General features: G+C 35.2%; 8 protein-coding genes, 2 long non-coding RNA genes and 1 other non-coding gene across 12 annotated transcripts; 6 read left to right on the top strand and 5 right to left on the bottom strand.

Annotated features, from left to right (window-relative positions):
* The first annotated feature begins 57882 nt into the window (after window positions 1-57882).
* LOC120579779 (small nucleolar RNA R71) lies at window positions 57883-57989 on the top strand. The gene has a single exon (XR_005645524.1). It is a non-coding gene; the product is annotated as a small nucleolar RNA R71 (small nucleolar RNA).
* Window positions 57990-62181: 4192 nt separating this feature from the next.
* LOC25491041 (uncharacterized) lies at window positions 62182-64745 on the top strand. The gene is made up of 3 exons (XR_003010008.2): window positions 62182-62650; window positions 62744-62868; window positions 64380-64745. It is a non-coding gene; the product is annotated as an uncharacterized lncRNA (long non-coding RNA).
* Window positions 64746-67555: 2810 nt separating this feature from the next.
* Window positions 67556-68574, bottom strand: LOC120579690 (uncharacterized). The gene is made up of 2 exons (XM_039832362.1): window positions 68498-68574; window positions 67556-68367 (listed from the first exon to the last, which is right to left on the bottom strand). The coding sequence occupies exons 1-2, from the start codon at window positions 68544-68546 to the stop codon at window positions 67727-67729; spliced, it is 690 nt and encodes a 229-aa protein (XP_039688296.1). The 5' UTR covers window positions 68547-68574; the 3' UTR covers window positions 67556-67726.
* A 6-nt stretch (window positions 68575-68580) lies between these two features.
* LOC25491040 (uncharacterized) lies at window positions 68581-70243 on the bottom strand. Its single transcript, XM_039832363.1, has 6 exons — window positions 70134-70243; window positions 69635-69695; window positions 69458-69514; window positions 69256-69378; window positions 68972-69135; window positions 68581-68763 (listed from the first exon to the last, which is right to left on the bottom strand). Exons 4-6 carry the CDS (start codon window positions 69341-69343, stop codon window positions 68641-68643), a joined length of 375 nt encoding a protein of 124 aa, XP_039688297.1. The 5' UTR covers window positions 69344-69378; window positions 69458-69514; window positions 69635-69695; window positions 70134-70243; the 3' UTR covers window positions 68581-68640.
* Window positions 70244-74029: 3786 nt separating this feature from the next.
* LOC120579594 (probable disease resistance protein At1g61300) lies at window positions 74030-76778 on the bottom strand. The gene is made up of 2 exons (XM_039832047.1): window positions 76061-76778; window positions 74030-75966 (listed from the first exon to the last, which is right to left on the bottom strand). The coding sequence occupies exons 1-2, from the start codon at window positions 76776-76778 to the stop codon at window positions 74030-74032; spliced, it is 2655 nt and encodes an 884-aa protein (XP_039687981.1).
* A 22762-nt stretch (window positions 76779-99540) lies between these two features.
* On the top strand, window positions 99541-101152 carry LOC25491038 (CBL-interacting serine/threonine-protein kinase 11). The gene has a single exon (XM_013604954.3). The coding sequence runs from the start codon at window positions 99693-99695 to the stop codon at window positions 101022-101024; it is 1332 nt and encodes a 443-aa protein (XP_013460408.1). The 5' UTR covers window positions 99541-99692; the 3' UTR covers window positions 101025-101152.
* Window positions 101153-111991: 10839 nt separating this feature from the next.
* Window positions 111992-113008, bottom strand: LOC120579343 (uncharacterized). The gene is made up of 3 exons (XR_005645141.1): window positions 112791-113008; window positions 112517-112696; window positions 111992-112036 (listed from the first exon to the last, which is right to left on the bottom strand). It is a non-coding gene; the product is annotated as an uncharacterized lncRNA (long non-coding RNA).
* A 2896-nt stretch (window positions 113009-115904) lies between these two features.
* LOC25491036 (uncharacterized) lies at window positions 115905-122543 on the top strand. Its single transcript, XM_013604952.3, has 11 exons — window positions 115905-117322; window positions 118634-118752; window positions 118854-118973; window positions 119082-119169; window positions 119284-119375; window positions 119475-119579; window positions 120436-120545; window positions 120868-120955; window positions 121047-121082; window positions 121170-121263; window positions 122311-122543. Exons 1-10 carry the CDS (start codon window positions 116167-116169, stop codon window positions 121248-121250), a joined length of 1995 nt encoding a protein of 664 aa, XP_013460406.1. The 5' UTR covers window positions 115905-116166; the 3' UTR covers window positions 121251-121263; window positions 122311-122543.
* Window positions 122544-124042: 1499 nt separating this feature from the next.
* Window positions 124043-124892, top strand: LOC25491034 (uncharacterized). Its single transcript, XM_013604950.3, has 2 exons — window positions 124043-124397; window positions 124488-124892. The coding sequence occupies exons 1-2, from the start codon at window positions 124227-124229 to the stop codon at window positions 124590-124592; spliced, it is 276 nt and encodes a 91-aa protein (XP_013460404.1). The 5' UTR covers window positions 124043-124226; the 3' UTR covers window positions 124593-124892.
* A 3700-nt stretch (window positions 124893-128592) lies between these two features.
* Window positions 128593-131623, top strand: LOC25491033 (structure-specific endonuclease subunit SLX1 homolog). The gene is made up of 4 exons (XM_013604949.3): window positions 128593-128877; window positions 129087-129225; window positions 130109-130242; window positions 130500-131623. Exons 1-4 carry the CDS (start codon window positions 128672-128674, stop codon window positions 131260-131262), a joined length of 1242 nt encoding a protein of 413 aa, XP_013460403.1. The 5' UTR covers window positions 128593-128671; the 3' UTR covers window positions 131263-131623.
* A 751-nt stretch (window positions 131624-132374) lies between these two features.
* LOC25491032 (CBL-interacting serine/threonine-protein kinase 10) lies at window positions 132375-135268 on the bottom strand. Of its 2 annotated transcripts, none has more exons than XM_013604948.3 (2): window positions 135112-135268; window positions 132375-134616 (listed from the first exon to the last, which is right to left on the bottom strand). In XM_013604948.3, exon 2 carries the CDS (start codon window positions 134236-134238, stop codon window positions 132841-132843), a length of 1398 nt encoding a protein of 465 aa, XP_013460402.1. In that variant the 5' UTR covers window positions 134239-134616; window positions 135112-135268; the 3' UTR covers window positions 132375-132840. The 2 variants fall into 2 exon arrangements, with proteins under 2 accessions (XP_013460402.1, XP_039687257.1); XM_039831323.1 differs by having other exon boundaries at window positions 135004-135120.
* Window positions 135269-144179: the final 8911 nt, after the last annotated feature.

Genomic DNA, 144179 nt, shown 5'->3' with positions numbered 1-144179 from the left:
TATCAAGAACAACATCATATGTCGATATGGTGTTCCCAGCAAGATTATTACTGACAATGGTACCAACCTGAACAACAATGTGGTGCAAGCTCTTTGTGAAGAATTCAAAATTGAGCATCATAACTCTTCTCCCTATAGACCTCAGATGAATGGTGCAGTTGAGGCCGCCAACAAGAATATCAAGAGAATTGTCCAGAAGATGGTAACCACTTACAAGGACTGGCATGAGATGTTACCCTATGCTCTGCATGGCTACCGCACTACCGTGCGCAGTTCAACAGGGGCAACCCCTTTCTCTCTTGTATATGGTATGGAAGCAGTTCTTCCTTTGGAAGTGGAGATCCCATCTCTCCGTGTGATCATGGAAGCAAAGTTATCTGAGGCTGAATGGTGCCAAAGCCGGTATGATCAGTTGAATTTGATTGAGGAAAAACGTATGGATGCCATGGCTCGTGGACAGTCATATCAAGCAAGAATGAAGACTGCTTTTGACAAGAAAGTCCATCCTCGAGGATTCAAGGTAGGGGAACTTGTATTGAAAAGGAGGGTAAGCCAGCAACCCGACCCAAGGGGCAAGTGGACGCCTAACTATGAAGGTCCTTATGTTGTCAAGAAGGCCTTCTCCGGTGGTGCTTTAATCCTTACACACATGGATGGTGTAGAACTTCCAAATCCAGTGAATGCTGATATAGTCAAGAAATACTTTGCCTAGAAATATGAAAAGAACAGCGTGGTAGGTCGAAAACCCGAAAGGGCGGCCTAGGCAAAAATGCGCTTCCCGGTGGATCGAAAACCCGAAAGGGCGGTCCAGGCAAAAATAAGGGACACAAAAAAAAAAAACAAACAAAAATGAAAAGCTCGCTGAGATTGTAAACAACTCAGGCAAGAATGAGCGTCTCGATGAGCCGAAAACCCTGAAGGGCGGTTCATGCAAAAATGAGATTGAAACAAAGGGCAAGTAACTATATCTGGCTAACCACCATCCCCCTTGGGGCATCTGCAGCTGTTAATGACTATCCTCATCAAAAGCTCCTACACTTGCGAATTCAAAGTTTCCAGGAAATGTAATGATTACTGTGTTCAATGTACCACCAACCAATAAAATTACCATTTTCCAAGCTTTGTGAATCCGTGGAGTCACGCCTTCGGCTGACCACCACTCTTATACATCAATTTGAGCCTTTGCTTTTGTTTGAAAACTCTATTTTTTCTTCTACTTTCAAAAGCTATATACAAAACATTTTCTTTCTATTTTGATAATGACAATGCTTGAAACAAACATTTTGAAAATTGAAAACTTTTGTCTATTTTGAAAAGCAAACCTGAGCAACAGGGTACTTTCAAATGAAACATGCATGAGCGAGAGTATGTTGATGTCTATTTCAATATATGTTACAAGCAGGTTCTCCTCTAGGATAGTCTGTGATCAATGGCAAGAATGAAAAAACAGAATGAAAATGCATGAAAATAAATGAGCTCGCTAAGTTGAAAACCCGAAAGGGCGGCTTAGGCAAAAATGAGCACCCCGCTGGATTGACAACCCGAAAGGGCAGTTCAGGCAAAAATGGGGCATTGAAAAGAATTTATTTCCCCGGTGGATCGAAAACCCGAAAGGGCGATCCAGGCAAAAATGGGATGCAAAAAATGAATGAATGAAGTTGAGAAAACAACATGCAAAAAGCATTGACCACAGATGCGATGCCCAGCATCCGGCATTATCCCCAGTAAAGTCTTTCAAGATTCTATCTCCAGCAAGTTGCATACCTGCCTGCCCTCAGCCTTGGCTCCGGTACGTCTCCCAACGACGTCATCTCCAAAGAGGATTTCCAAGAATGTGTAATATAGCACGAGCCACTACGTGCCCAATGATCTGATGTCTTGTCTTTCCCGTGAAGTCGTGCCTACAAAATGCCAACAGTCATGCATTACAAGCATTCATACATGCATAATCATGCATATTACGTGCCCATGCATTTAATGAAACTGTTATATCATCCATGCATATCGCATTTCCAATGTCAACATCAGTCTCAATTCAATACTCATGTCAGGTTCTCTGTCAAAACCTTGTGAGCCAATAATATCGATCAATCTCTGCCTTTCAATACGAATCGACGTCGAGTCAATCTCAATCTATATTTTGTCAAACAAACCAATCCCCAGTGAATATGTTTCTGTTTGGTCAAGTGGCTAGTTCAAGGCCAAGAACAGCTTGTACCTATCAATTTGCTTATGTTATCGGTCGAGTGCCCAGCTCAATCCAAGAGCAGCTTGTACCTGTCAATATGTTTCCGTTTGGTCAAGTGACTAGCTCAATCCAAGAGCAGCTTGTACCTGTCTATCTGTTCCTGTCCGGTGGAGTAACCAGTTCGCATCCAAGAACAAGCTCGCACCTGTCTATTTGCCTTGCTTTCAGTCGAGTAACCGATTCGAATCCGTAAGAACAACTCGTACTTGCCAATTTTCTCTTTTCCCCAGTCGGGTCACCAGTTCGAATCCATAAGAACAACTCGCACTTTCCAATATCCCCAAGTGAGTTACCAGTTCGAATCCATAAGAACAACTCATGTTTGTCCAGTAACCTCTATCCCCTGTGAAGTGACCAGTTCGAATCCATAAGAACAACTCGCAGTTGTCTGTTTGTTTCGTCCCCGGTCAAGTGGCTAGTTTGAATCCAAGAACAGCTTGTACCTGTCCAACTTGCTTCTAGTTTCCCGTTACTCTGCTATTCACTATCTTTGTCAATGTCTACCAATCCCGCAATGGATACGACATATTTTGTTAATTCCAATCCCCATGAGGTCTTGCATTCATAATCCAAATGATGCATGGCATGCATATTATTTGAAAATGGGTAGGCGTATTTTTACGTCCAAACACAGTGCAAATGCTAATATTTAAGTATCTTCGTCCTGTCAAGCCAAAGACTCCGTCTCTTGACTCTCCAGACAAAGAAACTTAAATAGGGGCAGCTGTTATACCCCGTTTTTGGACCTAAAAATACCAGGGCCCAATTTCATTTCAAACTTTGTCAATTATCAAATTTCAACTGCACAGTTCAATTTGTCTCTGCCTCGCAGTATTTTCAATCACAATTTTACCTATGTTTTTCTTGCATAAAACCTTTTAAAATGTCTTTACTTGTCTTGTAAGTCATTTAAAAGTGTCTCTGAATCATTACATTGCTTTTTTCTACAGTTTATTTCAAAATTTGCAAAAGGTCATACAGAAGGGTATTTTGGTCATTTCCTGCAGTGGGACCCATTTTCATCCTTGTGACTGTCTCTGAGTCTTTTCAAATTCATTTTTAACTTTCCATCAGTAAACCTTGCTAATTTCATTTCAAACTTGCATCTGAGTCAGTGTCGAGTCAATTTGGCTCTGTTTAGGTCATTTTTAGCCCTAGGGGCATTTTGGTCATTTCACATAAAATTTTGGCATGGGGAGGTTACTTTGAAGTACCTCATTTAAGCCATTGGTTCGTTTTAGTCCGTTTTGTCAGTTTTATTGTTTGTTTCACTTTACGTTTGGTCAAATCTTGTTTTTTATTCAAATTTTATTGCATTTTGGTCCCTCAATTGAGGTCCCAAAATTGCATTTTTTGTCCAAAACTGTTTTTATTTATTTCATTTCGAGTTTTTTAATTTTGCAGTCCAGTCCTTGTCATTTTCACAATTTGCAGATTGGTCCTTAAAATAGCAAGCAGCGCCCAAGTGAGCAAATCCAGATGTCACAATTCTATTGGCTCAAGTGTACACATGTCAGCTATAAAAGCATTGAGTCAGAATCAGAAGCAAGAATCACACGCCAACTCATAAACACAAATTCAATTTTCTTTTTCCAGCAACTGAATCAAAACAGAAAAAGTTTCTCAGATTCACCAAGAACAAAACCCTAACCGTTTTCCAGAAACCAAAAAAATCATCAAAATTCATTGAATTTTCCATTGATTCTCAGAGATTCCTGAGGAATCATCATCATAGAACCAATTCCTCTGCAATTCAAGCGCAGCTCTGTCACCGTTTGGCAACGAATCCAGGCGCGATCACAGAGATAACAGCGAGAAGAAGAGGGAAAGAAAACGAAGAAGATTGAACCGGTGGAGAAGAAGAAGAAGGTGAATCAGTGAAGAAACACCGTGTGGTTTCCAGTTTCAAAGCAACAAAGTCACAAAAGAACCAGATCAAAGTTTCCAGAAGCTCTTCCTACAGAGTCTCCGAATCGAAAATCACAGGTAAACAACTTCAACATCATTTTCTTTGAAAAAGCATGAATCAGTGAAGTAAAACAAACCGAATCCAAAGATTTCCAGAATTCAAAGCCAAGGCCGTAACCGTAAACACAAAACCTAGATCCATAAGGATCTAAGTTTTGAAAACAAGAACAAGCTCTAGAGAGGCAATAAACGACGAAACGATGTAGATCCGTAAAGATCTAAACGTTTTCTTTCAAAAAAGATCAAAATCAGTTTCAAAACCGTACGGAGTTTTTTTCCGATCTACGTCGTTTCAAGATTCGTTTGAAAAAACCAGTGCCAGAATCATACTTAGAATAAGAAGACGAATCAGAAAATGTAGGAATCTTAGAATTCTGGAAATTTCTTTGCCGGAACCCTAGGAGGTTCATCGGAGAAGATGAAGTTTCCGGTCACCTTCATCTTCTCCGGCGACATAGCCAGAAACCGGTGGAGGTGAGAGAAGAGAGAAGAGTGAGTTTAGAGAGAGAAGCTCTGAGAGAAGAGAGAGAAAGAATTTGTAAAAAATGAAAAAACCGGTGCTAGCATGTTTATATAGGCAACTGAACCGGACCGGTTCAAGACCGGTCCAATCCCTTCAATCCTGAGCGTTGGATCTAGGGCTTCCCCCTCTGGATCAATCCAACGCTCCCTGTGCACCCGGATCTTTTGGTTTTTTGGGCTTGGGCTTTATTTCTTTGCTTTTTACGTTTTTTTGTTTATTTTTTTGCTATTTGCACCACTTTTCTTTGCTGATTGAACCCCTGTATGCTTAAAATTTTCTCTAAAAAATCTCCAAAAATTGTCACATGTTTCTTGATATTTTCTTAGGGTTTTTATGACATTTTTGCACATTAAGGATCTACGAAATTTTTGTATAATTAATTCATAGCATTTTAATTCTCTTTGAATTATTTGTTATGGATTCTTCTTCACACATTTGTCCTTGATGTGAGAATATGTGATAAAAGCTACTTGATGTGTTAATATGAGAGATTTGTGCCTATAATTTCATGATTGATTTGCTGTTTTGATTTGGTTCATAAGTTCTTGATTTTATGAACAATATATGCATATTTTGAAAGATATAAAATACCAAGTTTATTCTAGAAAATATGGCATGAAACCATGCTTGCATGTTTCCAATAATTCCATGCTATAACTTGAGATAAAGAAAACTCTTTCAAAATTTGTTAAAGCATGAGAATTAGAGGCCAAGAATGCTTTAGGTTTCATACCTAAATTTTTAGGGTTTAATGTCATTTTGTTAACTTTTTGTGCCATCTTGCATGCTTTTATTTCTTAGTACTTGTTATGTTTTTTTCTTTTCACTAACAAGTTTATTTCCATGTTTCATGCATCTCATTTAGCATTCCCTCCACCTTCTTTAGCCTAGCATTTATTTTTGCAAGTTTTAATTCATTTTAGAGATGTAATTTGTCATCATTGTTTTGTAGCTTGGCAAAGGGGCCATAGAATGTATTTAGGCAATTTTTGTAATATGGACTATGGACACTATGACGCACCGACACGCACACACTCACCCTAGATGTATGCTTAGGATTGTATGCATAGATGTATGGCTAGGATTGCATGATTAGATGAACGCTTAGTTTCGAACACTTAGATAAAAATCAACTTTTTTCTAAAACATGCAAATAACACTTGAAAACCTTTTTGAAAATAAAATGGAGTCAAAACTCCTTATTTCCCCTTTATTTTCTTAAGTAAAATCTTCAATAAATCTTAATCCTCCTTGGACTTTATTTTTTGCAAAATGACTAATTCTACCTCACGCTTTCTAAATCTTATGCCCTTGAGGCCTCTCATCTCCTTGCTTCAAAATCTCTTTTCAAACTTAAAATCAACCAACAAAAGCAAAAAAAACCATTTTTGAGAATGAACTACGAACGGTTTTGATCCCTTAAAAGGGTACGTAGGCAATGAGTCAAAACTCATCCAAGCCGAAATAAAAATCAAATTCTACTTCTTCTCACCCCCATTCTTAACTAATCATACCTTTCTTTTTACAAATAAGCAATAAAACTAAAGCGTAGAAATAAACTTAGGAAAGCGGTTCTTATGGAATACCATAATCGCTCCGGGTGCCTAACACCTTCCCGTAGTGAAAACGACCCCCGAATCCGGAAACTCAAGGGTTTTTCTCCTTTTACCCTTCCCAAGAAAAAAGAGAGATATCAACGGTCGAAAGGTTCAAGTCCAATTAATGGCTTGGCACCCAAAAACCATGATAACAAAAATGAATAGGCTCGCTAAGTTGAAAACCCGAAAGGGCGACTTAGGCAAAAATGAGCACCCCGCTGGATTGACAACCCGAAAGGGCAGTTCAGGCAAAAATGGGGCAATGAAAAGAATTTATTTCCCCGGTGGATCGAAAACCCGAAAGAGCGATCCAGGCAAAAATGGGATGCAACAAAAATGAAAAATTGAGAAAATAACATGCAAAAAGCATTGACCACAGATGCAACATCCACAGTACACCCAGCACTGAAATGCCCAGCAATGACGGCATTATCCCCAGCAGAGTCTTCCGAGATTCTATCCCCAGCAAATTGCATAGCTACCTGCCCTCAGCCATGGTTCCGATACGTCTCCCAACGGCGTTATCTCCAAAGAGAATTTCCAGGAATGTGTAATATAGCACGAGCCACTACGTGCCCAATACTCCAATGTCTTGTCTGTCTCTGCAAAACCTTGTCTACAAACTGCCTACAGTCATGCATTGCAAGCATTCATACATGCATAATCATGCATACTACGTGCCCATACATTTAATGAAACTGTTATATCATCCATGCATATTGCATTTCCAATGTCAGCATCAGTCTCAATTCAATACTCATGTCAGGTTCTCTGTCAAAACCTTGTGAGCCAATAATATTGGTCAATTTCTACCTTTCAAATCAAATCGACGTCGAGTCGATCTCAATCTATATTTTGTCAAAAAACCAATCCCCAGCGAATTTTGTTTCTGTTCGGTCAAGTGGCTAGTTCAGATCCAAGAACAGCTTGTACCTGTGATTTTTTTCGGTCAAGTGGCTAGTTCAAGTCCAAGAGCAGCTTGTACCTGTCTATCTGTTTCTGTTCGGTCAAGTGGCTAGTTCAAATCCAAGAACAGCTTGCACCTGTCTGTTTGTTTCTATCCGGTGGAGTAACCAGTTCGCATCCAAGAACAAGCTCGCACCTGTCTACTTTTCAATGTTATCGGTCGAGTTACCAGTTCGAATTCAAGAACAACTCGTACCTGTCTACTTTTCGATGTTATCGGTCGAGTTACCAGTTCGAATCCAAGAATAGCTCGTACCTGTCTATGTGTCTATGATTTTGGTCGAGTGACCAGTTCAGATCCAAGAACAACTCGCACCTGTCTGTCTTCTTTTTTTTCCAGTCAAGTGTCCAGCTCACTCCAAGAGCAACTTGTACCTGTCAATATGTTTCTGTTTGGTCAAGTGCCCAGCTCAATCCAAGAGCAGCTTGTACCTGTCAATTTGCTTATGTTTGGTCGAGTTACCAGTTCGAATCCAAGAACAAGCTCGCAACTGTCTATTTGCCTTTGCTTTCGGTCGAGTGACCAGTTCAGATCCAAGAACACCTCGTACCTGTCTATTTGTCTTTATCAACGGTCAAGTGCCCAGCTCAATCCAAGAGCAGCTTGTACCTGTCAATTTGCTTATGTTATTGGTCGAGTTACCAGTTCGAATCCAAGAACAGCTCGTACCTGTCTATGTGTCTATGATTTAGGTCGAGTGACCAGTTCAGATCGAAGAACAACTCGTACCTGTCTATTTACCTTTATCCCCGGTCAAGTGCCAGCTCAATCCAAGAGCAGCTTGTACCCGTCAATTTGCTTCTAAGTTTCCCGTCTACCCTGTTATCTGTTATCTTGCCAATGTCTACCAATCCCGCAATGGATACGACATCTTTTGTTAATTCCAGCTTTCGTTTGTCTCGCATTCATAATCCAAATGTTGCATGGCATTCATGATATTTGAAAATGTACGAGCGTATTTTTACGTCCAAACACAGTGCAAGTGTTAATATTTAAGTATCTTCGTCTCGTCAAGCCAAAGACTCCGTCTCTTGACCCTCCGGACAAAGAAACTTAAATAGGGGCAGCTGTTATATCCTGATTTTGGACCTAAAATAATACTCGTTCAAATTTCTTTTCTAACACCGATATTTGTCAATTCTCTGTTATTTTACTCTGAATCTTTGCTCTCTTTTCATCTGCATATTTTACTGTCTCTGCCTCAAAGTACGTTCAAGCTTGATTTTCTTGCATAAAATTATTCAAAGTGTCTTTTCTTGCATTTTTTGTCATTTAAAAACTCTCAGAAACGTCGCATTACTTTTCTGGCGTGTTATTTCAAAAAATCATAGAAAAGGGTATTTTGGTCATTTCCTGCAGTGGAACCCATCTTATTCCCTGTGATTGTCTCTGAGTCTTTTCAACTTGTTTTATAAGTCATTGTTGAGTTTTTGTAAAAAAAAAAAACCCATTTGAAAATTGTATTTGAGTCAGTTTAGTCCCTGAAACAGTTTCTAAAATTGCATTTTAGTCCAATACTTTTTAAAATTGCATTTTTAGTCCTTTTTCTTATTTTGCAGTCCAGTCCTTCAATTTTCTTATTTTGCAGAAAGGTCCCCAAGTCCAAATGGTACAAGGCCAAGTTTGTTATGTCCAAATTACAGGTGTCATCACTTCATTGGTCCAGAATCACACATGGCAGCCTATAAAAGGTGCATTCACTGCACAAGTCAGAATCAAAAAGAAAAAGATCCACGGAGAATCAACGCCATGTTATACCCTGTTTTTGGACCTAAAAATACTGGGCCCAATTTCATTTCAAACTTTGTCAATTAATCAAATTTCAACTGCACAGTTCAAATTGTCTCTGCCTCGCAGTATTTTCAATCACAATTTTACCTATGTTTTTCTTGCATAAAATCTTTTGAAATGTCTTTACTTGTCTTGTAAGTCATTTAAAAGTGTCTCTGAATCATTACATTGCTTTTTCTATAGTTTATTTCAAAATTTGCAAAAAGTCGTACAGAAGGGTATTTTGGTCATTTCCTGCAGTGGGACCCATTTTCATCCTTGTGACTGTCTCTGAGTCTTTTCAAATTCATTTTTAACATTTCATCAGTAAACCTTGCTAATTTCATTTCAAACTTGCGTCTGAGTCAGTGTCAAGTCTGTTTGAGTCAGTTTAGGTCGTTTTTAGCCCTAAGGACATTTTGGTCATTTCACATAAAATTTTGGCATGGGGAGGTTACTTTGAAGTACCTCATTTAAGCCATTGGTTCATTTTAGTCCGTTTTGTCAGTTTTATTTTTTGTTTCACTTTACGTTTGGTCAAATTTTGTTTTTTATTTAAATTTTATTTTTTGCATTTTGGTCCCTCAATTGAGGTCCCAAAATTGCACTTTTGTCCAAATTTCTTTTTTTATTTCATTTTAAGTTTTTTTAATTTTGCAGTTTAGTCCTCAAGTTCTTATTTTTGCAGAAAAGTCCAAAGTTCATTTTTCAGGTCCAGGCCGTGCCATTTCCATACAAATCCAGGTGTCACATTTTTATTGGCTCAAGTGTACACATGTCAACTATATAAACAGTGAGTCAGAATCAGAAGCAATAACAACACGCCAACTCATAAACACATTTCCAATTTCTCTTTCTCAATTAGCTAGATCAAAACAGAAAGTCACAGAGAAATCACCAAGAACACGAAACCCTAACCGTTTTTTCAGAAATCAAATTCATCAGAATCAACATTTTTTGGATCAATTCTCAGAGATTCTGTTGAATCTTCATCATCGAATTGATCATTCTCTGCAATTCCAAACGCGAGCTCGCATTGAAGCAAGCTCAAGCGTTGATCACAGAGCGTGAAAAGAAGAGGGAAAGAAGCAAAGTTCTAAACTGGCGAAGAAGATGAAGAAACGGAATCAGTGAGAAAAGGAGAATCACCGATTTATTTTCGGTCCAAGAGCAAGCAAAGGAATCAAAAACCAGCAAGAACATTCAAGTTTTCCCAAAGATTTCCTCCATTAAAGGTTTCAACCAAAACCTTAGGTAAAACTCAGAATCTTTTCTCAAAAGTAATATCACTGTTAAACCTGTAGAAAACAATCACGCGAGCAAAGCACATCAAAAAAATTTCCAGAATTCAAAGAAAAACGTAACCGTAAACACGAAACCTAGATCCATAAGGATCTAAGTTTTGAAAGCAAGAACGAGTACTAGAAGCGTAATCAAACAACGAAACGATGTAGATCTTTAAACAATCTAAACATTTCTTTTCAAAAACCAAAAATCAGTTTCAAAACCGTACGGAACTTTTTAGATCTACAACGTTTCAAACCGTATTTGAAAAAACAGCTACTGGATTCGTGTTTAGGGTTAAAGGACGAATCAAATGAAGTAAGAATCTTTGAAATCTGGAAATTTAGGTCACCGGAAACTGCATGAACTCGCCGGAGAAGATGAAGTTTCCGGCGGACCTTCAAGGTCTCTGCCGTAGCTTCATCCTCGCCGGCGGCGAGGTTAGTGAGAGGTGAGAGATGAGAGAAGAGAGAAGAGTTAGAGAGAGAATGAGGGCAGCAAAATGAAGTAAACCGGAGCTCCTCCCTTTTTATAAGCCAGCGAACCGGACCGGTCCAGTCCGGTCCATTCCCCTTCGATTCCTGGCCGTTTGATCTAGGGTTTCAGAACCCTGGATCAATCCTGTGGCTCCTGTGCGTCCGGATCTTTTAGGTTTGGGCTTGGGCTTGTTTTCTTTGATTTTCTGCGTTTTTGTCTTTCCTGTGCTATTCACACCCCTATTTTTTGCTACCTGCACCTATGTCTTGATTAAAATTGTGATAAAATTCCTAGAAAAATTATCACATGTTTCTTGATATTTTCTTAGTGTTTTTATGACATTTTTGAACATTAAGGATCTATGAAATTTTTGTATAATTAATCCATAGCATTTTAATTCTCTTTGAATTATTTGTTATGGATTCTTCTTCACACATTTGTCCTTGATGTGAGAATATGTGATAAGAGCTACTTGATGTGATAATATGAGAGATTTGTGCTTATAATTTCATGTTGATTTGCTGTTTTGATTTGGTTCAAAAGTTCTTGATTTTATGAACAATATATGCATATTTTGAAAGATATGAAATGCCAAGTTTATTCTAGAAAATATGGCATGAAACCATGCTTGCATATTTCCAATAATTCCATGCTATAACTTGAGATAAAGAAAACTCTTTCAAAATTTGTTAGAGCATGAGAATTTAGAGGCCAAGAATGCTTTAGGTTTCATACCTAAGTTTTTAGGGTTTAATGTCATTCTGTTAACTTTTTGTGCCATCTTGCATGCTTTTATTTCTTAGTACTTGTTATGTTTTTTTTCTTTTCACTAACAAGTTTATTTCCATGTTTCATGCATCTCATTTAGTATTCCCTCTGCTTTCTTTAGCCTAGCATTTATTTTTGCAAGTTTTAATTCATTTAGAGTTGTAATTTACCATTGGTTTGTAGCTTGGCAAAGAGGCCATAGAATGTATTTAGGAAATGTTGTAATATGGACTATGGACACTATGGCGCACCGACACGCACACACTCACCTTAGATGTATGCATAGGATTGTATGGTTAAATAAGCGTTTAGGTTTTAAACACTTAGAGAAAATCCATCCTTTTTCCAAAAAAAACAATTGAACTTCACTTCAAAAATTTTCATAATAAATATGAAGTCAACACTTCATTTTTTCCTTTCTTTTCTTCTTAAGAAAAATTCAATTCATCTTAACCATTTAGACTTTCTTTCTAATCACTAATCAAACCTCACTTTTTTTTTGCTAAATCTAACGCTCATGAAGCCTCCCAATCTCCTTCTTCAAAACCTTTTTTCAAAACTTAAAATCAAACAATTAAAACAAAAAACAAGTTTTTTAGCAAGAACTACGCCGGTTTTGATCCCGTAAAACGGTACGTAGGCAAGGGACTTTAACCCCTCCAAGCCGAAATAAAATCAAAAGTCTTACAACTTCTCTCCCCCCATTCTTAACTAATCACACCTTCTTTTTACAAATAAGCAATAAAACTAAAGCGTAGAAATCAACTTAGGAAAACGGCTCCTATAGAGGACTATAGTTACTCCGGGTGCCTAACACCTTCCCGTAGTAAAACCGACCCCCGAATCTAAGAACTTTTTAAGGGTTTTTTCTCCTTTTACCCTTCCCAAGAAAAAAGAGAGATATCAACGGTCGAAAGGTCCAAGTCCAATTAATGGCTTGGCACCCCAAAACCATGATAACAGAAATGGCGACTTCACTGGGGATCTTTTTAGCGGGTCGCGCCTAGTTTTCCTTAGTTTATATTTACGCTTTGTTTTATTGCTTACATATGTGAATACTTGTTTACTTTCATTCAACGTGTGGGGTGAGAATATCAAAAGTCCTAACCCGGGCTGAGTGAACTTATGTTTAGGTAGAGATATAATCGACAATTCGATCCGGGGGTTGCCTCGTGTATTGGATTATGCGATCAATCTCACATAGCTGAGGCATTTTGAAGGTGATATTGTCGGCGTGTGTTGTCATGCTTAGGCACTTCACTTTCAATTGTTCGACGAAGCTATGAACCGTAGTTACCAAACCCATCCTAGCCTTTTTAGGACGTAGTGCGGTGGCTAAATTGAGTGTTGTCTCAAACTTTAGTCGTCACGCGATACTACACTCAAACTAGACCTTCTCACAAATAATCATGGAACGGGTGTCGTCCTGTACTACCATGATATATGTGAGAGAGGTTGCAGTTTGGGAACTGTGTTAGAACCTTGGTTACTACTATCCAAAGCCTTAGTTCACCGGACGCCGTGTCCATCTGTTACTTTGAATCTCAACCCACCCTGTTCTTTGTAACTAAACAACGCAATCATGCATACATGCATTCATGCATAAACATTTTTCATGCATTCATCGAAGGGTTTAAACAAATGAGAATTTTTGTAAATAATCACAGGTATGAAGAAGACTAAGTGCTACAAGTTCAAGGAGGTGGATTTGGTTAGTTTGAGAGAGTTGGCACTCAAGGTCAAGAGTCAAACAGGGTTCCGACTCCGGTATGGGGGATTGCTTACTTTGCTCCGAACCGATGTGGAAGAGAAGCTAGTGCACACTCTAGTGCAGTTTTATGATCCGAACTTCCGTTGCTTCACTTTCCCGGACTTCCAGTTGGTTCCTACTCTCGAGGCTTACTCCAATCTAGTGGGTTTACCTATAGCCGAGAAGACGCCTTTCACCGGTCCCGGGACTTCTCTTACTCCTCTGGTTATTGCAAAGGATCTCTACCTCAAGACTTCCGACGTCTCCAACCATCTTATTACCAAGTCTCACATCCGGGGGTTCACTTCAAAGTATCTTCTTGATCAGGCTAATCTCAGTACTACTCGTCAGGATACACTCGAGGCTATTCTTGCTTTGCTTATCTACGGGCTCATTCTCTTTCCGAACCTCGACAACTTCGTGGACATGAATGCTATCGAGATCTTTCATTCCAAGAACCCGGTTCCTACTTTGCTAGCGGATACTTACCACGCCATCCATGACAGGACTCTCAAGGGCCGTGGGTATATTCTTTGCTGCATATCTCTCTTGTATAGGTGGTTTATTTCGCACCTTCCGAGTTCCTTCCATGATAACTCGGAAAATTGGTCCTACTCTCAGCGGATTATGGCTCTTACTCCTAATGAGGTCGTCTGGCTCACTCCTGCCGCTCAAGTGAAGGAAATCATTATGGGTTGCGGAGACTTTCTCAATGTACCTCTTCTTGGTACCCGTGGAGGAATCAACTACAACCCCGAGCTTGCTATGAGACAGTTCGGTTTCCCTATGAAGTCGAAGCCCATCAATCTTGCTACATCTCCAGAGTTCTTCTTCTACACGAATGCTCCTACCGGACAAAGGAAAGCTTTCATGGATGCTTGGTCCAAGGTTCGAAGGAAGAGTGTGAAGCATCTAGGTGTGAGATCCGGTGTCGCTCATGAGGCCTATACCCAGTGGGTGATAGATCGAGCTGAGGAGATTGGTATGCCTTATCCAGCTATGAGATACGTGTCTTCATCCACTCCGTCTATGCCTTTACCTCTACTTCCCGCGACTCAGGATATGTATCAGGAGCATCTAGCTATGGAAAGTCGTGAGAAGCAAGTGTGGAAAGCTCGGTACAATCAAGCCGAGAATCTAATCATGACTTTGGATGGTAGAGATGAGCAGAAGACTCATGAGAATCTGATGTTGAAGAAAGATCTAGCTAAGGCCCGGAGGGAACTAGAAGAGAAAGACGAGCCGCTTATGAGGGATTCCAAGAGAGCCCGAGGACGACGAGACTTCTTTGCCAGATACTGTGATTCAGATTCCGAGTCCGATGATCTTCCGACTACTTCCTATGCTTGAGAGCTCTATTTGTTTACCTTGTTGAAAATGTTGTGTAATTTTGTTTATTTGCAAGATTTCTAATTTGTTTTAAAATCCTTCGATGAAAAAAATAAGTCTTTTGCATTCGCATTTGCATATCATGCATCATATGCATCATGCATTGGTCACAAAGGCTTCCAAGTGCTCACTATCTCCTGGTTCCTCTGCCGCAGTGTGAAAAGTGGCTCGTGCTCAGAGAGTTTACGAACCAGATAGAATTGATCGAACCAGAGAATACAGAAGAAAGAAAAGGGCTATGGAAGAAGAGAACGCTCAGCTTCGCACCGAGTTAGCCTCTCTAAAGGAGGAATTGGCTAAAGCTAATGACGTCATGACTGCTCTACTAGCTGCTCAAGAGCAATCAGCTACAGCTATCCCTACAACCACAGCTGCACCAGTAACTACAAGCGTGCTCCCTACCACTTCTGCAGACAATCGCTTTACTATGCCAGTGGGGTTTCCGTATGGGCTTCCACCGTTCTTCACTCCCGTTGCTACAGCAAGCACCTTGGGCACTGCTAACAATGTTCTGATCCCTGCAACAAATGCCGCCTCCATCATTGCTACTTTGCCACAAACAACAGCAGCTGTCACTGAGCCTCTGGTACACACTCTGCCTCAAGGTATTAACATCAACACACAGCACAGAAGCATCCCCGTAACCAAGACTATGGAAGAGATGATGGAGGAACTTGCTAAAGAACTCCGTCACGAGATCCAGGCCAATCGAGGGAATGCAGACTCTGTCAAAACTCAAGACCTTTGCTTAGTGTCAAAAGTGGATGTTCCTAAAAAGTTCAAGATTCCGGACTTCGACCGGTACAACGGGCTAACTTGTCCTCAAAATCACATCATCAAATACGTCCGGAAGATGGGCAATTACAAAGACAATGATTCCCTTATGATCCACTGTTTTCAGGATAGTCTGATGGAGGATGCCGCAGAGTGGTATACTAGTTTGAGTAAGAATGACATCCATACCTTTGATGAGTTAGCCACCGCTTTCAAGAGCCATTATGGGTTTAACACTCGACTGAGGCCAAATAGGGAGTTTCTCAGGTCCCTATCTCAGAAGAAGGAGGAAAGTTTCCGTGAATATGCGCAAAGGTGGAGAGGGGCGGCTGCCCGTATCACTCCTGCTTTAGATGAAGAAGAAATGACCCAGACATTCTTAAAGACCTTGAAGAAGGATTATGTTGAGAGGATGATCATCGCTGCCCCGAACAACTTTTCGGAGATGGTCACTATGGGAACCCGTCTTGAGGAAGCAGTCAGGGATGGAATCATTGTGTTTGAGAAAGCTGAATCTTCTACGAGTGCATCGAAGAGGTATGGTAATGGACACCACAAGAAGAAAGAAACTGAAGTGGGGATGGTATCAGCTGGAGCCGGTCAATCAATGGCTACTGTTGCTCCTATCAATGCAGCTCAAATGCCTCCGTCATACCCATATATGCCGTATTCTCAGCATCCGTTCTTCCCACCGTTTTATCATCAGTACCCTTTGCCGCCGGGCCAGCCTCAAGTGCCCGTCAATGCGATTGCCCAACAGATGAAACAACAGATGCCGGTTCAACAACAACAACAAAATCAGCAAGCTAGGCCTACTTTCCCTCCGATACCAATGTTATATGCTGAGTTGCTTCCAACTTTACTCCAGAGAGGGCATTGTACAACTAGATAGGGTAAGCCCCCACCTGATCCGTTGCCTCCAAGGTTCAGGTCTGATCTCAAATGTGACTTTCATCAAGGTGCCCTAGGTCATGATGTCGAGGGGTGTTATGCTTTGAAGTATATCGTGAAGAAGCTCATCGATCAAGGGAAGCTGACTTTTGAGAATAATGTTCCACATGTCCTCGACAATCCGCTACCAAATCATGCCGCTGTGAATATGATCGAAGTGTGTGAGGAAGTTCCTAGACTTGATGTCCGCAACGTCGCAACTCCTCTGGTACCTCTACACATCAAGCTGTGCAAAGCTTCTCTGTTCAATCATGATCATGCCAAGTGTCTGGGATGTCTCCGTGATCCTTTGGGTTGTTATACTGTTCAAGAAGACATCCAAAGCTTGATGAATGATAATCTTCTGACTGTCAGTGATGTTTGCGTGATTGTGCCGGTTTTTCACGATCCGCCTGTCAAGAGTACACCTTTGAAGAAGAATGCTGAGCCTTTGGTGATAAGGTTGCCAGGACCAATTCCTTATGTTTCGGATAAGGCTGTTCCATACAAATACAATGCTACTATGATAGAAAATGGAGTAGAGGTGCCTCTAGCCTCCTTTGCCACAGTAAGCAATATTGCCGAAGGGACTTCTGCAGCGCTAAGAAGCGGGAAGGTTCGTCCGCCGTTATTTCAGAAGAAGGTAGCTACACCGACCATTCCACCAGTTGAAGAAGCAACTCCAACCGTTGTCTCACCCATTGCTACAGATGTGAACCAGCCTGGCAAATCTATAGAGGATTCAAATTTAGATGAGATTCTGAGAATAATAAAGAGAAGCGACTACAAGATTGTTGATCAGTTGCTGCAGACTCCTTCGAAGATATCTGTCTTGTCATTACTCTTAAGCTCTGAGGCTCACAGGAATACTTTGTTGAAAGTGCTGGAGCAGGCTTATGTTGACCACGAAGTTACGGTAGATCGTTTCGGTGGCATAGTGGGAAATATTACTGCTTGTAACAATCTCTGGTTTAGTGAAGAAGAATTGCCGGAAGCGGGAAAGAGTCACAATCTGGCTTTACACATCTCGGTGAATTGTAAATCAGACATGATATCAAATGTGTTGGTGGATACCGGTTCCTCTCTCAATGTAATGCCCAAGACAACTCTAGATCAGTTGAGCTACCGTGGGACCCCGTTGAGGAGAAGTACTTTCTTGGTTAAAGCTTTTGACGGATCTCGAAAGAATGTGCTGGGGGAGATAGACTTGCCGATAACCATTGGCCCTGAGAATTTCTTGGTTACCTTCCAAGTGATGGACATTAATGCATCCTACAGTTGCCTGTTGGGAAGACCGTGGATACACGATGCAGGTGCGGTTACTTCCACCTTACATCAGAAGTTGAAATTTGTGAAGAATGGAAAACTCGTTACAATCCATGGTGAAGAAGCGTACTTAGTCAGCCAGTTGTCTTCTTTTTCTTGTATTGAAGCAGGATCTGCTGAAGGGACTGCTTTCCAGGGTTTGACCATTGAAGGTGCAGAGTCTAAGGAAGCTGGGGCTGCTATGGCTTCATTGAAGGATGCTCGGAGAGCCATCCAAGAAGGTCAGACTGCCGGCTGGGGCAAGGTGATACAGCTCTGTGAGAACAAGCGTAAAGAAGGTCTCGGGTTCTCCCCGTCATCAAGGGTTTCCTCAGGAGTCTTCCACAGTGCAGGGTTTGTTAATGCTATCTCTGAAGAAGCCACTGGATCTGGTCTCAGGCCTGTATTTGTTACACCAGGAGGCATTGCGAGAGATTGGGATGCCATTGACATTCCTTCAATCATGCATGTTTCTGAGTAATGTGTCTTGTTGCTTTAATGCTTTGTTTTCAAAATAACAATCCTCTCGCTCTGCCCAAAGCGAGAGTGATATTTTCTGTAAGGGCATGTTTGTTTCGGCATTGCCGTTGATTAATAAAATTTTGTCGTTTCTTCCACGACTACTTTTTTTAGTGCTTTTTCCCTTGGAAACAATGGTAATGCCAGAAAAAACCAAAACGTCTGTATTTTCTTATTAATTTCAAAAATCTGCATGAAAAAAAACTCTTTCTAAAATCATCCAATCATTATATGCAGGTTGAACCATAATAAACCCGTTGAACACAGTAATCCTACGGTTCCTCCAAATTTTGAATTCCCTGTGTATGAAGCCGAAGATGAGGAAGGTGATGACGTACCATATGAGATTACTCGGTTACTTGAGCAAGAAAAGAAAGCCATTCAGCCTCACCAGGAAGAAATTGAGCTTATCAACATAGGTACCGAGGAAAACAAGCGAGAAATCAAGATTGGTGCTACTCTAGAGGAAGGGGTTAAACAGAAGATCATCCAACTCCTCCGGGAATATCCGGATATTTTTGCATGGTCCTATGAAGATATGCCAGGTCTAGACCCTATGATCGTGGAGCATCGGATCCCTACCAAGCCTGAATGTCCTCCCGTCAGGCAAAAATTGAGAAGGACTCATCCTGATATGGCTCTCAAGATCAAGAATGAAGTTCAAAAGCAGATTGATGCGGGTTTTCTCATGACAGTTGAGTATCCCGAATGGGTTGCCAATATTGTGCCTGTGCCAAAGAAGGATGGTAAAGTCCGGATGTGTGTTGACTTCAGAGACCTGAACAAGGCCAGTCCAAAAGACAACTTTCCATTACCTCATATTGATGTGCTTGTTGATAATACTGCTCAATCTAAGGTGTTCTCCTTCATGGACGGTTTTTCCGGTTATAATCAAATCAAGATGTCTCCTGAAGATAGAGAAAAGACATCTTTTATCACTCCATGGGGTACTTTCTACTACAAAGTGATGCCGTTCGGCCTAATCAATGCTGGTGCTACCTACCAAAGGGGAATGACCACTCTGTTTCATGACATGATTCACAAAGAAGTTGAGGTATATGTGGATGACATGATTGTGAAGTCAGCAGATGAGGAGCAGCATGTTGAATATTTAACAAAGATGTTTGAAAGGTTGAGAAAATACAAGCTGCGATTGAATCCCAGCAAATGTACATTCGGCGTCAGATCCGGCAAGTTATTAGGCTTCGTTGTCAGCCAAAAGGGCATTGAAGTCGATCCTGATAAAGTCCGGGCCATCCGAGAAATGCCAGCTCCACAGACAGAGAAGCAAGTCAGAGGTTTCTTGGGACGTTTGAATTACATCTCCCGATTCATATCTCATATGACTGCAACCTGCGGGCCGATCTTCAAGCTACTTAGAAAGAACCAGCCTGTTGTATGGAATGATGAATGCCAAGAAGCTTTTGATAGCATCAAGAATTACCTGCTGGAACCACCTATTCTTGTCCCTCCCGTGGAAGGAAGGCCTTTGATTATGTATTTGGCAGTATTTGATGAATCCATGGGATGTGTACTTGGTCAACAAGATGAAACCGGAAAGAAAGAGCATGCTATCTACTATCTAAGCAAGAAGTTCACCGATTGTGAAACTCGGTATACAATGCTTGAGAAGACTTGTTGTGCTCTAGCTTGGGCTGCTAAACGCCTGCGCCATTATTTGGTGAATCATACAACTTGGTTGATATCCAGAATGGATCCGATAAAGTATATCTTTGAGAAAGCGGCCGTTACTGGGAAGATCGCACGCTGGCAGATGCTTTTGTCTGAATATGATATTGTGTTCAAAACTCAAAAGGCAATCAAAGGCAGCATTCTTGCCGATCATCTTGCTTACCAACCTCTTGACGATTACCAACTAATTGAATTCAATTTCCCTGATGAAGAGATCATGTATTTGAAATCCAAAGACTGCGAAGAACCGCTGATTGATGAAGGTCCAGATCCCAATAGCAAGTGGGGTTTAGTCTTTGATGGTGCTGTCAATGCTTATGGTAAAGGAATTGGGGCAGTCATTGTATCCCCGCAGGGGCATCACATTCCTTTTACCGCCAGAATTTTGTTCGAATGTACCAACAATATGGCTGAGTACGAAGCATGTATCTTTGGGATCGAGGAAGCAATTGACATGAGAATCAAACACCTCGACATCTATGGAGATTCCGCGCTCGTCATCAATCAGATAAAGGGTGAATGGGAGACACATCATGCTAAATTGATTCCTTATCGTGATTATGCGAGGCGTTTGCTGACATATTTTACAAAGGTTGAGCTGCACCATATTCCTCGTGATGAGAACCAAATGGCTGATGCTCTTGCTACTCTATCCTCCATGTTTCGAGTAAACCATTGGAATGATGTGCCAATGATTAAAGTGCAACGCCTTGAAAGACCTTCGCATGTGTTTGCTATTGGGGATGTGATCGATCAGGCTGGTGAAAATGTGGTTGACTATAGACCCTGGTACTATGACATCAAGCAGTTCTTGCTGAGCCGTGAATATCCGCCAGGTGCTTCCAAACAAGACAAGAAGACCTTGAGAAGATTGGCCGGTAGATTCCTGTTAGATGGAGGTATTCTGTACAAGAGGAACTATGACATGGTATTGTTAAGATGTGTTGATGAACATGAAGCGGAGCAGTTAATGCATGATGTACATGACGGTACCTTCGGGACCCATGCTACAGGGCATACTATGTCAAGGAAGTTGTTGCGAGCAGGTTACTACTGGATGGCCATGGAGCATGATTGCTACCAATACGCCAGAAAATGCCACAAATGTCAAATCTATGCTGATAAGATTCATGTGCCTCCGCATGCTCTCAATGTTATGTCATCCCCGTGGCCGTTCTCAATGTGGGGCATCGATATGATTGGAAGAATTGAACCGAAGGCTTCAAATGGTCATCGTTTCATTTTAGTGGCAATTGACTACTTCACCAAGTGGGTTGAAGCAGCATCTTATACCAATGTGACCAAGCAAGTGGTAGCTAAGTTCATCAAGAACAACATCATCTGTCGATATGGTGTTCCCAGCAAGATTATTACCGACAATGGTACCAACCTGAACAACAATGTGGTGCAAGCTCTTTGTGAAGAATTCAAAATTGAGCATCATAACTCTTCTCCCTATAGACCTCAGATGAATGGTGCAGTTGAGGCCGCCAACAAGAATATCAAGAGAATTGTCCAGAAGATGGTAACCACTTACAAGGACTGGCATGAGATGTTACCATATGCTCTGCATGGCTACCGTACTACAGTGCGCAGTTCAACCGGGGCAACCCCTTTCTCTCTTGTATATGGTATGGAAGCAGTTCTTCCTTTGGAAGTGGAGATCCCATCTCTCCGTGTGATAATGGAAGCAAAGTTATCTGAGGCTGAATGGTGCCAGAGCCGGTATGACCAGTTGAATTTGATTGAGGAAAAACGTATGGATGCCATGGCTCGTGGACAATCGTATCAAGCAAGAATGAAGACTGCTTTTGACAAGAAAGTTCATCCTCGAGAATTCAAGGTAGGGGAACTTGTATTGAAAAGGAGGATAAGCCAGCAACCCGACCCAAGGGGCAAGTGGACGCCTAACTATGAAGGTCCTTATGTTGTCAAGAAGGCCTTCTCCGGTGGTGCTTTAATCCTTACACACATGGATGGTGTAGAACTTCCAAATCCAGTGAATGCCGATATAGTCAAGAAATACTTTGCCTAGAAATATGAAAAGAACAGCGTGGTAGGTCGAAAACCCGAAAGGGCGGCCTAGGCAAAACTGCGCTTCCCGGTGGATCGAAAACCCGAAAGGGCGGTCCAGGCAAAAATAAGGGACAAAAAAAAACAAATATGAAAAGCTCGCTGAGATTGAACACAACTCAGGCAAGAATGAGCGTCTCGATGAGCCGAAAACCCGGAAGGGCGGTTCATGCAAAAATGAGATTGAAACAAAAGGCAAGTAACTATATCTGGCCAACCACCGTCCCCCTTGGGGCATCTGCAGCTGTTAATGACCATCTTCATCTGAAGCTTCTGTACTTGTGAATTCAAAGTTTTCGGGAAATGTAATGATTGCTGTGTCCAATGTACCACCAACCAATAAAAATTACCATTTTCCAAGCTTTGTGAATCCGTGGAGTCACGCCTTTGGCTGACCATCCGCTCTTATACATCAAATTGAGCCTGTGCTTTTGTTTAAGACTCTATTTTTCTTCTACTTTCAAAGCTATATACAAAACATTTTCTTCCTATTTTGATAATGACAATGCTTGAAACAAACATTTTTGAAAATTGAAAACTTTTTGTCTATTTTGAAAAGCAAACCTGAGCAACAGGGTACATTCAAATGAAACATGCATGAGCGAGAGTATGTTGATGTCTATTTCAATGTATGTTACAAGCAGGTTCTCCTCCAGGATAGTCTGTGGTCAATGGCAAGAATGAAAAAACAGAATGAAAATGCATGAAATTGAATAGGCTCGCTAAGTTGGAAACCCGAAAGGGCGGCTTAGGCAAAAATGAGCACCCCGCTGGATTGACGACCCGAAAGGGCAGTTCAGGCAAAAATAGGGCATTGAAAAGAATTTATTTCCCCGGTGGATCGAAAACCTGAAAGGGCGATCCAGGCAAAAATGGGATGCAAAAAATGAATGAATGAAATTGAGAAAATAACATGCAAAAAGCATTGACCACAGATGCGATGTCCACGATACATCCGGCATTATCCCCAGTAAAGTCTTCCAAAAATTCTATCCCCAGCAAGTGGCATACCTACCTGCCCTCAGCCATGGTTCCGATACGTCTCCCAACGACGTCATTTCCAAAGAGGATTTCCAAGAATGTGTAATATAGCACGAGCCACTACGTGCCCAATGATCTGATGTCTTGTCTTCCCCGTGAAGTCGTGCTTACAAAATGCCAACAGTCATGCATTACAAGCATTCATATATGTATAATCATGCATATCACGTGCCCATGCATTTAATGAAACTGTTATATCATCCATACATATTGCATTTCCAATGTCAACATCAGTCTCAATTCAATACTCATGTCAGGTTCTCTGTCAAAACCTTGTGAGCCAATAATATCGGTCAATTTCTACCTTTCAAATCAAATCGACGTCAAGTCAATCTCAATCTATATTTTGTCCCAGTGAATATGTTTCTGTTTGGTCAAGTGGCTAGTTCAAGTCCAAGAACAGCTTGTACCTATCGATTTGCTTATGTTATCGGTCGAGTACCCAGCTCAATCCAAGAGCAGCTCGTACCTGTCAGTATGTTTCCGTTTGGTCAAGTGGCTAGCTCAATCCAAGAGCAGCTTGTACCTGTCTATCTCTTTCTGTCCGGTGGAGTAACCAGTTCGCATCCAAGAACAAGCTCGCACCTGTCTATTTGCCTTGCTTTCAGTCGAGTCACCAGTTCGAATCCACAAGAACAACTCGCACTTTCCAATATTCCCAAGTGAGTCACCAGTTCGAATCCATAAGAACAACTCATGTTTGTCCAGTAACCTCTATCCCCTGTGAAGTGACCAGTTCGAATCCATAAGAACAACTCGCAGTTGTCTGTTTGTTTTATCCCCGGTCAAGTGGCTAGTTCGAATCCAAGAACAGCTTGTACCTGTCCAACTTGTTTCTAGTTTCCCGTTACTCTGCTATTCACTATCTTTGTCAATGTCTACCAATCCCGCAATGGATACGACATATTTTGTTAATTCCAATCCCCATGAGGTCTTGCATTCATAATCCAAATGATGCATGGCATGCATATTATTTGAAAATGGGTAGGCGTATTTTTACGTCCAAACACAGTGCAAATGCTAATATTTAAGTATCTTCGTCCTGTCAAGCCAAAGACTCCGTCTCTTGACTCTCCAGACAAAGAAACTTAAATAGGGGCAGCTGTTATACCCTGTTTTTGGACCTAAAAATACTGGGCCCAATTTCATTTCAAACTTTGTCAATTAATCAAATTTCAACTGCACAGTTCAAATTGTCTCTGCCTCGCAGTATTTTCAATCACAATTTTACCTATGTTTTTCTTGCATAAAATCTTTTGAAATGTCTTTACTTGTCTTGTAAGTCATTTAAAAGTGTCTCTGAATCATTACATTGCTTTTTCTACAGTTTATTTCAAAATTTGCAAAAAGTCGTACAGAAGGGTATTTTGGTCATTTCCTGCAGTGGGACCCATTTTCATCCTTGTGACTGTCTCTGAGTCTTTTCAAATTCATTTTTAACATTTCATCAGTAAACCTTGCTAATTTCATTTCAAACTTGCGTCTGAGTCAGTGTCAAGTCTGTTTGAGTCAGTTTAGGTCGTTTTTAGCCCTAAGGACATTTTGGTCATTTCACATAAAATTTTGGCATGGGGAGGTTACTTTGAAGTACCTCATTTAAGCCATTGGTTCATTTTAGTCCGTTTTGTCAGTTTTATTTTTTGTTTCACTTTACGTTTGGTCAAATTTTGTTTTTTATTTAAATTTTATTTTTTGCATTTTGGTCCCTCAATTGAGGTCCCAAAATTGCACTTTTGTCCAAATTTCTTTTTTTATTTCATTTTAAGTTTTTTTAATTTTGCAGTTTAGTCCTCAAGTTCTTATTTTTGCAGAAAAGTCCAAAGTTCATTTTTCAGGTCCAGGCCGTGCCATTTCCATACAAATCCAGGTGTCACATTTTTATTGGCTCAAGTGTACACATGTCAACTATATAAACAGTGAGTCAGAATCAGAAGCAATAACAACACGCCAACTCATAAACACATTTCCAATTTCTCTTTCTCAATTAGCTAGATCAAAACAGAAAGTCACAGAGAAATCACCAAGAACACGAAACCCTAACCGTTTTTTCAGAAATCAAATTCATCAGAATCAACATTTTTTGGATCAATTCTCAGAGATTCTGTTGAATCTTCATCATCGAATTGATCATTCTCTGCAATTCCAAACGCGAGCTCGCATTGAAGCAAGCTCAAGCGTTGATCACAGAGCGTGAAAAGAAGAGGGAAAGAAGCAAAGTTCTAAACCGGCGAAGAAGATGAAGAAACGGAATCAGTGAGAAAAGGAGAATCACCGATTTATTTTCGGTCCAAGAGCAAGCAAAGGAATCAAAAACCAGCAAGAACATTCAAGTTTTCCCAAAGATTTCCTCCATTAAAGGTTTCAACCAAAACCTTAGGTAAAACTCAGAATCTTTTCTCAAAAGTAATATCACTGTTAAACCTGTAGAAAACAATCACGCGAGCAAAGCACATCAAAAAAATTTCCAGAATTCAAAGAAAAACGTAACCGTAAACACGAAACCTAGATCCATAAGGATCTAAGTTTTGAAAGCAAGAACGAGTACTAGAAGCATAATCAAACAACGAAACGATGTAGATCTTTAAACAATCTAAACATTTCTTTTCAAAAACCAAAAATCAGTTTCAAAACCGTACGGAACTTTTTAGATCTACAACGTTTCAAACCGTATTTGAAAAAACAGCTACTGGATTCGTGTTTAGGGTTAAAGGACGAATCAAATGAAGTAAGAATCTTTGAAATCTGGAAATTTAGGTCACCGGAAACTGCATGAACTCGCCGGAGAAGATGAAGTTTCCGGCGGACCTTCAAGGTCTCCGCCGTAGCTTCATCCTCGCCGGCGGCGAGGTTAGTGAGAGGTGAGAGATGAGAGAAGAGAGAAGAGTTAGAGAGAGAATGAGGGCAGCAAAATGAAGTAAACCGGAGCTCCTCCCTTTTTATAAGCCAGCGAACCGGACCGGTCCAGTCCGGTCCATTCCCCTTCGATTCCTGGCCGTTTGATCTAGGGTTTCAGAACCCTGGATCAATCCTGTGGCTCCTGTGCGTCCGGATCTTTTAGGTTTGGGCTTGGGCTTGTTTTCTTTGATTTTCTGCGTTTTTGTCTTTCCTGTGCTATTCACACCCCTATTTTTTGCTACCTGCACCTATGTCTTGATTAAAATTGTGATAAAATTCCTAGAAAAATTATCACATGTTTCTTGATATTTTCTTAGTGTTTTTATGACATTTTTGAACATTAAGGATCTATGAAATTTTTGTATAATTAATCCATAGCATTTTAATTCTCTTTGAATTATTTGTTATGGATTCTTCTTCACACATTTGTCCTTGATGTGAGAATATGTGATAAGAGCTACTTGATGTGATAATATGAGAGATTTGTGCTTATAATTTCATGTTGATTTGCTGTTTTGATTTGGTTCAAAAGTTCTTGATTTTATGAACAATATATGCATATTTTGAAAGATATGAAATGCCAAGTTTATTCTAGAAAATATGGCATGAAACCATGCTTGCATATTTCCAATAATTCCATGCTATAACTTGAGATAAAGAAAACTCTTTCAAAATTTGTTAGAGCATGAGAATTAGAGGCCAAGAATGCTTTAGGTTTCATACCTAAGTTTTTAGGGTTTAATGTCATTCTGTTAACTTTTTGTGCCATCTTGCATGCTTTTATTTCTTAGTACTTGTTATGTTTTTTTTCTTTTCACTAACAAGTTTATTTCCATGTTTCATGCATCTCATTTAGTATTCCCTCTGCTTTCTTTAGCCTAGCATTTATTTTTGCAAGTTTTAATTCATTTAGAGTTGTAATTTACCATTGGTTTGTAGCTTGGCAAAGAGGCCATAGAATGTATTTAGGAAATGTTGTAATATGGACTATGGACACTATGGCGCACCGACACGCACACACTCACCTTAGATGTATGCATAGGATTGTATGGTTAAATAAGCGTTTAGGTTTTAAACACTTAGAGAAAATCCATCCTTTTTCCAAAAAAAACAATTGAACTTCACTTCAAAAATTTTCATAATAAATATGAAGTCAACACTTCATTTTTTCCTTTCTTTTCTTCTTAAGAAAAATTCAATTCATCTTAACCATTTAGACTTTCTTTCTAATCACTAATCAAACCTCACTTTTTTTTGCTAAATCTAACGCTCATGAAGCCTCCCAATCTCCTTCTTCAAAACCTTTTTTCAAAACTTAAAATCAAACAATTAAAACAAAAAACAAGTTTTTTAGCAAGAACTACGCCGGTTTTGATCCCGTAAAACGGTACGTAGGCAAGGGACTTTAACCCCTCCAAGCCGAAATAAAATCAAAAGTCTTACAACTTCTCTCCCCCCATTCTTAACTAATCACACCTTCTTTTTACAAATAAGCAATAAAACTAAAGCGTAGAAATCAACTTAGGAAAACGGCTCCTATAGAGGACTATAGTTACTCCGGGTGCCTAACACCTTCCCGTAGTAAAACCGACCCCCGAATCTAAGAACTTTTTAAGGGTTTTTTCTCCTTTTACCCTTCCCAAGAAAAAAGAGAGATATCAACGGTCGAAAGGTCCAAGTCCAATTAATGGCTTGGCACCCCAAAACCATGATAACACGCCACATCACAAACAAAAAGAGAAATTTCTCTCTCCTTTCTGTTAGGATCAAAACTCAGAAATCACCAAGAACACTCAAACCCTAGATTTCCAGAATCACAATTCAACACAAAATTCAGTGAATCTTTCGCAATTCTCAGAGATTCATCACTGAATCTTCATCATCGAATCGGTTTCCTTCGCAATTCAAGGTGCGAATTCGCCATTGGCAAACTCCAGCACCGATCACGAAGGAATCAGTGAGAAGAAGAAGAAAAAGAAGCAGAATCTGAACCGGTGAAGAAGAAGAAGGAACAGCGCCGATTTATTTTCGATTTTAAAGCAAGAAATCAACAAGCAGAACCAGATTCAAGCTTTTCCTGAAGATTCCGGTTCGAAATCTCCGATTCAAAATTCCAGGTAAAACCTAAACACCTTTTTTTTCCATAAAAAACGTCAACAAGGACGAATCTAACGTAGATCCGTGAAGCTCTGAAAGTTTCCATTCGAAAAGAACTAAGAAAAACAAAAAAAAAGATTTCGTAAACCGCAAACATAAAATCCCAGATCTACGTTGATTCGAACCTTGCATGCAAAATCCAATGCCATATTCATGCTTAGAACGAAAAAGGATGTCTTAATCTACAAAAAATTTTGAAAACGGAGGAGTTTCTCATCTCCGGTGCGGCGGCGCCGCCCTGTTGGGCCGGCAAACCACCACACCGGAGCGGTGAAGCTCGCTGGAGAAGACGACCGGAAGAGAGGAGAGAGGTGAGAGCTTCTCTCACTAGGTTTAGGTTAGAGAGAGAGAGGAGAAGGAAGAATGAATTGAACCGGTCCCCAAACCTTTTTATAACCAACTGAACCGGACCGGTCTAATTCTGGTTCGTTTTCCCTCAATCTAGACCGTTGGATCTAGGTTTCCATCTCCTGGATCAATCCAACGGTCCCTGTACTTTCCTGTGATCCGGTGTTGGGCTTTGGGTTTGAGCCTAAGGTTCCTGTACGTTTTTGCATTTTTGTGCTGTTCACACCCTGTATGCTTGCTATTTGAACCTCTCTGTGTCCAATTTTTTCATCCGTGAAAATTCTCATGAGTATTTTAATGATTTCTTGTTATTTTTGTGTGTTTTTCACATGTTAAAATTGGCAAAACGTATATGTGTAATCTTTGATGTGTTTTTACCGTTTTAATTGATTTTCTCGTGTTTTTTCTCGTCATATTTTGTTCTTAATATCTTGGCACATGTTATGAACAATTAGTATGCAATTTTATGATAAATGTGATGTTGATTTTATGATTGTGCTACTGTTTTGGTATGATTTGTGTGTTTCTTGCATTTTAAGCAACTTTTCTTCTCATTATGTCTTGGTTATTCTCATCATTTCTTTACCATTTCATTTCATATTCAATTGATTGCTTTTTCCTATCACTCATGTTATATTTTTCATCTTGTTTCGCTAACATTGTTGACTCATGTTTCACTCATCTCATAGCATCTTACCACATCATTCTCATTTCTATTAGATTAGGTTTTATTTCTTGCAATTTTTCCTTTTTTGTACTTCCAATGGTTATGTAATATTTTAGGCTAGTTTAAATTCATCTTTTAAATCCTTGCAAGACCATAGCATGTATTTAGGACTCGATGTAAAGGACTATGGACACTATAAGTGATGTACACCGACACAAGCACCGACACATGCACACACCCCACATGGATATTCTAGATGCATGATTAGGGGATGTATGCTTAGGTTTTATAACACTTAAACAAAAATCATTTTCCCAAAAAATGTGAATAACCTCACTTGAAAACCTTTTTTTTTCCAAAATAGGAGTCAAAACTCCTCATTTTCCTTTTATTTTCTTAAGAAAAAAAAAATCTTAATGAATTTTAATCATACTTAGACTTTATTTTGCAAAATAGCTAATTCCACCTCACACTTTCCAAATCTCATGCCCTTGAGGCCTCTCATCTCCATTCTTCAAAATTCCTCTTCTTCTTTTCAAACTTAAAATCAACCAATAAAGACAAAAAAAAACAATTTTTGAGAATGAACTACGTTTGGTTTTGATCCCTTAAAAGGGTACGTAGGCAAGGAGTCAGAACTCCTCCAAGCCAAATAAAATAAAATCTCAATCATCTTCTTCCCCCCATTCTTAACATAAGCAATTTCTTTTTCAATAAAGTAGGCAATAAAAATAAAGCGTAGACATAAAACTAGAAAAAAGGTTCTATAATCATTACGGGTGCCTAACACCTTCCCGTAGTGAAAGCGACCCCCGAACTTAGACTCTAAGGGTTTTTTTTCAATTTTGCCCTTCCCAAGAAAAAAATAGAGAATATCAAAGATTGAAAGGTTCAAGCCTAATTAATGACTTGACACCCGAAAATCGTGATAACACTACCCATATGTGTTTCCCCACTAATGAACTCCTCACTACCCAAGGTGATTACTATGTTTTTCCCAACCCAAGAGATACTCTCTACAAAGACACTCAACCCTTTGGTTCCCTCCTTTGTAATCCAAGTTTCTCTCTCTAAGCTCTTCCAAGCTCTCTGATGAGTCATTTATTATCTGTTTTTATATGTTATTTAGTTTAGTTTTAATTAGATTTTAGTTTATTTTATATTAATATTATTTCCCTTTAAAGATAGGTTACTACAAATTGCATTTTATTATATTTCAGGAATGAATATTGGATGGATTGAGTCTTGGAGCAAAAGAAAGGGACTTGGAGCTGATTCGGTACGAAAATACAAAGATTGGAAGACAAAATATGTCTCCCCTAAAGTCAGAAGCTTGGCACGGCCGTGCCACCCTCTAGAGTTGCTTTTGCTGCTTTTGCTTAGATTTTAAGCTACTCTATTTTTAGCCCGAATGTAATAGCTTAGATTTTAAGTCGAATAAATGCTATAAATAGAGTAGCCATCCATCACAAATATTCATCTTTTCTTGGAATACAATATGTGACAATTGTCTTTCTAATAAAAGTTCATTTTACTTTCTTGTTATTTATCTTTATGCTTTCTCTCTTCTTCTCCTTGTCTACGATGAACGTCAGTGAGTAGACTTCTCTTGTCTTGGGATTGTTGGATAAGTCTAATGACATAATCCTAATCAAACCAAGCTTTAAACCTTAATCTTATGTAACCCTAATTCCTTATCTAAATTCACCGCTTTAACATGGATCAACCATTATTAAACTGTGGAAACGAAAGTGGAGGGTTTGATAATTGTTTATCCATCATCTCAAATATCAATTCATAAAACGAAAGTGGAGCTTTGATATTCGAACAAGTGAATTTAGACAAAGATTGTAAAGGCAGCAAAATAGTCTTTACAATCTTTGAGACATATAGTTTCGATCTTCAAGGGAACTAATAATGATCAAGTCAGCGAAATAGGCTTGGTTGTTAGAGGAACCAAAATCTAATAGTAATCAAGCCAGTGAAATAGGCTTGGTTGCTAGAGGAACAAAAGAGAAACTGTCTTGAGAAATTAGGTCTAACATAAGGTTATAAGTTTTATAGTTTGGTTTGTGAAGGACTTGTCATTAGGATGAACCAATAATTCCAAGGCTTTTATCTTTTCTTTTATTTTCTTTTAATTAAAAACCCGAACTTTTCTATCTTATAAACCTTTAGTCTAATCATTATCTAAAGTTGATTGAATTCATAACTCTGTCGGAATGATACTCTTTTCATACTACTTCGGTAAGACCATGCACTTGCGGTTTTATCTCATCAAGTTTTTGGCGCCGCTGCCGGGGAGTTATTGTAATTTGATTAACTTTTTAATAGTGGTTAGTCTAAAAAAAATAAAAAATATAATAATAAAAATATATATATATATATATATATATATATTTATAAAATATTTTATTTCCTTTTCTAATTATCTTTTTATATATATATATATCTCCCTTTCTTTATTATTTTTATTTTATTTTATTAATTTTTATCCTTAACCATTCTGATTTCAGGCATGGCTCAAAACTATTATCCTTGGACTCCTTCCCCTGTTTTTCCTCCTTGTTATGGAATATTTGGTCATACTGGTCAACTAGGTAGTGTTGTTAGAAGTCATGAGCAAGTAACCTATGCTCATTATAATCAAGGGTTTAGGAACGATCAATTTTTTTCAAACCCCTCAAAATCCTTTTGGACAACAAACAACACCACCTGATTTTGAAAATAACCAAGGAGTCCCTCAAAGATCCAACTTGGAACTTTTGCTAGAAAATCTTGTATTAGATAACTCTAGGTACAACAAAGAATTTGAAATCCAAGCTAGAAATTTGAAGGACTCTCGCAATAGGCTTTCCTCAAAAGTAGATTCTCTTTGTACTCACAACAAAATGATAGAGATTCAAATCCCTCACGTAGGCCATCAAGTAGCCTCTCCCTCCCAAACCTCCATAATCCTTGCAAGCCAACCTAAGGCTAACCCAAAGGGTCAACCGAATGATGTTACACTTAGGGATGGTAAACAATTAGAGGTAGAGAGTGAAAAGCCTCAAAGTGAGAAAGTTGTGATAGAAAGTGAAAAGCCTAACATATCACCACCTTATGAGCCAAAAATTCCTTTCCCACAAGGGTTTGATGAGTCCAAACTAGATGAGTAGTTTAGGAAGCTTATTGAAATCATTCAAGACAAATTGCCATCTAGACTTAAGGATCCTGTGGGTTTTTCCAAACCATCTGTCATAGGATCCGAGATTATAGAAAGAGCCATGTGTGATTTGGGGGAGAATGTCAGTTTGATGCCATTATCCCTTTGTGAAAGATTGGGTATAGGACAGAGAAACCCTTTGACCGTCAAGCTAATGATTTTAAACGAGCGCTTCGTGGGAGGCAACCCACGCATTTAATTGCTTTTGTTTTATTTGTTTCTTTTTATTTTAAGTTATTTTGTAGGTAATTGTCCAAGAACGATTCAAGAAAAAGAAAATTTTTGAAGTCCCAGTCTCCAGAACCTTGGCACAGCCCGTGCTCACACTGGCACGGCCGTGCCAGACCTCACCCTTCCCAAACCAAGCCAAACTCCAAGAACTTGGCACGGCCCGTGCCAACCTCAGCACGGCCGTGCCCGACCTCAGGTAAGGTTAAACCTCATTTTCCTTCATCTTCTTCCCTCATTCTTCAAACCAAACCCCTCTCATCCCTCCTACTTCTCTCTAAAACCTCCATAACCACAAAACCTCAAACCTCCACATCTCCATCAAACCTTCACCAATTCACAAAATTTCTTACCCAATTTAACCACAAAAACCATTCCCACCACAACAATCCATACAAAATCCACTTTCATCCACCCAATCCAAAAAAAAATCACAACCTCCATTATACCAACCCTTTCCACCAAAAACATTCACTAACCCCAACCTTCACCACAACCACACCAAGTCCAACCAAGGTCAAGGCTATGGCTTCCAAAAGAAGTGGAAAAGAAGTTGCAACATCTTCAAGAGGACCTTCCCCAAAGAAGCAAGTACCGGCAAATAATCATGGCATAATATTCAAGGACAACAAGCAAAAGGATAGGTATAAAAATCTCATCTCTAAACCTTTACATCCTTGCAGGTACCCTGATAATTATGACTTGGTTACATTAGGCCTTAGTGACAATGTGTTTAAATTTCTAAGACGATTAGGGTGGGTTGCTATGTTAAGACCTACGCGGGGTTATGAAAATTTCACCTATGAGTTTTTAAGTTCTACCGTTTTTACAAAGGATAGGATGAATTTTGATAACCCTAATCATAGAATCTCTTTCCGGCTTATGAACATTGATTACGAGATGTCTCTCCAACACTTTTGTGATGAGATGAGATTCGCAAACACGGGGTTCATCCACAACTTTTGGGATCAAAGTCTTAAGCCGGTTGACTGATGAGATAAAACCGCAAGTGCACGATCTTACCGAAGTAGTATAAAAGAGTATCGTTCCGACAAGGAGTAGTTCAATTTAATTAACCTTTAGAGATGATTAGAAGAGAGAAGAGAATTGTAGTTGGGGGTTTTTAAACGGTTGAAAATCAATATAATAAAAGAGCCTTGGGATCATTGGTTTCATCTAAATAACAAGTCCTTCTCAAACCAAAACCATAAGCTTATAATGTTATGTTAGACCTAATTTCTCAAGACAGTTTCTCTTATGTTCCTCTAGCAACCAAGCCTATTTCGCTGACTTGATTACTATTAGATTTTGGTTCCTCTAACAACCAAGCCTATTTCGCTGACTTGATTGTTATTAGTTCCCTTGAAGATCAAAACTATATGTCTCAAAGATTGCAAAGCCTATTTCGCTGACTTTGCAATCCTTGTCTGAATTCACTTGTTCGAATATCAAAGCTCCACTTTCGTTTTATGAATTGATATTTGGAATAATGGATAAACAATTATCAAACCCTCCACTTTCGTTTCCACAGTTTGATAATGGTTGATCCATGTTAAGACGGTGAATCCAGATAAGAAATTAGGGTTACATAAGATTAAGGCTTAGGGCTTGGTTTGATTAGGATTATGTCATTTAGACTTATCCAACAATCTCAAGACAAGAAGAAGTCTACTCACTCATGTTCATCGTAGACATGGGGGAGAAGAGAGAAAGCATAAAAGTAAAAGAGAAGAAAATAAAGGAAAAGAAAAGAACTTTAATTAGAAAAGCAATTGTCACTTATTGTATTCCAAGTAAAGATGAATATTTGTGATGGCTAGCTACTCTATTTATAGTACACAATTGACTTAAAATCTAAGCAAGTATATTCCAAGAATATTCCACGGTAGATTGTGCGCCAAAATAGAATAGCTTAGAGCCCAAGCAAAAGCAGCAAAAGGTCTTCTAGAGGGTGGCACGGCCGTGCCAAGGCTAGCACAGGCCGTGCCAGGCTTCTGACTTGTGGGAGACATATTTTGTCTCCCAATCTTCATATTTTCGTGTCCAATCTGCTCCAAATCCCTTTCTTTTGCTCCAAGACTCAATCCATCCAATATTCTTCCATGAAATATAATAAATTGGAATTTAAAGTAAACTATCCTAAAAATGAAATAATACTAATATAAAATTATATAAAATCTAAATAAAACTAAACTAAAAAGCATATTAAAATAGTATATAAATGACTCATCAAACTCCCCCATACTTGAATCTTTGCTTGTCCTCAAGCAAAAGGCATAAACATAGTAGCATCAACAGTTAAATCAAATGACAATTTAATTAAAGCACATGTCTCCCCAAGGGCTTAAATCCCAAATGTACACTAATCACAAACTCAAGTATTTCTTGAAATCTTTATTCTACCCAACGATCAAGTTTCAAGTGAGTGTGTGTGTGAAGTCCAACCCTTTTCTTGCTCCTGTATAAGATAGGTATTATGAGGAAACATGGTCTAATCCTAGCACTAAACTAACCAAGAAAGATTCCTTCTACAATTCATATAAGAGAGATGGGAGTATTTGAGAATCTTTGTTCTTTGCCATATGCACATTTTAAGTTCTTTATTTAAGGAACAACATCTTCACGTAGGAGGTCGGAGGGCCTACCCCCTTCCCCAATCTAGATTCAATGGTATCCCTTAAAACATCATCTTCACGTAGGAAGTCGGAGGGCCTACCTCCTTCCCCAATCTAGTTTCAACGATGCTTTTTAAAGTTTTTCTCATGATAACAATCACCTTCACGTAGGAAGTCGGAGGGCCTACCTCCTTCCCCAATCTAGATTCAGTGATGAGATCTTGGAATTTATTTGGCTTTTTGGCTTTTTATGAACTCCCTTATACTCACTTATACTACTGGCGCTTTGAGAATCTTTAAAGGTTAATGCACCACTAAGATTAGAACGTGTTTCCTTAAAATACCTATTCATACATTTACTCAAGGGAAGCAACTTTGTGTTTTTCTCATGGAGAATTTTATTCACTTTAAAACAAGATGTGGTTATATCAAGAAGACTTAAAATACAAGAGTTTGCTTTCATGTACAAGAATCAACAAAATAAGAGGAGACAATGAAAAATTTTGTGTCATGATTTTTTTTCAATAAAAATTAGCTACTTAACTATGCCTTTTACAATAAAACAAAACAAAAGAATAAAGTTCAAGGGATTTTGGAAACACTACGACTAAAGACACTTTATTAGGCTCCCCCCACACTTAGGAGAAGCATTGTCCTCAATGATTCAAAATAAAAGAAAAATAAAAGAGAAGGAGAGGTAGAAGAAGAAGAAGAAGAAGAAGAAGAAGAAGAAGAAGAAGAAGAAGAAGAAAGAGAAAAGCTCACATTTTTATCATTGAGGTCCATATGGAGGACCTTGGAGGTGAAAGTGGTGCATCATGTTCCGAAGCATTTGGTTATTTTCTTCGGATATGCGGTTGCCCCTTTGGACATCGTTCCTTATGCCCATGAGTTCAACACCTTGCCTTTGTTGCTCGGTGCTTATTCTTTCGACCTCGGTAGTCATCCATGCCCATCTTGCATCTTCATGTGTTTCACCCTCATTAGGGTCGTGGTGCTCCTCATCATGGTGCAGTTGTGCACCTTCCTCTTCTTGGTGCAAGTGTGCACCCTCTGCTTCTTCATTATGCGGTTCTATGTGCACCTGTGGGTCATCATCAACATACAACAAATTTGCTTCCACCTCGGTGTTAGTTCGAGATGGGTTAGGCAATAAAATCAAAGTGGGCACATTGAGCTGGAGTGTATAAACAAAGGGGACTCGAGGTTTTATGAAATTCATAGATGTTATCATGGTTTTTGGGTGCCAAGCCATTAATTGGACTTGTACCTTTCAACCGTTGATATCTCTCTTTTTTCTTGGGAAGGGAAAAATTGAGAAAAAACCCTTAGATTCTAAGTTCGGGGGTCGGTTTTACTACGGGAAGGTGTTAGGCACCCGGAGTAACTATAGTCCTCTATAGGAGCCGTTTTCCTAAGTCTATATTCACGCTTATTTTTACTTACTTTTGAAAATGGGATGTTTATTTAGTTAAGAATGGGGGGAGAGAAGTTGTAAGACTTGATTTTTATTTCGGCTTGGATGAGTTTTGACTCATTGCCTACGTACCCTTTTAAGGGATCAAAACCGCTCGTAGTTCTTGCTAAAAAAACTTGTTTTTGTTTTAATTGTTTGATTTTAGGTTTTGAAAATGGTTTTGAAGAAGGAGATTGGGAGGCTTCATGAGCATTAGATTTAGCAAAAAGGTGAGGTTTGATTAGTGATTAGAAAGAAAGTCTAAATGGTTAAGATGAATTGAATTTTCCTTAAGAAAAAAGAAAAGAAAAAAATGAAGTGTTGACTTCATATTTATTATGAAATTTTTTTGAAGTGAAGTTCAATTGTTTTTTTTTGGAAAAAGATGGATTTTCTCTAAGTGTTTAAAACCTAAACGCTTATTTAACCATGCAATCCTATGCATACATCTAAGGTGAGTGTGTGCGTGTCGGTGCGTCATAGTGTCCATAGTCCATATTACAACATTTCCTAAATACATTCTATGGCCTCTTTGCCAAGCTACAAACCAATGGTAAAATATTACATCACCAAATGAATTACAATTTGTAAAAGAGAAAACTAAACTAAAGAAGACAATAGTGAGGATAATGAAGTGCTATGAAGTGATCAACATGAAAGGAAATGTTAGTAGAAAATGGTAAAAGAAGAATACGGCATAAAGTGATAGAAGAAAGTATGGCATAAGACGATAGAGTGACGATGAAAATAAGCCGGAAACATGTGATGAATAATGCGTATGATGCAAGAATAAAACCTAACACATCAAAACAGTGACATACGCATAGCAAACAGTAGCAAAATTCATATGAAATAGTATGCAAATCAAACATGACGAATACAAACATTATGCATACGAGGTAACGGGTAAAAATGCGAGAAAAGTGACTCAAAATAGTAAAAACCCTTGACAAAACAACACTAAAATTTTTATCAACTTTTCCAAGTAAAATACCACTGAAAATTATCAAGAAAAATAGTAAAATGACGTAGTAAATTTCTTGGAATTTATTGGTAAAAATTAGCATGAACAACGGGTGCAAACAGCAGGCAAGTGGTGCAAGTAGCAAAAAAACAAAAAAAACGTGAAAACAGACTAAGCCCAAACCCAAAGCCCAAAGTCAAAACACAGGAAAACGCAGGGACCGTTGGATTGATCCAGGAGATGGAACCCTAGATCCAACGGTCTAGATTGAGGGAAACGAACCAAAGCTGGACCGGTCCGGTTCAGCTGCTTATAAAAGGATTACAGGACCGGTCCAGTCCATTTTTCCTTCTCCTCTCTCTCTCTAACCCTAAACCTAGTGAGAGAAGCTCTCACCTCTCTCCTCTCCTCCGGTTGTCTTCTCCGGTGAGCTTCACCGCTCCGGTGTGGTGGCTTGCCGGCCCAACAGGGCGGCGCCGCCGCACCGGAGGCGAGAAATTCCACCGTTTTCAAAATTTTTTTACAGATTAAGACATCCTTTTTCGTTCTAAACAAGAATATGGCGTTAGATTTTGCATGCAAGGTCTGAATCGTTATAGATCTGAGGTTTTATGTCACGGTTTTGAAACTCCTTTTTTCCTTTGAAACTTTCTTGGATCAAATCTTTTTATCCTTCTTGATCTGTAACGATTCGCTTACGTTGATGCTTTTTGAAAAGGGAAAAGCGAGGTTCACGCGTTTACGGTTACGGTTACGGTTTGTGATTCTGGAAAAAATTTGATATGCTTGTGTGATTTTTACAGGTTTAACTATGATTTTATTTTGAAAATGAGGTTCTGAGTTTTACCTGATGTTTGTGATGGAGATTCTGTTGAGTTTCTCCGGGAAACTTGATTCTGTGCTTTCTGTGTTGTTGATTCTTGGCTTTGACACTGAAAATAAATCAGTGATCCTTTGTCTGCTTCACCGGTTCAGTCTTCTTCGTTTTCTTTCCCTCTTCTTCTCACTGTCCCCTTCGTGATCGTACTTGAGTCCGTTGCTAACAGCGATGGATTCGCACTCGTATTGTGAAGGAGGCGATTCAATGATGAAGATTCAGTATTGAATCTCTGAGAATTGCAGAGAATTTGATGAATTTGTTGATGATTCAATGATTCTGGTGATTCTGAAAAACGGTTAGGGTTTGAATGTTCTTGGTGTTCTTGAGAAATTCTGAGAATTTTCTGTTTTTGATCTAATTGCTGAGAAAGAGAAAATTTGGAATGTGTTTATGAGTTGGCGTGTGATTGTGGCTCTGCGTGGCACTGTGCACCTTTTATAGCATGACATGTGTGCCTCTGAACAAATGAGAAAGTGACACCTGGACCTGAAAAAAAAGAGTGACACGGCCTTGTACAAAAAATGGACTTTTCTGCAAAAAACAACACTTAAGGACTAAACTGTAATTGACCAAAAAAGGACTAAAATGAAAATTGGAAAAGAAACTGGACTGACATGTAATTTTGGGACCTCAATTGAGGGACCAAAATGTAATTAAAAAATAAAATTGAATAAAAAACGTAATTTGACCAAACGTAAAGTGAAACAAAAATAAAACTGACAAAACGGACTAAAACGAACCAATGGCTTAAATGAGGTACTTCAAAGTAACCTCCCCATGCCAAAATTTCATGTGAAATGACCAAAATGCCCCTAGGGCTAAAAACGACCTAAACTGAATCAAATTGACTTGACACTGACTCAGATGCAAGTTTGAAATGAATTTTAACAAAGTTTACTGATGAAATGTTTAAAAGTAATCTGAAAAGACTCAGAGACAGTCACAAGGATGAAAATGGGTCCCACTGCAGGAAATGACCAAAATACCCTTCTGTATGACTTTTTGCAAATTTTGAAATAAACTGTAGAAAAAGCAATGTAATGATTCAGAGACACTTTTGAATGACTTACAAGACAAGTAAAGACATTTTGAAAGGTTTTATGCAAGAAAAACAGAGGTAAAAATGTGATTGAAAACACTGCGTAGCAGAGACAATTTGAACTGTGCAGTTGAAATTTGATAATTGACAAAGTTTGAAATGAAATTGGGCCCAGTATTTTTAGGTCCAAAAACAGGGTATAACAGCTGCCCCTATTTAAGTTTCTTTGTCTAGAGAGTCAAGAGACGGAGTCTTTGGCTTGACAGGACGAAGATACTTAAATATTAACATTTGCGCTGTGTTTGGACGTAAAAATACGCCTAACCATTTTCAAATACTATGCATGCCATGCATCATTTGGATTATGAATGCAAGACCTCATGGGGATTGGAATTAACAAAATATGTCGTATCCATTGCGGGATTGGTAGACATTGACAAAGATAGTGAATAGCAGAGTAACGGGAAACTAGAAACAAGTTGGACAGGTACAAGCTGCTCTTGGATTGAGCTGGGTACTTGACTGGGAATGAAACAAACGGACAACTGCGAGCTGTTCTTATGGATTCGAACTGGTAACTTCACAGGGGATAGAGGTTACTGGACAAACATGAGTTGTTCTTATGGATTCGAACTGGTAACTCACTTGGGGATATTGGAAAGTGCGAGTTGTTCTTATGGATTCGAACTGGTGACCCGACTGGGAAAAAAAGAAAATTGGCAAGTACGAGTTGTTCTTACGGATTCGAACTAGTTACCCGACTGAAAGCAAGGCAAATAGACAGGTGCGAGCTTGTTCTTGGATGCGAACTGGTTACTCCACTGGAGACAAATACAAAATAGACAGGCGCAAGCTGCTCTTGGATCGAGCTAGCCACTTGAGCGAACAGAAACAGATAGACGGGTATAAGCTGCTCTTGGATTGAGCTAGTCACTTGACTGAACGGAAACATATTCACTGGGGATTGGTTTGTTTGACAAAATATAGATTGAGATTGACTTGACATCGATTTGATTTGAAAGGTAGAAATTGACTGATATTATTGGCTCACAAGGTTTTGACAGAGAACCTGACATGAGTATTGAATTGAGACTGATGTTGACATTGGAAATGCAATATGCATGGATGATATAACAATTTCATTAAATGCATGGGCACGTAATATGCATGATTATGCATGTATGAATGCTTGTAATGCATGACTGTTGGCATTTTGTAGGCACGACTTCACGGGGAAGACAAGACATCAGAGTATTGGGCACGTAGTGGCTCGTGCTATATTACACATTCTTGGAAATCCACTTTGGAGATGACGTCGTTGGGAGACGTATCGGAACCATGGCTGAGGGCAGGTAGCTATGCAACTTGCTGGAGATAGAATCTTGGAAGACTTTACTGGGGAAAACGCCGTTGTGCTGGGCATTTCAGTACTGGGTACGTTGTGGATATCGCATCTGTGGTCAATGCTTTTTGCATGTTATTTTCTCAATTTTCATTCACCATTTTTTTGTATCCCATTTTTGCCTGGATCGCCCTTTCGGGTTTTCGATCCATCGGGGAAATAAATTCTTTTCAATGCCCCATTTTTGCCTGAACTGCCCTTTCGGGTTGTCAATCCAGCGGGGTGCTCATTTTTGCCTAAGTCGCCCTTTCGGGTTTTCGACTTAGCGAGCTCATTTATTTTCATGCATTTTTGTTCTGTTTTTTCATTCTTGCCATTGACCACAGACTATCCTGGAGGAGAACCTGCTTGTAACATATATTGAAATAGACATCGACATACTCTCGCTCATGCATGTTCCATTTGAATGTACCTTGTTGCTCAGGTTTGCTTTTCAAAATAAACAAAAAGTTTTCAGTTTTCAAAAATGTTTGTTTCAAGCATTGCCATTATCAAAATAGAAAGAAAATGTTTTGTATATAGCTTTGAAAGTAGAAGAAAATAGAGTTTTAAACAAAAGCACAAGCTCAAATTGATGTATAAGAGTGGTGGTCAGCCGGAGGCGTGACTCCACGGATTCACAAAGCTTGGAAAATGGTAATTTTATTGGTTGGTGGTACATTGAACACAGTAATCATTACATTTCCCAAAAACTTTGAATTCACAAGTACAGAAGCTTTTTGATGAAGACGGTCATTAACAGCTGCAGATGCCCCAAGGGGGACGGTGGTTGGCCAGATATAGTTACTTGCCTTTTGTTTCAATCTCATTTTTGCATGAACCGCCCTTCCGGGTTTTCGGCTCATCGAGACGCTCATTCTTGCCTGAGTTGCGTACAATCTCAGCGAGCTTTTCATATTTGTTTTTTTTGTCCCTTATTTTTGCCTGGACCGCCCTTTCGGGTTTTCGATCCACCGGGAAGCGCATTTTTGCCTAGGCCGCCCTTTCGGGTTTTCGACCTACCACGCTGTTCTTTTCACGTTTTTAGGCAAAGTATTTCTTGACTATATCGGCATTCACTGGATTTGGAAGTTCTACACCATCCATGTGTGTAAGGATTAAAGCACCACCGGAGAAGGCCTTCTTGACAACATAAGGACCTTCATAGTTAGGCGTCCACTTGCCCCTTGGGTCGGGTTGCTGGCTTATCCTCCTTTTCAATACAAGTTCCCCTACCTTGAATTCTCGAGGATGGACTTTCTTGTCAAAAGCAGTCTTCATTCTTGTTTGATATGACTGTCCGCGAGCCATGGCATCCATACGTTTTTCCTCAATCAAATTCAACTGATCATACCGGCCTTGGCACCATTCAGCCTCAGATAACTTTGCTTCCATAATCACACGGAGAGATGGGATCTCCACTTCCAAAGGAAGAACTGCTTCCATACCATATACAAGAGAGAAAGGGGTTGCCCCGGTTGAACTGCGCACAGTAGTACGGTAACCATGCAGAGCATAGGGTAACATCTCATGCCAGTCCTTGTAAGTGGTTACCATTTTCTGGATAATTCTCTTGATATTCTTGTTGGCGGCCTCAACTGCACCATTCATCTGAGGTCTATAAGGAGAAGAGTTATGATGCTCAATTTTGAATTCTTCACAAAGAGCTTGCACCACATTGTTGTTCAGGTTGGTACCATTGTCGGTAATAATCTTGCCGGGAACACCATATCGACAGATGATGTTGTTCTTGATGAACTTAGCTACCACTTGCTTGGTCACATTGGTATAAGATGCTGCTTCAACCCATTTGGTAAAGTAGTCAATTGCCACTAAGATGAAACGATGACCATTTGAAGCCTTCGGTTCAATCCTTCCGATCATATCGATGCCCCACATTGAGAACGGCCATGGGGATGACATAACATTGAGGGCGTGCGGAGGCACATGAATCTTATCAGCATAGATTTGACATTTGTGACATTTTCTGGCGTATTGGTAGCAATCATGCTCCATGGCCATCCAGTAGTAACCTGCCCGTAGCAACTTTCTTGACATAGTATGCCCTGTAGCATGGGTTCCGAAGGTACCGTCATGTACATCATGCATTAACTGCTCTGCTTCATGTTCATCAACACACCTTAACAATACCATGTCATAGTTCCTCTTGTACAGAATATTTCCATCTAACAGGAATCTACCGGCCAATCTTCTCAGGGTCTTCTTATCTTGTTTGGAAGCACCCGGCGGATACTCACGGCTCAGCAAGAACTGCTTGATGTCATAGTACCAGGGTTTATAGTCAACCACATTTTCACCAGCCTGATCGATCACATCCCCAATAGCAAACACATGTGAAGGTCTTTCAAGGCGTTGCATTTTGATTATTGGCACATCATTCCAATGGTTTACTCGAAACATGGAGGATAGAGTAGCAAGAGCATCAGCCATTTGGTTCTCATCACGAGGAATATGGTGCAGCTCAACCTTTGTAAAATATGTCAGCAAACGTCTCGCATAATCACGATAAGGAATCAAATTAGCATGGTGGGTCTCCCATTCACCCTTTATCTGATTGATGACGAGCGCAGAATCTCCATAGATGTCGAGGTGTTTGATTCTCATGTCAATTGCTTCCTCGATCCCAAAGATACATGCTTCATACTCAGCCATATTGTTGGTACATTCGAACAAGATTCTGGCGGTAAAAGGAATGTGATGCCCCTGCGGGGATACAATAACTGCCCCAATTCCCTTACCATAAGCATGGACAGCACCATCAAAGACTAAACCCCACTTGCTATTGGGATCTGGACCTTCATTAATCAACGGTTCTTCGCAGTCTTTGGATTTCAAATACATGATTTCTTCATCGGGGAAGTCGAATTCAATTGGTTGATAATCATCAAGAGGTTGGTAGGCAAGATGATCGGCAAGAATGCTACCTTTGATTGCCTTTTGAGTTTTGAACACAATATCATATTCAGACAAAAGCATCTGCCAGCGTGCAATCTTCCCAGTAACAACAGCTTTCTCAAAGATATACTTTATCGGATCCATTCTGGATATCAACCAAGTTGTATGATTCACCAAATAATGACGCAGGCGTTTGGCAGCCCAAGCTAAAGCACAACAAGTCTTCTCAAGCATTGTATACCGAGTTTCACAATCGGTGAACTTCTTGCTTAGATAGTAGATAGCATGTTCTTTCTTTCCAGTCTCATCTTGTTGACCAAGCACGCATCCCACAGATTCATCAAACACTGACAAATACAAAATCAAAGGCCTTCCTTCCACGGGAGGGACAAGGATAGGTGGTTCCAGCAGGTAATTCTTGATGCTATCAAAAGCTTCTTGGCATTCATCGTTCCATACAACAGGCTGGTTCTTTCTAAGTAGCTTGAAGATCGGCCCGCAGGTTGCAGTCATATGAGATATGAATCGGGAGATGTAATTCAAACGTCCCAAGAAACCTCTGACTTGCTTCTCTGTCTGTGGAGCTGGCATTTCTCGGATGGCCCGGACTTTATCAGGATCGACTTCAATGCCCTTTTGGCTGACAATGAAGCCTAATAACTTCCCGGATCTGACGCCGAATGTACATTTGTTGGGATTCAATCGCAGCTTGTATTTTCTCAACCTTTCAAACATCTTTGTTAAATATTCAACATGCTGCTCCTCATCTGCCGACTTCACAATCATGTCATCCACATACACCTCGACTTCTTTGTGAATCATGTCATGAAACAGAGTAGTCATTCCCCTTTGATAGGTAGCACCAGCATTGATTAGGCCGAATGGCATCACCTTGTAGCAGAAAGTACCCCATGGAGTGATAAAAGATGTCTTTTCTCTATCTTCAGGAGACATCTTGATCTGATTATAACCGGAAAAACCGTCCATGAAGGAGAACACCTTAGATTGAGCAGTATTATCAACAAGCACATCAATATGAGGTAATGGAAAGTTGTCTTTTGGGCTGGCTTTGTTCAGGTCTCTGAAGTCAACACACATCCGAACTTTACCATCCTTCTTTGGTACAGGCACAATATTGGCAACCCATTCGGGATACTCAACTGTCATGAGGAAACCCGCATCAATCTGCTTTTGAACTTCATTCTTGATTTTGAGAGCCATATCAGGATGAGTCCTTCTCAATTTCTGCCTGACGGGAGGACATTCAGGCTTGGTAGGGATCCGATGCTCCACGATCATAGGGTCTAGACCTGGCATATCTTCATAGGACCATGCAAAAATATCCGGATATTCCCGGAGGAGTTGGATGATCTTCTGTTTAACCCCTTCCTCTAGAGTAGCACCAATCTTGATTTCTCGCTTGTTTTCCTCGGTACCTATGTTGATAAGCTCAATCTCTTCCTGGTGAGGCTGAATGGCTTTCTTTTCTTGCTCAAGTAACCGAGTAATCTCATATGGTATATCATCACCTTCCTCATCCTCGGCTTCATACACAGGGAAATCAAAATTTGGAGGAACCGTAGGATTACTGTGTTCAACGGGTTTATTATGGTTCAACCTGCATATAATGATTGGATGATTTTAGAAAGAGTTTTTTTTTTTTTTCATGCAGATTTTTGAAATTAATAAGAAAATACAAATGTTTTGGTTTTTTCTGGCATTACCATTGTTTCCAAGGGAAAAAGCACTAAAAAAAGTAGTCGTGGAAGAAACGACAAAATTTTATTAATCAACGGCAATGCCGAAACAAACATGCCCTTACAGAAAATATCACTCTCACTTTGGGCAGAGCGAGAGGATTGTTATTTTGAAAACAAAGCAATAAAGCAACAAGACACATTACTCAGAAACATGCATGATTGAAGGAATGTCAATGGCATCCCAATTTGTCGTAATGCCTCCTGGTGTAACAAATGCAGGTCTGAGACCAGATCCAGTGGCTTCTTCAGAGATAGCATTAACAAACCCTGCACTGTGGAAGACTCCTGAGGAAACCCTTGATGACGGGGAGAACCCGAGACCTTCTTTACGCTTGTTCTCACAGAGCTGTATCACCTTGCCCCAGCCGGCAGTCTGACCTTCTTGGATGGCTCTCTGAGCATCCTTCAATGAAGCCATAGCAGCCCCAGCTTCCTTAGACTCTGCACCTTCAATGGTCAAACCCTGGAAAGCAGTCCCTTCAGCAGACCCTGCTTCAATACAAGAAAAAGAAGACAATTGGCTGACTAAGTATGCTTCTTCACCATGGATTGTAACGAGTTTTCCATTCTTCACAAATTTCAACTTCTGATGTAAGGTGGAAGTAACCGCACCTGCATCGTGTATCCACGGTCTTCCCAGCAGGCAACTGTAGGATGCATTAATGTCCATCACTTGGAAAGTAACCAAGAAATTCTCAGGGCCAATGGTTATCGGCAAGTCTATCTCTCCCAGTACATTCTTTCGAGATCCGTCAAAAGCTTTGACCAAGAAAGTACTTCTCCTCAACGGGGTCCCACGGTAGCTCAACTGATCTAGAGTTGTCTTGGGCATTACATTGAGAGAGGAACCGGTATCCACCAACACATTTGATATCATGTCTGATCTACAATTCACCGAGATGTGCAAAGCCAGATTGTGACTCTTTCCCGCTTCCGGCAACTCTTCTTCACTGAACCAGAGGTTGTTACAAGCAGTAATATTTCCCACTATGCCACCAAACCGATCTACCGTAACTTCGTGGTCAACATATGCCTGCTCCAGCACTTTCAATAAGGTATTCCTGTGAGCCTCAGAGCTCAAGAGTAATGACAAGACAGATATCTTTGAAGGAGTCTGCAGCAACTGATCAACGATCTTGTAGTCGCTCCTCTTTATTATTCTCAGAATCTCATCTAAATTTGAATCCTCTATAGACTTGCCTGGCTGATTCATATCTGTAGCAATGGGTGAAACAACGGTTGGAGTTGCTTCTTCAACTGGTGGAGTGATTGGCGTAGCTACTTTCTTCTGAAACAACGGCGGACGGACTTTCCCGCTTCTTAGCGCTGCAGAAGTCCCTTCGGCAATATTGCTTACTGTGGCAAAGGAGGCTAGAGGCGCCTCTACTCCATTTTCTATCATAGTAGCATTGTATTTGTATGGAACAGCCTTATCCGAAACATAAGGAATTGGTCCTGGCAACCTTATCACCAAAGGCTCAGCATTCTTCTTCAAAGGTGTACTCTTGACAGGCGGATCGTGAAAAACCGGCACAATCACGCAAACATCACTGACAGTCAGAAGATTATCATTCATCAAGCTTTGGATGTCTTCTTGAACAGTATAACAACCCAAAGGATCACGGAGACATCCCAGACACTTGGCATGATCATGATTGAACAGAGAAGCTTTGCACAGCTTGATGTGTAGAGGTACCAGAGGAGTTGCGACGTTGCGGACATCTAGTCTCGGAGCTTCTTCACACACTTCGATCATATTCACAGCGGCATGATTTGGAAGAGGATTGTCGAGGACGTGTGGGACATTATTCTCAAAAGTCAGCTTCCCTTGATCGATGAGCTTCTTCACGATATACTTCAAAGCATAACACCCCTCAACATCATGACCTAGGGCACCTTGATGAAAGTCGCATTTGAGATCAGACCTGAACCTTGGAGGCAACGGATCAGGTGGGGGCTTACCCTGTCTAGTTGTACAATGCCCTCTCTGGAGTAAAGTTGGAAGCAACTCAGCATATAACATCGGTATCGGAGGGAAAGTAGGCCTAGCTTGCTGATTTTGTTGTTGTTGTTGAACCGGCATCTGTTGTTTCATCTGTTGGGCAATCGCATTGACGGGCACTTGAGGCTGGCCCGGCGGCAAAGGGTACTGATGATAAAACGGTGGGAAGAACGGATGCTGAGAATACGGCATATATGGGTATGACGGAGGCATTTGGGCTGCATTGATAGGAGCGACAGTGGCCATGGATTGACCGGCTCCAGCTGACACCATCCCCACTTCCGTTTCTTTCTTCTTGTGGTGTCCATTACCATACCTCTTCGACGCACTTGCAGAAGATTCAGCTTTCTCAAACACAATGATTCCATCCCTGACGGCTTCCTCAAGACGGGTTCCCATAGTGACCATCTCCGAAAAGTTGTTCGGGGCAGCGATGATCATCCTCTCAACATAATCTTTCTTCAAGGTCTTTAAGAATGTCTGGGTCATTTCTTCCTCATCTAAAGCAGGAGTGATACGGGCAGCCGCCCCTCTCCACCTTTGCGCATATTCACGGAAACTTTCCTCCTTCTTCTGAGATAGGGACCTGAGAAACTCCCTATTTGGCCTCAGTCGAGTGTTAAACCCATAATGGCTCTTGAAAGCGGTGGCTAACTCATCAAAGGTATGGATGTCATTCTTACTCAAACTAGTATACCACTCTGCGGCATCCTCCATCAGACTATCCTGAAAACAGTGGATCATAAGGGAATCATTGTCTTTGTAATTGCCCATCTTCCGGACGTATTTGATGATGTGATTTTGAGGACAAGTTAGCCCGTTGTACCGGTCGAAGTCCGGAATCTTGAACTTTTTAGGAACATCCACTTTTGACACTAAGCAAAGGTCTTGAGTTTTGACAGAGTCTGCATTCCCTCGATTGGCCTGGATCTCGTGACGGAGTTCTTTAGCAAGTTCCTCCATCATCTCTTCCATAGTCTTGGTTACGGGGATGCTTCTGTGCTGTGTGTTGATGTTAACACCTTGGGGCAGGGTATGCACAAGAGGTTCAGTGACAGCCGCTGTTGTTTGTGGCAAAGTAGCATTGATGGAGGCAGCATTTGTTGCAGGGATCAGAACATTGTTAGCGGTGCTCAAAGTGCCCGCTGCAGTACTGGGAGTGAAGAACGGTGGAAGCCCATACGGAAACCCCACTGGCATAGCAAAGCGAGTGTCCGCAGAAGTGGTTGGGAGCACGCTTGTAGTTACTGGTGCAGCTGTGGTTGTAGGGATAGCTGTAGCTGATTGCTCTTGAGCAGCTAGTAGAGCAGTCATGACGTCATTAGCTTTAGCCAATTCCTCCTTTAGAGAGGCTAACTCGGTGCGAAGCTGAGCGTTCTCTTCTTCCATAGCCCTTTTCTTTCTTCTGTATTCTCTGGTTCGATCAATTCTATCTGGTTCGTAAACTCTCTGAGCACGAGCCACTTTTCACACTGCGGCAGAGGAACCAGGAGATAGTGAGCACTTGGAAGCCTTTGTGACCAATGCATGATGCATATGATGCATGATATGCAAATGCGAATGCAAAAGACTTATTTTTTTCATCGAAGGATTTTAAAACAAATTAGAAATCTTGCAAATAAACAAAATTACACAACATTTTCAACAAGGTAAACAAATAGAGCTCTCAAGCATAGGAAGTAGTCGGAAGATCATCGGACTCGGAATCTGAATCACAGTATCTGTCAAAGAAATCTCGTCGTCCTCGAGCTCTCTTGGAATCCCTCATAAGCAGCTCGTCTTTCTCTTCCAACTCCCTCCGGGCCTTAGCTAGCTCTTTCTTCAACATTAGATTCTCATGAGTCTTCTGCTCATCTCCACCATCCAAAGTCATGATTAGATTCTCGGCTTGATTGTACCGAGCTTTCCACACTTGCTTCTCACGACTCTCCATAGCTAGATGCTCCTGATACATATCCTGAGTCGCGGGGAGTAGAGGTAGAGGCATAGATGGAGTAGACGAAGACACGTATCTCATAGCTGGATAAGGCATACCGATCTCCTCAGCTCGATCTATCACCCACTGAGTATAGGCTTCAAGAGCGACACCGGATCTCACACCTAGATGCCTCACACTTTTCCTTCGAACCTTGGACCAAGCATCCGTGAAAGCCTCCCTTTGTCCGGTAGGAGCATTCGTGTAGAAGAAGAACTCTGGAGATGTGGCAAGATTGATGGGCTTCGACTTCATAGGGAAACCAAACTGTCTCATAGCAAGCTCGGGGTTGTAGTTGATTCCTCCACGAGTACCAAGAAGAGGTACGTTGAGAAAGTCTCCACAACCCATGATAATCTCCTTCACCTGAGCGGCCGGAGTGAGCCAGACGACCTCGTCAGGAGTGAGGGCCATGATCCGCTGCGAGTAGGACCAGTTCTCCGAGTTGTCGTGGAAGGAACTCGGGAGGTGCGAAATAAACCACCTATACAAAAGAGATGTGCAGCAAAGAATATACCCACGGCCCTTGAGAGTCCTGTCATGAATGGCATGGTAGGTATCCGCTAGCAAAGTAGGAACCGGGTTCTTGGAATGAAAGATCTCGATAGCATTCATGTCCACGAAGTCGTCGAGGTTCGGGAAGAGAATGAGCCCGTAGATAAGTAAAGCAAGAATAGCCTCGAGTGTATCCTGACGAGTAGTGCCGAGATTAGCCTGATCAAGAAGATACTTTGAAGTGAACCCCCGGATGTGAGACTTGGTAATAAGATGGTTGGAGACGTCGGAAGTCTTGAGGTAGAGATCCTTAGCAATAACCAGAGGAGTAAGAGAAGTCCCGGGACCGGTGAAAGGCGTCTTCTCGGCTATAGGTAAACCCACTAGATTGGAGTAAGCCTCGAGAGTAGGAACCAACTGGAAGTCCGGGAAAGTGAAGCAACGGAAGCTCGGATCATAAAATTGCACTAGAGTGTGCACTAGCTTCTCATCCACATTGGTTCGGAGCAAAGTAAGCAATCCCCCATATCGGAGTCGGAACCCTGTTTGACTCTTGACCTTGAGTGCCAACTCTCTCAAACTAACCAAATCCACTTCCTTGAACTTGTAGCACTTAGTCTTCTTCATACCTGTGGTTATTTACAAAAATTTCCATTTGTTTAAGCCCTTCGATGAATGCATGAAAAATGTTTATGCATGAATGCATGTATGCATGATGGTGTTGTTTAGTTTACAAAGGACAAGGTGGGTTGAGTTTCAAAGTAACGGGGCCACGGATGGACACGGCGCCCGGTGAACTAAGGCTTTGGATAGTAGTAACCAAGGTTCTAACACAGTTCCCAAACTGCAACCTCTCTCACATATATCGTGGTAGTACAGGACAACACCCGTTCCATGATTATTTGTGAGAAGGTCTAGTTTGAGTGTAGTATCGCGTGACGACTAAAGTTTGAGACAACACTCAATTTAGCCACCGCACTACGTCCTAAAAAGGCTAGGATGGGTTTGGTAACTACGGTTCATAGCTTCGTCGAACAATTGAAAGTGAAGTGCCTAAGCATGACAACACACGCCGACAATATCACCTTCAAAATGCCTCAGCTATGTGAGATTGATCGCATAATCCAATACACGAGGCAACCCCCGGATCGAATTGTCGATTATATCTCTACCTAAACATAAGTTCACTCAGCCCGGGTATAGGACTTTGATATTCTCACCCCACACGTCAAATGAAAATAAACAAGTATTCATATGCAAGTAATAAAACAAAGCGTAAGTATAAACTAAGGAAAACTAGGCGTGACCCGCTAAAAAACATCCCCAGTGAAGTCGCCATTTCTGTTATCATGGTTTTTCGGTGCCAAGCCATTAATTGGACTTGTACCTTTCAACCGTTGATATCTCTCTTTTTTCTTGGGAAGGGAAAAATTGAGAAAAAACCCTTAGATTCTAAGTTCGGGGGTCGGTTTTACTACGGGAAGGTGTTAGGCACCCGGAGTAACTATAGTCCTCTATAGGAGCCGTTTTCCTAAGTCTATATTCACGCTTATTTTTACTTACTTTTGAAAATGGGATGTTTATTTAGTTAAGAATGGGGGGAGAGAAGTTGTAAGACTTGATTTTTATTTCGGCTTGGATGAGTTTTGACTCATTGCCTACGTACCCTTTTAAGGGATCAAAACCGCTCGTAGTTCTTGCTAAAAAAACTTGTTTTTGTTTTAATTGTTTGATTTTAGGTTTTGAAAATGGTTTTGAAGAAGGAGATTGGGAGGCTTCATGAGCATTAGATTTAGCAAAAAGGTGAGGTTTGATTAGTGATTAGAAAGAAAGTCTAAATGGTTAAGATGAATTGAATTTTCCTTAAGAAAAAAGAAAAGAAAAAAATGAAGTGTTGACTTCATATTTATTATGAAATTTTTTTGAAGTGAAGTTCAATTGTTTTTTTTTGGAAAAAGATGGATTTTCTCTAAGTGTTTAAAACCTAAACGCTTATTTAACCATGCAATCCTATGCATACATCTAAGGTGAGTGTGTGCGTGTCGGTGCGTCATAGTGTCCATAGTCCATATTACAACATTTCCTAAATACATTCTATGGCCTCTTTGCCAAGCTACAAACCAATGGTAAAATATTACATCACCAAATGAATTACAATTTGTAAAAGAGAAAACTAAACTAAAGAAGACAATAGTGAGGATAATGAAGTGCTATGAAGTGATCAACATGAAAGGAAATGTTAGTAGAAAATGGTAAAAGAAGAATACGGCATAAAGTGATAGAAGAAAGTATGGCATAAGACGATAGAGTGACGATGAAAATAAGCCGGAAACATGTGATGAATAATGCGTATGATGCAAGAATAAAACCTAACACATCAAAACAGTGACATACACATAGCAAACAGTAGCAAAATTCATATGAAATAGTATGCAAATCAAACATGACGAATACAAACATTATGCATACGAGGTAACGGGTAAAAATGCGAGAAAAGTGACTCAAAATAGTAAAAACCCTTGACAAAACAACACTAAAATTTTTATCAACTTTTCCAAGTAAAATACCACTGAAAATTATCAAGAAAAATAGTAAAATGACGTAGTAAATTTCTTGGAATTTATTGGTAAAAATTAGCATGAACAACGGGTGCAAACAGCAGGCAAGTGGTGCAAGTAGCAAAAAAACAAAAAAAACGTGAAAACAGACTAAGCCCAAACCCAAAGCCCAAAGTCAAAACACAGGAAAACGCAGGGACCGTTGGATTGATCCAGGAGATGGAACCCTAGATCCAACGGTCTAGATTGAGGGAAACGAACCAAAGCTGGACCGGTCCGGTTCAGCTGCTTATAAAAGGATTACAGGACCGGTCCAGTCCATTTTTCCTTCTCCTCTCTCTCTCTAACCCTAAACCTAGTGAGAGAAGCTCTCACCTCTCTCCTCTCCTCCAGTTGTCTTCTCCGGTGAGCTTCACCGCTCCGGTGTGGTGGCTTGCCGGCCCAACAGGGCGGCGCCGCCGCACCGGAGGCGAGAAATTCCACCGTTTTCAAAATTTTTTTACAGATTAAGACATCCTTTTTCGTTCTAAACAAGAATATGGCGTTAGATTTTGCATGCAAGGTCTGAATCGTTATAGATCTGAGGTTTTATGTCACGGTTTTGAAACTCCTTTTTTCCTTTGAAACTTTCTTGGATCAAATCTTTTTATCCTTCTTGATCTGTAACGATTCGCTTACGTTGATGCTTTTTGAAAAGGGAAAAGCGAGGTTCACGCGTTTACGGTTACGGTTACGGTTTGTGATTCTGGAAAAAATTTGATATGCTTGCGTGATTTTTACAGGTTTAACTATGATTTTATTTTGAAAATGAGGTTCTGAGTTTTACCTGATGTTTGTGATGGAGATTCTGTTGAGTTTCTCCGGGAAACTTGATTCTGTGCTTTCTGTGTTGTTGATTCTTGGCTTTGACACTGAAAATAAATCAGTGATCCTTTGTCTGCTTCACCGGTTCAGTCTTCTTCGTTTTCTTTCCCTCTTCTTCTCACTGTCCCCTTCGTGATCGTGCTTGAGTCCGTTGCTAACAGCGATGGATTCGCACTCGTATTGTGAAGGAGGCGATTCAATGATGAAGATTCAGTATTGAATCTCTGAGAATTGCAGAGAATTTGATGAATTTGTTGATGATTCAATGATTCTGGTGATTCTGAAAAACGGTTAGGGTTTGAATGTTCTTGGTGTTCTTGAGAAATTCTGAGAATTTTCTGTTTTTGATCTAATTGCTGAGAAAGAGAAAATTTGGAATGTGTTTATGAGTTGGCGTGTGATTGTGGCTCTGCGTGGCACTGTGCACCTTTTATAGCATGACATGTGTGCCTCTGAACAAATGAGAAAGTGACACCTGGACCTGAAAAAAAAGAGTGACACGGCCTTGTACAAAAAATGGACTTTTCTGCAAAAAACAACACTTAAGGACTAAACTGTAATTGACCAAAAAAGGACTAAAATGAAAATTGGAAAAGAAACTGGACTGACATGTAATTTTGGGACCTCAATTGAGGGACCAAAATGTAATTAAAAAATAAAATTGAATAAAAAACGTAATTTGACCAAACGTAAAGTGAAACAAAAATAAAACTGACAAAACGGACTAAAACGAACCAATGGCTTAAATGAGGTACTTCAAAGTAACCTCCCCATGCCAAAATTTCATGTGAAATGACCAAAATGCCCCTAGGGCTAAAAACGACCTAAACTGAATCAAATTGACTTGACACTGACTCAGATGCAAGTTTGAAATGAATTTTAACAAAGTTTACTGATGAAATGTTTAAAAGTAATCTGAAAAGACTCAGAGACAGTCACAAGGATGAAAATGGGTCCCACTGCAGGAAATGACCAAAATACCCTTCTGTATGACTTTTTGCAAATTTTGAAATAAACTGTAGAAAAAGCAATGTAATGATTCAGAGACACTTTTGAATGACTTACAAGACAAGTAAAGACATTTTGAAAGGTTTTATGCAAGAAAAACAGAGGTAAAAATGTGATTGAAAACACTGCGTAGCAGAGACAATTTGAACTGTGCAGTTGAAATTTGATAATTGACAAAGTTTGAAATGAAATTGGGCCCAGTATTTTTAGGTCCAAAAACAGGGTATAACAATAGAGATAAGAGTTTCTATGTTTAGTCTATTGTTACCCTCGATCTTGTTTATCCCTAGGTCTTCACTCACACCGAACCGCCCAGCTATGTATGTTATGATACCACCAACTACTATTTCTCCCCTACTATCGGACCTATTTCCTATAAGGGAAAAGTAGTCAAGCAAGTAAAAACAAGTGTTAATGGGTTCGTTGTGCAGCATAGCCCAAAGCATGAAGAGTTCATCATTCCTAGTGTTCCCTAGTTCTTTTCGTCCCCTAATGGTGCAAGCCATAACCCTTTGAAGGTACCTAAGTACGGGGTTGTGAATGTTGCTAGCTTTGTTGGCACGTGTGTTAAATTGATCAAGACCGGTGATTTGCTCCCAAAAGGCGGCAGGTTGATAGGGAACCAGTTTTAAATTTTGATCCCAAGAGGCGTGGGTGAACCCCGCATTTGCGAAGCCCATCTCATCACAGAAGTGCTGAAGAGACATCTCATAATCAATATTCAAAAGCCGGAAAGAAACTCTATGGTTAGGGTTATCAAAGTTCAACCTATCTTTCGTAAAAACAATAAAACTTAAAAATTCATAGGTGAAATTCTCATACCCTCTCATAGGTTTCAACATATCAACCCATCCTAACCTTTCTAGCAGATTAAACACATTATCTTTAATACCTAGCTTATTCATGTCATGGTTATCAAGGTACCTGCAAGGTTGTAGAGGTTTAGAGATTAGAATTTTGTACCTATCCCTTTGCTTGTTGTCCTTGAAGGTGATACCATGATTTTTGGCTTGTGCTTTCTTCTTTGGGGGAGGTCCCCAGGATGAGCTTGCAACTTCCTTACCACTTCTCTTTGAAGCCATTGCCTTGACCTTGCTTTTGGTGTGGTGGTGGTTTGGGTAAGGGTTGTTTTGGTAGAAAAGGTTGGGTTAGTGTTGTGGTGAAGGTTTGGGTGAGTTTTAGGGGTTGGGTTAGGGAGGTTGGTGAAGAATTTCTGGTTTTTGGGTTAGGTTAATGAGGGTTACGAATTTGGGTGATTTTGGTTGGGGTGGATGAAAGTTGTTTTAGAATGGTGGGTTATGATTGGAATGGTGTTAGTGATTGATTGGGTGGAGAAATTTTGTGAATGGGTGTGATTTGGGGGTGATTGTGGAGGTTTGTAATTGTATGGTTATGGAGGTTTGAGAGAGAAGGGTGAAGGTAGAGAGAAGTTTGTGTTTGAGAGTGAAGGAAGAAGAAGGCCAAAAGGTAAGGTTATACTTACCTGTGATCGGGTACGGCCGTGCCAAGCTTAGCACAGGCCGTGCCAACATTCTAGAAATGGCCTGGTATTTGGTGTAGCAAAGTCTGGCAGGGCCGTGCCAGTGTGAGCACGGGCCGTGCCAAGGTTCTGGAGGGCGAAGCTTCGAAATTTCTGTTTTCTTGAATTCTTCTCGGACAATGACCCACAAAATAATTGAAAATAACAAAAAACAAAAACAAAAGCAGTTAAATGCGTGGGTTGCCTCCCACGAAGCGCTCGTTTATTGTCATTAGCTTGACGTTAAGAAAGTATCCTTAGAAAGGATCAAAGCGATCATATTGTGTAGTTGACGCTAGGAAACGTTCTTTCACATTATGTACTTCAATCATGTTACAAGAATAAAGAGCGGGACCTTTCATAACATTCTCCAGCTCGAATCCAATCATCGCATCACTTGCTTGGAAAACTATCCTACCATTCTGAACATCTATTATAGCACCTGCAGTAGCTAGGAAGGGTCGTCCTAAGATTATTGGGACATCATGGTCCTCTTCTATGTTGACCACCACAAAATCAGTCGGGAAATATATCCCTTCTATTTTGACGGGTATCTCCTCAATGTAGCCAGCTAGAGGGATAGTAGAACGATCTTCTAATTTTAAGATCATCTCGGTAGGTTTAAGCTCTCCTATTCCCATCCTTTTGAAAAGGGATAAAGGCAACAAACTTACATTAGCCCCTAAGTTACACAAGGCCTTGTCAACGGTTTCTTTTCCTATCACACAAGGGATGGCAAAACTACCTAGATCTCTAAGCTTTTGGGGTTGCTTTTTGACGATTGCACTACTTTCCCTAGTTAAAGCTATTGTCTCTTTGTGATCTATAGCCTTTTTCTTTGAAAAAATTTCTTTTAAAAATTTGGCGTATAGAGGCATACGAGATAAAGCTTCAGCAAAGGGGATCTTAATGCAAATCCTTTTAAGTATGTTTAAGAATTTAGCAAATTGGGCCTCCAAGTTGAGCTTAGTGAGCCTTAATGGGTTAAGGGTCTTGTTCTTATCAAGCGGTGTTTTTATCGCATCCTTCTCACCTAGAAGCTTAACACTCTCTCCCTTGACACTTTTGGCTCTGGTGATAGTCTCTTCTAACTTACTGCCCCCAAGAGAAATGGCATTGACATGGGCTTTGGGGTTTGTTTTAGTTTGACCAGGAAAGACTCCTGGTGTTTGAGAAGAGGTGGCCACTTGTTGGGCCACTTGGGAGATTTGGGTCTCAAGCATTTTGGTGTGTGTGGCGATGGAATCAACCTTGGTATTGAGCTTGGAGAGAGAGTCGTTCAGAGATCCTGTTTGGTTTTTTAACTCTTGAAGTTATTTATTTGGATTCATCATGCAATTTTCCAACAGTATTTCCAGACTAGATTTCTGAGCTACTCTCTGGTTGTTTGTATAGCCAGGTGGTGCTGTTTGTCCATAGGAACCTTGAGGATTTTTGTAAAAATTTTGATTTGGCCTCATTCCTTGGTTGTATTGAGCGTAATTCAGTTGCTCAATATTGGCAGCACTACCTAACTGACAATTAACACCTGTATGACCAGTTATACCACAGACTTCACAAGTAGGGGATGCAGAAGAAGGTGGGGCAGCATTAACATTAAGTTTTTCAATTTTTGGGTTAATGCCTCAACCTTAGCAGCAAGGTGGTTATATTCAGAGACTTCGTATATACCTGCCTCTTTCTTAGAAGGAGTAGGAGTGATGACGGCTCTTTCGTTGGTCCATTGATAGTGATTTTGAGCCATGTCCTCAATCAAAGCATAAGCCTCCGTGTAGTTTTTGTTCATTAGAGCTCCACCTGCAGCTGCATCAACAGACATCTTAGTGGTATATGACAAGCCATTATAAAACGTGTGGACTATAAGCCACTTCTCTAGGCCATGGTGGGGACAAAGTCTAAGCATTTCCTTGAAACGCTCCCACACCTCATAGAGAGACTCCCCATCTTTTTGATTGAAACGCGTAATTTGGTCTCTAAGCTTAGCTGTTTTAGATGGGGGGGAAAAATCAGGCGAGGAATGCTCGCCTCATATCGTCCCATGAAGTAATGGAACCGACTTCTAGGAAATGGAACCAAGCGCTAGCTCTATCCCTTAAGGAAAAGGGAAAGAGATGAAGTCTTACGGCTTCTTGGTTCTCTTTTATGGTGCCACTGAGTCTAAGGAAGGAAGAAATATGGAGATTTGGATCCTCAGTGGGTGATCCAGAAAACTGGTTTTGCTGCACTAAATTGAGTAGTGCAGGCTTGATTTCGAAGTTATTACCCGCAACCGTTGGGTACACGATAATAGCTTGTGGCTCTTCCGTTGAAGGAGTAGCATACTCTTTGAGAGTGCGTTCAGCCATAGCGGTATTATTTTGTGCCTCTCTCTTTTTCTTATGCAAAAATCTTTCGATCTCAGGAATAAATTCTCCGAGACTTTTACTTCTTCGCATAAGAAACCGAGAACCCAAGAAGTTTAGTGGTAAAACAAAAGAAAGAAATAGAAGAAAAGAGGAAGAGAAGAGAGTTCTAATCACAAAGAAAGAGTTAATCAAATTAGTTTACTCCCCGGCAGCGGCGCCAAAAACTTGATGAGATAAAACCGCAAGTGCACGGTCTTACCGAAGTAGTATAAAAGAGTATCGTTCCGACAGGGAGTAATTCAATTTAATTAACCTTTAGAGATGATTATTAGAAGAGAGAAGAGAATTGTAGCTGGGGGTTTTTAAACGGTTGAAAATCAATATAATAAAAGAGCCTTGGGATCATTGGTTTCATCTAAATAACAAGTCCTTCTCAAACCAAAACCATAAGCTTATAATGTTATGTTAGACCTAATTTCTCAAGACAGTTTCTCTTATGTTCCTCTAGCAACCAAGCCTATTTCGCTGACTTGATTACTATTAGATTTTGGTTCCTCTAACAACCAAGCCTATTTCGCTGACTTGATTGTTATTAGTTCCCTTGAAGATCGAAACTATATGTCTCAAAGATTGCAAAGCCTATTTCGCTGACTTTGCAATCCTTGTCTGAATTCACTTGTTCGAATATCAAAGCTCCACTTTCGTTTTATGAATTGATATTTGGAATAATGGATAAACAATTATCAAACCCTCCACTTTTATTTCCACAGTTTGATAATGGTTGATCCATGTTAAGACGGTGAATCCAGATAAGAAATTAGGGTTACCTAAGATTAAGGCTTAGGGCTTGGTTTGATTAGGATTATGTCATTTAGACTTATCCAACAATCTCAAGACAAGAAGAAGTCTACTCACTCATGTTCATCGTAGACATGGGGGAGAAGAGAGAAAGCATAAAAGTAAAAGAGAAGAAAATAAAGGAAAAGAAAAGAACTTTAATTAGAAAAGCAATTGTCACTTATTGTATTCCAAGTAAAGATGAATATTTGTGATGGCTAGCTACTCTATTTATAGTACACAATTGACTTAAAATCTAAGCAAGTATATTCCAAGAATATTCCACGGTAGATTGTGCGCCAAAATAGAATAGCTTAGAGCCCAAGCAAAAGCAGCAAAAGGTCTTCTGGAGGGTGGCACGGCCGTGCCAAGGCTAGCACAGGCCGTGCCAAGGCTAGCACAGGCCGTGCCAGGCTTCTGACTTGTGGGAGACAAATATGTCTCCCAATCTTCATATTTTCGTGTCCAATTTGCTCCAAATCCCTTTCTTTTGCTCCAAGACTCGATCCATCCAATATTCTTCCCTAAAATATAATAAATTGGAATTTAAAGTAAACTATCCTAAAAAGGAAATAATACTAATATAAAATTATATAAAATCTAAATAAAACTAAACTAAAAAGCATATTAAAATAGTATATAAATGACTTATCATTGACTATCAACCCGCCACCTTTTTGGGAACATATCACCGACCTTAGGCAATTTAACACACGTTCAAACAAAACTAGCCATATTCACAACCCGGTGCTTAGGTACCTTCAAAGGGTAATGACTTGCACTATTTGGGGTAGGACCGAATTGGGGAACACTAGGACGGATGAACTCTTCATGTCGTGGGCCATGCTTAACAACCACCCCGTTAACACATGCTTTTACTTGCTTGATTACCTTTCCCATGACGGTAATAGGTTTGATAGTAGGGGAGAGATAGTTGTGGGTGGTATCATCACATTCATAGCTAGGCAATTGGGCGTGGGTGAGGACCAAGGGATTACCAAAATTGAGGGAAACAATAGGCTTAACATAGAGACCCTTATCTTTATGAACTTCATTAAGCCCCATCCACCCATGTCCTACGCACTCAAACTCAATGTGCCTATTTTGATTAAACTTTCTAACCCATCTCGGACTAACACCGAGGTGGAAGAAAATTTGTTGTATGTTGTTGATGATCCAAAGGTACATGAAGAACACGATAATGAAGGCGAGGAAGATGCACATTTGCACCAAGAAGTGGAAGGTGCACAATTGTACCATGATGAGGAGTACCATGACCATGATGCCGGATAAACAAATGAAAATGCAAGATGGGCATGGACGCATACCGAGGCCGAGAGGATAAGCACCAAGCAACTAAGGCAAGGTGTTGAATTGTCGGGACTAAGGAATTATGTCCTAAGGGGCAACCGCATATCCGAAGAAAATAACCAAATGCTTCGGAACATGATGCACCATTTTCACCTCCAAGGTCCTCCCTATAGAACTCAATGAAAAATGTGAGCTTTCCTCTTCCTTTCTTCTCTTACTACTCATCCTCCTCCTCCTCCTTCTTCTTCTTCTTCTTCTTTTTCTTCTTCTTCTTCTTCTTCTTCTTTATTTCTCTTATTTTGAATCATTGAGGACAATGCTTCTCCTAAGTGTGGGGGGAGCCTGATAAAGTGTCTTTAGTCGTAGTGTTTCCAAACTCCCTTGAACTTTATTCTTTTGTTTTGTTTTATTGTAAAAGGCATGGTTAAGTAGCTAATTTTCATTGAAAATATCATGACACAAAAAAAATGTCATTGTCTCCTCTTATTTGATTGATTCTTGTACATAAAAGCAAACTCTTGTGTTTTAAGTCTTCTTGATATACCCACATCTTGTTTTAAAGTGAATAAAATTCTCCAATGAGAAAAACACAAAGTTGCTTCCCTTGAGTAAATATATGAATAGGTATTTTAAGGAAACGCGTTTTAATCTTAGTGGTGCATTAACCTTTAAAGATTCTCAAAGTGCCAGTAGTATAAGTTAGTATAAGGGAGTTCATAAAAAGCCAAAAAGCCAAATTAATTCCAAGATCTCATCATTGAATCTAGATTGGGGAAGGAGGTAGGCCCTCCGACTTCCTACGTGAAGATGATTGTTATCTTGAAGAAAATCCTTAAAAAGCATCATTGAATCTAGATTGGGGAAGGGGGTAGGCCCTCCGACTTCCTACGTGAAGATAATGTTTTAAGGGATACCATTGAATCTAGATTGGGGAAGGGGGTAGGCCCTCCGACTTCCTACGTGAAGATGTTGTTCCTTAAATAAAGAACTTAAATGTGCAAATGGCAAAGAACAAAGATTCTCAAATACTCTCATCTCTCTTATATGAATTATAGAAGGAATCTTTTTTGGTTAGTTTAGTGCTAGGATTAGACCATGTTTCATCATAATGCCTATCTTATACAGGAGCAAGAAAAGGGTTGGACTTCACACACACACTCACTTGAAACTTGATCGTTGGGTTGAATAAAAATTACAAGAAATGCTTGAGTTTGTGATTAGTGTACATTTGGGATTTAAGCCCTTGAGGAGACATGTGCTTTAATTGAATTGTCATTTGATATAACTATTTTTGCTACTATGTTTATGCCTTTTGCTTGAGGACAAGCAAAGATTCAAGTGTGGGGGAGTTTGATGAGTTATTTATTATCTGTTTTTATATGTACTACTACAATTTTGTCTTTTAATAGCACCACTTTAATAGCGTTATCTCGAAAACGCTATTAAAAATGCAACAAACAGACCTACTTTAGCGCTTTTCAGAAAACGCTATTATTCTGAACCCTTTAGATAGCGTTCTCATAAAAACGCTATTAATCAACTACCCTTAGTTAGCACTTTTCAGAAAACGCTATTATTCTAAACCCTTTAGATAGCGTTCTCATAAAAACGCTATTAATCAACTACCCTTAATTAGCGCTTTCCTAAAACACTATAGTAGACCACTATCAATAGAATCAATAAAATAAAAAAAATATTTTCGATTAAGATAAAAAGAATATAGTATACCACTCATTCAGAAAAATAAAAACACTCAATCCAACCCAAAACCCTTCATCTTAGTCGAACCCATAATCCATCTCTCACCAAACTTCATCCAACCCAGAACTCGCCCAACGCCCTCGTATCTCTCGACGGCAACCCATAACTCCTTATCCCCACCACTATGTGTATAAGTTTAGTCTCAGTGCAAACTCCTTATCCTCTCTCTCTAAAACTCGTCAATGGCGTCTCAGATCTAAACTCTTGAAAGTAGAAGGTACGAGATCAAGCGGTGGTGTCGTCGGAAGCGGGATCTATCACGTTGAAGGTGAAACTGCACTTTGCGGATTTTAATTTGGAGCCAGAAGGTTGGAGTGGTTATGTGTGTCCGTGGATCAAGGATATGGTTGTTGCGTTTTAGTGTTTGGAAGAGATCCAATCATCTAAGGTTCCAATCATCTTCTCCTTCATTTATTTGCTTTTGATTTTACTACTTTGTCTGCAATTTGATTTGGATTTTGTGAATATGCTTTTATTTCAGTTGTGGCTTTTGTGACAAATTTACATGAGCATGGTATATGGGCCTCGAATGGGGATGATGAGAATGGAACATTGGGAGTGTGCAAGGAAGCTTGGTTCAAAACCCCAGCTGGAAATCGATAGCTGGTATGTTCAAAAAATACAAAACTTTGTTGGTCACTCACATTTAGAATAATTGTGTTTATTGTTCCTAAAAACTACAAAAAAAAAAATATTCAAAAAATAATTAAAAATACAACCAAATTGTAATCTCTTGTTGTAGCTTATAGCATGACTTATTAACTTTGGTTTTGGTTAGGGAAATCAGCTTTCGGATGTGTCCTTTTTCATTGATATTGTGTGTAATTTGTCATGTGACTCTAGTCTTGTTTTTATATAAGTATCATTATTTGTTTTGTTAATTGGCTGTTCTATTCCCATGCTGTCAAGTGAGTGTGAGTATACAACTAATTATATAAATTATAGATGAGTGTGATCATGAAGTTTATTAAAGTAATATATGGAAGAAAGAAAACAAGTCGTTGCTTTTCTTATATATTACATATGTCTATCCAATTTTCATTCTATGTTGCTAAGTGTATAAACAAGCACCTGATGCCATATTATTATCAACATATATACTATATCCTTCGTTATTAAGAAGGTTCACCACATCAATACATCTCCAATTTTGTCATCTGTCTTATGTTATGTTTCTGTTTGCTTTTTTCTTTGGTTTGGTATTGGACATAGTTACATAATTCGTGTACTACGTAGAGAACCGCAAACCAATTTGCAAGTACCGAATTCGGGTACTTCAGTGTATTGGTATACCATATGATATGATATCATTCTTGATTATATTTAGCTCAACACAAGATTAGGCTGTTGAAATTTTTGTATTGGAACTGGATAGTTTGACAGGTTAATAGACAAACAATGAATTAAATAATGTTTGAGTGTTTTGTATTGTATTGTTTGTCAACTGAGATTCTTTTGATTTTAAGTTGATTCTATATGCATTTGAGTACTCTGAGTTATTTTTCATTCCATACGACACATGAGAATATGCTGGAGGTAGATCTATTGAGTAAACGTTGGATCGCTTGTCATGAGTCCTCTCATGTTTGGTGTTTTTTTGCGGTAGTGGCTACTTTTCATATATATATATATATATATATATAATCGGTTTATTATCTAAGGACCTTGTTAGAAATTTCTTGAAATATTGTAAATTATGAACCAACTAGACAATATGAATTGAAAATCAAGGAATAGAAATAGCATGCCTTTTACTTCTGAACAAGGTTAGTTTCATATTTTTTTTTTTTAACAAAACTTAGTTTCATATGTTGGTCTCCTTCATGAAGTACATGTGCCTTTGTTCTTTTGTTAGCCTTTTACTTTGTGTCACTAGGAGAGTTCTTTGGTGTATTTGAATATTATATTGCTTAAGCATAACTAAACTTTAGGCTTTTAGACATTTACATCCAAATTTTTATGACTTGTACAAGCAGAACCTATCTATGACTTTTTTTATTAGAGAAGTTTGTGAATCAATTGACTTTGACTAAGCCTTGGTGATTAAGTCTATCTAAGGTTGATCTGGTTTAGGAGTTTTCCGCTAACTGGGATCTTGGTTTCTTGCGAGTTTGCAGGTTGTTGTGATGCGCTTGTTTCTGCCCATAATCAGATTAGATCATATCTGCTTCATTATCAATTAGAAGGTTTTTGAATGTAATCTAGCCCCTGTTTCAATTTTTGTTCTATTAGTTTTGTTGTTCTACAAAAATCTGAATCATTTTGCATTTGTTGGTGTGCCCTTTGTTTCTTGTCTATAGATGGTTTGGTGTTGTAAGGTTTCCATTCATCATTCTAACTTTGTGAATTTTTTAGTGGGTAATTTTAATTTAGTTATATATTTTTAGTTGTTTTTATTAATAATATTATGACATTTGTAATTAAGTTTATGATCAATTTGTAATGAGATTATCATGTATGAAATTTGCTATATTTATATTTCAGTATTTTATTATAGCATTTTAGAGTGTAGATTTAATTATAGGATTTTTGGTTGTAGATTTAATTTAATAATAAAAATAAAAAACAACTTTTATTAGCGCTTTCAGTAAAACACTAAGACCCGCCAGTTTGAGTAGAAAGGATACAATAGCACTTCTCAGAAAGCGCTAAGAAATGGCTGTTAGAAAAATACTTTAATAGCAACAGAATAAGGCTATATTAGCACTTTTCTAAAAGCGCTATTGAAGCATTTCTATTTAATAGCGTTTTAAAAGCGCTATTATAGGGTTCTGACCTATTATAGCGGGGGCTTTCTTAGCGCTTCAGAAGCGCTATTAAACTCAAAAATTAATGCTATAAAAGGGGGTATTTTGTAGTAGTGATTTAGTTTAGTTTTAATTAGATTTTAGTTTATTTTATATTAATATTTTTTCCCTTTTAAGATAGTTTTCTACAAATTGCATTTTATTATATTTCAGGAATGAATATTGGATGGATTGAGTCTTGGAGCAAAAGAAAGGGACTTGGAGCTGATTCGGTACGAAAATACAAAGATTGGAAGACAAAATATGTCTCCCCTAAAGTCAGAAGCTTGGCACGGCCCGTGCTAGCATTGGCACGGCCGTGCCACCCTCCAGAGTTGCTTTTGCTGCTTTTGCTTAGATTTTAAGCTACTCTATTTTTAGCCCGAATGTAATAGCTTAGATTTTAAGTCGAATAAATGCTATAAATAGAGTAGCCATCCATCACAAATATTCATCTTTTCTTGGAATACAATATGTGACAATTGTCTTTCTAATAAAAGTTCATTTTACTTTCTTGTTATTTATCTTTATGCTTTCTCTCTTCTTCTCCTTGTCTACGATGAACGTCAGTGAGTAGACTTCTCTTGTCTTGGGATTGTTGGATAAGTCTAATGACATAATCCTAATCAAACCAAGCTTTAAACCTTAATCTTATGTAACCCTAATTCATTATCTAAATTCACCGCTTTAACATGGATCAACCATTATCAAACTGTGGAAACGAAAGTGGAGGATTTGATAATTGTTTATCCATCATCTCAAATATCAATTCATAAAACGAAAGTGGAGCTTTGATATTCGAACAAGTGAATTTAGACAAAGATTGTAAAGGCAGCGAAATAGTCTTTACAATCTTTGAGACATATAGTTTCGATCTTCAAGGGAACTAATAATGATCAAGTCAGCGAAATAGGCTTGGTTGTTAGAGGAACCAAAATCTAATAGTAATCAAGTCAGCGAAATAGGCTTGGTTGCTAGAGGAACAAAAGAGAAACTGTCTTGAGAAATTAGGTCTAACATAAGGTTATAAGTTTAATAGTTTGGTTTGTGAAGGACTTGTCATTAGGATGAACCAATAATTCCAAGGCTTTTATCTTTTCTTTTATTTTCTTTTAATTAAAAACCCGAACTTTTCTATCTTATAAACCTTTAGTCTAATCATTATCTAAAGTTGATTGAATTCATAACTCCCTGTCGGAACGATACTCTTTTCATACTACTTCGGTAAGACCGTGCACTTGCGGTTTTATCCCATCACTCTCTCTCAAATCTGCACAAGAACACAATATATATTAGCCTTCCTCTGAAGCAATCGTGCCACGATTTCCAAATCGTGTCACGATTTGCGTCCGTCCCAAGGTATGACCAGTCCTTATCAGTGATACTTAACGAGCAAGTTTCTGAATCGTGTCACGATTTCCCAAGATCGTGCCACGATTTGGTGTTCTGCAAACAAGCTCACGGCACCTTGAAATCGTGTCACGATGCCAAAATCGTGTCACGATTTTTCTGTTCTTCGAGACCACAAATTTAAAGCTAATATCAACAAATACTTTACTTGGTAGAAAAATAATGCACAACAAATGAAAAGAATTAGCTGACAACCCATTTGACACATTGAAATGCTAGAATATGTTTGTGGAACTGTATCAGTCCATAAATGATCAACATAAGCGGGACATAATTATGGATGGATATGGATTTCATGGATCTAATTGCCACCCCTAGGTTCAACTAGCAGATCAAGGAAGCAAAATGGATCTCATGTTATGAAAGAATAAAGCTAGCTCATATTAAATAAGTTTATTACAATTTCACAAGCATTTCATACTCCAATGTTAACAAAGTCAACAAAGTTCGATGTCGAGTTTCTTGGAGCCACTGAGCTTAGAAGATAAACTATATTAGATGAGTTACATGGTCAGTCTCTATCTGTCAAAATTAGAACACAGGAAATCAGTGCAACTAATAATAGAGGGAAAAAACTCAATAATAGTTAGAAATTAGTATTGGAATTTTACAAAATAGAGGGACCAAAACTTCATTTAAACCTATAGTTTCCATATTACATATTTAACCTGTTTTTGTGATCTTACGCCTAGAATGTGCGAATATACCCATTGACATTAATGCTACAGTTTTTTTTTTTTTCCTTTTCATCGGTCGGTTGTTCATATTAGATTTATTATTAGAGCTTTTATAGTTAGAGAATTTCAATGATCAGGTGTTGTCATAGAAAGTTATGATGCATGTGGTTTTTCTTCTGAAAGGTGATCTTCTCGTAATGTCACCACCCTATGACAATATTGGTTACAAACAATGTACAATTATAAACGTTAGTTGCTAAAGAGTGTATTATTGGCAAAAAAGACATCCAATTATATTGGCATCACAATCCTACCACCTATGTCATCTGGGGAACTCCAAATCATATGATTAAAATTAAGATTAAAAAGAATACAAACTTGGGGACTAAGACAATCAAATATTACACAAGGGAATAACAGTGTGATACAACTGCCTCATTAAAAACCTTACCTGTAAAACCCAATGGGATAAAACCAGGTGAAGGAAAAAAGAGTGCAGCACTAGGCGTACAAAAAAAACACGGCATTAAGAAAAACAATAATTACAACGCCCCAACTTATTTTTGTGTGCAGGTATATATCTAGTTCTTCCTAAATTGTAGGAAAGGAAGATTTTAAATTAGCAAAGCCTTCTGTTGCCAAATTCCTCATACGGTCAGCTTCTATGACATCGATCTCCGTTGACGCAAGTGCAGAGAGTAACTCTTTGCTTTGCAGTGCCCATTCAGTGCATTCAGCCTTCAACTTCTGCTTCTGAACATCACATTTGTTCACTACTGACTTCAAATCATCAATTTGTAAAGAGAGATCATGTATCTGAGCATTGGCAGTTGAAGATTCACTGTCAATGTGGGTTTGTGTGCTAGTTGCACTCTTAAGTTTGTTCCTCAGCTCGGTTTCCAAATCAAGAAGTTGATTGTGCTTCTTGAGTAGTTGTTGAGAAGTGGTGTGTCTCATAATGTTGTCATTGAAGAAGTTCTGCACTTTCTCAACAAACTCCTTCACATTCGAAGGTAAGAGTCGTTGATGCTGATTCAATCGGCGAAGAAGTGAAAGCAAATTCAATATGGAATCTTGGTTAGATAGAAGATGGTCAAGGTCTGATGAAGAGTCCATCAAAATCTTCAACTCTTGAAGTGAAGTTCTAATGGAATAACTTTGCACTCCAGTAAGAAGCTTCTTAAGTGCAAAAAGTGGGTCTTCCTCGATCAGCTTGTTGATGTCTTCCATTGCTACAAGAGTTTACTTATTCACTTATATTCAGCTTATAAATCTCATGGAAGCACTATCGTTTAGTTTAAGAAAGTAATGGCATGGTGGGAGGAGAAACCTTATAATTTTAAGAAGAAAAATAAATCTCACCAATAGTTTCCTGGGAGTCTCCAATATCAACGTCTTTGGTGGCAGGCATATTGACAACTGAAGAAGAGGGTATGCTTATTAAAAGGATGTTTAAGATTGTAGTATAATTCAATTACTGCATTGAAAATGTGTCCAACAGAATACTAGGAAAATAAGGGAAATGCCTTTTGTTTAGGAGCAACTAATTGTATAGGTGGCTCATCGATTGTTTCTGAAATGGTGGACAAAGTTGCACCTGCTAATCTTTCTGATGCAGAGACCTCCAACTAATTGCATATCATAAAAATCAAAATTAGTTAAAGCATATGTTTATGTTCATTGTTGGTATAGATTTACAAGCACCTGCTACTGATTTCTACCTCAGGTGTTTGTTTCATTTTTATGTGCACATAAAACAATGTGTTTGATTCGAAGACATTTTCAAGGTGATTTTATTAAGGTGTGGTTAGCTTGGATAATATGAATAGTATGGACCTGTGATGAAGTCAACTTGTGCCTTGATGCTGCTTCTGCTTTAATCCAGGCTGCAAATTCTTTAGTGATTTGTGCACTTTGATTTTCATTACCATTACTGTGACCCTTAGAAACTTCTGGAAATTGTTGATATAAACTCTCCATATGCAAATACAAATCAAAATCTATATATAGCAAAAAATTATATAGATTAGCACCATTCTGTGTAAATGTTGAAATTGGGTTCTTATTGAATTATTTAAGAAAACAATGTTCATTGAAAATAAATTGAAGCTATAAAATACCTTTCGAAGGAATTAAAGGAAACTGAGATGCAATAGGAGATATGATGCTGGGAAGGGGTTTTGATTTGGAAGTTATTTCACCATCCATAGGAAACTGCTCCTTAATATTAGGGCTTAGAGAAACTGAACATGTGTAAAATAATAATATCAAAAGGATGATGAGGTAACATAAGAAAATAAAATTGATCCAAAAAGTCTTCACCTTGATTGTTATTAATCTGAGTTGTTTCCTGAGAGGCTACATTATCAATATCTTCAATACTTAGCCTGACACTCTGCACAAAATGAAAAACATATTTAAGTGGGTAGTATAATTAAATTCCTTTGTTGAAAAAGAGTCATGAGAGTAAAAAGGGTAATGCCTTTTGTTTAAGATCAACTAATTGAATATCTTGGTCATTCTTTGTTCCTGACGTAGAACCCTCTTGAATGATTTCATCCTGAAAATGTAAATAAGTGGCAGCATATACCTATAATGATGATCTATTTATGGAAAGCATTAAAGCTGTAATAGAAGCAGAACAAGGGAAGTGAAGGTATTCTGAAGAATATTAAGAGGGAGAGGTAGAAGAAGCCAAAGAAGTAATAGCTACAATTTATTCAGGATAATTTTCGTATTTCTAACTTAATTGATCTTTCCTCTTTATAACAATCACTTAACGTATTTTCAGATTTACATTCTACATTTTCTTTCCTTATTTATGACTTTTACCAGAAAAGGTTTGACAATAGTATTAATTTGGTACTGAAGGTTTATCTAAACCAGGAACGTTTGGATTAAATTCTTGCTTTCCTTTTGATGTTCGTTTCATTTATTCTCTACAAAGTCTGACCAACTCAATGCTATGGTAATTTCAAGTTACATAAAATAAACTCACCTGTGAAGATGAACTGAGTGATTTTGAATGAGTTGAGGATTTTAATGTCTTGGTATTAGTTAATGCAGTTACTTCTTCAACAGTTATCTCGACACCCTGCTTAAAATTAAAGGATGTTTCAGTTTGTAGTAAATATAATTCAATTACTGCATTGGAAAAGTGTCAGAATGAATACGAGAAAAATAGAGGAAATGCCTTTTGTTTATGATCAATGACTGGTACAGGTGGCTCATTTTCTGTTGCTGAAGTGGTGGACAAAGATTCCGCTATTATACAGTAGATATCGCCATATATCTCACATCCTATAGAAAAATATTATAGAGATTAACATCATTATATAGTAACTCATAAGTATGATAATAAAACAAAATATAGCAACTCATAAGCATAGTAATAATACAAAATGTCCACTTTCAATTGCAAATCATCATTTTCTAGTTTAAAGATGTACAACACTGTTTATCTATATGCCTAATTTTTGTATAGACATACATGTGGATGTGCACCTCTAATTTAGAAGCTTCAATTGTTTATATCCTTTAACCAAAGGGAATAATTTATTAGATCTTGAGATAAATGTGGATACTTTCATTCTAGAGCTTGGTAAGAAAAAGGGTTAAAATGTTTTTAAAAGGATATTATCCTTAAATCTACTCCTCCTTAGTATGTAAAAATATTGGACAAAGTCTGTACCTGAGATATAATCATATGTGTTATTTCTAAAGTGTTCTGTTATTGCGTTAGTCAGAGAGAGTTCTTGACAATTTTGGACAATACGATTTTGTACAGCCTGAAAATGAATTCCTTGGGTCTGGTAGAGGCTTGGAAGGTTGACAAATGCTGCAAATTTCAGTTTTGGAATATTGACTTTCTCATCACCTTTACATACAAATATTTCCTCCAATTCTTCTGATTCTCTTATGATTAGAGCCTCTAGCTCAGGAAGCTCTTTACATATGGAGATTGGAAACACATATTTCAACATGTTGCACTCTTTTACAACAACAGTTCGTAGCTTTGGGAAGCATACATTCTCCAAATCATCTTCAATCATATGCTTCAACTCTTTGCATTTTTCAATTCTTATATGAAGCAACTGCGGTAGACACATTATTATAGAAGTAGAGAAAGCAATTTCCAATTTTTCACATCCCACAATTATTATCTTTGCAAGGTTTTTGAGAAAACATATATTTTCTACTTCAAGCATTTCCAACGAGCACAAATTCTCCACGTTCGCACTCAATTCCTGCCACAAATGAATGGCAAATAAATTACACATGCATAAATATAAGAGTGACGATATGGCATAACACAATACTAGCTTGATAGAAAAACTAAGTCACTTAAATAGTCCTTATATTTTATCAGAAAAGATAAATATGAATATTGAAAATGAATGTGAGTACAACTAATTAGTAGGGATGTCAATAGGACGACCCAGATCCTATGGACATCCGCAAAAAATATCCGCTATGGGTAGGGTAAAATCCCGCTTTCATGGGTCCGGGTTTTGGTATGGGTAATTACCCACAAATTTAAATGGGTATGGGTGCTGTACTACCCAGCCCCGCAACCCGCATATATGTATTTATATAATATGATAAATAATTTATTTATTTTTTGTGTACAATTAATTAATATATATAACTATTTAAGCCTAACCCTAAAACAGCTTAATGCAACTTAATAAAAACCTTAGTAACAATTTATTATGACTTTAACATGCAACTGCAACTTTTTAACGTATAATTGATGTAGAATATCTTTTTTTATTTTTTATTTTTAGGGATATTTTGGATGTTTTTTATTTGGCTAAATACTACGATTTATACTATTTTATTAGTTGATTTGAATTTTTTTTATCATAATTTTATTTCAATTGTGGTGTTTTTTATTGTCTTTTCATGATTAAAGTGCGGGTATGGGCACTTAATTACCCATAGGATATGGGGAAAGGCACTAAAGTTGTTGCCCTCGAGGGTACGGGCTCGGGTACGGTTTTTTTTTACGGGTATTCTTTATAATTTAAATGTCAATGATAATTAAATTTAAATATTTTGCTATTGATTATGTAATTTAGAGTATAAAATTAACTTTTAAATAACCATGCTTTATTATCTTTAGTAATTTTTCACATATTTTAATTTTATTTTGGGTTGCTTCAAAGTTTATAATAGGGTTTAAAACTACATGTTAATGAAATTGTGAATAAAAAATAGCAAAAAATATGTATTCACAAACATTAATAGAAATAAATGGAAAGATCAGGTGGGGTACCTTATTGGAATAATTAGGATTGATGAAATCACCAATAGATGTAATATCAACCTTGGAGCATTCTAGTCTAACTTTTGTCAAAGCTGGCATCGTTGTGCGATAGTGTTTGGTACACATGCCGACTAAACTTGGGAGATTAAGAAGCACGAGACGTTCCAAAGGTAGAAGATGAAGGTGGGTCACCTCATTATGGTTTTTGTGATGATCAGTAGCATCAATGTGCCCAAATATGTATACCAATTTCGCACAAGAAATGACGAGGAGCTCTTTTAATTTTGGGAAGACATTGTTTCCCCAATTGTTTCCACCACTGCCATCTTTAATGTCTACTATTATGTGCTCCAATTCATCACAATTTCTAATAGTCAAGGACTCCAATGACAATTCTAATGCAATTGACATTACAAACACTGATTTTATCTTTGGAAGATCAGCCAGTGTCATCTTTTTAATATTGCACAGGATATGTGATAGCCTTGAAGTTGAAAAACATTGAGCACGTTTCCACATGTTAGGATAATATGAGCTCGATTCCTGTGATATAATCAGAACTTGAAATCAAACCAAACGATCCCTTATTGTGCATGAAAATAAAGGGAATGCAAGCATTTTAACTTTTAATATATAGTACAATAGTAGTTTCAAAACTCTCACGTTTTCATTATTTTTATTTTTTTTGTGGTGGATAGGATTTCATCATCAGACTTTGTATATATTATGCATTATCGCTACCGTTTTTATCGATAAAAATGATAGAAGTTTCAATTATATTAAAATATTTTTTTTGAAAAAATAAAAATTAAAAGAAAAAATTAAATCTTTCAATAATTTTTTTTTTTTTTCACTTTTTCCTATTATACCATCATTTAATCCACCCATAAATTCCTAATTTTTGCATAAAATTTCTCCTCAATAAATTTAGTGTGTTATCTTTACGTTTTATAACAATTGTCAGGTACTCTCTCTTTCTCCAACAAATATTTTTTTTAAAGAACAATTTTTTTTCTACATTATCTCTCTCCCATAACAAACAATTATATCATAAAAACAATTATAAAGAAATAGTAGACTTTAGGTAAGATGTAACCAAAAAAAGACTTTGGGTAAGATTTATGTTATTCCAATTATATCCGTAAACAAATTTTTCAATAATAATGCTTTATTGTTGATGCCATTGAAAGAGATAAAATTTGATATTATATTTGTTGTATTATTGATATAATTTAAAAAGATAAACATGTTTATACCATTTGAAATCGGAAACATCTACGTATAATTTAAATCAAAATTTAACTAATTTCATAAAAAAAATATTGTTCATGTATAATTTCGTTAGCGCAACAAAAAGAGCACATACACTAACATGAAGTGTCCATCCGAACCTTTTTTTTTTAAATAGAGTGCCCGTCTGAACATTAGTGTGTGTATTAAAAAATTTAGATTATTTTTTTAAATAAACCGATATTAAATTATGCAAAAAAATAAATAAATAATTGAAAGCAATGTGTTTGAGCAGTCTGGCCAATAAACATTTGATATAAAAAAAAAAGTCTGGCCGATAAATATAAGATATTTGTGCTAGATATCTATTGAAATGAAAAATTGTCATAGACTAACTAAAACCAGAAACTATAAATGAAAATATGAGATGGTGTTACCAGGGTGATTGAGCAGTCTTTCGGTTCATCCTTAGAAACCAGTGGCATTTTAGTACTTGTGCTGCCTCTCGATTTGTATCCAAAACAACATATTTGACTCCAAGCCAATGTATTAGATTTCACTGATTCTGATTGTAGCTTGGAAATGGAATTAGATGACCCTTTAATGGATGAAGGCTCTGGAAATATGTTGATGAAATTTGGCACAACAAGAAGCTCCAATTCTTTTAGTGAAGCGAGTTTAACATCTTGGTGTTGGCCAAATATGTACTTCAGCTCGTCACAACTTCTTATCATGATAGATTCTAGTAACAAAAAGTCTCCAGCAGAGTGACATGGAAGTATAAATTGTAATTGGTGACATTTTTCAATACAAAGAAATTTCAGATTTGGAAACATTGAGTTGCAACTATTGTTATTATCATTATCACAATCAGTTGTAATTATGTTTTCCAATTTCTCGCAATCAATTATTTCCAATTTCTCCAATAGCAGCAGGCCTCTAGAAGTTGACAGATCAAAAACAGAAACCAACATAGAACATGATCTTAAGGTCACGTTCTTAAGATTGGAGAAGACACTTGGTACTTTAGATTTTATATGTTTAGTGTCTACCAGGCACTGTATTTGATGACAATTTTCCAAAACAAGATCAATTAGATCATTCATACCATTATCCATAGGAAGAATCCCAGGCATGAGATTTCTCCATCCCTTGTCGGTTCCTTCCAAATGAAGAAGCTCTGCTGTTTCCATCACAAACTTCAATGTTGCTTCTGAGAAATAATCCCATTTCAAAAACACACCTCTTGATATTGGATCTTTCATCCTATAATGATAATAGGAGACATCGCTGAGACGATACCTTTGCAATGTTGGTAAGGTTATTTCCTTACAAAAACCATTGAAACTATCCAAGAAGTACAATTCTTCAAGTGATGGGCATCTTTGGATAACTTCAAATGGGTTATTATTTCTAATTTTACACTTTTCCAACTTCAACAATCTAAAATTCTTCAGTTTTTCAATTTCATGAGGAAGTTCATCAATTTCACAATGAGTCAACTCAAGAGTCTCAAGACTTTGCAGGCCTCCAAAAACAGAAATGTCACTCAAAACAACTTTTGCAAATGATAGAGAACGAATATTCGACAATGGCTCCATTGATTGTGGTAATGATAGACAACGAGGATAAGAATTATGGCATGATAAATTCAAAACACGAAGCCTTGGAATATTTTTAAAGAATGAAATGGGGATCTGCAAAAAGCCCGTCATATCCATGTCGCCAATTAGAATCTCAAGTTCAGAACCATCAAACTTATTTGCAAATAAATCTCTAAGATTTCCTTCGCATATCAAATATTTGATTTTCTTATCGCTTTCAACCAGTGACTTTTGACTTTTGTTTACTATCTTAGCCTCATTCTTTCTTATCAATTGAGCTACTTCACGAACCAAGTCATGCATTTTCACATCTCCTTTCTTTGTCTCCAACAATAAATAACAATCTAGGAGTTTATTTTTTGATGTAGCTGCTTGAATTCGAGCATCTTTGTAACTACCATAATCATCCCCAAAAAGGCCAACTCCTATTCCAAGCCTGGTTAGAACTTCTGTTGAAATTTCTGCATCTTCTGGGAATGTAGAACATAAGTGGAAAAGTCCCTCGGCTTTTTTATCCTTCAGAAATTCATAGCTAAACTTCAAACATTTATAAACATCAACCAAATCAATACCAACATCGCCCATGGACACAGGCTTCTGTAAGATCTTTAATGAAATATCCCACTCTTCAAGGCGTTTTTCATCCTTCAAACTGCTAGCGACAGTAACCAATTGCAATTGGTAGTCTTTTGCATTCAATTGCAATTTTACTTCCCTTCTCGAGGATACTTTGGGAGGAATTATCAGTTAGATTAGCATGCAATTTGAACATACTCCATGCCTCTTCTTCTTTCAAGAGATCTAGTTGAATTATGTTTTCACCTGCCATTTGGTTGCATACCTTCAGAATGCGTGTGATTACAAGTACTTTGCATCCTTCGTGATTATCACTCTTTGGAATCCCTATGTCCTCAAAATTGAGATTTTCCCACACATCATCCAATATCAGCAGAATTTTCTCACCATTGGTTAATCTGCTCCACAACTTGTTTTGTCGGTTTGATGAACTGATGCCCTCCAATTCCAATCCTAAGGATCCAGCAATGTCATCTTGAATCTTTTCTATATTAGGAGTAAATGACACTGTGGTTTTGATAACATGATTGAATTGCTCTGATGTCTTAAGTTGTTTACCCACTTCTTTTGCCAATGTAGTTTTTCCTGTGCCCCCCATTCCTCGCAATGCAGTAATATAATTGCTGTCATCTCTTAGTGCATCCAAAAGATCTTCGTATTTCAAGTTTCTGCTTTCAAAAGGAATGTAATATTGAGAAGAATAACGCTCAACACCTGGAAGATGACGATCAAGTTCAACATTTTCAAATTTCACTTCCATTAGTTTTCTAATCTCCTTTGTCTTTGTCGACAAGTCTTCTCCCCTTTTATATCTCCAAATACAATCAGGACAAAATCCAAAAAACCAACTTTGTTTTCTCTCGGTGTTCTCTTGAATGAGCTTTTCAGCATTTTCTTCCCAAAATCGAGCATTAGATTTGATACCTTTTCCTTTATTGGTGGCCACTTGAAATTGTTCCCTCATAGTTAACCTTACTTTTTCCAACTTATCCTTTTCTTCATTGAATTCTTTAACAATGCATGTGAAGCAAAATATATTGCGTGATTTTTCTATTGCCTTGTTTAGCACTTTCTCCTTAAGTAATTTCCCCAACTCTGTCAGGAAACACTCCATCTAAATCAATGTCAACATAATAAAGTTAGCAATACAAAAACTATATTTGGCTTCTTAAATAAACAATACACAATATAAAGTTTTTATTCGATTTAGTTCAACGGGTAACAAATATATCCCCTACAAAAACAAATATACGATTAAAGGCAAGAAGACCAGGATACATAAAGGTAAATATACCTAACTAAAAAATTTTACTACGTAAGAACAATTTTGGAGGATTTTTTGTCCTAATAATAAAAAATATCACAATTTTAAGGTGTTTTTATCACACAAAATACTTTTTTTTTTAACCCATTTTACAATTTTCCATGAGGATAAATTTGTAGAAATATCCAAAAAACTTACTGTCATACCCCAAATTTTGACCACTTTTCTCTATTCTTATCCATTTTATTCATATTTTTAAAGTCGGGAATTTTCGTCGTTTCAGACGAAATTTCGGCAGAAAGGTTACTTTGAAGTACCTCATTTTTTTATTCCGAGTCAGGCCCTCTTCCCTCTTTATTTTCTTTCTATTTCAGTATTTAATTTCCATCTTTTATTAGTTTTAATTTTAGTTTTGATTTTAAAATTAGTTACTCTTTTTTAGTTTATTTTCTGTTTTTGTGTTATAATGTCAATGAGTCCAAAAAATCCCAGCAAGGGTCCAAAAAAAATATTTTTTTCATACGCCTCATATTCAGGCAGATTCATAGGATCAAAATTTTGTTTCCAAATCCAGTACATGGTTGCTGTTTCTGCAACTTGTTTCCTTTTTCTCTTCAACCCTAATGCTATAAAATCAAACCTGCAAAAAAGAGAAGGGGGGAGGCCGCACAAACTTTCACAGACTCCAATGATCGGCAGCCGCAAATCAACAAACCCTCTTTCCCAATCTCAGAATCAAAATAACGAAAAACTCATATGAACCGCAAGAACACTATGAACATTTAAATTCCAAATATCATATAAACCACTTTTTTCTAGTGATTCGCTTGCGGATCTGTTCTTTGCATCAACACAGTGAGACAAACAACAACTTACTTTCACGTATTCTTCACTAATTACAACTCGTTCATATCAAGCAACTCAAACAATTGGATCGGTGACGAACTAAGTCGAAGAAGGAATCAGAAGCCGAACCGGAGGAGAAAAGCTCGCGGCCAAACCGAACCGGAGGGGAAAAGCTCGCGGCTGAACCGAACCGGAGCAGGGGAGGAACTCACCGAACCATCCTTTTTGCAAGGCTTTAAGGTAGTATTTCATATTTGTTGCTGTATAGAAGCTTAGATCTAAAGTTTTTTTGAGGTTTTGTTTCAGAAGTTTAAATGTAGATCTTGATCCGTGTGTTTATTGTTTGAAGTTTTTGATTTGAGATTTGGATTTAGAAAGAAAAAGGAGTTAGAATTTGTATTTTTGTTTTAAAAAAGAAGGCGGTTGAGTTCGCCGGCGTGGCGGCGGCGCCCTGTTGGGCCGGCAAGCCACCGCGCCGGAATATTGAAGGCAATCGGAGAAGAAGCTTTTGTGTTGCAGATCTTCTCTCTCTAAAACATACTTAGAGAGAGAAGAGTCTATGTGTAATGTGTTTTTTGGTTCTTTTTTTAGCATTTATACTACTATTTTCCTTACGTATCTTATGTGCACCGCTGTTTGGCTTTCCTGTACGCCTTTGAAGCTAGGCCGTTAGATCGTATATCTAACGGCCGATGATGCATCCTACATTTAATTATATGTGTGTCTCTTTGTGTTAGTTACGGTATGCCTTTTGAGTGAACCGTTAGATCCTTGATCTGACGGTCACTGTGTTTTCTGTGGTATTTCTCTATTTTGTTTTTTTTTTTTTAGACCCTTGGATCTTTGATCCAGTGGCTGTGATGATACTTCCTGTGATTAGATCTAGACCTTCTGATTCATCAGACGGTCTAGATCTATCCAGTCTGAGCCCAACTATTTTTAAAATTCACTACTGTTTACTTTTGTCACCACTGTTTTTTAATTTCTGCACTTTTTTTTGCTTAGAATTTCCTAAAAAGTTTACAAAAATATTTTGCTTCGTGTTGATTGTCTATTTACCGTTTTGTTATTTTATTTTCATTATATTATTGATATAGTATATTTGAATCATCTCATGCATGTTTAACTTTGTCATTTTATTTTATTGGTATTATTTAGTGTGTATAATTAGGAAATCGATGTAATTTATTTGACACTTCACATTTATTTCTTGTGACGTTATGCCGTTATGCTAGTCTTACTGTTAGTTTAAAAAATCATCTTTTTTTCAAAAAAATCAAATATGCAAAACTCCAAAAATATTTTCTTAATAAACCTTGGTTTGTAACCCAAGTGTTTTCCTTTTTTAATCAAATGCTTAATTGAATTAATATTCATAATAGACTTGATTTCTTTGTAATTAAAATTTGACCAACCTCACCTTATTTTATCTCATGCCTTGAGGCCTCTTTCTCTTCTAAAAACCCATTTTCAAAAAATCTTAAAATCAACCTAACCCACCAAAAAGAAACTTTTTTGGTGAACTACATTGGTTTTGATCCCTTTTCTTTAAGGGTATGTAGGCATAGGATTTTTATCCTTCCAAATCAAATAAAAATAACCAAAAACATACTTCTTCTCCCTCCATTCTTTCACTTAGACTTTTAGGTAATAATTTTCAAATAAGCAATGAATTTAGCACAAGATAATTTAGGTAAGAGGTTCCTACGGAATACCGTAGACGCATAGGGTGCTAGCACCTTCCCTTCGCGTAACCAACCCCCGAATCCAAAGTCTCAATAAGGGTTTTTACTCATTTTTTCCCTTCCCACGAATAAAAATCGAGAGTTCAAAGATTGACGAGTCAAATCAATTAATGGTTTGATATCCGAAAATCACGAGCACACTTACAACAACCAATGGTTGGATCAAAAAATTTTGGTTTATTCCCTTAAGAGAAATGAAAAAATAAAATGTGTTTACCAAAAAAATATAAGTTTTCAAATATCAGTATATCAAATTTAGTTTTGGATAAACATGATCTTCTTTGTGAGCACAAGATAAAGGATTTTGGGTTCTGTGAACATTGTAATTTTGAGAAACTTTATCGCAACAAGTTTCCTAAAGCAATTCAACGAACGAAGGGAACACTAGATTACATCCACACTGATTATTGGGGGCCTTCACGTGAGGAGTCTTTGGGGGGTCACATGTACTTTATGTCGTTGATTGACGATTATGCAAGGATGATATGGATTTTCATAATGAAGCATAAGAGTAATGCTTTCAAGAACTTCAAGTAGTGGAAGACATTAATGGAGAATCAAATTGGAAGAAGGTTAAGATACTACGAAATGATAATGGTTTTGAATTAGGTTGGTCTAAGTTTAATGAGTTTTGCAAGACTGAGGGGATTGTCAAACATTATACAATTAGGAATACACCTCAGCAGAACGGTGTAACAAAACGTATGAATCAGACACTTCTGAAGAGAGCTCGGTGTATGCTCTCGAATACTTGGTTAACAAAAACGTTTTGGGCGGAAGCAATTAACATATCATGCTATCTGATAAATCATTGAACTCACACACGTATATGTATGAAAACTCCTTACGATTTGTGGTCTAGGAAATATGCTAATTACTCTAAGTTGAGAAGAAGGTGGAGTTGAGAGAAAATGAGGCTACTTGTGAAGCAGAGGAGGGATTACCTCAGTCAAATTCAGAGGTAGAAGCATCAGCTGTTCCATTATCACCAAGGGAACATCACAATATAGCTTTTAGTCGTCCTAAAAGATCTAACTTTTGTGGTACCTCCTACGAGGTATGGTTATGAGGACATGATTGCATATGCTTTACAAGTTGCAAAGGAAGTGGATCCTCATGAGCCATCCACCTACAAGGAAGTTGTTACTAGTACTGCATTTGTCCAATGGCTTGCTGCCATGGGAGATGAGATGAAGTCACTCGAGAATAATCAAACGTGGGAGTTAGCTAGAAGACTCCCGGGGAGAAAGGTAGTGACTTGTAAATGGTTGTTCAAGAAGAAGGAAGGGTTGTCATCAGCTGATGGGATCAAGTATAAAGCTCGGTTAGTTGATAAAGGTTTCAGTCAGAAAAAGGGAATTCTCTATATTGAGATATTCTCACCAATAGTCAGACACATTTCCATCAGGGGGCTACTTGTTATAGTTGCACATCAGAACATGGAGCTCGAACAACTAGATGTGAAAACTACTTTCTTACATGGAGAGTTTGAAGATGAGATATACATGGCTTGGCAATGTGGTTTTTAGGAACCTGCAAAAGAGGATTATGTTTGCGAGTTTAAGAAGTCCTTATAATGATTGAAACAGTCTCCAAGGCAGAGGTATAAGCAGTTCGATAGCTAAATGATCAAGAATGGCTATTCGAGGAGTCTATATGACGGTTGTGTCTACTACAACAACCTCAAAAATGGTTCCTTCATCAATTTGTTGTTGTACGTAGATGACATCTTCCTAGCTGCAGATAAAAGTCTGATATTCAAAAGCTGAAGGAGCTAGTACATAATTTGAATGAAGGATTTGGATGCTACTAAGAAAATTCAAGGAATGGATATCTATAGGGACCCCTACCGCTAGACCATATAAAGAATCATGGCATATTTTAGACATATATAATATATAACCAATTGTTTGTGACATAGTATATGAAAGAAACAGAAAAGGTAATAATCATCTGTGGCTATAGCCACACATATCTCGATGTAGAGGATTTTTCACTATCTCAAAGATACATCTGATATTGGTCTCAGTTTTGATGGTGATAGTCAGCATTTAGTATCTCGTTACTCAAACTCTAATTATGGCTACTAAAAATATGAACCTAACAAAAGTTGAACATTTCTTTGAAAAAAATAAAAATTAAGCATTGAATTCTATGATATTTATTCGTATAAGAATTGTATGATATTAACACGATGAACAATATAAATAATAAATAAATATCAACAATAGTCTACTTTTAAGTTTGAGGTATATTGATCAAACTATTGTGGGGGAAAATCTTGTTCCTATAAAATGTATTGCATATATTGAAACGAGTTGGCGGTGAATCAAAGTGGGTAGAATTTCTTATTTGTAAGGGTAGAAGTCGTATGATAATTTTGTTCATGGTTATGATAATTTATCTCTTTTGATCTGGCTTTTTCTTTATAAAAATGTCATCAATTTAGAATAAAAATAACATATGTAACAAATAGATAAGAATGAATTTAAATATTAAAAAAAATATAACAAACACGATATGAATATATATATATATATATATATATATATATATATATATGTGTGTGTGATTTTTCTTCTCTATCATTTAAACAACTTTTTCTCTAAAAAGATCATTGTTGGTGCCATTAAAAAAAAAAAAATTAGATTATATTTTTTGTTACATTATTGGTGTCATTAAAATAAATAATCATGATTAATTTGGTTTGTTATAACAATATTTATATTTTTCGTTTTACTTGAAATCAAAATTTCATACGTGAGTGCCCGTCTTTTCGCTAGTTGTTAATAATGGAATCGTTTAGTAGTCTGCAAGATTTTCAATGGGCACTAGGCTATTCGTTTCCGATTGAATCAATCAAAATTGAGAAATGTGAAACATATTGGTTTGGTAGGTCGATTCATTGAAATTGAAAACTGAAAATCGAGAACCGAACTAATTCACGTTAGTTTCCTTTTATTTTTTTAACAGCAAAATTTATTAATAACCAAGTCCCCGTACAAGATGAACTGAGACCGACAAGACAAAAATTACAAAACAAAAGGCGCTAAATATAGAAGGAACACCCAAAATAAGAATACTGTACTTCTTAAACACCAATAGAAATCAAACCTCCAAGACCAATCTAATCCCTTAGATTTGATTTGGTTTTTGAACTGAATCAGAAAAAATCAGATAATATTTAGTTTGATTTTGTTTTTCAGTTTAATCGATGTTGTATGAACTTGTTATGCTCCTAATGCTACATCTAATTTTATGTTTTCTCTCGGCTCATTTTGTGATAATCTACGCCATAATTACCCTCCACCCGAATAAAAGAATTTAGATTTTTTAAGGCAAAAATATATATTTAATAGTATTAACACGAATAATGATTAAAATCATTTTTAATGTGTACATTCTTTCTACCATTCTAGCAAACTTCAATAAACCAAATATATGGTTTGTGTGACCACATTTTTTTCGGTTGCGTGACTACTATTTTTCTAGCATTTTTTTTATGGAATTTTCCAGCATTTAGAAGCTGAAAAATGTGGTCACACAACTAAAATACACGTGACCACTATTTTTCCACTTAGTTAACCAAATAAATAGTTGTCACGCAACTAAAAAAATGTGGTCACACATACCATATTATTGGTTAACTCAAAATTTTCAGAATGGTACAAAGGGGTGTACACATTAAAGATGTTTACCTATCATTATTGTATTAAAACTATTAATAGTTCGTAGTTTTGCCTCCATTTTTTATTTTTTATTTTTTCGGTGTTAATCCTCTAGCTTTCAAGAGAAAAACATATTTAATCTGAAGGTTGGTCAAGAGAGATACAAGTTCATACAACATCGATTAAACGGAAAGTTTGGACAAAAAATTATTTCTTTAAAATCCACCATCTTCATTCAAAACGGAGGGAGTATTATTTTCTTAAATTGTTAGAACTCGCAACTTCACTCTTGTGCCTAATTGTTTTTGAAATGTCGATGTTTGTATTGTTACTAATACTCCTTCCGTTTCAAAATACATGTTCAATTTTTGCAATGTGCACTATTCACTTGACTTACTTTGACCATACTTTTTAACTAATATATAAATACAAATATTAGCATGTAAGATGTTGTTTGATTTGTCTCGAAAAATATTTTCAAAATATTAAATTTTTATAATTTTTTACTTTAGAAAATTAAAGATATTAACAGTCAAAATTATGCATTGGCATATGTGAAGTGGTTGACTTGAACATGTATTTTGAAACGGAGGGAGTATATGTTTGGAGTAAGAATCAAATCCACCATCTTCATTCAAAATGGCCCGGTTCCCTGTAGATATTAATTATCATCAAAAGGTTAAATCTTATGAAAGTATGATTGCTTGATTACCTCGGAGATAGCTATATGACTGTTTGATAACCTTGTTCAGCTAGCGACCAGCAAAAGTTGAATCATAATGTATCTATGTGATACAATAAAGCTATCATCAATACACCATGGATAGAAATGTTTGAAAAAGTGATAGGAATGAAATAAAAACTATATCATAACTTTTAATTAATCTCATCATCACAAACTTCACAGCTGGATAGTCATATTGTTCAATCTCGTTCGTTATACCTTGCATTAGTGGCTGATCTTTCTTCTTTGCGTTCATCTGTGCCTATAAAATGTATTGCATATATTGAAACGAGTTGGCGGTGAATCAAAGTGGGTAGAATTTCTTAGCTAGCTGATTGTAAGGGTAGAAGTCGTATGATAATTTTGTTCATGTTTATGATGGATAAAAATAAAATTATACTATATAAAAAGAAAACAATCTCTTTCATCTCTTTTGGTCTAGCTTTTACTTTATAAAAATGCCCTCAATTTTGAATAAAAATAACATATGTAACAAATAAATAAGAATAAATTTAAATGTTAAAAAAATATAACAAACACGATATGAATATATATGTCTGAAAGCAACAATATTGTTGGTGCCATTAAAAAAAAAAAAATTAGATTATATTTTTTGTTACATTACTGGTGTCATTAAAATAAATAATCATGATTAGTTTGGTTTGTTATAACTTAAAAGCAACAATATTTATATTTTTCGTTTTAATTCAAATCAAAATTTCATACGTGAGTGTCCGTCTTTTCACTAGTTGTTAATAATGGAATCGTTTAGTAGTCTGTAAGATTTTCAATGGGCACTAGGCTATTCGTTTCCGGTTGAATCAATCAAAAATGAGAAATGTGAAACATATTGGTTCGGTTGGTCGATTCATTGAAATTAAAACTGGAAATCGAGAACCGAACCAATTTACGTCAGTTTCCTTTGATTTTTTTAACAGCAAAATTTATTTATAACTAAGTCCCTGTACAAGTCGAACTCAGACCGACAAGACAAAAATTACAAAGCAAAAGACGTTATATATAGACGAAACACCCAAAATAAGAATACATACACTGTACTTCTTAAACACCAATAGAAATCAAACCACCAAGACCAATCTAATCCCTTAGATTTGATTTGGTTTTTGAACTGAATCAGCAAAAATCGGATAATATTTAGTTCGATTTTGTTTTTCAGTTTAATCGATTTTTATTTTTTTTTAAGAAAAGTTTAATCGATGTTGTATGAACTTGTTATGCTCCTAATGCTAGCTACATCTAACTTTATGTTTTCTCTCGGCTCATTTTGTGATAATCTACACCATAATTACCCTCCACCCGAATAATGGAATTTTGATTTTTTAAGGCAAATATATATATTTAGAAAAAAGATAGACATACCACTCTTTTTGTACACCCCTTTATACACCCCCGACGTGGCTTTTACTTAAAAAAAAAACTTGTCTCTCTCTCTCTCTCTCTCTCTCTCTCTCTCTCTCTCAAAGACCTCACTCTTTCTTCTCCGATAACCGCCGCCGCCCTTCTACCTCGTCGCCGTCGACTGCCTCTCTCAAAGAGCTCTCTCTTTCTTCTCCGTTAAACCACCGCCCCCTTCTGCCTCGTCGCTGCCGGAGTTTCCCCCTCTTTCTACCCTTTCTTCTGTGACGAGGATGACGGTGGTCGTGTTTTGGCGTCGGCGTTGGGGGGTAGTAACGCAGATCTGAGTGTTAGGCGTCGGTGATAGGGTGGTTATACGGATCTGAGCGTTTTGATGTCAGAATTGGGGCGCCGGCGTAGATCTGATCGTTTTGACGCTGGAAACAATGAGGAAAACGTTGGGATGGGTGGTCATCAGAACTCGTCGCAAGTGTGCCGGTGTGGTGGTCGGCGGCCAATGGCGGAGAGAGAAGTGATACGGATGACAGAGAGAAGAAGATGAAGAGGACTTGTATGTGTATGTTACAGAATTGTCCCTCAATTTTTGTGGTTATACAAAATTGCCCCCAATCTAATGAATAAAAAATTCCACCTAAGAGGTGTAGAATGAGGGGTTGCCATGTGGGGTTGTATACCTATCACCACTCATATATTTAATAGTATTAAAACGAATAATGATTGGTAAACACTCTTAATGTGTACACCCCTTTCTACCATTTTAGGAAACTTCAATTAATCAAATATATGGTTTGTCTGACCACATTTTTTCGGTTGCGTGATCACTATTTTTCCAGCATCTTTTTTTTTGTTTAAGGAATTTTTCCAGCATTTAGAAACTAAAAAATGTGGTCACGCAACTAAAATACATGTGACCACTATTTTTCCAGTTGGTTAACTAAATAAATAGTTGTCACGCAACTAAAAAAATGTGGTCACACATACCATAGGTTTGTATTGTTACTAATATATGTTTGGAGTAGGAATCAAGTCCACCATCTTCATTCAAAATGGCCCGGTTCCCTGTAGATATTAATTATCATCAAAAGGTTAAATCTTATGAAAGTATGATTGCTTGATTACCTCGGAGGTAGCTATATGACTGTTTGATAATCTTGTTCAGCTACCTCGGAGGTAGCGACCAGCAAAATGTAATATATATAGGTAGCATTAAATATTAAATAAATGAGTAGATTTTTTCTAAAAATAAAAGGGTTAATCTTAAATTTTTTTTTTGAGGGAGAGTTAATCTTAATCATAAAGTAACTTATAATACTTTTAATTTTTATTTAATTTATTTTTTGAAACAACAAATGATTTTTTTTTTTATATTAAGGTGTTCAATCTTAATTAATTTACACTACAACACTTATAAAAAATCAAATTTTAAATCAAATTTCTCTCATCTGGATGTCCTTAAATTCATCATTTACATTCATAAAATTTCTTCCATTCCATAACCCTGAACGTGAGAACAAAAACATCTCATTCTTTCAAATTTCTTCTTCCTTATTCTTCCATATTGATCAATTTTTGTTTCTTTTTCATTCTTCTTCCCATTTTGATTGTTCAATTTTGTCGTTCCAAATTACCGCAATTTCCAATTGTCGTGAGAATTGTCGTTGTTTCTAGAACTGCGTCAGGTATCGTGACTTATTTTTTTATTTAACACGCATAGACATGTCTCACTATCAGCAAAAACCTTTAAGTCCAAATAAAAGAACAAAAGCCTCATCACATAATCATTTTAGCAGCAATCAAAAAAATGCTAGCAAACTCCCACAACATCACAACGGCAACAACTGCCAGCAGCCCTCAAAGTACAACAAATGATTTACTCAATTGATATAATTAACTACCTCACAACCAAGAAAAATCAAATCAAAATGAAAAATCAAGTCATCATACCTGACGTTGTACTGGAAATAACAACAATTCTCACGATATTTGAAATCATGACGATTCTCACGAAAATTGAAAAATGCGGCAGTTGGGAACGACAAAATTGAACAATCAAAATGAGAGGAATAAATTTTATGAATATAACTGATAAATTTAAGGACATTCAGATGAAAGAAATTTGATGTGAAATTTTAATTGTTCTAAGTCAGTCTTGTAGTGTAAATTAATTAAGATTGAACACTTAAATATAATTAAGGCAATATTACATTATGGATCCTTTATTTTATTTATTTGTAACACTTTGATCCTTTGTCTTTATTTTTTCCCGTTTAGGTCCTTTATCTCTCTTAAAAGCACATATACATCTTTTTTTTTATTAAAAAATACATAATTTTATTTTTAAAAATATATTCTTATTAAAACTGAAAAAAAAATCCAAAAATTATGAAGATGGCTCTTCATCTTCTTCCTTTGAATATTCATCATCTTCTTTAAATAAATAAAAAATTCTACTAAAATATATCTCCAAATATCGTGAATTAATGTTATATTCACCTCAAATCTTATTTTAAACACAAAAATCAAAACCTTAATTTCACAAGTATTGCAAGGCGGATGGTGGATGCTTAGTCACTGGCGGAAGGGTTAGGCTTTACGAAAGTTAAGATTGTTTTGGAAACAACAAAATTGATGTGCAAAGTTGCTATCAATTTTGGAGTTATTTTTATGTCGGGCTTGAATATTGAGTTAGAAAATAATAATAATAATAATATATAGTGTGACAATTTATATAACTAATTTTATTTTTTTTGTGATGAAACTAAATCTCTTTCTCTATAGGGGTTTGATTTTTGTGTTTAAAAGAAGATTTGAGGTGAATATAACATTAATTCATGATATTTGATGATATATTTGTGTAGAAATTTTTTTGATTCATTGAAGATGATGAAGATTCAAAGGAAGAAGATGAAGATGATGAATATCTTCATCATATTTCTGGATTTATTTCATTTTTAATAAAAAGATAATTTAAAAAATAAAATTATATATTTTTTTAATAAATTTTTTTACTCATTTATGGCATTTAATGTTGCCAATGTATATTACATTTTGATTGGTTGATATCATGAGAGGGTAAAATACCCTCTAAATAAGAGAGGGTAATCTAGAAAAAACCATATAGACTAGATTCATCACATATATACTAAACCTAAAAAGTCAAAAGTTTCTTATAATAAGGATCGGAGGGAGTATGTTTTAAACCAATAAAAATATATTTTGATGTCCCCGTGAGCTTTGCTCAGTTGGTAGGGACAAATGCATTTTATATGCAGGGGCCGGGGTTCGAACCCCGGACACCCCACTTCTCCACATTTAAAATGTGTGAGCTCCAGCCACTAGGCTACCTGACCAAAAAAAAAAAAAAAAATATATTTTGATAAAAGTGTGTTTGACCATAAAAATAAAAAAACAGAGACTACTTTCTTGACTCATATGAACAAAGATTATTCTTTTTCAGATTAGGAGCGTGTTTCCTTTAGCAATAATATAAACAAACAAAGACTTGGAAAAAAATATAAACAAAGACTTAGAGTTGCACTATTTTATCCTATCATATTCTATTGTACAACATCTGTTAGCTATATAGCATTGTAATGTAAGCACAAATTCACTTTTACTTCATTCATTAATATAGTTGCATTATTAAATTGATAGATGGTCCGGCTGAAGAGTTTTTCACATGGAGTTGGGGACTTTGCAGATGGGAATGAATGAATATATCTCATAAAGTGAAAAAAATAAAAGGGATTAAAAGAGTGAAAAGTAAATCCCACTACCCCGTGTTTGTTAAAGGGTGCTTAAAAAAAATAATATCACGAAGAAAACGATTAACGTTGCAAAGCAAATCCCACAATCCCCGTGCTTTCCGGCTTACCCCGTGTTTGTTAGTTTATTAGTGAAAAGCAAATCCCACTACCCAGTGTTTGTTAAAGGGTGCTTAAAAATAATAATTCCATGCACTGCAATAAACTAGACACAAATTATTTACTTTCTATTTATGCATTAACAATTGAACTTATTACATTAACAATCAGAGACAACAACAACTTTATGTTGAAATAGATAAACATGGAAGGTTTTATATTTTCAGATTAACCAACTTTAAAATTCAAAATTTGATGTTTAGGTTTTTTAATTTCATCCCTATGTAAATTTGTGTTTTTGGTTTTAGTCCTTGTATTAACACTACTTATCATCTCTCATGCCACCTCATAAACTTTTGCCAACTCATAATCTACCACACGTGCCTCCCTTACCCACAAAGCACTTTTGTTGACGGAACCTGACGGCAGGGACGATTATCAAAAGTTACATAATTTTATTTTTTAAAATATCTTTTTATTAAAAATGAAACAAATTCAGAAATATGATGAAGAATTGAAGATGTTCATCATCTTCATCTTCTTCCTTTGAATCTTCATCATCTTCATTGAATCAAAAAAATTTCTACACAAATATATCTCCAAATATCATGAATTAATGTTATATTCACCTTAAATCTTCTTTTAAACACAAAGATCAAACCCCTATGGAGAAAGAGATTTAGTTTCATCACAAAAAAAAAAATAGTTATATAAATTGTCACGCTGTATATTATTATTATTATTATTATTATTATTATTATTATTATTATTATTATTTTCTAACTCAATATTCAAGTCCGACATAAAAATAACCCAAAAATTGATAGCAACTTTGCACAGTAATTTTGTTGTTTCCAGAACAATCTTAACTTTCGTAAAGCCTAACCTTTCCGCCAATGACTAAGCCTCCACCATCCGTCTTGCAACAATTGTGAAATTAATGTTTTGATTTTTGTGTTTAAAATAAGATTTGATGTGAATATAACATTAATTCACGATATTTGGAGATATATTTTAGTAGAATTTTTTTTATTTAAAGAAGATGATGAAAATTCAAAGGAAGAAGATGATGAACATCTTCATCATATTTTTGGATTTTTTTTTCAGTTTTAATAAAAATACATTTTTAAAAATAAAATTATGTATTTTTTAATAAAAAAAATGCGAAAAAAGATGTATATGTGCTTTTAAGAGAGATAAAGGACCTAAATGGGAAAAAATAAAGACAAAGGACCAAAGTGTTACAAATAAATAAGATAAAGGACCCATAATGTAATATTGCCTTAATTATATTTAGGTGTTCAATCTTAATTAATTTACACTACAGGACTAGCTTAGAACAATTAAAATTTCACATCAAATTTCTTTCATCTGAATGTCCTTAAATTTATCAGTTATATTCATAAAATTTATTCCTTCCATTTTGATTGTTCAATTTTGTCGTTCCCAACTGCCGCATTTTTCAATTTTCGTGAGAATCGTCATGATTTCAAATATCGTGAGAATTGTTGTTATTTCCAATACAACGTCAGATATGATGACTTGATTTTTCTTTTTGATTTGATTTTTCTTGGTTGTGATGTACTTAATTATAACAATTGAGTAAATCATCCGTTGTACTTTGAGGGCTGCTAGCAGGTGTTGTCGATGTGATGTTGTGGGAGTTTGCCAGCATTTTTTTGGTTGTTGCTGAAATGGTTATGTGATGAGGATTTTGTTCTTTTATTTGGACTTAAAGGCTTTTGCTGATAGTGAGACAGGTCTATGCGTGTTAACATATTTTATTAGGTTGGCTGCTTAAATAAAAAAATAAAAATAAAAAGTCAAGATACCTGACGCGGTTCTAGAAACAACGACAATTCTCACGATAATTGAAAATTGCGGCAATTTGGAACGACAAAATTGAACAATCAAAATGGAAAGAAGAATGAAAAAGAAACAAAGAATGATCAATATGGAAGAATAAAGAAGAAGAAATTTGAAAGAAGAAGATGTTTTTGTTCTCACGTTCGGGGTTCTGGAATGAAAGAAATTTTATGAATGTAAATGATGAATTTAAGGACATTCAGATGAAAGAAATTTGATGTAAAATTTTATTTGTTATAAGTCTTGTAGTGTAAATTAATTAAGATTGAACACCTTAATATAAAATAAAATCATTTGTTGTTTAAAAAAAAAATTAAATAAAAATTAAAAGTATTAAAAGTTACCAAGATTAACTCTCCTTCAAAAAAAAAAATTAAGATTAACTCTTTTATTTTTAGAAAAAATCTACTCATTTATTTGACATTTAATGTTATCTATGTATATTACATTTTGATTGGTTGATATCATGAGAGGGTAAATTACCCTCTAAACAAGAGAGGATAACGCAGGCTTCACCTATAGTTTGCCTTTCTTTATCGATTACTATTTCAACTTGAATTTAATTAACATACTAGTTAGTGTATGTTAGCGCATTTAATTAACATACATTCAAAGCTTAAATACGTAAGAGGTCCCTGTAATTTAGCGTATTTTTGGTTTTCGTCCTGTAAGTTTTTTTGTTCTAAAACAACCCTTGTATTTACGTAACCTTTTGGAAATCGTCCTTGCCGTCAGGTTCCGTCAACAAAAATGCTTTTGTGGGTAACAGAGGCACGTGTGGCAGGTTCTGAGTTGGCAAAAGTTGTTGAGGTGGCATGAGAGATCATAAGTAGTGTTAATACAGGGACTAAAATCAAAAACGAAAATTTACATAGGGATGAAAATAAAAAACGTAGACATTAAATTTTGAATTTTAAAAACCAAACTTTCCATCTTCTTCCTCTAACATTCCTTTGTTTCTTATTCCTTTGAAACTTTCCCTAATCTTCCATAGCCAGCGCCCTTGAACCAAAAAATCATTTCCTTCAACAATATCTTATCATTCCATTTCTCAATCATCATCAAATGAGTTGCATATAGGTGGGTGAAAAAAATTACGAGGATTGTCATCCTTACGTTCTATGTGGATCATTTACTTTAATTTGGTTAAATAATTCATTTCTAACAAGCTGCTAGTCTAGTAATTGATATACAAGTGAAATGAATGCTACGAATTTGCATGTTGCACTCAAGAATAAAAAATTCCATGCACTGCAATAAACTAGACACAAATTATTTACTTTCTATTTATGCATTAACTATTGTACTTGTTACATTAACAATCAGAGACAACAACAACTTTATGTTGAAATACATAAACATGGAAGGTTTTATATTTTCAGATCAACCAGCTGGAAGAATCCAATCAATAGCTATGGACCAATGTAATGCTATTAAGTAACCCTATCCTTCAATTCACATGACAATCCTCATAATTTTTTTCCATTCACATATAAGCAACTCATTTGATGATGACTCAGAAATGAAATCAGAAGACATTATGGAAGGAAATGGGTTTTTGGTTCAACGGTGCAAGCTATGGGAAGAAGAAACAAAGAACAATTAGAAGAAGAAGATGGAAAATTTGATTTTTAAAATTCAAAATTTGATATTTAGGTTTTTTAATTTCAACCCTATGTAAATTTGTGTTCTTGGTTTTAAGCCTACATTCAATAATGTTTTACCACGTTAATAACTAAAAACGAAAACATATAAGTTGTTATTATTAATTGACCTAACAATACATTATTAAATATATACATGTAAAGTTATTGTGCACATAGCATATTAATTAATGGAACTTCTATATATAGGGAAAAGAAATTTCACGAACACATCCGAAACGTGTTTTATCACATACTTTAGTATCTGATCTACAAAAAACTAGTGTTGAGAGCATTAATTTTTTATACTTTACTTTTTAATCAGAATTTCATAGTTACTTAGACTCTGAAGTAGGTAAATAGAGAAAGGTGGGTAGCAAAATTAACAATCCTTGTTACTTCTTCTTCAATCCCCTTCTCATTCTTCTTTGGCTGTTATCAAAGGAGAAAAGAATGAAATTGAGAGAGAAATTTGGAAAAGAACAAGAGGGAAGTGCAGAGAAATAAAAAAAGAAGTGTTGTTGCTGGGTGAAAGAGGAATCGAGGGTGAGAGAGAAGAGAACATGCATTACTTAATTAATTAAAGGGTTAATAGAGCTTTACCTTCTGTAATATATAGCACTTTTGGTTTTTCCCACTGTAAATTTTCTTTTTTTTTAGATTCTGTCCTTGTAAAGTAAAGACTCTTCAAGTTTGCCATTATGCCCTCTGACTCAGCAAAATCTTTGATTTGTCACTGACGTGGCATTTTTTTATTTTTCAATTTTTTTTGGATGCCACGTGTAAAATACATTTTCCACGTCATTTATAATAAACAAATAAAAATTTAAAAAATAGGAAAAAAATCAATTTTTTTTTCAAAAATTTTAAAAATCGGAACAAAAGTCAGATTATTTTTAAATAAATTTAAAAAATTCAGATTTTTTTTAAAAATTAAGTTCAAGAATTTTTTTTAAACTCAGAAAAAACATTCAGATTTTCTAAATTTAATTTTAAAAGTAAAAAAAATTGATTTTATTTTATATTTCAAAATCTTTATTCCAGAATTTTTATAAATTCTTTTTCGGAATTAAATAATTAGAAAAAAAATTCAAATATTTTTTTACAAATTCAAAAAAAATCGATAATATTTTTTTTTTCGAATTTTATAATTTTAATTTATTTTGGATTTTTTTATTCCTGAATTTTTATGAATTAGGAAGGATTTTAAAAAAAAAAATCTTGAACTTCATTTTCAAAATAAAAATTTCAATTTTTTTATTTTTGAAAAAAAAAAATGATTTTATTTCGATTTTTCAAATTTTTGAAAAAAAAATAGATTTTTTTCATCTGATTTTTAAAATAATTTTAGCTTTTTAAAAATTAATTAAAAACAATAAAAAAAGATTTTTCGTTTTTTTAAAAAAATATATTTTTTATTTTTTTTAATTATAAATGACATATGTAAATTCATTTTTACACGTGGCATCAAAAAAAAATGAAAATTAAACAAAAAATGTCACATCATATATTCTACTGAGTCACAGGGCTCATGAGACAATCCTGAAGAATCTTTATTTTACAAAGACAGAATCTTACAAAAAAATTACAGGGGGAAAACCAAAAGTGTCTTATATTACAAGGGTAAAGCTCTATTAACTCTTAATTAAATTAACATAATTCGGTGTCAAAAGAGTATTAACACCCTGCCACATCATTCGCGAAACGGTCGTGATGCGCCTTTTCGCTGTAAACAACATTTCTCGTTAGTTAAACTCTTTCAACTTTTGGTCCACTACCATTGCTAAATATGTTCTTTGTGTGTGTGTGTGTGTGTGTGTGTGTGTGTATATATATATATATATATGGGGTTTGGTAGGATACACCTACTAGTTTTTATTAAGGCGTGTTTTAGGAAAGATATAACTAAAAATTTATTAAATACACCTTAGAGTGAATGTTGCTAAAAAAACACCTTCTAAAAAATAAGTGGGTGTATGTTAGCAACTCCTATAGGCATTTGCTAGAATACATCCACTTATTTTTTAAAAGGTGTGTTTTAGCAAGTTATAACTAAAAAGTAGTTAAATGCACCTTAAGGTGTAGCTTGCTAAAACACTCCCACGAAAAAACTAGCGAGTGTGTTCTAGCAAATCCATATATATATATATATATATATATATATATATATATATATGGGGTTTGCTACAATAGACCCGCTCATTTTCATGAAGGTTTATTTTAGCAAGCAACACCTTTTCATTAGGACAAAACGACCATGTTTTTGCTACAATAGACTCCCACATTTTCATGACATGCCACCTCCACTTATCTTCTATTCAAACCTGTAAAAGAATGTTAGACAAAGTCTCACTACACGCCCTTAACATCTCTTCCTCTCAAGAAAATAATCGTCGCTAATCCACCTATCCGACAATCTAATTCAAACACATTAACTACTATAACTAATTGATTCTCCACTAAATCAAACAACCTTTTGTACCTCGCACAACGCCTCCATCCAACCACACATCTGACCAAAAGAACGTCCTAGTTCCATCCCCCACCATCTTCACCAAGTTATCATCAAAACAAATACTCACTGCCAAGTAATCTGCACCGTGCATGCCACACAACTACCTCCACCACACTAAACCTAACCCACCACCATCCCTCGCACGACCTCCCTTAGTTCCATACCTCCCTACTAGCACCGTATACCACAAACTCTTTAGATCAACATGCAACTTCAAATACCATTTTTCTAACAAATTCAAATTAAATTCCCTCAATCGACGCACCCCTAATCATATGTTCTACTTATTCCAACAGATACTCTCCCACCTAATCCATGGTATTTTCCTAATTTCTTCACTCCTTCCCAAAAACATGTAAACAATGTTTTAGAAAAACAAATGATACCAAAGGGAGCCTTCAAGATGGAAAGGAAGTAGACTATGAGATATGATAAGACAGATTTAAGAGGAGAAGATCACACCCACCCAAAGATAAATGACGTCTTTTGCAACCCCGATATCCTTTTGTTCACTCTATCGATCAACGAATACCAATACTGTAATTTGCGAAGATACATAAAAGACGAGTTTCCATTTTTACAATTCAAAATTGATATTGTCTGAGTCAACCACGAAGTCGCAACATTCACCCATACAAACATGATTTTATGTTTAAGGCCAAAAATAACTTCGAACAAAATCAGGACCACTTTCAGAACTCGAACATTTGCCCAACTTTTTGCTCCCAATAACAATTCATCGTCATCAATTTGTAAATGGAAAAGATTAATTGATGCATTACTACCCAAGTGGTAATAATAAAATAAATGTGCCTCAAATGTAGCATTCATTCATCATTACATTCAACCCTTCAGCCGCAATTAAAAAGAGAAAAGGAGAGAGAAGATAAACTTGCCACAACGCTCTCTCGAATGAAAACTCATTCTTAGGAATCCCATTCATAAGCACCGAAGTCGTTGCAGTAGACACACACTCCAAGATCAATTTCAGCCACAACAAGAGATTTCATTTTCGACCCTAAATACTTCTAGTTATTTATAAGTGCCTCTAAATATTTCTTTTTATTTTTCAATATTTGTTTGGATGCCACGCGTAAAAAAATTACACATCATTTAAAATTAAAAAATAAACAAATCTGAAAATTAATTTTTTAAAATTAAAAAAATTCAGATTATATTTTCGAATATAATAAGAAACTATGGAACTTAAATTTCAAAATATAAAAAAAATTGGAAAATATATTTTAAAAATTAGAAAAATAAATCGAAATTAAAATAAGTTCAATTTTTTCAAATAAAAAAGTTTTGTTTACTTTTTCTAAAAAAATAAAAATTCAGGAAAATAAGATAAGTTTCTATTTTTATAAAAAAATTAAATAAAAATAATTTTATTTTTGTAAAAAAATTAAATATTTTGCTCAAATAAATATTTTTTTCTTAAAAAATAAAATTTTGGAAAATAAGATAATTTTTATTGTTTTTAAATAAAAATATATTTTTTAAAAAGGAAAATTTCTGGAAAAAAAATTATTTTGAAAAAAGTTTTTTAGACATTTTATTCCAGAATTTTTATATTGAAAAGAAATTTGAACTTTATTTAATTTCAAATCTGTTTTTCTAATTTAAGAAATATATTTTCTAATTTTTTTTTTATTTTGAAAATTAAGTTCCAGATTTTTATTTTTTGAGAAAAAAAATCTGAACTTTTTATTTTGAAAATTATTTTTTTTTTCAATTTTTTAAAATTTTTGAAAATTAATTTTAAGCTTTTTAAATTAAGTTTTGTGATATTTTTAATTAAATATGATGTATTAAATGAATTATACATGTGGCTAATGAAAAATACAAAGAAATATTCACATCAGCGTCACATAAGAGATTCTGCTGAGTCATTGGGATCAGGGGGCAATCCTGAAAAATCTTTATTTTACAAGGACGGGATCTAAAAAAAAAAAAAAATATTTTACAGGGGTAAAATATTATTAACCCTAAAATAAAATTATGGGAGAACATATATACCTTCAAGTAGCATTGAAGGAGTTTGAAATTCAAGAGAGGAAGGAATGATATCTCCATAGAAACCAGAAGAAACCCTCTAGCACAAGATATATGAGAGGAAATATAGAAATTCAGACATTACACAACGCAAATCACGCCTCAACGTATTAGTAATTTATTTCTCAGTTATGTGTCTGATCAAACTATTAGTTATTTGACACGGGATCAAATATAAGTGGAAGTTGTTTTGGTTCGGTACGTTCATCTACTGCAGTCACAGAATTTTTAGCACATTATTTTTAGCTTGAGTGCTAGAAGCTTTGAAGAATTACAGTGACGACATCATGATTTCTCTCTTTAAAATATGATGCACATTTTTAGATATTTCAACTAATTTTTGTAAACATGTGGCCTCTAAGACTCAAGTATTAGACATATGATAAATAAAATGGAGACATGTGCTAAATGAAAATTTTCAACAAGGATAGACAAGTAGATTCATATGTAACTAAGAAGCAAGACATGTTCTTGCTAGAAGTCTTCAAAAAGGAGACTAATAACAAATAAAGTAGAGCATCGTCCAATAATTACTTTAGTCATAATAATATTATTATTTGAAAAGATACATCAAAGTCTTAGAACGAACAATAGAAGAAAAAAAGTGTGCATATTGTAAGAGATAATGACTTGAACAACAAAAATGATATATGACTAAATTGTTACAAAATATTCTTTCCATTTGCTCCTTCTTTTATTTCAAAGTTTTCCATTATCTTTCCCACAAAACTCCCAAACAAAGTCTAATGGACCCAGAGGTTACAAGTATTGAAGATTGAAATTTTTTGCAAGGCGGGTCAAATATATATAAAAAATAAAATAAAAAATTACAAATATCATCTTGACAATTTTTGTTGTTGACAAAGTTCTCTGAGTGCTTACTATAGAAATTGAAAATGTCAAATCAAGATAAATAAATTTATACATTAAAATAAATAAACTTATTTCAGATAACTGACGCTATACTATGAGAGGAGCTAAACACAAAAATACATTAACTTATAAAAAAAAAAAATAAGAAGAAGAAGAAGCCAAGACCTTCAAACTGCAGGTACCTGACCCAAACGTCACCCAATATCGTCCCTACTATCTAAGATTTATTTTCAAATTTTTTTCCTTCCTTCTCAAGCTTCTCTCTTCTTTCTACACTCTCTCATCTCCTCTTACATGCTCATCCTTTCTTCTTCTAAACACAATGTTTTATGACTTTTGATATGACATGTTACATGTTTAGATTATAGATGTATTACTATAGATTATAGATAGATATAGATTACATGTTTGATTTTGAGAGAAACACGTATCATGTCACAAAATGAAATTATATTAGCACACTTTCTTATACATAATTGGCTAATTGTGCTTTCTTTTAATGTCATATAATTATGCTTAACGACCCTAAGAGCGTCTCTATTAGGGATTAATTTGGCTAAAAAATATATTAAATAATAAATTTCATATTGAAAATATATGTTTTCGAAGTTTTCAAGCTTTTGATAGTATACAAAATGTTTTTTTTAATCAAAACAATAAAAATAAAATGCAAACCAAAATTAAGGTCTAAACCTATTTTTACTTGAATTCAAATTGTTCAACATTATATTTTTATATTTAGTTGCTTAACCCTTCTCTATTAAAAATTCAAATTGACGATATATACATGTGAGATCAATTTAAGCACTATCATCAACATTATGATGCTCTATAGCAAGTATTTACAAATATTCATATCATTATAACTCTTTCAAGTATTTTAAAATTTGGGTATCAAAATAAAAGTTGACAATTTTGTTTGATATAACCTCTCCATCATCTAAGTTCATATCAACAAGAACATATACAAAGACCCATGGATAAGATTTACATAAGTCATGATCATTCCTAGCAATTTCAAACACGTATGTGTAAGAATAAATGCAAAACCAATTTATGCCACACTTTCACAAAGCAATCTCAACCTAAAATAGTCACCAAGTCCAAATTAATAAAGCATATATCATTTCTATATTTCATTCACACGGCAGAATCACATGTGTGTCTCATATTACCTCACATTTCTATCCTCTCTATGATCACTACGTAACAACCAACAACAATGATAGAAACAAACACAAAAAAACTGAAAAACCTGTTTTTTGTTTCTCTTTCCTAAACAAAACAAAACCATCAAAACAAAACAAAATAAAAACTGAATTTTGCAAACAATCCACTTCATCTCAAACCTTAAATTCATCAAACCCATCTTCAAATATTCATTTCCATTGATTTATTTTCTTTGTAACAATTAAGGTTCGGTCTCTGGTACCACAACAATGCCGGAGATCGAACGAGCGTCACCGGATGTAGCAGCGGTAACATCTATTTTTGGAAAATATGAATTAGGAAGAGTTGTTGGTTGTGGCGCTTTCGCGAAAGTGTATTATGCACGTAATGTTCAAACGGGGCAAAGCGTGGCTGTGAAGATAATCAACAAAAAGAAACTCAAAGGCACAGGTCTAGCCGAAAATGTGAAACTCGAAATCATAATCATGAGTCGTCTTCATCATCCTCATATTGTTCGTCTTCACGAAGTTCTTGCCACCAAGACGAAAATCTATTTTGTTATGGATTTTGTTCGTGGTGGCGAGCTTTTCGCGAAGATATCAAAGGGTAGGTTTAGCGAAGATCTTAGCCGGAGATATTTTCATCAATTAATCTCGGCTGTTGGTTATTGTCATTCACGAGGGGTTTTTCATCGGGATCTTAAGCCGGAGAATTTGTTATTAGATGAAAATGGGAATTTAAAAGTTTCGGATTTCGGGTTAAGTGCAGTCACAAATCAGATCCGATCCGATGGATTGCTTCATACTCTTTGTGGAACCCCTGCTTACGTGGCACCTGAGGTTCTTGCTAAGCGAGGATATGATGGTGCCAAAGTTGATGTTTGGTCATGTGGCGTTGTTTTGTTTGTCCTTGCGGCGGGATATCTTCCTTTTAATGATCAAAATTTAATGGTTATGTATCGGAAAATTTATAAAGGTGAATACAAGTGTCCACGTTGGATGTCGCCGGGTCTCCAAAGATTTTTGTCAAAATTACTTGATACAAACCCGGAAACCCGGATCACAATTGATGGTATGACCCGGGATCCATGGTTTAGAAAAGGGTACAAGGAGATAAAATTTCATGAGGAAGATTATGGATATGGGCATGGGTTTGGGTTCAAGTGTAGATGTGATGGATCAAAGGTATTGAATTTGAATGCGTTTGATATTATATCATTTTCTTCCGGTTTGAATTTATCTGGATTGTTCGGGAAATTTGATGGGTCAGAGCGGTTTGTTGTAAGGGAGTCGCCGAAGAGGATTTTAAAGGTGGTGAAGAAAATAGGAGTGGCAGAGGGAATGGCGTTGAGGTGGAAGAAAGAATGTGGGGTAGAGTTGGAAGAGTTGAATGGTAAATTTGGAATTGAGATTGAGGTTTATCGGTTAACGGAGAAGGTGGCGATGGTTGAGGTACGGAGGAGAGGAAATAATGCGGCGACTTTTAGTGATTTGTGGAATAATAAGCTTAAACCTCAGTTGCTACTATGTGGTGCAACGACATCACATTTAGATGAACGTGAACCTGAATCATCACATTCGAATGAACGTGAACCTGAATAAAAATTGGCTTAAATTCAAAATTTTAAACTCAAAATCCAAAATTGTACAAAGTTTAGAAGAAGAAAAAAAATGAAGATTGGTGGGTAGGATCTTTGTCCTTCAGACATTGATTGAACTGGAATGCGAATGTTTGTGTTTTGTATATTGTTACAGATAGTGAATATGAATACTTAAGGTTTTTTTTTTTTTTTTTTTATCTATGATTAAGGTGTATGGTTAAGCTTTGTATATTTTAACCGGACGAAGACTAATATCTTTTCCTCGATAACCCACTGAAATTTGATTTATGAATATATAAAATCACTTGTTTTTTCCTGATCAGTATTTGATAGGTTCAGGATGTGTTTAAATATAATATGTCATCTCAAAAGAATTGTGTGATACTATGGGATATTAGAATTTACACAAGAATGACGTGATACTCATTTGGTTGATAATATAGACTCGTTGTTTTGTCTTGTTCAGTATTTTATAATTGAATATGTAAACTATAAATTGATCTCCATCACCAATGACCATGTTTCCAAAATTCGTTGTCATCTAAGAAGAATCCTCCTTATACAAATGAGACGTGTTCTCAAGAGCACAAAATTCAACTGAGGTCTCCATTGCACTTAGCAACTTTGGAAGAACAAGAGTTCAATCATCAATTCAATCACCATAAATACGATTGATCTTGCTGAATTTTAACCCAAGTATACACTTCTTAGCCTAGTTGGGGGTTCATCAGGGTGCCAACCTAGTTGGGTTGTCGTTGCTTCCCCTTGATGCATGTTCTTTCTCCTGGTTTAGCGGAAAAAAAACCTAAGTATACACTTCTTAGCCTGCTCCTCTTCCTTTGCCACAAGTAGACCTATATAGGAGAACAACATACATGAAAACCAAATAGTTTCAATTGTTTATAATTATCTTGTAATTTTTGTCCACAATATTCAAATATAACTTATCATACATTCACATACAAATGAGCAAGAAACGTGAGAGTGCACACATTTCTTTTAGCTAAGAATGCAGCCTATAAAGACTTACAGGTGTTAAGAAATTTAAAATAGTAAATTTGTTTTGAAACTTCTGCATTTTATTTCAATCATTTTATTTAAATGAAATATTTTTATTTCACATACTGTGCGGCAATAGTTAAAAAAAAAAAAAAAAAAAAAGAATTTACAAGACATAATATATGTTAGCAACATGGATTCATATGAAATTGTATGCTATTGTTTCTTTACTTGATTTTTTTTCTTCAAAAAATCGAGTAAAAAACTAGCGCTCATCAATCACTTTTTTTTAAAGGATAAATCACTCTTTTATATAAAATATTATGTATTTTTTATAAAATACATAATAATATAAAACATTATTATCCAAGTAAATCTAAATAAATTATAATAATAAAATTGAAGGAGATTTATGTCTATCATTTTACCTGTATTTAATCAAAGAAATCACACTTGATGAATGTTTATGTTGGACGTCACTAAATCGAACGATACAACACAACATAGTAGATAAGACATCAAAATATACAGCAACGTAAATAGTTTCCATTTCATTAGGCTTGAAATGATATTTCATGACCTGAGTTTTGTTGTTTCGCTCGTGGATCTTATGGAGAAAAAACAAAACAAGATTAAATTGGAGAAAACAAGCCAACAACAAAAAATATTAAATAAAAGATCGGACAAGATGATTTACCTGAAATTTTCCAGATATAAAATATTTGTTTGAGTTGGATGAAGTTTCAATCAATATGTGCCCCTCCCAGACATATAAAAAATAATCAATCAAATTATACAAGTAGACATGCGTGAACATATTTTGTATACAAATCAATGACAATAAAATAAATGGCAAACGACCATATTGATAATGAATCTAGATAAGAGAAAAAGAAGACTGCAATTTTGAGGAAGCGCCGTCGGTACATTGTGAAAGAGAAGTTGAGTACCTATTTATAAAAATATCTTGGGTAGGGTTTGATGTTAGGTTAATTACAATATTATCCCTTGTAGAAAAAAATTAAATATAATTTTTTGATAATCAATTCACATTTAAAAATATTAGTTAATAGTTCATCTACAGTAAATTGTTTCAAGGTAAATAAAATAAAACAAAATATCACACTCTTGTATCAAAGAACTGTCAAAATAATTTTATAACCTGATAACATGTTGTCATTACGTAATTTTTTAGACTTATTTTGACATTTTTATTTAGTTTGTAACAACTTGAGACAACTAGGGTGTGAAAAGCAAGAAAATATGGAGAACATGAAATCATCATATCGTGTCACGATTTTGGCATCATGACGCGATTTTGTGTCCAGCTAAACTTGTTTCTACCTGTAAAATTGTGTAACGATTTTATAAGGTGTGAGACACAATTTTGAAGAGAGGACGAAGGAAGTTAGGTTTATAGCTTAAAAACGTGGCACTATTACTGAGATTCATAGTTAGTTTATGTATGTTTTTATGCTTCAACTGATGATGTTATTTGTAATTCATATTATGAGTAGCTAAATCTCTTAGAGATTAGGTCTGAGATGAATCTGAAGTAATCTTGTTTGAAACATTTGGTTGTGAAACTCTATTGCTTGTGAATATCAATCTATTTTTATTCAATTGCTTTTAATGTTTTTAATATATTGACACTATATAACTTCAATTAGTAAGATCGAATGACCACTGACCCTAGCTTACGACTTAGACCTAATTGAGTTGTTCAAATAAACATGGTAGTCTAGGAATAGATAATCGCTTATTTGTGATATTAGGTTAACGTTCTTAAAACCTTTAAGTATTCTTAGGAAATAGGTGCAATTTACTAGACAGTAATAATCAAAGGATTCGAATGACCTGATATCATCTTTCTGTATATTTTCCAAACAACTTTTATCCGGTAATTTACTTGTATGCAATCAAACTGACGCATACCCCCCCCCCCCCCCCCCCCCCCCCTAATTTACTTTTCAGAGCAGAAGACTGAAGAGGTGGCCATTCCATCCCTCATAGTCGGTTTATGTATGTTTTTATGCTTCAACGATTGATGTTATTTGCAATCCATATTATGTGTAGCTAAATCTCTTAGAGATTAGGTCTGAGATGAATCTGAAGTAATCTTGTTTAAAACATGTGGCTATGAAAATCTATTGCTTGTGAATATCAATCTAGTTTTATTCAATTCAATTGTTCTTAATGCTTTTTATATATTGACACTATATAACTTGAATTGGTAAGATCGAATGACTACTGACTCTAGTTTATGACTAAGACCTAATTGAATTGTTCAAATAAACAAGGTTAATCAAGGAATAGATAATCGTTTATTTGTGTTATTAGGTTAACGTTCTTAAAACTTTTGAAGTATTCATATAAAATAGGTGTACTTTACCAGACAATAATAATCAGAGAATTCGAAAGACATATCTCATCTCTCCGTAAATTTTCGAAAAACTTTTATCTGCTTATTTACCTTTATGCAATCAAACCGACCGCCTAGGGAAACCCCCCTAATTTTACATATCCGAGATAATAACAATAATACTAAACTGAGATTAACACAATCTTTATGGATACGAACTTAGAATTATTACTTCGATAAAATTAGTAAACTTGCTAAATATCTATCATAACCATATCAAATATTTTATAAACATTTGTTACAATTTTTTTTATCATCAAAGATAAGCAAATTGTTCACCAATCACTACAGAACATATTTGATGATTTGATGACATTTAATGAAAACCATGATTAGCCAACACCATCGTACACCACAAAGAAAATAAATAAATAACACCATTGTCCTTATAAAGAGGCTAATCTCCTACAATGTGGTGAACCTATAAATATATATAAAGAACCAATGGTTTTTATCTTGATTTTTTGCTCAAGCTATTTTGAGGCTCAATTGGACTAGAAGCATATTCGATTTTTGAATGAACCGACTTGTCCAATATTTTTTTTTAAGAAGGTAAATTTAGTCCACCCAAATTAGCAACAGAAAGAATCGAACATACAACCTTGAAGAAAAGCAGACTCTCAGGTCCTAAATCAATACCGCCAAGCAAATCCAAGTGGGTTCGATTTGTCCAGTAATTAATTGTTGTTGGAATTGGAAGAAAAATGTTTAGTTCGGGGTACTTGAAGAACAACGAAACCACTCTTCTCACTTTCATTTTTTCTCATACACAAAAATATCAAAATATCCCCAATGACAGAAGGCATGAAAATTGTTGTTTACACATAGTATATGGCTAAAAAAAAACACCAATAAAAAACACCCATATATGCTGGTATTGTTTTAATTCTTGGAATGCGTCATCATATCATAGTAGTAGTAGTTGTAGTTGCTTAGTGAAACAAGTTAAAAGTTTTTTGTTTTTTGTTGATTGAGTTATGGCTAACAGGAAAGTCAAATGTGGTAAATCATCTCTTTTTGATGCACTTACTCGACAATGGGCGGTTGTACGGACATCGGACAAGCCTGGCCGTACACAGGTATTCTAGGTTCTTAAATGTTGAAACATGTGGAATTCAAAAGACGACACATTATTCATAGATGAATTTCTTTTCCGTTCAATGTGGAATTCAAAATTACTTGATACAAACACGGAAACCTGGATCACGGTTGATGGTATGACCTGAGATCCATGGTTTAGAAAAGGGTACAAGGAGATAAAGTTTCGTGAGGAAGATTATGGATACGGGCACGGGTTTGGGTTCGGGTGTAAATGTGATGGATGGTATAGAATTTGAATGCGTTTAATATTATATCATTTTCTTCCGGTATGAATTTGTCTGGATTGTTTGGGGAATTTGATGGGACAGAGCGGTTTGTTTTAAGGGAGTCGCCGAAGAGGATTTTAGAGGTGGTGGAGGATGTAGGAGCGGCAAAGGGAATGACGTTGAGGTGGAAGAAAGAATGTGGGGTGGACTTGGAAGCGTTGAATGGTAATTTTGGAATTGAGATCGAGGTTTACCGGTTAACGGAGAATGTGTCGATGGTTGATGTATGGAGGAGAGGAAATGATGTGGCGACTTTGAGTGATTTGTGGGATAATAAACTTAAGCCTCAGTTGCTACTATGTGGTGCAACGACATCACATTTAGATGAACGTGAACCTGAATCATCGGTTGTCATTGACAAAAGCGCCAACTATGAGGATGTTGCGTATTTGAGTTACTTCAGAGACTTGGAGCTTGTCTCTGATTATGCATGGAGAGTTGTTGCACACCTATACAGGGAGCTTAACAATGCCTTCCATTATAAAACTAAACATATGGCAGGATACTTATCTTTGTTGCAGGTATAAATGAATAAATAATAATGGTTTGTCTGTTTATTCATCTGTATGTCTTAATTGTTTGTATATTTATATGTTGTTGATTTTGCTGCAGGCTTGGGTGTTTCCACAATAGACAATAAACTTCTTCAACTTGGGAACAAAGTTTAGCATAGTTGATTTGCCAGGGTATGGATTTGCATATGCAAAAGAAGAAGTGAAAGAAGCTTGGGAGGACCTTGTAAGTATGCAAATTATGTCAATGCAAATTCTCACTGGTCATGTGGCATATGACTCAAAATTGAGTTTCTGAGATTGTGAACATTCGTGACACAAGTTTATAATCATGGCACGATGTTTGAGGTAGAATGGGAGAGTGTTCTTGGAAGCCAAATCGTGACACGATTGAGTTTATAATCGTGGAATGATGTTTGAGGTAGAATGGGAGAGTGTTCTTGGAAGCCAAATCGTGACACGATTTGTGGATAAGATTTGTGTACCTTGGATCGTACGCAAGGAATCGTGATAGTGGATTGGAGAGATCAATCTCTCCTCCAAAGTAGGTCAATTTGGACCGAACTGTGTATACATTTCTTTGTGTGTTTGTTTCTCTTCTCTATTTATCTTTTGTTTGTGGTTTTGTGTTTTTCACTTTACTCCTAGATTAGATCTAGGTTGGTTATTGTTGTTGTTGCTTGTTGTTACTTTGATATTGGTTACTACTTTCCTTTGCTCCACACATCATAGTTTATTGGTGTGATTTTGAGTCCGAATTCACAACACAATGATTCCATTCTGTGTCTATTAACATCTCAAGGCAATTAAGTTAACGGATTGAGTTTTACCTGAGAATTCAATGTCATTTGGTAGTTTGCTGCTTCCAGTTTTACATGTAATAAAGACGTCTTGAAGACGATTAAAATCATTTAAAGATGTTTTTTTTAAATGTAATAAACGAAGAAATTACAGAAAAGAACATGGTTATATAAACGGGTCAAGCTTTTGAAACTTGGTATAACATAAAGCTTCACCATTCTAAAATAAATAAATTTTGTAATCATGTTTGATACTATGACCTATTTCTTTTCGTTCACTAATTAAAAAATAACTGTCTAATTTTCTATACAGGATGTAGGTGATTTAGCGGTTTTGGACTTGGAAGGATTGAATGGTAATTTTGAAATTGAGATTGAGGTTTATCGGTTAACGGAGGAGGTGTCGATGGTTGAGGAACGGAGGAGAGGAAATGATGTGCCGACTCTTAGTGATTTGTGGGATAATAAGCTTAAGCCTCGGTTCCTACTATGTGGTGCAACGACATCACATTTAGATGAACGTGAACCTGAATCGCCGACTGTCGATGACTGAAATAAAAATGATACTTTTCCCAAATTTTTAAAGTACAAAAATTGAAACTCAAAATCCAAAATTGTACAAAGTTTAGAAGAAAAAATGAAGATTGGTGGCTAGCTAGGATCTTTGTCTGACATACATTGATTGAACTCGAATGCGAAGATTCTATGGTAGTGGTGTTTACTGGTGTTTTTGGTAAATAATAAGGGCTGATATTGATTATTGCAAGCAGGATCAAACCAAAAATCCTATGACATGTTGTGCATTTGTTTTTAAGAGAAAAGACTTCGCGTTCATCAAGTTCTTAGGTTGTTTAATGAATAGGTTTCGACAGAAAAAGGTTTTAAAGTAAAAACAAACGCAGTAAATGCAAAATAAAAGACTAAAAGTTAATTAAAGGTGCAGAAACTTAAAGAAAATATAAATTGCATTGCATTAAAAATAAAAGTGGTTTGACAAATTCTATACATACATTTTGTATAATTCTTTTCTCTCGAGCCGATACTTTGAGTGTTGTAGAATTTCTGTAACAAAATAACTGGAAAAAAAGTCTAACTCCACGATCAACATTTCTTCCATTTAGACAACCGCTTGTCTCCCACTTTCCCATTTAGGAAACCGCTTCTCTTTGAAATTTGAAATCTTCCCGCCTCAACAGGAATTGCTTGGCTTCGACGGTCCTGCATCCTGACTCACGTCTCGTCGAACTCTAAGGCTTGTAGACCCTTTCGCATTAAGTTCACATCTCGTCGAACTCCTCAAATTTGAAGGGAACGATTTTGATTTCTGCAAAGATAAAAATCAACTAATGTTGACAGCATTAAATAAGTCTTTTGAAATTGCATGCTAACAAATGGTTATATTTATCCTTTGATGAATGTTTCTGTTTTGTATATTGTTTATTACATTGCATATAGTGAATATTAATACTTCACGTTTTTTTTCTTATCTATAATGAATGTGTATGGTTAAGTTTTGTATATTTTAATTGGACGAAGACTAATTTTCTTCGATGATCTACTGAATTTGACCCCTTCAGGATGTGTAAATATATTATGCCATATCAATTATAGAATATAAGAAGGAAATGAGGAATGAGATGTTATAATTTACACAAAAGAATGATGTGTTAATATTGGTTTTAATTTGTCAAGTAGTATAATTGTTGGAGGTCACGCATAATCAATAAGGAGAAGTGGGGTGGAGTTCAATCTCTGACCTCTGCATATATTATGCAATGTTTTTATCAACTGAGTTAGGCTTACGGAAATGATAATATAGACTTAGTTGTTTTATCTCATGTTCAGTATTTTATAATTGAATAGATTAACTATAATTTAGGGGTTTGGGTAACTCAACTGATTTGAGTTAAGAGATTTAAAGAGTTGATGAATTAAATGTTTAGAGTTCAACTTTTAACAAGGAGAAAAATAGCATAACGGTTAACAGGGCCGTTCCAATGAAATAGGAGGCTCGGTTCTATTTTTAAAATAGGTTCTAGTAAAATAAAAATGCGATTTTTTTTTTGTATAGTTAAGCTTCATTAAAAAATCAGAATCAGAAGAACTTTTAAACATGAAACAAAACAAAATAAAATTAAGTGAAAGAGAGGTGAAATTTACCTAATGGTGTCGTTTGAATGTCACTCCTACGTCGTAGGAAAGGGAAAACAAATAGTTTATGCGAAAAAGAAATAATTGTTGTGATTCTTTCAATGAAATAGCTTTTCAAATTGATTGATTAAGTGATTATACAAATTGATGGTGGTTTCATGGCATCAAATTTATGTCCATAAAGTAGAAGTAGAGTCTAGAAAAAACACATACGTGTCCTGAAGAAAAAAAAGTAATATGTAATTTTTTTAATTTAAGTGTGGGGTGTGTATTTTTTTTTTTTTAGGCCCATAGTTTTTAGAGGCTCGGTTCGGTAGCACTTCTTGCACTTCTCAAGGTCCGACCCTAACGATTAACATACTAATATTTATTATTAAAAAAACATTATCAATAATTTTGGGAGGTCCATAAAAAAAATCATATGTGAAACCATAGATTGATAGCTTTTTTTTTTTCCCTTCAAATTAAACAAATTGAATGTAAAATCATTTCATTATAATTTCTAAAATTATGGTATAAATTGACAATAATAGTGATGAAATATTTGTAATTGATCAACATTAGAAATGACACATAACAGTGTAGCAATACATGTTTAGAAGCTGTATTTTATATAGGGAAAAATGCCACACCCATGTTGAGCACAACATCATCTACGAATAAATGTGAATGTCTCCGACCATAACACTATTGACTATACCAATCAATTTTTTTTGAAGAGACTAAAATGCAATATATTACCACAATAAAAATGGTCTTCCTAACACAAGATGTACTAAAAAAGAAACACCAAAATACAAACAGAATTCGTCTCAATATTTACAAGGCAAAAGCCAACCACCAAGGAACGAAAAAAGAAATAAAGACAATTAGCCTATTCCGAGAATAGAAAACAGACTTAGCCACCAACCATGATAATTGAGGGGAAGACTAACGTGTTTCCCCTTCAACCACATGTAAGTTAGAAAATATGAAGCAAAAATAAATAACTCTATAAATCGGTCACCATCCCCATGACCATGTCAGCAGAGAAGCATCGTTATATAAATGAGGGGTGTTTTAAAGAAGTCGAGGTAAAAGTTGATTATATATTGACCGAAAATATGTACTTCCTCCGGTCTTTATTATAAGAAAAAGTTGACTTTTTAGGTTCATAGAATAATTAATGTATCTAATTGTAAATATAGACTAGATACATCACTTATACAATGAACCAAAAAAGTTAATTCTTTCTTATAATAAAGACCGGAGAGAGTATTATTTTATTTTTATATAATAAATAAAGAATATGGGAAGTTTTTTTGACCAAACGGGAGATAAGATTAAGAGAGAAATTTTGTCATAAAATACTAAAAGAGAGAAATTGATTTTGTTTTTCAAACGAAGAAAGAGGTTGAAGTTTGATGATCTTTCAACAAAAAAAAAAGTTTGATGAAAGAAAAGAAAATAAAAAACAATGATGATATGTGTGGACCTCATATATTTCTGCACTGACTCAACGAGTGTGAATTTGTTTCATCTATCTAACCTCCATATGCTATTCGTTTATGGGAGAGATGGACATGAGTTTGATAGATTAGTGAGACTCGTTTTAATAAAAAAAAAACTCTACTAATCGTTCATTCATTTTTTTTATTGATAAATGTCAACATGTTAGTTTTTTTTTTATTGACATGACTTGAGCCTTGAATCTCAAACGATTTTAATCTTTATCTCAAACTAATTAAACTACACAATCTCAATCTTCCATTTATGTATATCTATATCATCATACATACATATTTTTGAAAGAAATATAAATAAATATTAAATTGAAGATAAATAAATGAAGAAAATTCAGATTATCATTCATTCAATATTAAATTGAACACGATCTCATCTCTTTCACTCTCACGATTTATACACGTGTCACACATTTTTCAATAAAAAAACCCTAGTTTGTTTTTTCTGAAACCAATGCAAAACTCCTATTTATAAGCGGTACAAACCCTTTCAATTCATTTTCTTTTATGTTTCCCTTCTTCACTCACCTCCACACCCACACTTTGCGGCGCTGAATCAGTGTTTCTTTTGCTTCCAAACCCTTTTCAAGATGAAGCATTTTTCTTCTTCTTCTTCTTCTTCTTCTTCTTCATCTTCATCTCACTCTCATCATTCTATCCATCGTAAACCGAAAAGCAGTGTTGTTTATTATAAAAATGAGAAACATCAAAAAGGTGCAAAACTTCACAAATGTGATTTGTGTGACAGAGAATTCACAACTGGTGATGCCCTCGGCGGCCACAAAGCATTCCATAGCAAGTTTGAAAGAACAAGAAGTCGATCATCAATCCAATCACCATAAATACGATTGATCTCGCTGAATTTCAACCCAAGTATACGTTTTTTCTTTGCCTGTTCATCTTCCTTTTCCACAAGTAGACTTGCCGGGGAGGTGGTAGATGCATCATTGGCAGAAACTAACAAGGCAATTGGTAAAGTTGGAATCATAGCGTTTGTTGAATTTGCTATAGCAACTGCAACTTCAATGGCCACATCAGCTTCAGCTTCAATGCCACCATCAGGAACTTGTAACTCTAATTTGCAAGACAGCCAATACTTCATGAGTCAGAACAAGATACATGAAAACCAAATAGTTTCAATTGTTATAATCATCTTGTAAATTTTGTACAAAATATTCAAATATAAACTTATCATACATTCACATACAAATGAGCAAGAAACATGACAGTGCACACATTTCTATTAGCTAAGAATGCAACCTATAACGACTTGCAGATGTTAAGAAGTTTAAAATAGTTAATTTGTATTGAAACTTGAATATTTTATTTCAAATATTTTTATTTAAATGATCATTTTTATTTCAGATACTGTGTGGCAATAGTTTAAAAAAAAAATTACAAAACACCATGGATTCAGATGAAGTTGTATGCTATTGCTTCTTAACTTGAATTTTTTTCTTCATAAAATCGAGTAAACAAAGAGCGTTTATAAATCACTTTTTTTAAAGCATAAATCACTCTTTTATATAAAATTAAAAATATATAAAATAAATAATAAACTTTTTATATGTCAATTAGATAAAATGTTTAACACATTATTATCCCATTCACTAAATCATGCTATCCATAATAAACCTAAACAAGACAAAAAAACTAGATTGAACTCATCAATATAAAATCAAGTAATTCTAAATAAATTATAATAGTAAAATTAAAGGAGAGTTACGTTTATCATTTTACCTGTATTTAATCAAAGAAATCACACTTGATAAATGTTTGTTGGACGTCACTAAATCGAACGATACAACGCAACATAGTAGATAAGACATAAAAGTATACGACAGCATAAATAGTTTTCATTTGATTAGGCTTGAAATGATACTCCATGACCTGAGTTTTGTTGTTCTGCTCGTGGATCTTCTGGAGAAAAAACAAAAAAAAAAATATTAAATTGGTGAAAACAAACCACCAATAAAAAAAAGTATTAAATAAAATAATGGACAAGATGATTTACCTGAGATTTTCCAGATATACAATATTTGTTTGAGTCGGATGAAGTTTCAATCGATATGTGCCCCTCCCAGACATATAAAAAATATTCAATCCAATCATACAAGTAGAAATGCGTGAACATATTTTGTATACAAATCAATGATAAAAAAATAAATGGTGAAAGACCATATTGATAATGGATCTAGAGAAGAGAAAAAGAAGACTGCAATTTTGAGGAAGCGCCGTTGGTGCATTGTGAAAGAGAAGTTGAGTGCCTATTTATAAGGAATTGCTAGGGTAGGGTTTGATGTTAGTTTAATTACAATATTATCCCTTGTAGAAAAAAATTTAAATATAATTTTTTGATAACCAAATCGCATTTCAAAATATTAGCAAATTAATTCATCTCCAGTAAATTGTTTCAAGGTAAATAAAATAAAACAAAATATCAAACTCTTGCATCAAAGAACTATCAAAATAATTTTATAACTTGATGACATGTTGTCATTACGCAATTTTTTAGACTTATTTTGACATTTTTATTGAGTCTGTTAGAATTTGAGACAACCAAGGGTGTGAAAAGCAAGAAAATATGAAGAACATGAAATCATTGTATCGTGTTACGATTTTGTGTCCTGAAGTTAAGCTCGTTTCTACCTATAAAATTGTGGTACGATTTTATAAGGCGTGACACAATTTTGAAGAGAGGGCGATCCGGAAGTTAGGTTTAGAGCTGAAAATGTGGCACGATTACTGAGGATCATGACACGATTTTTGTCACATAATTTCCTATTTAAGCTAAACCTGTTTCAGAAACAAGGGTTCTGAATTTTGGAGATTTGAAGTGTGGTTTTTAGAGCAGAAGACTGAAGAGGTGGTCATTCCATCAAACTCATAGTCAGTTTACGTATGTTTTTATGCTTCAATTTATGATGGTATTTGTAATCCATATTACGAGTAGCTAAATGTCTTAGAGATTAGGTCTGAGATGAATCTGAAGTAATCATGTTTGAAACATGTGGCTGTGAAACTCTATTGCTTGTGAATATCAATCTAGTTTTATTCAATTCAATTGTTCTTAATGCTTTTTTATATATTGACACTATATAACTTAAATTGGTAAGATCAAATGATTACTGACCCTAGCTTACAACTTAGACATAATTGAATTGTTCAAATAAATACGGTTAGTTTATGAATAGATAATCATATACCTGTGATATTATGTTAACGTTCTTAAAACCTTTGAAGTATTCATAGGAAATAAGTGCAGTTTACCAAGCACTAGTAATAAGAGGATTCAAAAGACCTGATCTCATCTCTCCGTATATTTTCGAAACAACTTTTATCCGCTTATTTACCTTTATGCAATCAAACTGACTGCCTAGGGCAACCCCCCAATTTTACGTATCCGAGATGATAACAATAATACTAAATTGAGATTAACACAATCCCCGTGGATACGAACTCAGAATTATTACTTCGATAAAATTAGTACAGTTGCTAAATATCTATCATAACCATATCAAATATTGTATAAACATTTGGTACAATTTTTTATTTTTATTTTTTATCAAAGATAAGCAAATTGTTCACCAATCACTAGAGAACATATTTGATGATTTGATGACATTTAATGAAAACCATGATTAGGCAACATCACTACACCACAAAGAAAATAAATAAATAACACCATTGTACTTATAAAAGGTTAATCTCCTACAATATGGTGAACCTATATATATATATATATATATATATATATATATATATATATATATAAAGAACCAATGGTTTTTATCTTGATTTTTTGCTCAAGCTATTTTGAGGCTCAATTGGACTAGAAGGAGATTCAATTTTTGAATGAACCGACTTGTCCAGTATTTTTTTTTTTTAAGAAGGTAAATTAGTCCACACAAATTAGCAACAGGAAGAATCGAGCATATGACCTTCAAGAAGAGCACACTCGCAGGTCCTAAATCAATACCACCAACCCAACCTAAGTGGGTTCAATTTATCTAGTAATTAATTGTCGTTGGAATTGATATATAGTAAAATGTTTAGTTCGGGGTACCTGAGGAACAAGGAAGCCACTCTTCTCACTTTCATTTTTTCTCATACACAAAATACCAAAATACCCCAATGACAGTTAACAGCTGCGGAAATTAACCGGCGACAGTTAACTCTCGCGGAACTTCGGCAGTTAACTACCACGGAACTTCAACAGTTAACTGTCGCGGAGCTTCAAACCTGATATTTTTCATCATCTCCTGACTTTTTTCATCTTCATTTCCAACCTTTATATCCTCATCATCTCCAACCTCTCAAAACACACACGTTACGCAATCCTTTTTCTTCTTTCCCTGTAACAACAACAACACCCATTTATCCCACTACAACTTCAATTCATTTGTTCATCCAAACAACAAAAACATTTTCTGAGTTTCATTTATTCTAATTCTATTTAAAATCAACTTCTGTAAGTTTTTAAAAATTAACAAAATAATTTCTAGGTTTCAAAAAATTAATAAAAAGTTAATACTTTTTATTGTTTTAATGTCTTCAATGCACAATTATTTTAATGTAGAAAATATAACAACATACAATATCTTACGGTTTTTTCTGTATATTATAAGCTATATCACACATGTGCACAAATATTTTTATTTAAGTAATGTGCAAAACAATATTCAAATGCTTAATTTTTACACTCATTGAAATATATTTTTAGAGGAATTAAATGATCTTTATTTATTTTTTTGTCAAGATTTAAATGTTATTCTTATTAAGGTATATATACATAAGTATAATACTGCAATTGTTTGAAACATAAAATAATGATTGAAACAATCAAAATCTATAAATATTAATAATGACAATTTCAGGTTTGAAGCTCCGTGACGTTAATTGCCGAAATTCTGCGGTAGTTGACTGCCGTAGTTGTGCGGTAGTTAACTACCGTCGGTTAACTTCCGTGGCAGTTAACTGCCGACGGAGTATTTTGGCATTTTACTGGTGTTTTTTAGCCTATACTATGTTTGAACAGCAATTTTCAGAAGACATAGCCCAAAGCCCATATTGGTGGATACCAAGCCCGTGAAAATCAACCTAAATTTCGACCAAAAAAAAAAAATCAACCATGTTTTTTCCTTTGTACCTTTGTTTTTTTCTTTCTCCCATGTTTCAGTAACACTGCCTCCACGACACTGATGCAACAATCTCAATCCAAAACTACTCTTACGGTGCCATGTAACCCTTTTTTCTTCACTTAGTTATAACCCTGTTATTTCGTTGTTTGTTTCATTTTCATACAAAAATCAAAGTGGGTGTGTTCTTGTTTCTGTGAATGTTTTGTTATTGTTTTTGAAAGCATTAAGAGAGTTTAATATTGAAGCATAATGTCTATTGAGGAAGTGTTAAGGAATAAGCTTAGAAAAAAGCCTAAATTTGGTGTAAGAATTTCTAGGAACTCGTCTGGAATTGTAACAGATGAAGGGTTTAGAGGAAATGAAGAAAAGAGTGGTTATGAGAGGAGAAAGTTTCATGAGAGAGGTGAAAATGATGATAGAGGAAATAGGTATAAGGGGGAATTGAAGAAAAATGAGGAGTTTAGAAGAGGTGAAAAAAAGAGTGGTTATGAGAGAAGAAAGTTTTATGAAAGAGGTGATAGAGAAAATGGGTATAAGGGGAAGTTGAAGAAAAATGTGAACTTTGGAGGAACCGAATCGGGTGAAGAGAGGAGCGGTGATAAGTTTTATGAGAGAGGGAAGTTGAGAAGTAGAAAGGATGAGAATGGTTTTAAGGAGGATGCGGTTTTTGATAGGGAAAATGGGTTTAAGGGGAAGATGAAGAAAAGGGTGAACTTTAGAGGAAGGGAATCGGGTGAAGAAAGAAGTGGCGAGAAGTTTTATGAGAGAGGAAAGGTGAAAACTTCTAGGGACTCGTCGAGAACTAGAAATGATGAGAATCGTTTTAAAAAGGATGTGGTCTTTGATAGGGAAAATGGGTATAAAGGGAAGTTGAAGAAAAATGTAAACTTTAAAGGAATGGAATCAGGTGAAGAAAGGAGCAGCGAGAAGTTTCATGAGAGGGGAAAGTTGAAAAATTTGGATTCTTTTGGGAGGAAGAAGAGAGTATTTGCTAATGAGGAAGGGGTGGATGAAAATGAGAAATCATGGAGTGGTGTGAAGATATCGAAGAAGAAACCTTTGTTTAAGAAAGGGGAGAAGAAGGTGAAAGATGAGACTGTGGAAGAGAAAACCGATGATGAACGTACAATCTGGGATTTCGGTAAATTGAAGAAGGCAAAATCCAAAAACAAGCTTTCAAATCAAAGTTTGAAGGACAAGAAAGAAATTGATGGAAAAGATGATAGTGCTGAGAAAGTTAGAGAAGAAGTTGTGTATCCTTCAGAATCTGACATGAAAAAACCAGGGTTGGAGGATGATGCTAAGAGACTAGATGATCGCCCCTTTAAGAAAAAGAAAAGGGTGATGAGGATTGATCCATATGATATCTCAAACAAGAGACTAGATGATTCCATTGCTGTTGATGGTACATATTTTATCTTTCTGTTATTGTATATTCTTAGACGATGTTGTCAATTCTACCTTATTATTAATATGCAAATATTTTCCTTTGAAACTGGAAAATGTGTCCTGTAATCATACTGTTTTACTTTTTGTTATATTGTAGACAGTTATCAATGTATGATTTAATTCCAAATAATTCAATGGTGTTAGTACTCATATACTCTTTTCTATGATGTATAAGACGTGCAAATGATCATAGCCGTGAGCTAAGCTTTAGATCTGTACGGAGATAATGATGGGTTACATTTTCTTTAAGATGACAAAACCACATAATTGTAAAAATCTGAATTTTTGTTTTATACTTCAGTTCAAATAGTACTTGCTAGGCACAATTTATAAATGGGTTAAAAGATATGGTAGATTGGTAGTATGAATGAACAAATTACGGGTGAAGATAACTTATTAACGCTATTTCTCAGGTTGTTTTGTTCATCTTTTGCCTAAACCGTAAACCCTATACTCCACCTTTTTCCTTTCTAGTCAGTAGAAATGGAAACCATATAATTTCACTGGAACCAGTTTAACCTTTAGTTTTGTCTGTACATCATAGATTTTTCAGTCATAGGCACATCTAATATTTCTCTTTTGAAAAAATATAAGAACTAAGCTTAATGTATATTAAACTGGGTTGCATCTGTAGTTTTGTACCAAACCTTAAAACTTTAGTGTAGGAATTTATGGTTGCCAGTGAAACGAATATGATTTGTTTTCTTTCTGAATCAGGTTTTGAAGTTTGAGACCAAGGTTATATTTGAATTGGCTTACTTGAGTTTATCTATTGTCATAAGCACTTGTGAGACTGTTTGAGAGAGCTCATAGAAACAACTCATGATATGCTCATAAGCTGTTTTCATCTTATTTCCTTATGATCTACATGACAGTTTATGAAAACAGCTTATAGCTTATACAATAACTATTTTATCTTTTGTTATAGAAGAAACTTATGCATAAGCACTTATACGTTAAGTGCTTATACTATAAACGGTTAATTAAGCTGTTTATCCAAACAGGACCCAAATGTTTAACATCTGATTTGTGTTCTCTATTTATTTTCAATTTGAACTTTCATAAAAGAATTCACGGAAGATGATCAGTTCACCTTTGGGAGCGAAACACCTGATGATTGTCGTTCCGTTAACATTTCTATTTTTTGATTCACACATTGGCTGTTTTTCTGTATTGAATTTATTTATTTATTTTTTAATCTTCAATGTGTGTTTCTTTCTACTGCTTACTTGTTTACCTTGAGTTTGATTCCTTAAGTTAATTTCAGGAAGTATAGAAGAGAAGGAGAAGAAAAAGGACGCGGAGAAAGAGCCTGAAATGTCTCAGAACGCCCAATTCCGTGCAATACAGCCCAGCCCTTCAATACTAACCTTTGTGGAAAAAAATGTAATTTTGTATGAAGATTTTTTATCGTCATATTTGATTATGTTAATGCATCATTTCCTTAAAGGTATTTTCATTTCTTGTGCTCTAATTATTATTCACAGCTGTTGGGCAGGAGGCGCATGATAGATATAAAAAGGGCAGGCTACAATATAGAACTTCCTATGCCATTAGATAACATTCCCTTCTCTAAAAGTTCCGACAGAGAGAACATTGAAGAAAATGTATGTTGCCGTTTATTGCATTCAAAATGACTATTAGTACATTTAGAATAATGATTTCTATTCATTTTAAATACTATTGTGATTTTTTGTTCCGGTAATCTGAGACAGGTTTTCAGAAACAGATTGGAATTTTTCGCTGCTGCGAAGGTCTCATCATCATTTCCACCTCCTAATCTTCCGGAGATTGCATTTGCTGGTATAGTTTTAATTCTTGGAATTCATCATCATATCATAGCAGCAGTAGTTGTAGTTGCTTAGCGAAACAAGTTAAAAGATTTTTGTTATTTGCTGATTGTGTTCTGGCTAACAGGAAAGTCAAATGTCGGTAAATCATCTCTTCTTAATGCACTTACTAGACAATGGGGGGTTGTACGGACATCGGACAAGCCTGGCCATACACAGGTATTCTAGGTTCTTAAATGTTGAAACATGTGGTATTCAAAAGATGAGATGTTGTTGATAGATGAATTTCTTTTCCAACAAATCGTGGATTATCTGCAGACAATAAACTTCTTCAACTTGGGAACAAAGCTTAGCTTAGTTGATTTGCCGGGATATGGATTTGCGTATGCAAAAGACGAAGTGAAAGAAGCTTGGGAGGACCTTGTAAGTATGCAAATTATGTCAAATTCTCACTGGTCACATTGGTTCCGTTTTGTGCTGTTTGTTAACTGATTGAGTTTTCCTTGAGAATTCAATGTGTTTGGTAGTTTACTGCTTCCAGTTTTACATGTGAAGACGTCTTGAAGACGATTGAAATCATTTTAGATGTTTTTTTTATGTAATCAAAAAAGAAATTACAGAAAGGTTTAGAGTATAAGCAATCCGCTTTGACGCAAGAGAAAAACATGATTATATAAACCGGCCAAGCCTTAGAAACTTGGTATAATATAAGCTTCACCATTCAAAAATAACTATCTCATTGTCTACACAAGAAGGAGGTGATTTAGAGGTTCTGGCGAATAACGAATAAATTAAAATCTTAATTGTTGTTTTACGGTCTTAAAGCTTCATATTGTTCCCTTTATGTTAATTGATCCATACAATGAACATGAGATAAGGCTTGGTTGTTGGTTGTTCCATCGAAACTATATATTGTTTTGTTGTCGGGGCACTGCACATCTTTGAAATGTTCAAGTTTTCACTTAATTACATAGATGTGATTATTATGTGTCTCTTCTATATGGTTTTATATGGACCATGATCTTCTGCAGTAAACAAAAGACGCAATTACACGCAATTTTCGATCTCGTGCGTTAATCTGAGATCAGACAGTTGAGATCGAAAACAGTGTGGCGCAGTTACTGCACCAAATCCAATTCCAGTTTTATATCCATTGACATTTTCATCGTGTATTATCATTGACATATTTAGCGATTGGAATTAGAATTGCCTTTTTATTAACTTATTATATTATAATATAAGTGCTAATTAGTTGTCTTGGGAAAACCACTAATTATAGGTAAAGGAGTATGTATCAACACGAGTGGGTCTCAAACAAGTCTGCCTTTTGATTGATACAAAATGGGGCATGAAACCAAGAGATATTGAACTGATTGACTTAATGGAAAGGTAAACCATACTAGAGAAATCGGTGCCATGCATCCAATGTTTTAAAAACAGAACCGGACATCAAACCGGTGAGAATTTTGAGCCTTGGTTCAACTGCTTTTAACCGTTTGAATCGGGACAAAACTGCAGTCGAACCACTCAAATAACTGAACCGTAGACAATGTCAGTTCATGGTTCAACCAATTGAACCGTGCAGTTCGATGTAGTTTTTAAAACATTGCATGCACCTTTTACTTTATTTTTTCCTCGGGCAAGTTACATATACAAGTGTGGTTTACATCGTGATCACTGAATTTATTTAATGGATGATATCAATTTGCAGATCAAAAACTAAATACCAGATAGTATTAACCAAGACAGATACCGTTTTCCCAATTGATGTGGCGCGACGTGCCATGCAAATCGAAGAGGTGAATATTGCCTATCAGTACCTTTTTTTCTCTCTCTAGAAATTAACGTTCTTTTTTGGATATTAACAACTGTCTTCATGCTCAATCACAGAGTCTCTTGCCGAACAAGTCTGTAATTCAACCTCTGGTAAGATTGATTCTTTTGGTTTTCCGCCCCACTCTTTTGACATAATTGTTGGTTGTAATATTTGTTTTTTCTGATGATACTTTGCAGATGATGGCCAGCTCGAAATCTGGAGCAGGCATCAGAAGCTTGAGAACTGTTCTTGCCAGCGTAGCTCGATTTGTCAAATAAAGGATATAATAAGGTGTTTTCTTCTATTTGTTTTGCTGAAGTTTTCATGCTCATAGAAACATGGATGCATAATAAATAAATTAAACACGTTTATGTTTATTTTATTGATAAAACCAAACTACCAAACAAAGAGGACACTTCGTTCTTACTGTAAAATCAGTTACTCTATACGAGTAATACATAACTTAGTAGGATCCCATTTTCTTTGACATAGCTGTTTAATTTTCTCTGGTATTGGAGTAACTTTGTTTTTAAGGTTAATACCTTGTTTGGATAAACAATTTAATTAAGTTCTTATTAGCATATGCGGTTATCATATAAGTGCTTAGGTATAAGGTATTTCTATAACAAGATAAAATAAATTCGAACTTTTTTCATATAATCTAAAAGCTGTTTGCATTAGCTATCCTGCAGAGTTCATGGAAATAAGCTGAAAACAGCTTATGGGCATGTCATAAGCTGTTTTCATAAGCTCTTCGAAACAGCCTCACAATTGTTGATGTCAACAGTTAAACTCAAATAAATTAATCCATACAGTCCCTACAGCCAATACCTTCACCCAAATCCTTAGTTAACCATTCAATCTAAGTCAGGTATAAGCTTGGTTCCAAGCTAGGTAATGGTGCATTTTTACCGCCAGTGCCACATTACAAGCTGCTGTGTCCACCTTTACACCGCTTTTCCATTCCATTCTATCACTGCACCACTCCCTCATCATTCCTCCCCCATTTTTCTTAACTCAGCCAACATGGTCCACACCTCGGCCAACACCATCTCCCTTCTTCAGCTTTTTCACCCTGAGGTCAATCTCATAGAGTCTGTTGCCGCCTAGCGGGACATACATCCCCATTTTGTTTACCGTACACATCTTGTTGTGTATGGTAGTGGCAGATTGTGTACTCAACTCAAGTAAATGGGAACTCTCCCTTTTGAGAGTAGTTCAATATATCAATACATTCATCAATCACAATTTTTATGACTTTTTTGTCACTAGTTTAAAAATAGACATGTTTCATTGCTTTCTATAACATCCAATTTTGCTCTTATTGATACTTTGCAGGCCATGTGTTTTTTGCTGATGTAGAAGTTTTACACCTGAAGACACCACCACGTAGGAATAATGACATGTTTATTGTTTTGATATCCAATTTTAAGTGGCACGTCTCTGATGTGTAGACTGCCATTTTAATTACCTTTTTGTCCATTAATTTATGCTAATTAACTTCAACATTTTTTTTTATTCCCTTGGTCAAATAGAATGGTTGCATGCATGCTTCCCACTTCTTTTCAAAATGCTTACAGCATAGGTACCTAATCTCACCGGCCAACCAATTCCAATGGTTCAATTTATTACTATTATATTTTCATGGGAAGTGGGTTTGTAGGATAAGCATGAACATCATTACAGTGGTGCTATCTGGTGCAAAATACAAACTATAAATAAAAAAAAAACATTGAAATCCTCTTGTCAATAAGTTGACTTTGGATTGAATAGTTTATACATAGGTGGAAAACATTGAAGAAAGATAACAAATAACGTTGTTTTTTTATCTAGTCGTCAAGAGTTTAATTATATCTCATCTTATATTGAATCTACGTTGAGAATGAAATGTGTTAAGTTTGTGCAAGCTATTCTTAAAAAAAATGGTAACAAACTACATTGTGCTTGTTAAATTTGTGCAATTTTTTTTATCCATCTTTTGTGCAATTCATCATTTTTGTATTTGCAAGAAAATTGATTTATTTCTATATTCATTTGTATTTTTATGTAAAATATATAAGTACCAACTTCAATTTTTTGGCAAAGTCTATTGTTCAAGACCTTCACATGACGTGCATCACTTGTTTGAGTGGTTGGCTCAAATTATTCCATAAGATTAATTTTATCATTTACTCTACACACTATATTTTATCACGTACTCTATACATTATATATTTTATTTATTTTGTTGATTAACGAGAGCAGTGCCCAAGAAAACACAACAAGCTACAAAGTTACAAGTTTCAGATATGTCATTAAAAAGGAGATTTTGGAGCTCCTTAAAAGGATTCTTAAATTCTCACATCATAGGAATTTTGATTAAAACTAAAATTAGTCAATCAATGTTACCATGTAAGATAGCGAGATCGTGGATATGGCGAATCGAGATAGGGGTGTGTGCGTTAAACTTATAACTCCTTGTTATTATATCGATTAGAAATTTTGAGTCACTCTCAACTATGAGGTGAGTAAAATCTTCCATATTTGTCATTTACATTCTCGTGTCCATATCACACATTTCAACATGAAGGACATCACAATCTCCTATTTTTTGTGTGTAACCTTTAACCAACTACAATTTACAATAATTAATGAGCAAATAATAAAAACTGTAATTTCATTTTTTTTTTTTTAAATCTTGTTATTAGAGAAAGGATAATTTTTTCAACATCAAACATATAATGTAATAAATATTTATAATATCTATATCATATCTTAATTTTATTCGACTATTATCATATTTTATCTCTATTTTATCTAGCATAATAAACCAACCCTAAAGATCCAACTATGTATGTCACTTTCATTAACTCTAAAGTCTTTTCTTATTGAGAAGATTAACTCTAAAGTCTCTACATATTATTATCATTATCAACTAATGCAGAGTAAAAAATGAAAAACCTAATGTCAACTTGCCAACTATTATCATTAACATAATCCACAAACACTGCCCCAAAAAATTGACTAAAATTTGATTGGAAGCAAGCTACCAACCCCACATGTGGATTTTTCTCTTGGTCATAATCTACTCTCCACTAGTCATGCACAAAATGTATTTTAATGTCTATATCAAAAGAAGAAAGTATTTTTAATCTTGAAGTCTTTTAATACAAGCACTCAAAGAACATTATTTATTAAGCTTAGGTTAATCAAAACAAATTTCTCAATCAAATTCTTGATAGAAGAGATTGATTGAGAGAAAAAAAAAAATCAAAATGTGCCCTTTGAGGCTAATTCTCATATTCTTGTCCGCAACACTCGCCGGAATCTTCGTTCTCCGAAATTTCAGAAATCAACCTAAGATCGATGATGAAGATGAAGATCTTGCTCCTACAAACCCTAAAATTTCAGATTCTTCAAATGCTTCATCAAATGAAAATTCTAAGGTTGACCCATCTGACCCTTTTGCTTCAATTTTAATAAAAATGTGTTTTTTTTTTTAATTTACCCTAAATTTGTGATTTGTTGATTTTTAGGTTCGTGCTGTGATAGAATCTGGGTTTTGGACTTTTGTGGATATGGCTAGTGGACGTTATCTTTGGAGGCATATGGTATCATCATCTTCAAAGAAATCTAGCTGATGATGTGTACTCGGTGAATGCATGTTGGGTGATTGATCAATATCATTTTCCTATGATATTGTGATTTTTGGGTCAATTTGCATATTTGTTGTAATCTGTATCATAGCTGTTGTTCATAGTATTGTTGTTTTTGTTGTTGATTTTGAATTTGCAATACAAATAATGATGATAAATTATGATCTTGATATATGTCAAAGTCAAACTTCTGGAGTGTGTTCTTTAACTGTTTTTGTTATGGATTTGATTTGCTTCTTGTTTTCATGTGAAGTTATGAATTTCAATTTGGGGTTTTCTTGTGAAGTCAAACTTTGATATTCTGTTGGCTTAACTAAATGCTGTGTAGTTTTTAGGAACGTTTGTTTTCTGTGATCATGTGAACCTTTTAGTGTGTTGTCAATAGAGTTACAAGGCTTTTATCATAGTTGTATCAATGAGAAGTTATAGGCATTGCTTTTGTTAGCAACACAAGGTACCAAATGTTGATCTGGGATAGTGTAAGAGTCGTTGCAATTTTTTCTTCAAAATTTGTATCATTATATAAGAATGAGACAAAGTCGGGCATGGTGGCAGGATAAGTTTTCGCAGGATAAGTTTGGGATTTAGGCTGGAATAATGAAGGAAAAGTGTGGGTTAAAAAGTTACATAGTGTAATTATAGGTGTTTATACTTTATTTTGGTTCATTCATAATAATGTTATAATTGTAAAATGGTTGGGATCCAAGATGTTAAACTGTTGAGTTGAGTACTCTAAACAGCACTCTAGAGAGAAGTAGTTTTGGATGATGGTGAGTTCTTAGATAGATAAGCAGGAAGATCTTTGTTTCTAAAGAGGAACTGCTGATGATTTTTGAGGAAGGGGACTTCCTAGAGTAAAATTTAAGATCTCTAAATCAAATAGAAGATAAGTACAAACATAGGAAAGCTTGGAATCACAGGTAAACTTCATAATTATTCATGAAACTGACCTCTGCTGGAAAAATGCCCTTAGAGAATTTGGAATACGTTTCAGAAAAATGCCTTTCCAGAACTTATTCTACATGATTTTGGAATACATTTCTTTCTAGTAATCCTACTCTAAAATATGTGCTTGAAATTTCCTTGAATTTTTCTCTATGCAGAGAATTACCTTTCTGAGTGTTTATTTGGAAGAATTCATGTCAATTAATATTAGCTTGATTCTGATAATATTTCTGAAAAGTGTACTGAGTTGTTTGTTTAGATATTCTTAACTCCACAGTATGGGGTATCTCAGTCAAATTATCCTTGACAAATGATGTAATACTTTTGTTGGAATCAGAAGCATATATCAGTCATATCACTATCCAGAATCCAGATATTGCATCAAAGACCATGAAAGCACTGCTTAAACTGAAAATGAAGTAGAAATTGAAAATAAACTGAACAAACATCTTCATACACTGCTAATAGAGTTAATTTTCAAAATTTCATTAGTCTTCATCTTGGGTTTCTTGATTCTCTTGCATCTGGTGTCTGAGAATTTAGCATATGGTAGTGTACTGAAAAGCACTAGTAGGTTTATGTGTCAAATGATCTTTCAAAGTGTTAAGAGTGTCTTGATTGTGACAAGGTGCAGAAGTTATGAAGAAGGAGAATATCTAATATTTGTAATGAATGATTTACAAACTTTCATTCTCCAGTCATTGATCTTGTAGCAAAGAGTAGTGAATTGAGGAAAAACCTGTCTTAGATTCAAGCTCTTTATGTATTATTCTCTTGCAAATGCGCTCTTTACGGTTGAATAATCATTTGCAAATGGTCAGTACTCACTAAAGTCATTTCAGAGGCCTGTTGTTAGTGAAATTGTTGGTGAATGTGAGTTGAATGAAGCATACAAGGCAGGTAATTTGTTAATGCTTGAGGCTGTGTTGAATGTATTGTGAAAGTATGAGTTGGGGAACATTGATGTAGTTAAGAAAAATTTATGACTAAAATGTCTTACCTATCTATATAATCAATCAATTAATGAATGGAGACCTGGTCATCAGTTCAAATGCTGCAGCTTATAAATGTGACTATCTTATAAATGGAGTATTTTTTTTTTGTCCAAAGCATAAACTGCATAGGCCCTTGACCAACATCATAGCAGCTTTGGCTAAGCTGCCTCTTGTTGGTTGGAAGAGAGACCCTACAATTTATAAGGATTCTTTATTTCGTCACAATTTTATTCTGAGCTTTGTTTGTCACAAATGAATCTTACTAACATGAGAAAGAACAGAGAGAAAATAAAAAACCATAAGAGAAAATAGTTTTTTGGTTGCACAGCAAAAGAGTCTAACATAGATAGAATAAACAAAAAACTTATTCACAATCACACTTACCTTTAGTGTAAAATTAAAATGGCTTAAATATGAGGCTTTTTTTTACCACTGTAGCACTACTAAAATAATTATATACCAAAATACCACTGTTTTTAAATTATAAACACCACTGCCATCCTTTCTTTTTGACTTTAACAACCATTCCATTAAATCAATGACACGTGTCTTTGGAAAATGGGAGAGAATGTTTTGGTTTTCTTTTATTTAGAGTTCTATTTTCTTTTTGTTTCATATTGTTTCTTTAATCTTTCTTCTATTTCATTTTCTTTTTATCATTGAAAATTTTTAAATTTTTGTTAATTGTTTTGTTATATTAAAAAATGATTAAAATATTTTTTGGTTTTAGTCATGTAAAAATATTTTTTGGTCAGTCCCTGTAAAAATATTTTTTTGTTTTAGTCCCTGCAAATATAAAAAGTTTGGTTTTGGTCATTGATATTTTGTTTTAGTCTTTGTAAAATTGATTCATATTGGATTTGGTCCTTATAATATCTAGAATATTTGATTTTAGTACCTCAAAATGAGGACTAAAATGAATATATAGAGACCAATTTCAATATGAAATGATTTTACAAGGATTAAAACAAAATACCAAGGACCAAAACCAAATATTCTATATTTGCAGGGACTAAAACCAAAAAAATATTTTTATAGGAACTAAAATCAAAATGCCAGATATTTGCAGGGACCATTTCCATATTTAAGCCAATTAAAATATATGAATTACTTTCTGTATCATCTAATTTTTTTTTTCTTAACAAAATGTCATTATTATTATGAAACTTACGTATGAAAAGGGATGCAAATGTAGTTTTATTTTTGTAATTATATACGGAGAGAGTTTAATTTGCAATGTAATATTTTTACAGTAATTTCCTTTTCATATAAAAAGTTTACACGTCCAATCAAAATTCATTACTCGAATGTTTTCGTCTTTGCAAAAAAAAAAAAAATATTCTATATAGTTTTAGTTCCTTCTATTAAATCAATGTTTATTTTTAAACGATTTCTTTTGGTCATTTAAAACGTTATAAAAAGTTCATCCGATAAAAAGGAGTTAAAAAATTTGATTTATAGGTGAGATTTTCGTTACTTTTATTTTATAAATACTTTTATAATGTTTGTACTAAACATGTATGAGAAAAGTTATTCAAAAATTTAAGGATAATTAAACAATTTTAAAAAACAAATGGACTATGACTGCTTGCATAATTTTTTTATATGAACGATAACGTCATGTATGAAAATGAGGAAGGCACAACTGTGTTGGCAAAGACTTTATCCATCACACCAATATGTACGATGGCCGTGGGAGAAGCTTTGGGTTTGTTCCATGCATTGCAATGGGTAAACGACATGTAATTTGACAGCGTTGATTTTGTTTTAGATTCGATGAATTTTACATATGATTTTCACAGTCACCGTGTTGATTTTATAGAATTTGGTCAAGTGATCTCCTCTTGTAGGAGTCTCTTTAATTCTTATTTTGCAAACTCTTAAGCCGAGTTTAACAAACGACAAATAAATGAAGTAGCTTACACTTTTGCTGGGATTGCCGCATTAAAATACACACACTCCTTTAAGAGTTAATCATGTTATTTTCTAAAAGACATACACATATTTAAACAATATTTTTTTTTTTAATAACGTATCATTATAGCGTGAGAGCGATCAAAACATTTATCTCTGTTCTTTCACTTCCCCAACGGTCATATTTCATTTTACAGAAGAAAAAAAAAAATGAGGAAGAAAAAAAGTGCAAGATCTAACCCAAACAATTTCAACTCTGCATCATCTTCTTTACCAGAAGAAGATGAAGAATCTCTTCAAATTCAACTTCAACAAAACAACAATAACGAAAACGAAATTTCCGAAGGAGAAGGATTCTTTGCTTGCTACCTTTTAGCCTCTCTCAACCCTCGTTTCAAAGGCCACACTTACATAGGGTTCGTATTCAATCTTCTCAAAATCTAATTTTTATTACACCCCTTTTGTTTTTTTGTTCATACAAGTTCTGGGTTTGTGTTTTTTTTTTTTTTTTTTTTGTTTGTTTGTTGATGGTGGTGATTCTCTTTTGGTGCTAATTTGTTAGAACAATTTTTAGCATTTAATTTTCATTTTTTTAATTTAATTAATGTGATTTGATGATTTGCAGATTTACGGTGAATCCGCGGCGGCGGATTAGGCAACACAATGGAGAAATTGGGAGTGGAGCTTGGAGAACGAAGAAGAAGAGGCCATGGGAGATGGTTTTGTGTATATATGGATTCCCAACAAATGTGGCTGCTCTTCAGGTTTGTATCTGATACCATTTTCTATGTATAATTGATGAAGAAAGTTAAATCAATTACGGTGTGTGTCAGCTTAAAACTGCAATTTGCTATGATTTTTTTGATTTGATTGGTTTACACTGATAGTGTAAACAATTTTTACACCGTCAATCAATTGTAATTGCGAGATCATTAAAAATGTTTTGACTTTAGTTATAATTAAGTCGCACATATGATTGGCTGCTCTTCGGGTTTTGATCTGATATTGTTTTCTGTTATATATTTTGAGCTTGTTCACTAAAAAACATTTTAATTGATTCAGCAAGTTAAATGATTTATAAGTGTCAATGTCAGCATAATACTGTAGCTTGGTATAATTTTATGGATTTTAATTGGTATACACCGATAGTGTAAACAATTTTTACACAGTCAATCAATTGTAATCACGTGATCATTAAAAGTGTTTGAATTTAGTTATAATTAAGTCGCACATATGATTGGTTGTGATTTGCTAAAGGTGTATCAAAATTAAACTCTAATCTTTTACCTCCTTTTTTTTATAAGTATGGAGACATGAATTATTGAATACTGAAAGTTTGTGATTTTTTTCTAAAGGAAAAAAACTTGTTATACTCATTAGTTGTGTTGTTAACAAATACAACCACTTATGTGTTTATGTGCTTCTTTGGAAATATCAGATGTGAAAAATATGGATGCAATATTGGGCTCTGATTCAAAATCCAGTGATTTTTGCTCTATTCTTGTTAAACTTGATTCGTTCATTAAATGAGTGTGGTTCTTGTTTGTCTTGGAAGCTTTCAATAATTAACTGCAGAAAAAGCATATCATGCTATTTAATGTGACAAATTTAAGATATTGTTTTTATGGGGGCTATTTTGATTTGCAGTTTGAATGGGCTTGGCAACACCCTGTTGAATCATTGGCTGTAAGAAAAGCAGCTGTTGAGTTCAAATCCCTCTCAGGAATTGCCAATAAGATCAAACTTGCATACACAATGCTTACCCTTCCATCCTGGCAAAAGTATGTATTGACTCTATCTCTATTGAGCAAGGAATGTACATCTATAAAGCACGGACACAGACACAGACACGACATAGCATGTATACACTGATAATAATTTAAGAAAATGGAGGTGATTGAATGCAAACTACATGTGTCTGTGTCGGACGCTATACACACATTTAATTTGAAGTGTCGAGCTACATAGATGTACACTCTTTTTTACTGGTGTGAGTTTGATTTAGTTTTAGATACTGACTTGATATAAATGGTCACAGCATGAATATGACAGTGAACTTCTTCTCGACAAAATACATGAAACATTGTGCCGGTTGCCCAAACTTGCCGGAGCACATGACAGTTGAGATTGGTTTGATGGATGAACTTCCATGTTATACCGAAAGAATTGATGGTTTGGTAGAGAACGAAGATGATATTACCGATGAAGTGGAGTTTGATGATAACAATGCTAGCACTAGCGGTTCTGTTCCAGATGCAAGTGATGATTCTGTAACTGATGATTCACAAAAAAGTCCAAATCATAGTGATAAGATTACTGAGCCATTAGGGCAAAACAAAGAATCTGAAGTGAGAGAACCACAAAATCACTCATTCACTCGACAAGAGCAGAGCGAACTATTTGGTTCAATCTCATCGCCTAAGGGGAACAAGGAATCAGAAGTGAGAGAACCACCAAGTCATTTATTCACTCTACAAGAGCAGAGCCAACCATTTGGTTTAATCTTATCGCCCGAAGGGAAATCATCACTGGCAACTTCATCAAAAAGAGGAGTGATCGAAGACACGGATTTCTTAAGTTCGGCGATAAAGAGTAGTGTGGGATCATATAATTCTGAACAAACAGGTGTCATTGGTGTCAGAGGTGCATCCTTTGCGCCTCATCAAGCTGAGATAATTGATTTGTCTACTCCTTCACCTAGCTGTAGAAGCGTTATAGATAGGAAGAAGAGAAAAGTTTCCTCCTCAGTTAGTTCCGAGTTTATCGACTTAACCAAGTCCCCAAACTTCATCCAACTGTAATGATTTCTCACACACTAATGTGGTCAGAGGGTCGATCCAGATGGAACTACATCTGTTGGAAGATGCGAGTTCTTTAAATAGATCTCAGTACCTTGAGATCTAGCTCGCCGGGAGATATCCTAGTCCACCAAAAAATAATCTGGTGTGTGATACACTATTGTCATTCTCTGATGGCATATAGAATATATCATTGTTATTGAATGTTGCAAGAGCGGTGAATAAAACATGAACAAATAAGTCAGTTGTTGTTTCCTTCCTCAAGATTGATTATCTTTTTTTAATTTACATATGCAATCTAAAGAAGATTTTTTGTATAAGTTTGGTATATCTTATAAATTTGTTAGACACTCATATATTTTAATTTAATTATCCTCAGATATATTGCATCTTTTTTCACTACTATACTCTTTAAATTGGACTACATAGTAATTAATTTGGTCACTCTCCTACTATATGATTCATCCTTATTACATTGACACCATATGTGAAATCTTTAGAATGGAGAAACACTTCATACACTTTTTCACAAGATTGTATACTTCTTGAACAACATTGGAGAGAAATTTATAAGTTGAAAACCAATTTTATGGTTTATCCGATTGATTTTCTATGTTGGTAATAACTATCATCTTCAACTTTGTGAAGTATATACATTATTTTAATCAAAACTCCTAAAATAATTTGTGATAAAACGAGTTATATTATGTGCCCATATTATTAATATTGAGACAGTGAACTCTTAATGTTTTTGTCATAAACCTTTGACAATTAACTAATCCTAATTTTAATTAACCACATTGATCAATGACAACCATAGACATAGATTCGCAGAAAACCTCGAGATTGTATAGTATAGAAAAATTTGAGATACATCATGATTACTGCTTTATATTTTTACCTTAATTCTTGAAATTAAGATAAGAGTCTAAGTTTATAGTTCCGTATTGAATAAAATATGGCTTAAAAATGTGTTTATAAGGGAGATACATATCTCGCTTCACAAGCTAGTTTTGTAGGTAAAGTTAAGATCAACCCAACTTTTACGATTCACACCATTTTGCTCAGATGTTGTAGGAACTAGTAAAGTTAGTATATACATTACAACTCAATTATCATCAAATTAAAACTGGACATAAGTTCAATAAAACTCATACAACAAAATTGAGAAATGTACTTTGCAAACAAAATGTATGCTACAGTAAGGTCAATCTGAGACAGTTAAATCTTACATGATTCAAAGAAAGAAAAAACATCCCATCAAGAAATGCTATAACCCGCAGGTGCTCGATTGAGACTTTTTTTGTATTAAAAACAAGTAAAGAGCATTGCAGTGAGATGAATAGACAACCTTGTTGGTATGAAATTGACTCATATTCCACAAAGATGCGTGCACAACTCCCACCGATGACGTGAGAACCTTTTTTGTGGATAGTTTGTAAGTACCTTTGTCAGTGTTCTCTAAGCTCCGAGGCTTGCTCTGATCCTGATAAGCCATCGAGACCCAATTCTCCGAAACTTTTTTGATCAAAACAAAAAAAAAAAGTATACACATACAATAAGGTATCTCAAAATTGTGTGTTATGATTGTGGTTGTCGTTGCTGCTGGTCATGTATCTGTAGCTGTTGATCTGACTGTTGTGACTGCTGCTGTTGGTCACTTTGCCACACCCAAACAATATCTTGAAGAGCAGGTCTTATATCCTCTTTCAATATTTTCTGATATTCCAATGTATCTCCATTTGATTTTTTCACCTCAACTAAATGGAAATTTGGTGTAACCTCAAAAATCTCCGCATCAATGGATAAAACCCCTTTCCTACCTTCATCAAATCCCTCTAGTTTCAACAAACCAGCAGCTTTTTTCTTAATTTTCATCCTCAGTTGCTTAGCAATGTCTTCTATCTTCGAGATGATGACTGATGCAGGTAGTTTTGAACTAAACCTGGCTTCTCTTTTCTGAACACCGTCTTTAAAGAATCTTGAAAGATCAAAACTAGCTGAAAGGGAGATGATGTCAAATGCATTTATACTGATTGGTACAACCGACTCTTCCTTTGCCTCGGATTCTGGGCCGTCATTTTCATCATTTTGATCAGAAACAACTGAACTCGAAGAAGAGACAGTGTTATTTTCCAACAGTTGTTTTTTGTTTCTTGCAGTTAGTTCATTTTTAAACCAACAATGTTCCTTAATCTTTTCTATGGAAATCCTAGTGTCGGGATTAGGATCCAATATATCGCTTAATAGCTTGCACACTTCCGGTCGAAACCAACCAGGACATTTTAGTTCTGCTTTGTGTATCTTCCTATACATCTCTATCAAATTTGAGTCATGAAAAGGAAGATAACCTGCCAATAAAACAAACAGAACTATTCCACAAGACCAAATATCGGCTTTGGCACCGTCATACCCTTTTCTTTTGATGACTTCTGGAGCAACATAGGCCGGAGTGCCGCAAGGCGTGCGGAGGATGATATCCTGTTGATTTGATTCCACAAGAGCACTTAACCCGAAATCAGAAACCTTTAGATTCCCATTTTCATCCAACAGAACGTTTTCAGGCTTAATGTCTCGATGATACACACCTCTACTGTGACAAAAATCGACTGCATTGATTAACTGCTTAAAATATCTGTGCGCAACCTTTTCTTTGAGTCTTCCTTTACACACCTTGTCGAAGAGCTCACCACCTTTTGCATACTCCATAACAAAGTAAATCTTACTCTTAGTTGCCATAACTTCAAAAAGCTGTATAATATTCGGATGCCTAGCCAATTTCATAACAGATATTTCACGCTTGATTCGATCAACTTGACCGGTTCTCATAACTTTATCCTTTTCAATCGCTTTAATGGCGACACTCTGGTTAGTTACCGTACTCCGTGCATAGTAAACCTTTCCAAAAGTTCCCTGACCAAGTAACCTTCCTAACTCGTATCGTTCCATCAACACATTCGGTTTCATATCACTCTCCATACTAGATCTTAAACCAGTATAATATTTTACACTAACTTCCTAGTTCCTAAAGTATTTCTATCTACATACATAAAAGAAAAAGATATATCAAGTTTCAATTTCAACCGTCTTCGCACCGATCGCGAATTAGAAGTACAGGCAATCTAGAAAAACTTATGTGCCAATTGTGCATCAAGGAATAACTAATGTATGAGGTATAAATAAGGGATTCACTCTTCACAAGCATTAAATGGGGCAGTGAGAGAAAATATAAAAACACCTTAAAGATTTCATAGACAAAATTGGAATCAAGAAGGTACATCTTTTAGGCATTCCCAGAAATGTCTCTTTCAGCAACACTATATACTTGAATTTCACCAGATTACTTTTGCAGACAATCTGAAAAAACAAATAAAGAAAATTCCACCGCTTTAATAATTTTTCATAAACTACGAAGCAAGGATACAGACATGGACACCAGACACGGCCTGGACACTGCTAATAATTTGAGAAAATCACATAATTTAGTGTAATTATGTGTCGGTAGGAGACCACAACACGTGTCCGACACGGGACATGTCTAATCCGAGGAGTGTATGTGCTTCATAGTTGATAAGTATATAAAACTTATGAACATAATTTACATAAATCAGTTTCTGATTACAACATACACCAAAAAATAAAATAAAATTATAGAAAGTGATAGATATTCTGAAAATATGATAAAGTTTATATGAGAATTGAATCAGATCATCAACTATGGTCTAAGCAATAAAGTTTTCAAACCTCTCAGGTTACTGTGCAATAGGTTATTCAGGAAGAATCAGGAATATGTTAAAGTTGCACTCATAAATTGAAGAAGAAAATTTAACAGAAGGAAAAAAATGGACAAACCTTATGAACTTGGTTGAAGCACCGATAGGAAGCAATAAAGGGAAGGAATATAATGATGTAGGGAAGGGCACAAATCCAGATGAATTTGTATATGAAGATTTTGATCAAGGATTAGGACACCAAAATGAGTTGAATTGGTTAATTCAGTACAGTAAATAAAATAAAAAGCTGGTAGAACTAATATTTTAGTAGTTTACTTGTCTCGACTGAATTACTAAATTAGTTATGTCTTTGTAAAACACTTTTAAATTGATTTCGAATTCATTTTAAGCTAATTCTATCTTTGTCAAAGACTTCTCGATTATGTCATTCGTCATATGACAAAAACGTAAAAATATAGATCTAAGTGTTGACAAAGCCAAAAACTAATTTAAAATATTAATTGAGTAGAAATTAGTTTAAGAATAGTTTATAAAGATAGAGATTGTTTACTCACATTTGTTACATTTTGACCATTTCAAATAACAACAATAACAACATGGTTTTATCCTCTTTTTTTTTAAAGAACATGGTTTTATCCTATTAAATGGAGTTTGATCACTTCAAACCGACTAAAAAAATATAATGTTAATTATAAGAGTAATGATATTTGAACAACTATTTTGGTACAATTTTTGAGACAACCTTGTTGTTTTCTTTTTTTATTGATTAAAAACAATGGAGAGAGAAAAAGAAAGAGAGAGAATAAGAAGATAATGTGAATATGAGAGATAAAGTTGTACAAATATCATTTCTCTAATTATAATTTTTGATTGAACAATGTTTTTGCTAAAGAATTGTTTCATGGATGAATCAAACACAAATTATATTGTATGATATGATAATATTTTTGTTAGTTTACCTTTTGATGTCGATAATATACTATATATTATAAAAGATATTCAATAACCAAATAAATTTTTGGACAAACATGTTTATTTGATTGTGGAAGGTACCAAAATGATGTACAAGTGTGTGTGGGACCTACCCCTCTGCCTAAGACGTTCCAATGCTTGACTTAGCGTGTGGGGTGGGTTCACAATTGCTAAATGACAATTTATTATTATTTTTTGAACAACTATTTTCACCCTATCATGATTTTTGATATTCACATCTATATAATATAAATTTAGGACCTATTTCATAACTTTTTATAGAAATGTTTTTCTCAACCTATTCATATGACATGTGGCACTCTCAACCTATTCATTTTCATGAGTTTTTACAAATACTCTCACCACATTCATCCTCACAAATACTCTCACCACATTCAACCTCACAAATTTGTATTTAATGCTTATGAATAAAAGGAAGTTTTTCAAATTCATATTCAATTCTAATTCAAATATTTCATATCAAATTAAAAATCAAACATTTTGAATTCAAATAATACGGATTTAAATCAAATAATTTAAATTTAAATATTTAATTTCAGGTATTATAATAAAACAAATAATAAAATTTAAATATTTTAATTTCAAAGAGATCAAATCATTGATATATGTCAAATAATAAAAATACGATTTGATTAAAAGTATTGAAATGTAAAATTGTTTCATTTTTATATTCACAATAATAATGTGAGCTATTATAATATTTTTAATTTTAATGATTGCAAAACAAATATGGAAAAGTTATACTTTTAATATAAAATTTAATTAAAAAAAAATTTGTGCATTTAATCTCTTAAAAATTGCAAAAGTTACACTTTTAATATAAAATTTAATATTGTTTATTCAAAACAAAACAAAAATAATGTTATACGGGTTATTTTTTTGGCCAATCGATGATTTTTTTGTGAACCAATGAAATCTATAAATTTAATAATAGTTTTTCTAATACAAAATATTATTGCAACATTGACCTATATATTGATACCCTACCAAATTGATTTTTTTTTTGCCAATCCGTGAATTTTTTATTTTATTAAGTAGTAAAATCTATATTTTATAAATTTAATAATAGTTTATCTAATACAAAATTTTATTGTAACATTGACCTATTGATACCCTATCAAATTGTATATTTTTCTCATAGATGTGCAGCTTTTTTATTTGACCCAAATAAATAGGTTGATTTTTTAGTTTATCATAGATGTGTTCCTCTTTTTGTTTGACCGAAAATAAATAGGTTTTGGAATTTATTGTTAGTTATAATCAAATTGAAACTTTCTCGAATAAACATTGCAAGAGATATTATTTGCTCTTGATTTGTAGCTTTTTTATCTGACCCAAATAAATACGGGTTATTGGAATTTATTGGTATTAAAATATTAAAATTTTCTAAACTAAACAACCTATTGAGCAACTTTCTTTGCAATCCGAAAAAAAAAAAAAAAAAAAAACCTTATGACCTATTGATTTTCTATTTTCGGCTACAAACATTTTTTGAAGAAATCAAGGGAGTGATTATTGTTATTACATGATGATTTTTCCTATAAATATTGTTTATGATACTCACAAGTTTTACATCACATGGAAAATGCAACACAAATTTTCTGAAAGTCTCTATAAACTCAAATTTTTTGTTGAATTGTTCTTTATTTTCTATGTCTCCTATTTGAATAATAATTTCAATTTTCATTGTTTTTGTTTTTAGACTTTGGTTTATATGTGATTGAAAAATGTTAATCTCTTATTCTCATTAACATATATTGCCGTTTTCATTTTTAATTTAGATTACATAAAGCTTTTATTTTTATATCTTTTATTGTTTTTTAGTTTAGATAAGGAGACAAAGTGATTAGAAATTGTGACGCACAAAAAGTCGTTTATGAGGAAGAAGAGTCATATGATGGAGCATTGCAAAAGACATTGATAATGAGGCGTTTGAATTTAGTGTATTAAGAAATAGTGCACTATTTCTTTAATTTTTTTTTTCAAATACAAGAATGACAAAGAAACTTAAGATTGTATATATTATATTGGAAATTTTAGTGCTGCGTGTCGTGAATGCCCATTTTTCTTCATGATTTGTAATTATTAATTTATTGTATATCACATGTACATGAATAATACAAGTATATTAATACATGTGCATGAATTTAGATTATTTTTTCACGAGTTTTTATCGACACCCTCGGTAACACTTTTCACGTAAGAAATTCTAAAGTGAACTCTCACATAATAATTAATAGTTATATACAACCAATATTTCTTAAAAAAAAAGTTATATACAACCAATCAAATAAATACAAGTAACAAAGTAATAATAAAAATATAATTATTTAATAAAATATATTAATGCGATATTTCCCTCTGTAACCAAAAAAAATATTAACGTGATACAAACTTCCTAAACAAGTCATCAAATTGTAATATTTTGAATAAACATTAATTTTTATGAGAATATTTTCCTTAATGAATAATGATGTCTTCAAATAAGTCATTTTATTATAAGATTTCAAATAATAATTAGCTTTAATGAGAAGACTATCCTTAATGACAAATTTTAATAATAATTGTTATGTATAATGTATTTAATTTTTTATGAATAAATTGATTAATTTGTTTACTAACTTTTTTATAAAAAAAAATGAAATATTTATGAATAAAAATAATTTGATCTTTTTAAAAAATTTAAACCTAAAGATATTTTATAATAATTATATTAATCTTTTTTGGAAAAGCGGTTAATTTCATTTTTTCAAAAGTTGATTTAATTTGGTGATATGTCTTTAATATCTAAGATATGTCTTTTTACCACTAGACTAAACTTTTACAAATTTATTACATTAATCTATTATTTGCTAATTTTAATTTTTTTTTTTTTTATACTTCATCTTACTCTTATGTGTGTGTGTGTCAAATTTTATCAACTTGTGATAAAATGAAATGAAAAGGGTTTCCAAGTTTTTTTAATAATACTTATTAGTTTAATCTATTTTTTTTTATCAAACCTATTAATCTATTGTTCCTTTATATTATTAACATTAGTTTAATCTATTGTTCCTTTATATTAGTTTAATCTATTTTCTTATTTTCATATTATTTTCTATGACTCCTATTTGAATAATAATTTCAATTTTCACTGTTTTTATTTTTAGACTTTGGTTTATATGTGATTGAAAAATGTTAATCTCTTATTCTCATTAACATATATTGCCGTTTTCATTTTTAATTTAGATTACATAAAGCTTTTATTTTTATATCTTTTATTGTTTTTTAGTTTAGACACGGAGACAAAGTGATTAGAAATTGTAGCGCACAAAAAGTCGTTTATGAGGAAGAAGAGTCATATGATGGAACATTGCAAAAGACATTGATAATGAGGCGTTTGAATTTAGTGTATTAAGAAATAGTGCACTATTTCTTTAATTTTTTTTTTCAAATACAAGAATGACAAAGAAACTGAAGATTGTATATATTATATTGGAAATTTTAGTGTTGCGTGTCGTGAATGCCCCTTTTTCTTCATGATTTGTAAATACAAGTAACAAAGTAACAAAGTTATATACAACCAATCAAATAAATACAAGTAACAAAGTAATAATAAAAATATAATTATTTAATAAAATATATTAATGCGATATTTCCCTCTGTAACCAAAAAAATATTAATGTGATACAAACTTCCTAAACAAGTCATCAAATTGTAATATTTTGAATAAACATTAATTTTTATGAGAATATTTTCCTTAATGAATAATGATGTCTTCAAATAAGTCATTTTATTATAAGATTTCAAATAATAATCAGCTTTAATGAGAAGATTATCCTTAATGACAAATTTTAATAATAATTGTTATGTATAATGTATTTAATTTTTTATGAATAAATTGATTAATTTGTTTACTAACTTTTTTATAAAAAAAAAAGGAAATATTTATGAATAAAAATACTTTGATCTTTTTTAAAAAATTTAAACCTAAAGACATTTTTAAAATAATTATATTAATCTTTTTTGAAAAAGCGGTTAATTTCATTTTATCAAAAGTTGATTTAATTTGGTGATATGTCTTTAATATCTAAGATATGTCTTTTTACCACTAGACTAAACTTTTACAAATTTATTACATTAATCTATTATTTGCTAATTTTAATTTTTTTTTGATACTTCATCTTACTCTTATGTGTGTGTGTGTCAAATTTTATCAACTTGTGATAAAATGAAATGAAAAGGGTTTCCAATTTTTTTTAATAATACTTATTAGTTTAATCTATTTTTTTTATCAAACCTATTAATCTATTGTTCCTTTATATTATTGACATTAAAAGAGTTTTCTTTTACTTTATTTTGGATATGTAAATATTGATCCTAATTATAGTGTACTATATTTGATTGAATTTTTTTTTCTTCAAAAGATTCATCCAAGTCAAAGTTAACCGTGTTTGATTTTATATTTGGATCATATGATATTTTGCCTAAAAAACATTTCGAATTAGACTTCAAACAAACCTATAAATGATTATTATAGTTTTTTATTTACAGTAATTTCGATTTTTATTGTTTTTTTATAGTTTTTTTTATTGAAATCATTAAAAAAGTATTGATTTCTATAATCCTAATGTGCATTAATCATAATTAAAAAAGATATTTTATCAAAAGATAAAGAATGACAATTGAATATTTAAATGTTTGAGTTTTAATTGTTCAAAAAAAAATGTTTGAGTTTTATTAAGGAAATTAATACATAATAAAAGAGAGTACAACAGATAGTCTAACTCATATTATACCATGCAAACCATCTCCTTCTCCTGAAAAATAAAATAAAAATATACCTGTTTTTTGTCCTAAAAAATAACTTCTTTTTTTTTAAGTAAAAGTGGGATGAGCACTTTCAATATGTCATTGTTTTTTAATGAACTGAAGAGAGTTTCATTGATGAGGAAATTAAAATCAATCAATAGTAAATGACCACTAACATAGGAAATACAATCATTTAATTCCTTCGTCGTTTGTAAGAAAAATAATTCAATAAAAAAAAAAAATTTAAGCAAACATAAGTTTGTGATCGTCATGGGTATAAAAAAAAATTAATTATTGATGATGGTAACTATTTAAAAAGAAATTAAGCAAACATGCTTTAGCATCCACGCCTACAGGTGTTCATGGGATGAGTCGGTTTTCATTATAATCTATTACCCGATGCAATTAAGTTTCATTAGGTTTGATCAATAAATAATTACACGTAACTTTATTTTAAACAAATCTTAAAAATATATATAATTAAATTACATTCTATATTATAAAAATTTCAAGACTTGGACTAGATTCTACTAATTAAAATTTGAACACTTGAATTTAATTGAAACACTTTAAATCTCTATGACATGGACCAGGTATATAATAGTGTGAAACTGGGTCAATGCGTAGAAGAAACGCGTTGTATAGCTCAAATACAATGTTAAATGAGCAAGGATGGATACATCGCAGCCTGAATGCAGTAAAAAATAAGCAAGGGTCTCCACATCTTTGTAAACGAGTGTGGGTAATCAAGTTAGTTAATGAGAGTATGATCTGTTTTAGAACATGGAATAAAGGTACTCTTATTTGAACATATATGGAAATAGTTTTTTTTTTTTTTAGATCACATATATGGAAATAGTTGACGCTATGACTAAAATGAAGATTAATTTTATGTGCCAGCAAAAAACTATGTGGGTAGGTGAAAAGGGGAAAGAATTGGATAGTTCAAGATATAAGCATTGATAAACTGGAAAAGTTAGATTGAGAAATGATGTATGCATTATTGTGGATAAGGAATTGAAAAAGGATATTGTGGATGTAAAGAGGATGTGAGATTTGATTGTATCCCACAAATTTTTAGTTTAATAAGACATCTTTATTTTTTATTTTTTATTTTTTTAAAGGAAATAAGACATCTTTAATGTTATGAGTGTTTGCCTATCTTAGGTAGGTTTGGAAGAATATTCTAAAGTTAAAATTTGAAAGGTTAAATTCAAGATATACCACAAAGAGAAAATGTTTTTCTAGGAGGGGGTCTAAATGGGCATGTAAGGAGTGCTTGATAAGTTTTAAAGGCTTGAATGAGGGTATAGCCTTGGGGAGATAAATGCATTGGGTAAATTCATCCTAGATTTTTTTTTTTTTTTTGTCTTTTAATCTTACTTTAGGAAAATAAAAAGGAAATTTATCACATACAAGAGTGGGATTTCATGTTCTCAAATAGATTTATTTCTTATTAGGAATTATGACAGAAATATTTGTTTGAATTTAAAGTTTTACATGGAGAGAGTTTGACCATCCAACATATAGTATTGGTTATGGATGTAAGGGTTAAGATAAGAGCGGAGATGAGAGGCCATGATTGGGAAACAAGGATCAAGTGGTGACATTTAAAGGATCAAAACCAAAGTGTTTTTCTGCAAAAGATTTTGAAGGAAGGTTGTGTGAAGCTACATAGAAGTGAAAATGATACGTGGAACAAGATGACATATGAGATTAGAAAAGTAGCAAAAGAGACACTGGAAGAATTAATAGGTTTTGGACCTAGCTAGGAGTAAAAAATCTTGGTGGAACCAAAGAGTTCAAATTAAAGTGAGAATCAAAACAGTACTTCACTAATAAAAAATAGGGATAAGGGTGATACATATGAAGACTATTACACATTAAGAAATTTAGCACATTCCAACCTTGATGACAGGGTTGTTTTCGAGGGGTGTGTTTTTTAGGATATAGTAAAGGCTGATTAGAGTAGAGTAGTATAAGTAGTTAAAAGGTACTTTTTTTAGGATATAGTAAAGAAAAAACTAAGAGTTACTAACTCTACGATACCATTCAACATTTTCTACATTTTTTAGGCTGATAAGTTTAAATATAAAGGATTCTCATATAAAGCTAATATTTTTTCTTTCTCTTCAACGTGCACACAAATGCATGCAAAGGTGTTAATATTAATTTCGTTACTTTACATTTAATATACAGATCTGCGTATCGGTGACGATAACTTTAAGAACCTTTGTTTGACTGAAATTGAAATGTTGCTTCAGGAAAACGGAGAGTCGCTTACTGACTTCAAATCTATACCCAGGCCAAACGCAGCAGACATGCCAACTTTCACAAACAAGCTTATCGTTGATGAGCTAAATTACAACAAAGATGAACTGTAAAAGACACATGCTGATATGTTACTGATGCTGATTGATGAACAAATATATGTGCATGAAAAGATCATGGAGTCCGTTGGTTCTGACGACGATGGTTTCTTTTTCTTATATGGTTACAGTGGTATTGGAAAAACCTTTATATGAAAACATTGTCGGCTGCTGTTAGATCGAAGGGGTTAATTGCATTGAATGCTGCATCTAGCGGTATAATGACTCTTCTATTACCAGAAGGAAGAACCGCACACTCGACGCTGACAGTCCCTATTGAGATTATGAGGCATCATCGCTTACGATGGAAAAGGATAGTCCTAGGGCAGACCTGGTGCGTGCTGCAAAGTTGATAATTTGGGATGAGGCTCCATTGATGCACTGATGGTGTTTTGAGGCAGTTGACCGATCAATGCGTGATATCATGTCCAAGAATGATCCCCTAAACGAGTTTAAACCATTTGGTGGAATGACAATAGTTTTAGGTGGTGATATCAGGCAGATATTGCCTGTTGTCCGAAAAGGAACGAGGCAGTATATTGTTGATGCATCAATCAATTCATCAAAGATATGTGCTTATTTTAATGTGTTGAGATTTACTGTTAATATGAGATTGGGTGCATCTTTGGTACCTGTAGAGCAGAAAGAAATTGCTAATTTTGGCAAGTGGATACTCTGAATTGGAGACGGCAACAACGGTTCGGATGAGAATGGTGAAATGAAGGTAGAAATTCCTGAAGATTATTTTTCCAAGAAAGGGGAATACTCGCACCAACGCTTGATTCAGTTGAACATGTTAACGAATATATGATTTCACTGATTCCAGGTGAAGAGAAAGAGTATTTAAACTCTGATTTTGTTTGTCGCTCGGGTGAAAATTCTGATGTCCAAAGTGAGTGGTTCACAACTGAATTCCTTAATGGTATTTAGAGCTCTGGAATTCCAAATCACCGGTTGAAACTAAAGGTGGGATGTCCAGTTATGCTGATGAGAAACATCGATCAGGCCAATGGACTGTGTAATGGTACAAGGC

Source organism: Medicago truncatula, chromosome 3 (genome assembly GCF_003473485.1).
Source record: "Medicago truncatula cultivar Jemalong A17 chromosome 3, MtrunA17r5.0-ANR, whole genome shotgun sequence".
In the NCBI taxonomy this organism is placed as follows: Eukaryota; Viridiplantae; Streptophyta; class Magnoliopsida; order Fabales; family Fabaceae; genus Medicago; species Medicago truncatula.
Note: the sequence above shows the minus strand (reverse complement) of the source record. Positions and strands in the feature narration are given on the sequence as shown.

Excerpts from the sequence above, each read along its gene's own strand:
- LOC120579690 (XM_039832362.1), bottom strand. The coding sequence starts at position 68,546 with ATGCCTGCCACCAAAGACGTTGATATTGGAGACTCCCAGGAAACTATT. Across the intron at positions 68,368-68,497 it reads AGACTCCCAGGAAACTATTG|CAATGGAAGACATCAACAAG; the intron begins GTGAGATTTATT and ends AAACTCTTGTAG.
- LOC25491040 (XM_039832363.1), bottom strand. The coding sequence starts at position 69,343 with ATGGATGGTGAAATAACTTCCAAATCAAAACCCCTTCCCAGCATCATA. Across the intron at positions 69,136-69,255 it reads TCCTTTAATTCCTTCGAAAG|ATTTTGATTTGTATTTGCAT; the intron begins GTATTTTATAGC and ends TGCTATATATAG. Across the intron at positions 68,764-68,971 it reads ACAAGTTGACTTCATCACAG|TTGGAGGTCTCTGCATCAGA; the intron begins GTCCATACTATT and ends ATATGCAATTAG.
- LOC120579594 (XM_039832047.1), bottom strand. The coding sequence starts at position 76,778 with ATGAGGGAACAATTTCAAGTGGCCACCAATAAAGGAAAAGGTATCAAA. Across the intron at positions 75,967-76,060 it reads GGTATGCAACCAAATGGCAG|TATCCTCGAGAAGGGAAGTA; the intron begins GTGAAAACATAA and ends TTCCTCCCAAAG.
- LOC25491038 (XM_013604954.3), top strand. The coding sequence starts at position 99,693 with ATGCCGGAGATCGAACGAGCGTCACCGGATGTAGCAGCGGTAACATCT.
- LOC25491036 (XM_013604952.3), top strand. The coding sequence starts at position 116,167 with ATGTCTATTGAGGAAGTGTTAAGGAATAAGCTTAGAAAAAAGCCTAAA. Across the intron at positions 117,323-118,633 it reads TGATTCCATTGCTGTTGATG|GAAGTATAGAAGAGAAGGAG; the intron begins GTACATATTTTA and ends AGTTAATTTCAG. Across the intron at positions 118,974-119,081 it reads GAGAGAACATTGAAGAAAAT|GTTTTCAGAAACAGATTGGA; the intron begins GTATGTTGCCGT and ends AATCTGAGACAG.
- LOC25491034 (XM_013604950.3), top strand. The coding sequence starts at position 124,227 with ATGTGCCCTTTGAGGCTAATTCTCATATTCTTGTCCGCAACACTCGCC. Across the intron at positions 124,398-124,487 it reads CATCAAATGAAAATTCTAAG|GTTCGTGCTGTGATAGAATC; the intron begins GTTGACCCATCT and ends GTTGATTTTTAG.
- LOC25491033 (XM_013604949.3), top strand. The coding sequence starts at position 128,672 with ATGAGGAAGAAAAAAAGTGCAAGATCTAACCCAAACAATTTCAACTCT. Across the intron at positions 128,878-129,086 it reads AAAGGCCACACTTACATAGG|ATTTACGGTGAATCCGCGGC; the intron begins GTTCGTATTCAA and ends GATGATTTGCAG. Across the intron at positions 129,226-130,108 it reads CAAATGTGGCTGCTCTTCAG|TTTGAATGGGCTTGGCAACA; the intron begins GTTTGTATCTGA and ends TTTGATTTGCAG.
- LOC25491032 (XM_013604948.3), bottom strand. The coding sequence starts at position 134,238 with ATGGAGAGTGATATGAAACCGAATGTGTTGATGGAACGATACGAGTTA.